The following is a 128,795-nucleotide window of genomic DNA, read 5'->3' on the forward strand; positions in this document are numbered from 1 at the left end:
GTGGATGCCACGTGTCGGTCACCCTTGACGAAAGCACTTCTATGACGCACGATTTATCGTCATGGAAGTGGACACTTCCGTGATGATAATTTTGGTAATGTCATGGAACACTTCTACTACCTGGAAGACGCATTCCTTGATAACTTCTAGGGCACATATGTGTGACCACCAGACGCCGATGACCTGAGCCATATTACTCAACAGCCCGGAGAGTCAGCCCAGAAATTCTGGACTCGGTTCCTCACTAAAAAGAACCAAATACTCGACTGTCCGGACGCTGAAGCCCTGGCGGCTTTTAAGCATAATATCCGTGACGAGTGGCTCGCTCGACACCTCGGCCAGGAAAAACCCAAGTCCATGGCAGCTCTCACGACACTAATGACCCGCTTTTGTGCGGGTGAGGATAGCTGGTTGGCTCGCAGCGGCACCACGCCACATTCCGGCACTTCAGATGGCCGTGATACTAACGGCAAGCCACGACGCAACAGACATAAGTGACGGAACAACGGTGGCAGCACTAAAGACACGACAGTCAATGCCAGATTCAGCGGATCTAAGTTCGGACAGCAGAAAAAGGCGTTCAAAAGAAATAATCAGGGACCGTCTAGTCTGGACCGCATACTGGAGCGCTCGTGCCAAATTCATGGCACACCGGACAAACCAGCCAACCACACCAATAGAGACTGCTGGGTGTTCAAACAGGCCGGCAAGATAAACGCCAAAAACAAGGACAAGGGGCTGCACAGCGACGATGACGAAGAGCCCCGGCGTCCGAACACGAGGGGACAAAAGAGATTTCCCCCCCCCCCAGGTGAAAACGGTCAACATGATCTATGCCACCCACATCCCCAAGCGGGAACGAAAGCGGGCACTACGGGACGTCTATGCGATGGAGCCAGTCACCCCCAAGTTCAATCCATGGTCAGCTTGTCCGATCACCTTTGATCGTAGGGATCACCCTACTAGCATCCATCACGGTGGATCAGCCACATTGGTCTTAGACCAAATCATCGACGGATTCCACCTCACGCATGTCCTTATGGACGGCGGCGGCAGCCTGAACCTGCTTTATCAGGACACAATGCGCAAGATGGGCATTGATCCTTCAAGGATCAAGCCCACCAAAACTACCTTTAAAAGTGTTATTCCTGGAGTAGAGGCCCGCTGTACGGGCTCTATAACACTGGAAGTGGTCTTCGGATCCCCGGACAACTTCAGGAGCGAAGAGCTAATCTTCTACGTCATCCCTTTCCGCGGTGGCTACCACGCACTGCTCGGACGAACCGCATTCGCTAGATTCAATGCGGTACCACATTATGCATACCTTAAGCTCAAGATGCCAGGACCGCGTGGGGTCATCACTGTCAACGGAAATATGGACCGCTCCCTTCAAACAGAAGAACATACGGCAGCCCTCACGGCGGAAGTACAATGCGGCCTACTCCGACAAACCAATCTGGCGACAACTTCAAGCACAGTCAAGCAAGTCCGGAGCACCCCGCAACAGGATCATCAGGAACGCCAAGAGCGTGATTAGCAGTCCGGCCTCCGCCCAAGCCCCTTCAAAGCAGCATCCGTGCCATGCGCACACAATTACGCACTCAAGATACCATGGGCATAGGCGGAGGCGCATCAACGACTCAGTCGATAGTGCAGGTAACCGCCAAACACCTTCATACTCTTTCCCTCTTACATTTCAGGACACCGCAAGCATCCTCAGAAGATCCGAATTGCCGGACTTATATGGGAGAGACATCCAAGAAGGCAACAGACGTTGTGCACAGAAGGAAATACCCAGGTGGAATCTATTTACGATCACTATACCTGCTTTATCTATCTGTACACAGCCTGCCCTTGGATAGGACATGTCAAATAGTCATATTTTATCTCTGCTTAATGCATCCATTGTAAACATACGCTTAAACATATTTTTCGTCAATGGGAGATTATATATAGCGTCAGCTTATTATCCTTATTTGAGCATTTTTTCTCTCTTATAAATGTTTATTTGATATTGCATCCGTACACCTTGGTGCGGTCAGTTTGCCAGGGGCTTCTCACGGTGCCCCGTAATATGGCAAATAAAGTTCGAACACTTTCAACAGTGCGGCACCCCAAACTTATAGCACTATATGCATCAGCTCCGAATCATGTCTTGGGTCTACAGTTGGGATAGCCCGGCTCCCTTGTTTTGGTGCCTTACGTTCCGTTATATTAGCTAAGGTAGCGCAGGGAGAACTACTGTGATTGTGTCCCGGTTCTTCCGGACGAGCACCTCAGTAAAGAAAGCCGAAAACTGACCGGCGTGATGTGGCGAGAGCTGGTCGCTGTTCGAGATGTACTAAAATCCTTAAAGATTTTCCGCTTTAGGCGATAAATCGGCTTTGTTCGATCTAGGCGTATATAACGCCCCAATTCGGCCTTCCGGATTCTAGGGGCTTCGCCGAAATTTAAAATTGTAGACTTCTATGGCTAAGTGAAATTTATAAAGCCGCATAGTCCGATTGCCTCGTTCGCTGCGCCGGACACCTCCTTAAGGGACCAAACATTTGGATAAAGAATGTCCGCGTTTTCCACGAACACCCCAGTGCTAGTCACGCGGGGGCGGAAGTCGACGACTGGCCTACTTTCAGGATTTCATAAACAACCGCACAGAAGGTAATATTTTAAATAACAAAAGCGCTACATGGCGCAAGTAACTTCGTCCTTAAAATACAAACATGACATAAGTGAATTCATTCAAAAATGGTGTCCTTGGTACATTCGTCAGCCACGAGACGAGCACCCTTCATAACGCCATCATAGTACATCTCGGGATGGCGATGCGCCTTGCCCTCCGGCGGCCCGTCCTTGACCAGCTTCTCAACATCCAGCTTGCCCCAATGCACCTTGACGCGGGCAAAGGCCCGGCGGGCACCTTCGATACAAACGGAGCGCTTGATCACCTCCAGCCGCGGGCAGGCATCCACCATCCGCTTGATCAGGCCAAAGTAGCTACTAGGCATGAGCTCACCAGGCCACATCCGGACTATGAAACCTTTCATAGCCAGTTCGGCAGCCCTGTGGAGTTCGACCAACTGCTTCAGTTGGTCACTCAAAGGCATCGGATGTTCGGCCCCAGCATACTGGGACCAGAACAGCTTCTCCATTGAGCTCCCCTCCTAGGCACGGTAGAACTCCGCAGCGTCTGATACGCTGCATGGCAGATCTGTGAATGCCCCTCGAGAGCTCCGAATTCGAATAAGTAAAAGAAACGCCTCCTCCACATGTTTGCTTTGCATAAAGAACTTCTTACCCGCTGCTATCTTCTTGGCCTCCTGGATCTCCTGCTGTGCTTTATCAGCTTCGGCCTTGGCGTCTTTTAAATTCACAAGGGCCTTCGCAAGCTCGGCCTCTTTCGCCTTCAGATCATGCTCCACAGACTCGCATTTCTTGCCGAGGTCCTGGAGCTCTTGCTGTACCTCACCTACCCTAGCACTTTGCTTTTCGCGCTCCTTACACTCCAAGGCCGCCTTGTCCTCGGCCTCGGACAGCGCCTTCTTCAGGGACGCCACTTCGGCGGTGGCCCCCGTTACACGGTCACGACACTTAGGTGTCAGACTCACCAATTCTGCCCATCCTTAAATACATAAGAGCGGGAATCACTTACCCTTGTTCTCTTCGAGCTGCCTCTTCCTGAGGTCGTGCTCTCCCTGCGCCAGCTCCAGGTCCCGCTTCAGTTCGGCAACCTCGGTAGTACAGGCAGCAGTAGCAAGCAGCACAGCCTGCTTATTCACAATAATACTAATTATTAGACTCCTATGGATTACAATTGACCCTCTGTTTGGCTTTTCTTTCCAAACACCAAATAGAGTATCAGGGGCTACTACCTATCGGGTGGTAATTTTGCACATATTTATTACTTACCTCGAAGCCTGTTAGGAGGCTGGTGCAAGCTTCCGTTAGTCCGCTCTTGGCGGACGAAACCTTCCGAATCACCGTACTCATAAGAGTACGGTGCCCTTCATCCAGGGAAGCACCGCGAAGCACTTCTAGCAGACCGTCCGGCGCCTCATGCGCAACGGAAGTCCGCGACACAGACGGCTCGCCCTCCCTAACGGGGGGTTGCCCGCTTGAGGCTGGAACCATCAAAGGTTCCGGAATGGTGTTCGGCCGAGAGCCCGGCTGGCCATGGCTCTCGTCGATACGATCCGCGGGGGTCTTGAACCCCGTGTGTCCGACGTCTGGGACCCTGATGTCTACTACACAACCTTCTTCTTGTAGACGTTGTTGGGCCTGCAAGTGCACAGGTTTGTAGGACAGTAGCAAATTTCCCTCAAGTGAATGACCTAAGGTTTATCAATCCGTAGGAGGCGTAGGATGAAGATGGTCTCTCTCAAACAACCCTGCAACCAAATAACAAAGAGTCTCTTGTGTCCCCAACACACCCAATACAATGGTAAATTGTATAGATGCACTAGTTCGGCGAAGATATAGTGATACAAGTGCAATATGGATGGTAGATATAGGTTTTTGTAATCTGAAATAATAAAAACAGCAAGGTAACTAATGATAAAAGTGAGCACAAACGGTATTGCAATGATAGGAAAAAAGGCCTAGGGTTCATACTTTCACTAGTGCAAGTTCTCTCAACAATAATAACATAGATAGATCATATAACAAGCCCTCAACATGCAACAAAGAGTCACTCCAAAGCCACTAATAGCGGAGAACAAATGTAGAGATTATGGTAGGGTACGAAACCACCTCAAAGCTATTCTTTCGGATCAATCTATAAAAGAGTTCGTACTAGAATAACACCTTAAGATACAAATCAACCAAAACCCTAATGTCACCTAGATACTCCATTGTCACCTCAAGTATCTGTGGGCATGATTATACGATATGCATCACACAATCTCAGATTCATCCAACCAACACAAAGTACTTCAAAGAGTGCCCCAAAGTTTCTACCGGAGAGTCAAGAACGTGTGTCAACCCCTATGCATAGGTTCCCAATGTCACGAAACCCGCAAGTTGATCACCAAAACATACATCAAGTGGCACATGATATCCCATTGTCACCACAGATAATCACGGCAAGACATACATCAAGTGTTCTCATAAAAGACTCAATCCGATAAGATAACTTCAAAGGGGAAACTCAATTCATCACAAGAGAGTAGAGGGGGAGAAACATCATAAGATCCAACTACAATAGCAAATCTCGGGATACATCAAGATCGTGCCATCGAGGGAACACGAGAGAGAGAGCACGAGAGAGAGAGAGAGATCAAACACATAGCTACTGGTACATACCCTCAGCCCCGAGGGTGAACTACTCCCTCCTCATCATGGATAGCACCGGGATGATGAAGATGGCCACCGGTGATGGGATCCCCCTCCGGCAGGGCGTCGGAAAGGGCTCCGAGAGGTTTTTGGTGGCTACAGAGGCTTGCGGCGGCGGAACTCCCGATCTATCTTCTGTTCTGGAAGTTTTAGGGTACGTAGGTATATATGGGTGAAAGGGGTATGTCGGTGGACCGAAGGGGGGGCCATGAGGCAGGGGGCGCGCCCCAGGGGGGTGAGCGCGCCCCCCACCCTCATGAGCACCTCCCTTCTTTCCTGACGTGCACTCCAAGTCCATCGGGTGGCTTTCCTTCCAAAAATAACTTCTCCGGTTTATTTCGTTCCGTTTTGACTCCGTCTGATATTCCTTATCCTCGAAACACTGAAATAGGCATAAAACAGCAAATCTGGGCTGGGCCTCCGGTTAATAGGTTAGTCCCAAAAATAATAGAAAAGTGGATAATAAAGCCCAATATTGCCTAAAACAGTAGATAAAGTAGCATGGAGCAATCAAAAATTATAGATACGTTGGAGACGTATCAAGCATCCCCAAGCTTAATTCCTGCTCGTCCTCGAGTAGGTAAATGATAAAAAAGAATTTTTGATGCGGAGTGATACTTTGGCATAATTTCAATGTAATTCTTCTTACTTGTGATATGAATATTCAGGTCCGAAAGATTCAAGACAAAAGTTCATGTTGACTTAAAAATAATAATACTTCAAGCATACTAATAAAGCAATCTTGTCTTCTCAAAATAACATGGCAAAAGAAAGTTCATCCCTACAAAATCATATAGTTAGGCTATGCTTCATTTTCGTCACACAAAGATGTTCCCAACTTCTATACCCCCGATGACAAGCCAAACAATTGTTTCATACTTAAATAATCTCGAACTTTTTCAACCTTCACGCAATACATGAGCGTGAGCCATGGATATAGCACTATGGGTGGAATAGAATATGATGATGGGGATTGTGTGGAGAAGACAAAAAAGGAGAAAGTCTCACATTGACGAGGATAATCAATGGGCTATGGAGATGCCCATTAATTGATGTCAACATGAGGAGTAGGGATTGCCATGCAACGGATGCACTAGAGCTAGGAATGCTCAACAAAAGAAAACTAGTGGGTGTGCATCCAACTCGCTTGCTCATGAAGACCTAGGGCATTTGAGGAAGCCCATTGTAGGAATATAAAAGCCAAGTTCTATAATGAAAAATTCCCACTAGTATAAAAAGACAACTTATGAGACTCACTACATGAAGAACAAGGTGCTACTTTGAAGCACAATATATGAGACTCACTACATGAAGAACAAGGTGCTACTTTGAAGCACAAGTGTGGAAAAAGAGATAGTAGCATTGCCCTTTTTATTTTTTATTTTTTTGGGCCTTTCTTTTTTTTTCTTTTTTTGGCCTTTTTTGTTTGGGCAATGCTCTAATAATGATGATCATCACACTTCTATTGATTACAACATAAGGATTACAACTCGAAACTTAGAACAAGATATGACTCTATATGAATGCTTCCGGCGGTGTACCGGGATGGTGCAATGAATCAAGAGTGACATGTATGAAAAATAATGCTTGGTGGTTTTGCCACAATTACGATGTCAACTACATGATCATGCAATGGCAATATGACAAAAGTAGTGTATGTCATGATGATGATGATGGAAGTTGCATGGCAATATACCTCGGAATGGCTATGGAAATGCCATGATAGGTAGGTATGGTGGCTGTTTTGAGGAAGATATAAGGAGCTTTATGTGTGATAGAGCGTATCGTATCATGGGGTTTGGATGCACCGGCGAAGTTTGCACCAACTCTCAAGGTGAGAAAAGGCAATGCACAGTACCGAAGAGGCTAGCAAAGGCAGAAAGGTGAGAGTGCGTATAATCCATGGACTCAACATTAGTCAAAAGAACTCATATACTTATTGCAAAAATTTAGAAGTCATCAAAAATCAAGTACTACACGCATGCTCCTAGGGGGATAGATTGGTAGGAAAAGACCATCGCTCGTCCCCGACCGCCACTCATAAGGATGCACAAGCCAGGTACACTTCATGTTTCAAATTTGTCACACAACTTTAACCATACGTGCATGCTACGGGACTTGCAAACTTCAACACAAGCATTTCTCAAATTCACAATTACTCAACTAACACGACTTTGATATTATCACCTCCATATCTCAAAACAATTATCAAGCATCAAACTTATCTTAGTATTCAATTCACTCAACAGAAAGTTTCACATATCTTGAATACCAAGTATATTAACATTAAGCAAATTACCATGCTATTTAAGACTCTCAAAATAATATAAGTGAAGCATGAGAGTTCATCTATTTCTTCAAAATAAAACTACCACCATGCTCTAAAAGATATAAGTGATGCACTAGAGCAAATGACAAACTACTCCGAAAGATATAAGTGAAGGTCAATGAGTAGCTAAATAATTATGCAACTATGCGAAGACTCTCTCTCATTTAATAATTTCAGATCTTGATACTTTATTCAAACAGCAAGCAAAGCTAAAGAAAACTACATTGCAAGGATAGCACAACTCATGTGAAGAAGCAAAAAACTTAGGCTCAACCGATACTAACCGATAGTTGTTGAAGAAGGACGGTGGGATGCCTACTGGGGCATCCCCAAGCTTAGATGCTTGAGACTTATTGAAATATTATCTTGGGGTGCCTTGGGCATCCCCAAGCTTGAACTTTTGTGTCTCCTTAATTCCTCTCATATCATGGTTTCTCTTTTTATCAAAAGCTTCATTCACAACAAACTCAACAAGAACTCATGAGATAGGTTAGTATAAACCAATGCAAAACCTTATCATTTTCTACTGTAACAAATCACTAAAATTATTATTCAACATTGAATACTAAATGCCTCTGCATATTTAATACTCCTATCCTCAAATAGAATCATTAAACAAGCAAACATATGCAAACAAAGCAAACATAACAGCAATCTGTCAAAACAGTACATTCTGTAAAGAATGCAGGAGTATCAATACTTCCCTAACTCCAAAAATTATGAACTAAAATTCCCACTGTAGTAAATTTATCAGAGATCATTATGCAAAAGGTTTCAACATTATATCATTCTCTGTCTTTTCTAGGGAATTTTTTCAACAGCGGTAAACTTTCTGTTTTCAAACAGCAACATGTATACTAGCAAAATAAGCATGGCAAAGGCTATACTTGACTTCTTTATTGAAACTAAAGATGAAAAAAAATATTATAAATAACAGAAAGCAAATACTAACAAAATAAAATGATGCTCCAAGCAAAACACATATCATGTGATGAATAAAAATATAGCTCCAAGTGAAGTTTACCGATGAACGAAGACGAAAGAGGGGATGCCATCCGGGGCATCCCCAAGCTTAGGCTCTTGGTTGTCCTTGAATATTACCTTGGGGTGCCTTGGGCATCCCCAAGATTAGGCTCTTGCCACTCCTTATTCCATAGTCCATCGAATCCTTACCCAAAACTTGAAAACTCCACAACACAAAACTCAACAGAAAACTTGTAAGCTCCGTTAGTATAAGAAAATAAAACCACCACATAGGTACTGTAATGAACTCATTATAAATTCATATTGGTGTAACATCTACTGTACTACAACTTATCTATGGTTCATACACTATGATACTACTCATAGATTCATCAAAATAAGCAAACAACACATAAAAAACAGAATCTGTCAAAAACAGAACAGTCTGTAATAATCTGTATCAAACGTGTACTTCTGGAACTACAAAAATTCTACCAAATTAGGAGGTACTAAGCAATTTGTGTACCAATCCAGAGCAAAAGAATCAGATCAAGAGCACGTTTATGTGAATTAACAAAACTAATTTACTGGGTGCAAAAGTTTCTGATTTTCAGCAGGATCAACACAACTATCACCGTAAGCTATCCTAAAGGTCTTACTTGGCATTTTATTGAAACAAAAGCTATAAAACATGATTACTACAGTAGCATAATCATGTGTACACACAAAAACAGTAAGGATAAATATTGGGTTGTCTCCCAACAAGTGCTTTTCTTTAATGCCTTTCTAGCTAGGCATGATGATGACAATGATGCTCACATCAAAGATAAGAATTGAAACATAATGGGAGCATCATGAAGCATATGACTAGCACATTTAAGTCTAACCCACTTACTATGCATAGGGATTTTGTGAGCAAACAACTTATGGGAACAATAATCAACTAGCATAGGAAGGTAAAACAAGCCTAGCTTCAAAACTTGAAGCACATAGAGAGGAAACTTGGTATTATTGCAATTCCTACAAGCATATGTTCCTCCCTCATAATAATTTTCAGTAGCATCATAAATGAATTTAACAATGTAACCAGCACCTAAAGCATTCTTTTCATGATCTACTTGCATAGAAAATTTACTACTCTCCACATAAGCAAAATTCTTCTCATCAATAGTACTGGGAGCAAACTCAACAAAGTAACTATCATGTGATTGAAAATTAAGATCAAGATGACAAGTTTCATGGTTATCATTATTCTTTAAAGCATACGTGTCATCACAATAATCATCATAGATAGGAGGCATGCTTTCATCATAGTAAATTTGCTCATCAAAGCTTGGGGGACAAAAAATATCATCTTCATCAAACATAGCTTCCCCAAGCTTGTGGCTTTGCATATCATTAGCATCATGGATATTCAAGGAATTCATACTAACAACATTGCAATCATGCTCATCATTCACATATTTCATGCCAAGAATTCTATGTAATTCTTCTTCTAGCACTTGAGCACAATTATCCTTTCCATCATACTCACGAAAGATATTAAAAAGGTGAAGCGTATGAGACAAACTCAATTCCATTTTTTGTAATTTTATTTTATAGACTAACTAGTGCTAAAACAAGAAACAAAAAGATTCGATTGCAAGATCTAAAGATATACCTTCACTTACCTAGCCTCCCCGGCAACGGCGCCAGAAAAGAGCTTGATGTCTACTACACAACCTTCTTCTTGCAGACGTTGTTGGGCCTGCAAGTGCACAGGTTTGTAGGACAGTAGCAAATTTCCCTCAAGTGGATGACCTAAGGTTTATCAATCCGTAGGAGGTGTAGGATGAACATGGTCTCTCTTAAACAACCCTGCAACCAAATAACAAAGAGTCTCTTGTGTCCCCAACACACCCAATACAATGGTAAATTGTATAGGTGCACTAGTTCGGCGAAGAGATAGTGATACAAGTGCAATATGGATGGTAGATATAGGTTTTTGTAATCTGAAATAATAAAAACAGCAAGGTAACTAATGATAAAAGTGAGCACAAGCGGTATTGCAATGATAGGAAACAAGGCCTAGGGTTCATACTTTCACTAGTGCAAGTTCTCTCAACAATAATAATATAGATAGATCATATAACAAGCCCTCAACATGCAACAAAGAGTCACTCCAAAGCCACTAATAGCGGAGAACAAACGTAGAGATTATGGTAGGGTACGAAACCACCTCAAAGCTATTCTTTCGGATCAATCTATAAAAGAGTTCGTACTAGAATAACACCTTAAGATACAAATCAACCAAAACCCTAATGTCACCTAGATACTCCATTGTCACCTCAAGTATCCGTGGGCATGATTATACGATATGCATCACACAATCTCAGATTCATCCAACCAACACAAAGTACTTCATAGAGTGCCCCAAAGTTTCTACCGGGGAGTCAATAACGTGTGTCAACCCCTATGCATAGGTTCCCAATGTCACGAAACCCGCAAGTTGATCACCAAAACATACATCAAGTGGCACATGATATCCCATTGTCACCACAGATAATCACGGCAAGACATACATCAAGTGTTCTCATAAAAGACTCAATCCGATAAGATAACTTCAAAGGGGAAACTCAATTCATCACAAGAGAGTAGAGAGGAGAAACATCATAAGATCCAAATACAATAGCAAAGCTCGGGATACATCAAGATCGTGCCATCGAGGGAACACGAGAGAGAACACGAGAGAGAGAGAGAGATAAAACACATAGCTACTGGTACATACCCTCAGCCCCGAAGGTGAACTACTCCCTCCTCGTCATGGATAGCGCCGGGATGATGAAGATGGCCACCGGTGATGGGATCCCCCTCCGGCAGGGTGCCGAAAAGGGCCCCCGAGAGGTTTTTGGTGGCTACAGAGGCTTGCGGCGACGGAACTCCCGATCTATCTTCTATTCTAGAAGTTTTAGGGTATGTAGGTATATATGGGTGAAAGGGGTACGTCGGTGGACCGAAGAGGGGGCCACGAGGCAGGGGGCGCGCCCTAGGGGGGTGGGCGCGCCCCCCACCCTCGTGAGCACCTCCCTTCTTTCCTGACGTGCACTACAAGTCCATCGGGTGGCTTTCCTTCCAAAAATAACTTCTCCAGTTGATTTCGTTCCGTTTTGACTCCGTCTGATATTCCTTTTCCTCGAAACACTGAAATAGGCATAAAACAGCAAATCTGGGCTGGGTCTCCGGTTAATAGGTTAGTCCCAAAAATAATATAAAAGTGGATAATAAAGCCCAATATTGCCTAAAACGGTAGATAAAGTAGCATGGAGCAATCAAAAATTATAGATACGTTGGAGACGTATCAGACCCCGCCTCGGGGCGTCTCCAGAGTCACCTCCCCCCGCTCTGGGAGCCTTTGGGACAACACCTCCGTGTCGTCCGCGGGTTGAGGGGTAGTGGCTGTCGGAAGTGAATTTATCTTCGAATCGCTCAGGGACCCGGAGGAAGATTTCTTGGGGTGATCCCTGGCCGGACTGCATATATGTTCGGCATTATAAGTATAAAAACTATGAAGTGAAACCATGATAGAATGCATACACTTACGATCGCACTGGGGGCTTCCCCCTGGGCAGCCACCCCTCCTCGCTGTGAGCGGCTGTGGTAGAATAGTCCGGAAGGGATACCTTCCCCTTCTTGGACGCCCCAGCCTCCCCCTCTGGGGCGGCTTTTCTCTTCCTCTCTTCCCCAGTATGGGGAGGTAGAATTTCTTCTTGGTTTCTCCTGCCTCCGCGGGAGGAATCTGTCTCGTCGTCATCAGACAACAGGGGTATGATGTCTTTGCGTGGAGGGCCTTTTCCGGCCCCCCGATCCGCCTCCTCGGGCCCCTCATCCTTTTTGGATGGGGCGTCTTCTTCTTCTTCCTCCTCCCCTTCGTGGGAGGAGTCCGCCTCGTCGTCTTCGGACGAGGCTTCTGGCACAACCTTGTGCCGGAGACCCCTTCGGATCCCCGGGGCCTTCTTCTCGGCCTTCTTCTCCGGCACCTTGTACGGTGCCGGGACCAGCATCTCCGTCAGGAGAGCATCAGCTGGGCCTTCTAGCAGCGGAGCTGGGCAGTAAACCTGCTCCGCTGTCTCCACATAATCCTGAAGCAAATGTGCATAACTACTTAAGGCACTCCCATAAATATATTGGGAAGAACCGGGTCCGGTGGTAGTATGAGAACTCACCGGACTAGGAGCCCACGCGGCGTGAAGCCCGCGGTCGTCGGATGTGGGAGGAGGTACTTCAGAGGCCTTGAATAGCACTTTCCATGCGCCTTTGTGCGTCATGTCGTAGAGCTTCAGGAGCGTTCGGTGTTCGGTCGAGACAAACTCCCACAGATTGACTGCCCGCCTCTGGCAGGGCAGGATCCGGCGAATGAGCATGACCTGGATCACATTGACAAGCTTGATGTTCTTGTCCTTCATGCTTTTGATGCATGTCTGGAGTCCGGTCAGCTCCATAGAATCGCCCCAGGATAGGCCCTTCCTTTCCCAGGAGGTGAGCCGCATGGGGGCTCCGGATCTGAATTCAGGGGCCGCCGTCCAGTTGGCGCCGCGCGGCTCAGTGATGTAGAACCACCCCGATTGCCATCCTTTTACGGTCGCCGCAAAGGAGCCGTCGAGCCATGTGACATTGGGCATTCTGCCCACCATGGCCCCTCCGCACTCTGCTTGTTGGCCGCTTACCACCTTCGGCTTCACGCAGAAAGTTTGTAGCCATAGGCCGAAGTGAGGCTAGATGCGGAGGAAGGCCTCGCACACGACGATGAACACCGAGATGTTGAGGACGAAATTCGGGGCTAGATCGTGGAAATCTAGCCCGTGGTAGAACATGAGCCCGCGGACGAAGGGATGGAGTGGAAATCCCAGTCCACGGACGAAGTGGGCGACGAATACGACCCTCTCGTGGGGTCCTGGGGTTGGAATGACCTGCCCGGCGTCTGGTAGACGGTGCGCTATGTCCGCGGCCAAGTATCCGGCCGCCCGGAGATTTGCGAGGTGCTTCTCCTTGACGGTGGAAGCCACCCACTTGCCTCCTGCTCTGGACATGTTTAGCTGTGCGGAGAAGACTTGGGCATGGGTGCTGGAGCTCGAGGGGGCAAGAGTGGGCAAAGGAGGAAGAAGGCGTGGGTGAAAATGGGGGAATCTTATCCCTTTATAGAGGAGCCAAAAGCGGTGCACCTCCCCACTTGCCCGTTGAGAATCGCTTGTTTCCCAAGTGCCACGATTAATGGCGTGGTGAGATTACCCATACCCGTATTGATGAGAATCTCGTGATAAGGGGACACGATCTCTGCTTTGACAAGACGTGTCAAAGAAACCGCCTCGCAATATGCGTTGTAGCTGGTTGTGGGAAAACGGTTCGAATAATGACCCGACCGTAATAACATGTCATGTCATCAGAAAAAGTTGTCAACGGATTGCATTTTGTGAAATATCATTCTCTCTACAATGGTGTGTAAAGATCATCTTATGAATCCGGACACGATTTAAGTGTTCGATAACCACTTTGGAGTATTCGGAGGAGGAACCTGCCTTGCAATGCCGAAGACAATACTGCGCGCCGGACTCATCGTCATTGAAGCCTGGTTCAGGGGCTACTGAGAGAGTCCTGGATTAGGGGGTATCCGGACAGCCGGACTGTGTACAACGTCCAGACTATGGAAGCGTGAAGATACAAGACTCAAGACTTCGGCCCATGTCCGGATGGGACTCTTCTTTGCGTGGAAGGCAAGCTTGGCGATCCGGATATTATCTTCCTTTCTTGTAACCGACTCCATGTAAACCCTAGCCCTCTCCGGTATCTATATAAACCGGAGAGGTTGGTCCTTAGAAGGCCGATCATAATTACAATCATACCATCATAGGCTAGCTCTTAGGGTTTAGCCTCTACGATCTCGTGGTAGATCTACTCTTGTACTATCCATATCATCAATATTAATCAAGCAGGAAGTAGGGTTTTACCTCCATTGAGAGGGCCCAAACCTGGGTAAACATCTGTGTCCCTTGCTTCTTGTTACCACCAGCCTTGACGCATAGATCGAGACCCCCTACCCGAGATCTGCCGGTTTTGACACCGACAACGACAGCACAGGTATGACTATCTTGATTCTGTCATAAAATCGTCATGGATGTACATGCATGACAGAAAACGTGACCTACTGTGACAAACACGTATCATCACGGAAGTGTATTTTTTTGTAGTGTCTCTTTCTGCCAAATTCCACTGGGTGAGGTGTGTCCTGAGCATAAGGAGTCGAGCTCATTGCCTGTCTCGGCTACCACCTTTGTCAATGATTGTTGTCGGCATAGCCCACCATATGAGCTGCAGCCTCACCAACCGATTCCCCTAGACATGCCTCTTATTTACTCCAAAGGTTCCATCTCTCTCTTCCTCTGAACCAAGAACGAGCACGGCACCCAGGGCGCACTTGCCGCAGTCGACATTGCCATTTGCACGGCCGAAGACCTTCCCGAGGCCCAAGATCATGTCTGGGAGATTCTACTCGGTCAAATTTGTCGCCCCGGAGAATGAATCAAGCCCGAATGGCCTCAATTGTTGTTATCGCATTCATCCTCATCGGCTTCGATGGAGCTCCGCCATGATGCGATCTCCTTCGACGTAGCACCCCGGCCATCCTCCCCGGATACCTAGACTTAGCCGATACCTACTGAAGATGTTGGCATTGTCCTCCTCGACCTCCACAACCCCGAGCGTTCCTGCCTCGAATCAGTGCTTTGTCGGCCGCCTCCGACGACGGAGATGTCATTGTAGTGTATTCACAATGGACTTGACCACGCGAGCATGTTCCAGATGATCATCCCCTACTTCTCCCTCTCTGATCTCTCTCCTACTTGGTATGCTGCTCCTTGAGCACCACTGTAGCTGCCGCCTCCACGTCCACGGCGTCGCCATCTGCATGCGCTTCTGGAAGATCGTGGATGTCACCTAGAGGAGGGTGAATAGGTGCTTTAAAATAATTATGGTTTAGGCTTGAATAAATGCGGAATAAAGCTAACATTTAGTTTGCCAAGCACAAAACCTAAAACGACTAGGCTCACCTATGTGCACCAACAACTTTTGCTAAGAAAGATAAACAACTAGGTGATAGCAAGATATATATCATGAAACACTATGGCTATCACAAAGTAAAGTGCATAAGTAAAGGGCTCGGGTAAGAGATAACCAAGGCATGCGAAGACGATGATGTATCCCGAAGTTCACACCCTTGCGGATGCTAATCTCCGTTTGGAGCGATGTGGAGGCATAATGCTCCCCAAAATGCCACTAGGGCCACCGTAATCTCCTCACGCCCTCGCACAATGCAAGATGTTGTGATTCCACTAAGCACCCTTGAGGGCGGTCACCGAACCCATACAATTGGAAACCCTTGGGGGAGGTCACCGAACTCGTACTCTTTGGCAACCCTTCGGGGCGGTCATCGGAACCCGTACAAATCCCTCGGGGCAATCTCCACAGCCTAATTGGAGACCCCAAAGCTTGTCCCGGAGCTTTCCACCACAATGATTGAGCTTTGCGACACCAATCGTCTAGGGCACCAAAGCACCCAAGAGGAACAAGTTCTAGTGTGCCCAAACACCCAAGAGTAGTAAGTTTCTCACGTTCACTTCCATCACCATTGAGAACTCAAACCTATGCACCAAATGCAATGACAAGGGCACAAGTAGTGCCCAAGTCCTTCTCTCCCAAATCCCACCACAACAACTAATGCTATGGAGTAAAATGAGAGGAAGAACGAAGAAGATAACACAAAAGAACTCCAAGATCTAGATCTAAGGGGCTCCCCTCACATAGAGGAGAAAGTGATTGGTGGAAATGTAGATCTAGATCTCCTATCTCTTTTCCTCAAGATCTAGCAAGAATCATTGGAAGGATTGAGAGATAGCAAGCTCGAAGAAGGTCAACAATGGGTGGGGGGGCAAACATGAGCTCAAACTATAGGGGCCATTTGGGAAGAAGGCCCCCTTAAATAGCCCCCCCCCCCAATCCAACCGTTATGTGCCCAGCCCGCACACAAGCAGTACTACCGCTCCATGGAGCGGTACTACTGCTCGGGCGGTAGATCCAGGAAAATAGAGCAAAGGCGAGGAACCTCGGGGAGGTATAACCGCTGTAGCGGTACTACCGCTCAACCCAGTGGTACCACCACGGGAGATGTAGAACACAGGAGTAGAGGCGGTAGGGCAGAGCAGAGCAGGAGACAGTACCCCCAACAGCAGTACTACCACCCAACTAGGATGGTACTACTGCTTATAGGCGGTATTGCCACACCTCACAGCCGCCCTACTACCCCTGAACCCGACACAAAAAATAGAACCCCCAAAATAACCAAAAGTGCACGCGGTAGTGGAACAACAGAAATATCTCTTACAGGCGGTACTACCATCCGACTAGGATGGTACTGCCGCTTACAAGCGGTACTACCATTGCCCTGAGCGGTACTACCACAGGGGTGCATCAAGCAAGCCCCAAACAAAATAGATGCAGCAAGAGAACCAGAACTGCCATAACTTCTGCATACGGGCTCTGAATTGAGCAAACTCAAGCTTGTTGGATAGATGACGGGAAGTACTATCCAAATAACGACTATGAATGAAGAACTGGCAAAAAATCCAACACCTAAATATCATAGAAGATGCATATAAACTCTGGTTTCGATGAACTCGAGCTTGTCATGAAGATAACAATAAGCTCTAAAACTCACACAGAGAAAAACCAAACAAGAACCAAGAAATATGATGCAAAGATGCAATGGTTTGAGATCTCTACGAACGATACGATCAAGACACTAACTTAAGAGCCCCCCCTGATAGTACAACAATTGATCCTATAACCTGGTCTCCCAACTACCACCATGATACCGGTAAAATAGAAAACCTATCAAGGGCAAACCTTTGCCTTGCACATAGTCCACTTGGGCTAGATGATGACGATCTTGACATCCTCAAGTTGGACCGCCTTTCTTGATTGCGTTCGCTTGATGAAGACTAGTTGATTGCTCCCCCGTACTCTACTATGGGTGAGCCACTCTTCGGCACATCTTCACAAGTTCATTTCCACCACAATGGATGGCAAGCTTCAAGTACTTGATCTCTTCGTGATGCACCACTTGGACTTGCACACCACAAGCTTGATGACGATACCACTTGATGTCATCCTCCATGGGTTGTATGAGATCTTCCTCTTGATGCAAACCCATGGGAACATACCTAACCCCACATAGAACTCTCGAGTAGACCATGGGTTAGTACACAAAGCGTAATGGACAATCCTTACGATACCATGTGATCACTTGATTCCTCTAGGTACATCTTGTACATCGTGTGTGTTGATCAACTTGATTCACACTTTGACTTAGTATTGATCAACCTTGTATCATGTCTTCTCTATGACCAAACTTTGGATAATTCCTTAAAAAGCACCTTGGTCATCTCATAAACTCCTTAAAACGAACACCTGGACTTCAAGAAATGCCTATGGACAAATCCTTCAAATATAACTTGATAACCCACAAGTATAGGGGATCACAACAGCTTTCGAGGGTAGAGTATTCAACCCAAATTTATTGATTCGACACAAGGGGAGCCAAAGAATATTCTTGAGTATTAGCAGTTGAGTTGTCAATTCAACCACACTTGGATAACTTAGTATCTGCAGCAAAGTGTTTAGTAGCAAAAGTGGTATGATAATAATAGTAACGGTAGCAAAAGTAAAGATAAATGTTTTTGGGTTTTTGTAGTAGTTGTAACAGTAGCAACGGAAAAGTAAATAAGCGAAGAACAGTATGTGAAAAGCTCGTAGGCAATGGATCAGTGATGGATAATTATGTCGGATGCGATTCCTCATGCAATAGTTATAACATAGGGTGATATAGAACTAGCTCCAATTCATCAATGTAATGTAGGCATGTATTCCGTAAATAGTCATACGTGCTTATGGAAAAGAACTTGTATGACGTCTTTTGTCCTACCCTCCCATTGCAGCGGGGTCCTTACGGAAACTAAGGGATATTAAGGCCTCCTTTTAATAGAGAACCGGAACAAAGCATTAGCACATAGTGAGTACATGAACTCCTCAAACTACGGTCATCACCGAGAAGTATCCCGATTATTGTCACTTCGGGGTTGTCGGATCATAACACATAATAGGTGACTATAGACTTGCAAGATAGGATCAAGAACACACATATATTCATGAAAACATAATAGGTTCAGATCTGAAATCATGGCACTCAGGCCCTAGTGACAAGCATTAAGCATAGCGAAGTCATAGCAACATCAATCTCAGAACATAATGGATACTAGGGATCAAGCCCTAACCAAACTAACTTGATTACATGGTAAATCTCATCCAACCCATCACCGTCCAGCAAGCCTACGATGGAATTACTCATGCACGGTGGTGAGCATCATGAAATTGGTGATGGAGGATGCTTGATGATGACGACGGCGACGAATCCCCCTCTTCGGAGTCCCGAACGGACTCCAGATCAGCCCTCCGGAGAGAGATTAGGGCTTGGCGACGGCTCCGTGTCGTGAAACGCGATGAAACTTTCTCTCTGATTTTTTTCTCCCTAAGACAGAATATATGGAGTTGCAGTTGAGGTCGGAGGAGGTCCAGGGGGCCCACGAGATAGGGGGGCGCGCCCTAGGGGGGGCGCCCCCCTGTCTCGTGGACAGGCCGTGGGCCCCCTGGCATTAATTCTTTCGCCAAAAATTCTTATTAAATCTGAAAAGTGCCTTCGTGGATTTCCAGGACATTCTGAGAACTTTTCTTTTCTACACATAAAACAACATCATGGCAGTTCTACTGAAAACAGCGTCAGTCCGGGTTAGTTTCATTCAAATCGTGCAAGTTAGAGTCCAAAACAAGAGCAAAAGTGTTTGGAAAAGTAGATACGTTGGAGACGTATCAACTCCCCCAAGCTTAAACCTTTGCTTATCCTCAAGCAATTCATTTGATAAACTGAAAGTGATAAAGAAAAACTTTTACAAACTCTATTTGCTCTTGTTGTTGTAACATGAAAAACCAGCATTCAAGTTTCAGCAAATATTATGAACTAACCATACTAACAATAACACATAGGTCTCACAATTACTCATATCAATAACAAAATCAGCTAGCGAGCCATAATAATAAAACTCGGATGACAACACTTTCTCAAAATAATCATAACATGATATAACAAAATGGTATCTCGCTAGCCCTTTCTGAGACCGCAAAACATAAATGCAGAGCACCTTTAAAGATCAAGGACTAACTAAACATTGTAATTCATGGTAAAAGAGATCCAGTCAAGTCATACCCAATATAAACCAATAATAATGAATGCAAATGACAGTGTGCTCTCCAACGGGTGCTTTTTAATAAGAAGGGTGATGACTCAACATAAAAGTAAATAGATAGGCCCTTCGCAGAGGGAAGCAAGGATTTGTAGAGGTGCCAGAGCTCGATTTTAAAATAGAGATTGAATAACATTTTGAGCGGCATACTTTTGCTGTCAATGCAACAACTATGAGATGGCTGTATCTTCCATACTACATGCATTATAGGCAGTTCCCAAACAGAATAGTAAAGGTTTATACTCCCCCAACCACCAACAAGCATCAATCCATGGCTTGCTCGAAACAACGAGTGCCTCCAACATACAACAGCCCCGGGGGAGTTTTGTTTAATTATTTTGATTTGCTTTGATCTTTTTGGATAATGGGACTGGGCATCTCAGTTACCGACCCTTTCTCGTGAATGAGCGGAGTCCACTCCTCTTGAGAATAACCCACGTAGCATGGAAGATATAGGCAGCTCTAGTTGAAACATGAGCTACTCGAGCATACAAAACAGAATTTCATTTGAAGGTTTGGAGTTTGGCACATACAAATTTACTTGGAATGGCAGGTAAATACCGCATATAGGAAGGTATAGTGGACTCATATGGAACAACTTTGGGGTTTAAGGAGTTTGGATGCACAAGCAGTATTCCCGCTTAGTACAGGTGAGGGCTAGCAAAAGACTGGGAAGCGACCAACTGAGAGAGCGACAACAGTCGTAAACATGCATTAAAATTAATTTACACCGAGTACAAGCATGAGTAGGATATAATCTACCATGAACATAAATATCATGAAGGCTATGTTGATTTGATTCAACTACATGCGTGAACATGTGCCAAGTCGAGTCACTTAATACATTCAAAGGAGGATACCATCCCATCATACCACATCATAATCATTCTAATAGCATGTTGGCACGCAAGGTAAACCATTATAACTCATAGCTAATCAAGCATGGCACAAGCAACTATAATCTCTAAATGTCATTGCAAATATGTTTACTTCATAATAGCTGACTCGGGAACGATGAATCATCATATTTACAAAAACAAAAGAGGTCGAGTTCATACTAGCTTTTCTCATCCCAATAAGTCCATCATATATCATCATTATTGCCTTTCACTTGCACGACCGAACGATGTGTATAATAATAAGAGTGCACGTGCATTGGACTAAGCTGGAATCTGCAAGCATTCAACTCAAGAGAGAAGACAAGTAATATAGGCTCTAAGTTAAATAAACATTCATGCATATAAGAGCCACTAAGCATTTTCAATATGGTCTTCTCGACCCCCAAAAGAAAGAAAAGAAAATAAAACTATTTACACAGGAAAGCTCCCAACAAGTAAAAGAAGAACTAGAAATCTTTTGGGGTTTTCATTTTAATTTCTACTACAAGCAAGGAAATTAAACTAACTAAATTTTTTGGTTTTTCTTAAGGTTTATCAAACACACAAGAAGAAAACTAGAAAAAGAAATTTAAACTAACATGGATAATACAATGAAAGAGTATGAGCACCGACGACTAGTGTGTGAACATGAATGTAAAGTCGGTGAGAAATACGTACTCCCCAAAGCTTAGGCTTTTGGCCTAAGTTGGTCTAATACCAAGGACTGCCGCTACTCTCCCCGGTGTAGTGGGAGGTGTAATCAGGATACCACTAGCTGGTCATCTCTGGATCCCACTAGACAGATGATGCACGATAAGGGTCCAATTCAGGTTCCGGCTCAGGTTCAGGTTCCGGAGTAAAAGCTTGGGCTAGATGGTTGTTCACCGCCTCCGGCGTGACAAGACGACTTTCTGCAAGCAAATCAAATAACAGAGGTGCAGGCAAAATAATGAACTCAAAGTGTTTCTTATTGAATCTAAGTCTATACAGGAGCATCTTCTCTTCGTTGTCAACAATAAACTTGTGTGCTACCATGCTCTTGTAATCCAAAATGTGAGGAGGTAATTTTGTCTCCTCCTCCTCAAGGTGCCTAATGGGTATCTAAAAATGTTCAGCAAGACGTGCAGCATAGATACCTCCAAATATGGGGCCTTTTGTACGATTCAGGGCTAGCCGTTTAGCAACGACGGCACCCATACTAAAAGTATTGTCTCCCAGCAAAGCATGTTGAAAAATAATAATATCTGGAATGCTCAAATTTCCACTATTCCCACGACCAATCAAGCATCTACTAGCAAATGTGGCAAAGTAGCGTAAAACAGGAAAGTGTATGCTAGAGACTTTTGGCTCAGAGCCCTTCTTTGGCTCTTCTACAACAATAGTTTTAACGAAGCCATCCACATCTTCACGATGGGGTTCCTCTAATTCTCCCTCATAAGGTATCCTACATACCGCGCAAAAATGACGTAAAGACATTTCTTTGAATTCATCATATAAATGAAATGATACTACAGGCGGTGACTTCTTAGGATAATAATAAAAGTTTTGCACGAAAGTATTGGTAAGTAAGAGATACTGATCGATTCGGTCGTTCATGAAACCGGTGAGGCCTGCAGTCCCGATTAAAGCATAAAAGTCTTCATGAATTCCGGCTTCTTTCAAGAAATCCTCACAGGGCCATTCACATGACTGTACTTCCGCTAAGCGAGGAATATTATACTTGGGTTTTTCCTTCTCTTTGTCTTGTTTTTCCTTAGAGCTTTGGCTAGAAGAGCCTTTAAAGAGCCTCCTTAACATTTTCTGAAAATTTCTGAAATTTTAGTAACTTCAAAATAAAAGTGGATAAAACTAAACAAGATTGATAGCAACTACTCCCACAAGTGCCTAGAGCCTATATCATGCATTGGAATTGCTTGGGACCTCAAAAATTTAACATGCAAGCTCAAGAACATGGTCACCTATGCAGCAAAAATTTGCAATGAATAAAGCACTAGAACAAAAATTAATTGGACCAATGGAGGAGTCACATACCAAGCAACAATCTCCCAAAGCAGTTTTGCGAATGGAGCTTTGAGCTAAGAGATCAAAAATCGCAGCAAAACGAGCTAGAACTCGGGCTTGAGCTGGATGGGGATTTTTTTTGGGTAGAAGATAAAGTGTGTGGGTGCTGGCATAAGTGGAGGGGGCCCACCAGGGGCCCACGAGACAGGGGGCGTGCCATACAGGGGGGCGCGCGCCCTCCTCTCTCATGGCCTGGTGCTTTCCCCTCCTGCAGTGTTTTCAGTGCCTAAAATCCTCAAATATTCCATAAAAAATCATACTAAATTTGTAGGGCATTTGGAGCACTTTTATTTTCGGGCTATTTTTTTAATGCATGGATAATTCAGAAAACAGACGGATAATACTATTTTTGCTTTATTTAATCTAAATAAAAGAAAGTAAAAAGAGGGTACAGAAGGTTGTGCCTTCTAGTTTCATCCATCTCGTGATCATCAAAATGAATCCACTAACAAGGTTGATCAAGTCTTGTTAACAAACTCATTCCAAATAACACGGAACCGGAGAAATTTCGAATAACACTAAGTTACCTCAACGGGGGTATGAAAATCCCCACAATAAGAATATTTTACTTTTTCTTGACAGTAGGGAGAGGAAATTCAAAACCTCCAAAAATGATAGTTGGAACTTTTTCAATAGAATTGATGCTATGAACTTGAGGTTATTTCCTTGGAAAATGTACCGTATGCTCATTACCATTAACATGAAAAGTGACATTGCCTTTGTTGCAATCAATAACAGCCCTTGCAGTATTAAGAAAAGGTCTACCAAGGATAATAGACATACTATCATCCTCGGGAATATCAAGAATAACAAAGTCCGCTAAGATAGTGACATTTGCAACCACAACAGGCACATCCTCACAAATACCGACAGGTATAGCAGTTGATTTGTCAGCCATTTGCAAAGATATTTCAGTAGGTGTCAACTTATTCAATTCAAGTCTACGATATAAAGAGAGAGGCATAACACTAACACCGGCTCCAAGATCACATAAAGCAGTTCTAACATAATTTCTTTTAATAGAGCATGGTATAGTTGGTACACCCGGATCTCCAAGTTTCTTTGGTATTCCACCCTTAAAAGTGTAATTAGCAAGCATGGTGGAAATTTCAGCTTCTGGTATCTTTCTTTTATTTGTGATGATATCCTTCATATACTTAGCATAAGGATTTACTTTAAGCATATCGGTTAAGCGCATACGTAAGAAAATAGGTCTAATCATTTCAGCAAAGCACTCAAAATCCTCATCATCCTTTGACTTGGATGGTTTAGGAGGGAAGGGCATGGGTTTTTGAACCCATGGTTCTCTTTCTTTATCGTGCTTCCTAGCAACAAAATCTCTCTTATCATAATGTTGATTCTTTGATTGTGGGTTATCAAGATCAACAGTAGGTTCAATCTCTACATCATTGTCTTTGCTAGGCTGAGCATCAACATGAACATTATCATTAACATTATCACTAGGTTCATGTTCATCACCTGATTGTGTTTCAGCATCAGATATAGAAATATCATTGGGATTCTCAGGTGTGTCTACAGTAGGTTCATTAGAAGCATGCAAAGTCCTATCATTTTTCTTTTTCTTCTTTTTAGAAGAACTAGGTGCCTTTAAATTATTTCTCTGAGAATCTTGCTCGATTCTCTTAGGGTGGCCTTCAGAATACAAAGGTTCCTGAGTCATTCTACCAGTTCTAGTAGCCACTCTAACAGCAAAGTCATTTTTATTATTCAATTCATCAAGCAAATCATTTTGAGCTTTAAGTACTTGCTCAGCTTGAGTAGCAACCATAGAAGCATATTTGCTAACGCGGTGAAGTTCATCTTTAACTCTAGCCAGATTATCGCCTACGCATCCTATCTCGAAAGCATTATTCTTTAACTCTCTACCAACATAAGCATTAAAACTTTCTTGTCTAGCCATAAAGTCATCAAATTCATCTAAGCATGGGCTATGAAATTTAGTAGAGGGTATTTCAACTTTATCATATCTATAGAGAGAATTTACCTTTACTACATGTGTCGGGTTATCAAGACAATGTGGTTCTTCAGGCGGTAAATTAAGACCATGTATTTCTTCAATAGGGGGTAAATTCTTAACATCTTCAGCTTTAATGCCTTTTTCTTTCATTGATTTCTTTGCCTCTTGCATATCTTCAGGACTGAGAAATAAAACACCTCTCCTCTTCGGAGTGGGTTTAGGAATAGGCTCAAGAGTTGGCTCAATTGGTTCAGGAGTTACTTTAGGAACTGGCTCGGGAAGAGTCCAATTATTTTCATTAGTCAACATATTATTCAATAGTATTTCAGCTTCGTCGACTGTCCTTTCCCTGAAAACACAACCAGCACAACTATCCAAGTAGTCCTTGGAAGCATCGGTTAGTCCATTATAAAAGATATCAAGTATTTCATTTTTCTTAAGAGGATGATCAGGCAAAGCATTAAGTAACTAGAGAAGCCTCCCCCAAGCTTGTGGGAGACTCTCTTCTTTGATTTGCACAAAACTATATATTTCCCGCAAGGCAGCTTGCTTCTTATGAGCAGGGAAATATTTAACAGAGAAGTAATAAATCATATCCTGGGGACTACGCACACAACCAGGAGCAAGAGAATTATACCAAGTCTTAGCATCACCCTTTAATGAGAACGGAAATATCTTAAGGATATATAAATAGCGAGACTTCTCATCATGAGAAAATAGGGTGGCTATATCATTCAACTTGGTTAGATGTGCCACAATAGTTTCAGATTCAAGGCCATAAAAAGGATCAGATTCAACTAAAGTAATAATATCAGGATCAACAGAGAATCCATAATCCTTATCAGTAACACAGATAGGTGAAGTAGCAAAAGCAGGATCAGGTTTCATTCTAGCATTAAGAGACTGCTACTTCCATTTAGCTAATAATTTCTTAAGATCATTTCCATCATTGCAAGCAAGAATTTCCATAGCAGCTTTTTCATTCATAACATAACCCTTAGGAACAACAGGTAATACATAATCATTGGGGGAACCTTCATCATCACTATCATCAATAATAGGTTCTTCAACATTTTCATTCCCCCTAACTCTAGCAAGTTGTTCATCTAGAAATTCACCTAATGGCAAAGTAGTATCGAGCACAGAAGTAGTTTCATCATGCATAGCAGAAGTGGCATCATCAATAACACGCGACATATCAGAATTCATAGCAGTAGCAGGTTTAGGTGTTGCAAGCCTACTACTAACGGAAGGAGAATCTAGTGCAGAGCTAGATGGCAGTTCCTTACCTCCCCTTGTAGTTGAGGGCAAAATAGTAGTTCGATCGTCTTTCAAGTTCTTCATAGTGATCAACATATATAAATCCCAAGCGACTCAGAGAATAGAGCTATGCTCCCCGGCAACGGTGCCAGAAATTAGTCTTGATAACCCACAAGTATAGGGGATCGCAACAGCTTTCGAGGGTAGAGTATTCAACCCAAATTTATTGATTTGACACAAGGGGAGCCAAAGAATATTCTTGAGTATTACCAGTTGAGTTGTCAATTCAACCACACCTGGATAACTTAGTATCTGCAGCAAAGTATTTAGTAGCAAAAGTGGTATGATAATAATAGTAATGGTAGCAAAAGTAAAGATAAATGTTTTTGAGTTTTTGTAGTAGTTGTAACAGTAGCAACGGAAAAGTAAATAAGCGAAGAACAGTATGTGAAAAGCTCGTAGGCAATGGATCAGTGATGGATAATTATGCCGGATGCGATTCCTCATGCAATAGTTATAACATAGGGTGATATAGAACTAGCTCCAATTCATCAATGTAATGTAGGCATGTATTCCATAAATAGTCATACGTGCTTATGGAAAAGAACTTGTATGACGTCTTTTGTCCTACCCTCCCGTTGCAGCGGGCTCCTTACGGAAACTAAGGGATATTAAGGCCTCCTTTTAATAGAGAACCAAAACAAAGCGTTAGCACATAGTGAATACATGAACTCCTCAAACTACAGTCATCACCGAGAAGTATCCCGATTATTGTCACTTCGGGGTTGTCGGATCATAACACATAATAGGTGACTATAGACTTGCAAGATAGGATCAAGAACACACATATATTCATGAAAACATAATAGGTTCAGATCTGAAATCATGGCACTCGGGCCCTAGTGACAAGCATTAAGCATAGCAAAGTCATAGCAACATCAATCTCAGAACATAATGGATACTAGGGATCAAACCCTAACAAAACTAACTTGATTACATGGTAAATCTCATCCAACCCATCACCGTCCAGCAAGCCTACGATGGAATTACTCACGCACGGCGGTGAGCATCATGAAATTGGTGATGTAGGATGGTTGATGATGACGACAGCGACGAATCCCCCTCTCCGGAGCCCCGAACGGACTCCAGATCAGCCCTCCCAAGAGAGATTAGGGCTTGGCGGCGGCTCTGTGTCGTGAAACGCGATGAAACTTTCTCTCTGATTTTTTTTCTCCCCGAGACGGAATATATGGAGTTGGAGTTGAGGTCGGAGGAGGTCCAGGGGGGCCACAAGATAGGGGGCGCCCCCCTGTCTCGTGGACAGGCTGTGGGCCCCCTGGCATTAATTCTTTTGCCAAAAATTCTTATTAAATCTGAAAAGTGCCTCCGTGGATTTCCAGGACATTCCGAGAACTTTTCTTTTCTACACATAAAACAACATCATGGCAGTTCTGCTGAAAACAGCGTCAGTCCGGGTTAGTTTCATTCAAATCATGCAAGTTAGAGTCCAAAACAAGGGCAAAAGTGTTTGGAAAAGTAGATACGTTGGAGACGTATCATAACTCAAGGAAACTATTAGTCCATATAGAATGTCATCAATTACCAAACCACACATGAGGGCACCATGCTCTTTCAATCCCCCCCCCCCCCATTTTGGTAATTGATGGCAATCACTTTCAAGAGAGTTTATATAAGGAATTATGCATCACCATGCAAAGTAACAACAAATATGCATGAGCATGAGATGCAAATGCTTAGGAGAAAGAACTCTTCAAACTTCTACACTAAACTCTCTAAACTTCTCCCCCACTTGCATCGATTAACAAAATGGGCGAGAAACTTAGAAAGCCAATATAATATGTGTTCCTCCAAAAATTGTGTATTTCTCAAAATATGAGTGGAAGGACATACACATATCCAAAGATAAATATTTGGAGGAAGACAAACTATGTTGAGGATCCAAAGATTGCTAAAGGATGATATGCCACAAAGACATTCCAAAGAAAGAAACAAGCAATCAAAAGATACCAATAGAACCAACCAATCCAATGATCCCACGAGCCACATAAATAAAATATATTACGATATGAGCATAGGAGTGTTCTAAAGAACATAGAAAAGCTCCCCATGATTTGTGCATTATTTAGTTATGTATTTGGATACAATGTGCACAAAATAGGATCATCACTCCCATAAAATAAATAGAAACTCACAATAAGTGCAAGTGAGCATATAGGAAACTAAGCCTAGCACTTGCATTTGAAACAAACATATGTTTGATCAATATGTAAAAGAGGCAACTTAGGAATAGGCTCAACCAAAATGATGTGTGTGAGTCATGGCAAAGCACTTGAGAAGACTAATATAAGGATGGGCATTAAGCATCAACATAGTCTTGAATAAATGAGATACAAGGTGCAAGACATGTCCTTCCCACACACACATATCTAGCAAATGAGTTCACAAGCTCACTAAAATGTGAATTAACAACAAAGCCGTGACAACCCATAGTGAAGATAGACAATGATAGCTTTGTCAAGACAAGGGATACCAATCGAAATGGCAAAAGCCTCGTCAAGACAAGCATGAGGAAAACCACTCTTCATCACAAATGAGTGCATCAAGATGCAATGAGGAAAACCACTCTTCACCACAAACCATGCTATTTCAGCTTCCCCCTCACCAGTGAAGGCCACCTTCATGACTTTGCCATCTTCTTCCATCTGCAGGCGCGCCCCCTCGCGTGCGACGGCCATCGGCCGAGCTGTGCTGGCCATGTCCATTGCAGGGAGAGAGAGGAGTTGAAGAGAGACATAGAGAGTTTTTTATTTTAATTATTTTCGTTGGGATACAACTGCAAGTGAGATAGAGGGATGAGAGAGAGGTTTTCCATTTATTTTTATACTGGATCCCACATGTAAGTGGCTCATCCAGCAAGGGGGAAAAATGTTCAAAAAACATCCCGAAAATGGTCAAAGCCCTTTGACTGAATGGTAACGACACGACGGGCATTTCTATAAGTGCACCTAACGTCAGAGGGGCAAATTTGAGCATGCTTCAAAATTAGGGGCAAATCTGAGTAGTGAGTCAAGTTAGGGGCACAAATGTAAAAGTCCCTATATTATTTATCGGTATTACCTGGTAAACCCCGAAACCCTTCTAGTGACCTTGAAACGCTTCCGGTTCCTCTCAAAACTATTTCAAATATTAATGAAACTGTTTTATAAATATTTCTCATTATTCATGTCCTGCTAACACTCAGTAGATCGTGATTACCTTAAGCTTGTGACCCTGTAGGTTCGATAAAACATAGACATGAACAAAACCCTTTTTGTTCAATGATCGATAGCGAAACCGTGGACATCCATATCGACCCTATGAGTACATGAATGGCATTCGAATGAACCTTTGGTTATCATGTGCTATTCACTTTGCTTCGTGATACTTCACAAAACCCGAGTGAGATGTATTTGTATCCTCTTGAGTCATACACATGCTCATTACACCGGTCTCCTTCGTTACCGCTTTTGTTCTTCTTTCTCGTTGACATGTTCCGGCATCCCCATGACTTAGTCACCTACTCGGGTTAGTTACCTATCTCAGTAAAGTATATGTTTGGTTTGAGGAACGTCTTGAGATTCAGGCAATTGCGGATGATATAACTAGTACATATGTCCCTCCCCATGTCAACATATTTTATTATTTAGGAGGAATTACACTTACTTGTTGTCTAGTACAAGCCACTACCGTTTTTGCTATGACTTTTTTACTACCGACCAACCATTACTAGGCTTTTTCCTTGGTTCAATAGATAATGACCGAGGCCAACTTTGGTTGGTTAATCCGACAAGTTCATCGATGGTCAGCAAGTATGATGGTTTTAATGATGATCCTGCATGTATTTCGTGCGTATCTCACAGGGGGATTTAAAAAAACCCGTGAATTAACTTGAGTCATAGCTGTGGTTTTGGCTATTTTGGCTGCATCATGTGTCTGGCTAGACGATGATGGATGTTGTTACACTAAGAGGACCCTAAGAATATATCTCCATCGCCGGAGGAGCAAATTTGACTCTCGAGCTATCTATCCCTTGTCAAATTTTCTGATGAACCTGTAAGTTGTCGTTATGATCACTGTGTTACAGATGGCGTTGGAGCAACCCAAAAGTTCATCGGAAGATAAGAAGTGACTACGATACTCTCATGGTTTAAATAACTAAAACACATGTTCACTCTCTGTGTTATAACAATTGTCTGGCGATATTATCTCAAAGTATAACAAACAAGTTAGGGTCGATTCAATATGATCATTATTCTAACATCATATTCTCAAAGTTGTTTTAAGACTATTTACACTCAACGATATCCTAAGATCCAGAAAACATGATCACAAACTACACCTGAGCTAGTCTCATATGCGAGACTAGGAATCTTATTTTACCGTTTATCGTTCTACACGTGCATATGAGTTTTCCACTAAATCGCACATTCCAGGATCATATCAGTTATAGCATAGAATATAAACTCTTAATTATGAATATGGAAATATAATAATACACTATTATTTTCTCTATGGCATATTTCCAACACAAAACACATGAACATGACCTGGTTCATTGCAACCTACGCAAACCTCAGCACCCATGGTGGTGAGTGAAGCATTTTTCTGGGCCAAAGGGCAATCCCACTGAAGTGGACCCTATTGGCAGCGCTAGTTGGTCTCAACGGTGCTGCCATGAGGCTAGGTTTTCTCGCCCCACCGCATGTGCCTCCCTAAGCTTCCTTGGATGTTTCTTCCAATCGCTCCTGGCCAGCTTGCCCATCGCTCGAATTTTTGTTTTTGGAGGAATTTTGTCTGCCGCCGTCGTCCAACTCACACTGCCACTCATAGTTGGGGTGGCTGTCACCATGATCTCACCCCGCGTTGTGACCCATGTGGCCCGAGCCAACCCATATGCGCCCATCCCAAAACTATCCATCCGAAGGTCGCTGTTGAAGTGTGCAACCCGGCCCGCCATGGTAGGGAATGTAGTAGGAGGTCGAGGAGGAGAGGCAGCAACTTGAGCGAAGGATATGTCATCCCGGCAACTATGCCCTACCACCAATTGAATGTAACCCTAAGAGGATAAACCCCAGACACCACCTAGAAGTGGTTGAAGAGGATATCAATATCTGGGAAGGGGGGAGGGGTTGGGCTGGTTGGACCTAGGGAGACTTATACCTAGTTCCGTCTGCCCCAAGCTCACTTTGGAGGCAAGGCCCCCGAGTTGCTCGCTTGCAAAGTGTTTTGGTTGGACTCTAGTCTCGCAATGGCGTGTACACCCAGAGTTGGGCCTAGGATGCAAGGGTCATCTGATCTCCGAGGTATGGCCCACTCCCTGCGAAGTGGTATGCGAACACACCCCACCACCACCGAGTTAAGCGGGTCATCTCCATTGTCCAATGACTAGGGTCGGAGAGGATACGCCGAAGGAGCGGAGGGAGACGGAGGGCGGTGGCGGTGGTGATGGTCAACACGAGGCTAAGGGGAGGAGAGAGACATGAGAAAAGCCATCCAAAAGGAAATATACTTGTTTGGTTTTAAGGGCGTGCACGACGTGGCACCTCCGTGCCAGGTCTAGACGAGGCAAACACCGGCTGGAAAAGGAGAGGAGAGCAGCTTGCAGTGGAACACTAGTAGAAAAGGGGGCTTTGGTCCAGGCCGGGTTAGCCCATTAGTCCCGGTTCAATCCAGAACCGGTACTAATGGGGGCATTAGTCCCGGTTCGTGAGCCCAGGGGGCCGGCCGGGCCACGTGGGCCATTTGTTCCGGTTCGTCTGGACCTTTTAGTCCCGGTTCGTGCCATGAACCGGGACTAAAGGGTGCGATGCCCATTAGTACCGGTTGGTGGCACCAACCGGTACTAAAGGTTAGACCTTTAGTCCCGGTTCGAGCCACGAACCGGTACTAATTGGGTATGAGGCATTAGTATCGGTTCATGGCACGAACCGGTACTAAAGGTCCCTCCCATTTTCAAACTCTACCCCCCTGTGGATCGCCTTTTCAGTTTAAAAAAATAAAAGAAAATGATGAAAATATCAAAAAAAAAGAAAATAAGTTTCCCATGTGATATGTGGTCTAGTTGTTGGGAAAATTTACAAATATGAATTTCGACTTATTTGCAAAATCTCTCTAGAATTTAGTAAAATGGGCATAACTTTTGCATACGAACTCGGATGAAAAAGTTTTCTATATGAAAAATCATCTACTCGAAAAGTTACATCCAAATTTAACAAGGGGAACCCCGTTAAACATTTTCAAAATCCTCAAAAACCTAACAGAAAAAAAGTTACAGGGCTTTCAAGATCTAGAGGCAAACAAATTCAAAAAGTCAAGAAGTATTATGGTCAAACTACTTATTCAAGAGGTATTAGTGTTACTAAATATTAGTGTTACTAAATAATTATTTTAGTTTTTGAATTTTGGTCAAATCTGGTCAAACTATGGTTAAACTGTGGTTAAACAATGGTCAAACTAATTATTCAAAAAATATTAGTGTTACTAAATAATTATTGTTTTTTAAAACAATAGTTTCAAACTCAAACAGTGAAATGTGTCACTTCATGCTCAAGCAAAATTCCTGAGGGTTAATAGAATTGACATCTTACTATTGTCAGGAAAACAACAAGTGCAGACTTGGAAACGAGGGAGAATAGAACCCGGAAGTTAAGCGTGCTCAGGCTGGGGGAGTGGTAGGATGGGTGACCGTTCGGGAAGTTAGATGATTTGGAATGATGAGGGGTGACTAGAGATTAGAGGATAAATTGAGCAGTGATGAAGGGGTGGTGATTAGAGATTAGAGGTTAAAATAATTCAGAGATTTGAAAATAAAAAAATTCAAAAAAAATTGAAAAAAAATCATAAAATTTCCTTTAGTCCCGGTTGGTGTTACCAACCGGGACTAAAGGTGGAGCTCCACGCGGCCGCGGCCTTTAGTCCCGATTCGTGTAAGAACCGGGACTAAAGGGGAGAGGCATTAGTAACGACCCTTTAGTCCCGGTTCAAAAACCGGGACTAAAGGGCCTTACCAACCGGGACAGAAGCCCCTCTTTCTACCAGTGGAAACTTATAGTGACGAGCTGGTAACTAGCTGTTGTTGATTCAGATTCATTCTGATCAAAGTAGGAGCACATATAGTAGGTGAAATTATGTATAGGTTAACTAGCAGTGAAGTCGGTCCAATTCATTCATTTTCCTTAGCAAAATAGTCCATTTATTTAATGGTTCAAAACTCTAAAATTTAACATTTATCGTACAAAATAGCAAGATCATGCCCACGCCATCATATCGTAATTTGTTTGCCATCAGCCGCCTTTTTTCAATGGTGATAATGAGAAAAGGCGACTATCATTTTTCCAATATCACGCCCTAGGTGCTAACGAGTTTCTCAAGTGTTTTGATTCACTCTCGTCAGGTACATCTACAAACTAAAGCAGGTGGCTAAACCGATGCAACGGGAGTATTCAGTTCAATTCCACTATCATTGCAACTATTGTTGTCGAACACACGATCTCCTGTTTCCTTGCTCACCCCGAACTCCCCTCCCCACCCCCACCCCCTCCCCGCGCATGGTGTCTTTACCATTCTTCACGCCATCCATGCATCTTTGTCAGGCAAATGTTTTCTTATTTTAATTATCAGTATACTTTCTACTATTTGCAAAATTTATAGTTCAAAATCGTGCAATGAAGATTGAAAAAAGGTCAAAATAAAGCGGATTATGTATGAAGTATTCTGGACCAAGGAAGACACATAAACATGCCCAAGTCTCTCCTAGTTAAAAAAGACATAAGATTCTCATTTCACATCTCTTTAGTCTAATCTTTCTTATATATGTCCCGCTCTTTTCTTCTTTCTGTTTGATTTTTCTCTCATCTCTAATTTTTCTCCCATCAATTCTTTCTAAAATAGAATCATTGTCTCATGTTTTATTAATTTATAAAAAAACACATTTTGTTTTTGGTAAGTACTAATCAAATTCTTACGACATAAATATTTAACAATAAATAACAGGCGATTGCATAAAAAAAACTTGTGAATCAATATCTCTACTCCTAATAGATGACTTGATGAATAATCTGCGCGGTTTAATTTCGCTGGTTTTTTTCGTCATCCTCCCACCTCCAGGTTTTTTTCGTCATCCTCCCACCTCCGTTAACTCGCAACCCTCCCGCGAAAAAAAACCGTGCCAAAAAAAATCTGCCTCCCGATCCCATCTCGATCTCCAAGCTCCAGCGCGCCGCCACCTCCTGCCGACCGCCGCCCTCCTCGGCACCGCGCGCCGCCACGAACGCCGCGGCCGTTGGCGGCTCCCCCCGCCGCCGCCGGCTGCCCCAGTCGTTCCGCGCCCTCTCGTCCTCGGCGCCGCTCGCAGCCTCCCCGCCCAACGCGCCCGCACCTGCGCCCGGGGTGGTCCAGATCAGCGAGGAGCACCTCGTTCGGTGCGCGGCAGCGGGGAGGGCGCCGCTGCGGGTGGCGGTGCTGCTGAGCGGCGGGGTCGACAGCAGCGTCGCGCTCCGCCTCCTCCACGCAGCCGGGCACAGCTGCACTGCCTTCTGCCTCAAGATCTGGTTCCAGGTCCGTACACACTCCCCTGTCGCTATGCTCTGCAATGCTACGCTACGGGATCACTTAATAAGCTCGGCGTGATTAATCTGTAGGAAGATTTCAGGAACTTTTGGTCCGAGTGCCCGTGGGATGACGATTTGAAGTATGCACAGGCTGTGTGTGACAAGGTATATTTCGGAAAATTCATCTGGTGCATGCTGTTTCATTGAATGGCCAGTGTGCAGCATATGTAAACTAGCTTTGGCTGCACGAACTGACTGATCTAATGGCTGTCTTTTGTAGATTGACGTGCCATTGGAGGTGGTACATCTATCTGATGAGTACTGGAACCATGTGGTAAGCTTCACTTCAAACTTTTTGCGCCTGATCCTCGCAGACATCCCATATGTTTTTCTGCATTCTGAGAAACTATAATGGATTTTATATCTAGGTGTCTCATATGATTAATGAGTACCGCAACGGGCGCACACCGAACCCTGGTGTTCTTTGCAACACAAGAATAAAGTTTGGTATGGATGTGCACACTTCTATTACTGAAATTTGATTGTGCATCGAGGTATAGTCTTTGAACTGTGTTCATGTGCTTATTCTTTTTCACTCATTTTCTGCAGGAGCTTTCTTAGAAGCAATTGAAAATTTGGGATTTGATTACATAGCTTCAGGACATTATGCACATGTAGTCCATCCACACGTTGAGAACGCTAAAGAGCCATCGGTGCTCCAACTTTTGAAAGGCGAGGTGCTTTAAAATAGCTTGCTTAGCTTCAGTGTTACTGAAAGTTTGATCCTTGATCTGAAACAACAATCAGAGTCTGAAAGGTGGTTTCGACTAACCAATATTTATTTAAACAGAAGAACCATATATTTGTTTCACTGTATCACAACTTTCCTTCTAGGATGAATAATAGAACTCAATTGACATTTCCTCTCACATCTCTCTCAGCCCCAGCTTAAAAGGCTTCTTTTTCCACTAGGGTGTATAACAAAGGTGATATATTTTCAGGATCTGGCGGTGTATTTATCTATAAATGGAGCTCATCTTTTGCAGGATGAAGTTTGCAGTCTGGCTGTTCAGATGGACCTTCCTAACCAAGCTAGAAAGGATTCTCAGGGGATATGTTTTCTTGGAAAGGTTATTGCTTTAATATAGTTGTTAATATTTCACATGTTTTTTGGCAAAATATGGTTCTGTTCTTTATCCTTGTGTTGTCTCATTTTAAGCTTAAAAAGTCACTCTTTCTAGGTCAAATTCAGTGAGTTTGTTCAAAGACATATAGGAGAAATGGAGGGTATACTTCTTGAGGCTGAAACTGGAGATTACCTAGGGATGCACCGTGGGTTTTGGTTCTATACGATTGGTCAGCGACAAGGTTTGCGACTTTCTGGAGGACCTTGGTATGCAGTGTACATGATACTAGCCTCTTTTATGGTACAATAATATCAGCTAAATTAAATGTATATAGCCTGAAGTATTCTACAATTCAAGGAAGATCTGTCCTCATGTAGCACATATCTATTTATCCATAAATTCATCAAATGAGTGGTCATTTTCTCTTACACAGGTATGTTGTGGAGAAAGATGTGCAAAATAATGTGGTTTTTGTATTAAGGAATTACTATTCGCTGGATAAGAGGAGGCGAACATTTCGTGTTAGATCGCTGAACTGGTTTAGCGATTCTGGGCCAGCGATTACTGCGCGCCGCCACGAACGCCGCGACGAGGAAATCTTTTAGTTACATTACATCGTTGGCCTTCTTCCTGTGACAGAGAAAGTAATGGACACGGTAGAGGCTGCCGAGAGGAGTTCCCTTGCTGCAACCTCCAATGGTATTTCCGGTGCAGTGTCCAAGATGTTAGTGGACATTGTCCCTTTCTTTCGTATTCAGTGTTGGATGAAAAGTCAGAAATGACAATTCTGCTATATTATTCAATTCGAACTAATGTTTAGTACTTTATATTGCCGATAGAAATAATTTTATCCGCTTGATTTAGGAAGTGCACATAGGTAGGTCAACATATTTTGTAGCTCTTTCACATGTAAAAGCATATGTTGCATAAGAAATTATTATCTTCGAAGCATACTCACATTTCACTAACAAATAGGGGGAGGTTCAGACTTCAGAGCAATGATAACAAGGTTTGTTCCTCACTCTTTTGTTGGAATTTTAGTTCCAAGTTAACACGATTTCTTATCCGCTTCATAAGTCATGCATTTGCTTAATTAGGTGATAAGTAGAGCAAAAAAAATTGATCATGTTATTGTGGGGTTTGTTTAAACTCCAGCATAAAGAATTTTGGTTTAAGAAAAAAGACTTTTGGCTTCTTTAATTACAAATTGATTGCAACATCGTGTTAGTATGTGATTTCTCACATGTGGTTATAATATTTGTGAAGACGTGCATTGCACGTGCACTTGGAAGCGGGCCCGTGGCCCGCGCCGGACGGGCCACAAATCATTGGTAGTACATGTCGTGTTTATCCTAACTGTTGAATATTATGTATATAACTATTTATGCAATACTTGGACCATAGAAGCAATTCATTCTGTATATTTTGCTGGGGATTGTGCCTTCCAGTCAATTTATAGATGGGTAAGATGTATCACAATATCTTTGACTTGCATTCTCTATGATGTCAAGTAAGAAAATAGAATATATACTCCTTGAATTATCTTTTCTTTTTTTCGATGTCTCTATCTTACTTATATAATCCAATTGGCATTCGCTAGAGTTTCTGTTGATGAAACATTTGTTTTGTGATGTCAGGAGGTTCTGTTTGTGACTTTGCAATCAATATTCGTTGATACGGTTCGTAGATCATGATATCTGCACAATCTCAATCTACTTCCTGTGACTATATATTGTATTAATGGGTTGTGTCAGGGTTATTTTATCAACTACTCAGTTGTTGATCTACATTACGGTTTATTTCTTACACGAATTAATGTTGACTCGATTTCCTGTAGTAGGTTGAGAGGCTTCTCCTCTCATGATTTGCTCTGATTAGTTTGCTTGGCTCCATGCTACTCATGATTTCTTTGAATTTTTCTGTAGGAGCTCGATCAAAAATCACCTATGAAAAATATGTCGTTCTTCTCTACAGGGGTTGAATGTGGAATTTGAGGAGAATTTGTGCACCAGCATCCGGCTCCTTGATGTTGCTCTGATCATATTGTGTAAATATATTTCTAATAAAGAAATCGCCCGATGGTGTACATGTTAGAAATAACAAGATGCAATCATCAAGTGTGAGAGATGGCAACATCATGATGGGATGGTATGTACTGTTGTGCTCATCAATAGGTTCGTCTTTCATTCTCTTGCAGCCAGCATGTTTTTTGTTATGCAAACAATTAGGAAATATCTAATTTCTATGTACGTCCAAATATATATAAGTAGTTGTTGTTAGCACTGAATTTGGATTTGTTAACGGTCGCTGCATTTGGTCTATCTCGAGCCTCTGGCTGTGGATCATGTTCTTTTGATATCCGCTTGCCATGATATGTTATCTCTGGTATGTGTTACCTCTATTTTTTTGTCTGGACTAATTAGGGCCTGCTTCTGTTTGCTCTAATTGATATAATTGTTGTGGCATGCAGCAGCCAAGCAAACAACAGAGCCAGGCCTAGCCTGATGACGACTTGACAAATATGATCAAGATGCTGAAGATGAGGAATCTGACGAAACTGAAGAAATAGGGGGTACTTTTAGCTTTAGTTCCTTATATCATTTTTTGATATTCATTGCTATGTATCTGTATAAACTTGCTTCGGCCATTATTGACAATTGGTCAGCAAAAGAATTGCATATCTCTAGCCATCCAGAATAAGCGGATGAGATGATGTGCATTCATTTGGTGGCACAAAATCAATTTCCTTTGCCAACTAATAGTACATACATTAAGAAAATTACTACAGTTGGCAGCTCTTCACTGCATGTTTTGAAATGTTCTGTGTGCTTGTCCTACCAAGTCACTTACAGAAGCAGGTACAACATGCTAAGTAAGCATCCAATTATTTACCCTATTTTTTGTATCAATCCGAGAAAGATGAGAACGATAGCTGGAAGGCAGGGCGTTGTTGGATGGAAGGAAGAGCGAGAGAGATAGGAGGGGCATGAGGTGACAAGTTCAATGGGGTTGCCAAGGAGGTTTGAGAGAAACAGGCCGCCATTGAGATTTTTATATCCGCTGGCATGCGCGCTTGCTTGCTGATGTGCGCGTTTGGCTGTTGTTGCTACGCATGTGTGCGTGGTATGCCCCTGCCACTGTGTATCGCTGCGATGTTGTGTGCTTGCTGCTGCTGATCAGCGTGTGTGTGCGGTTGTGCGGTTGCTGACGCATTTTCTGGTAAAACCGCCATGCACTTCACTTTTCACGCTTCTATGGTTGGTTCATATGTGGTTATCGAAGCAGGATAAGTTCTTGAGAAGGACTCTAATTGCTATGGACCACAAGATTTCAGATGTCGCTCCCTATTGCGTATTGCCGTTGACATTAGACTTTCTATCCAGTAAGAGGGACATTGGGATCATTGTTCATCTAGAGAAGTCAGTGCCAAATCTATGTCAGGACATTGGGATGTTAATGATTGGAGGTGATGTTTTTCTCTTCCATACCTAAATTGTCTTTAGTATAAGTCCATATAAAGAGAACTGCAGTGTTCTATCTATTGAAGCACAATTGTTAAATTAATTAATTTTAGCTATGTTATAGTTTGAGCTGAGGGCTTCTTACCATTTTTACTTCTACTAGATTCATTTGTCACACAGTTTTTAGAGCAGGGTACTTGACAAATGAGTTAGATCACTTTTCTGTGTGAGAGTCGATTTTTTTGTGTGTTAGATGGATTGACAAGTACCAAAGATTGATGCCAAGCAAAACTAAAACCTGTGCATGGATTACCTTCAGTCCCGCATTCCAATCAACAGCATTGGGCCGAGCGAGCGCGCGGGAGGCGCAAGAGGCAATGGGCAGCCGGTGGAGATTGAGTGGTGAGCGGCGGTGGCGAGGTCGAGCGGTTGGCACAAATAGCGAGTAGGCAATTACCGTGACGGGCGAGCGAACGGGGCGAGTATGTGTCACGATTGCATCACAATTACTCCCTCCGTTCCGAAATAGATGACCCAACTTTGTACTAACTTTAGTACAAAGTTAGTACAAAGTTGGGTCATCTATTTTGGAACGGAGGGAGTAGAATAAAGTAGACAATGCATACGTGTGGCCATTGACTGATTTTGTGTGTTGTGTACTTGTGTTAACAACCAGCCAAATCAATCAGACAAGGATCATTATGTACTTGTCTGATCATTATGTACGTGAGTGTGTTAGCAATGGGTATATCTGAAGATTATTTCTCAACTCGGCATATGAGTAGAGACTAAAAAGACGATGCCATGGTAGCATGGCAGACCTGGCAAGTGCCACGAACATGATGATATTCTTCCTTTTCTTAATTCCTTGATTTAAAAAATAATTTGCTCTGCATGTGTAGGAACATAGCAGTCGGGCAAACGACACTTTGTCATCTTGATCTATCAAGGAAAATAATTTCTTTACTTTAGAAAATGTGGGTTTAGATTGGTCTGTTGAGTTATGGCTGGCTGATCGGAATAATTTTTTGATTTAAAAAATGTAGCAAATAGCATTTCATTAGAGATTGGTCTGTTGAGTTATGGCTGGTTGATCGGAATAATTTTCCTATTTAAAAATGTAGCAAATAGCATTAGAGATGGCTTTGCAGCAAATTGCAAATGGCTCAAACCAAGCCATCACTGCCTCATCGCTCTCGCTGGGAGCGACAATGACCGCCAGTCTCTTCTTCGCCTTCTTAGTCGGCATCTCCTCCATCCGGATGCCCTGCGGCATGAGCCACTCTGCCACCGCCTGGGACTCGACCTCCGGGAAGTTTAGGTCCGTCTTCGTCCGTCCGGCACGTCACACCGCCATGTCGTAGGCACACACGACCTCATCAGCGGTGGGATACGTGTCGAGCCACCAATGCTGCCCGGCGCCAGAGAACTCCAGTCCGAAGTTCCCTCATGCCGAAGAAACCAGACTTGCCCTTCGGCGTCTTCTTCGGCGCCATCGGGGAGCGGGCGGCGGCCGAGCGGGGAGCGAGGCGGCGACGTGCGGCGCGGGGCGGAGGCAAACGGAGCGGGATGGCGGCATGCGACACGGGGCGGAGGCGGACGTAGCATGGCCGGAAAGGAGGCGGATGGAGCGGCGCCGGGCGAAGGATGGACCGGAGGCAGAGGCGGCCGAAGAGGAGGCGGGCGGGGTCCGAGCGGGCGGAGGCGGCCGAAGCGGAGGCGAACGCGATGGGGCAGCGCGGCGGCAGGCGGCGGCCTAGGCGGGGTGGAATCAGTGGCAGGGGTCTGGATCTACGGTAGGGCGAGGCCTTAGAAAGTTAACATGTAACTCTTGCAAACTATTTTAAGAGCCCGTGGTAACGCACGAGCACTCTACTAGTCTTTACCTAATAATAAAGCAAATTGGGTGTCGTCCGTCGTCGCTAGCTATTTTGCACAAAAGCCCCTCTGTTTCTAAGAAATCAACACGCAGTCCTATTTTAACATGAGGAAACGCTTCGTTTTTGCAGCAAAACCCTCCATTAGTTAGAAATCTACCCCGCGATACTTAATTAAACTGATTCACCACCAGGAACCGCCGCCGCTTATCCATTTGCGTTCTCCACCGCCGGGCACGCGTCGCCGCTTGCCACCGGCGTCCACGCCGCAGGAGCCAAGGAAGGGGTGATGCGTCGCGGCGGGCGTCCGCGCCGCCCGAGCCCAGGAATGGGGCAAGCCGTCTTGGCGCTCATGATGGGCGCGCTGCTCGGGCAGCACAGCGGCAGCAGGGCCCTCCTCGCGGACCACGCACCGGCGGTGACGCTCTTCAGGCACCGCCGCTGCCGGCTGAGCCTGGCCATCCACGAGGGCACGCGGGCGCCGCCGGCGTTCCTCATCGATCTGCCCATGTTAGCGGCCGCGCTGCACAGGTAGATGGGCGCTGGGACCGTGAACTGGCGCTCGAGAGTGACACCCGCAGCGCCGTTGTTGTGCGGTGGAGCTGCTGCTTCCTGTTCGAGAGGTAAGAGAGAGTGTGAGGAGAGGTAGTACATCGGTGGTAGAAGGGGATGAGGGAGGAGGAAGGAGGGAGGAGGTAGCTCACCGGCGGGGGTCCTGCTGCTGCTACTGCAGTCTGCAGATCGTCGACGAGGGCGCGAGGAGGAGGCGCTCGGGTGGTGGGATGAGATCTGAAGATACAGAGGAAAAGGGACCTGCGCGAGGACGGCCGGCGTTGGAGCATGAGTGAGCATGGCCATGGCCGTCGTCGCCGTTGAACTGCACGAGCGTCGGTGCTGGAGCGCACGGCGCGGAGCTAGCTCCTCTGCAGAGGAGCCCATCGTGGATTCCCGGTGGTTGCGCGGGTGTGTAGCGCGCGCCATGGCCGGGGGAGCGGGGATTCTAGGCGGGGGAGCCAGCGCCCATGGCCGGGGTGGTGAAGGGATCCGGGGGAGCGGCGAGATTCGGCGGCGTGCGCCGCGGCGGTGGGTGCAAGCGGCAGCGGCGGCGTGTCCCAGGGGAGGTCGGCATGTGAATAACTGGCGCAACGAAGAAAAACTGAGGAGATAAGATTCTGTGGAGGAGCGCTAGCGATGCGGCTGCTGGTTTCTTCTAGACCAACCAACGTGTGTGGCTATCTTTTTTTAGACAGTTTCTGTTTTTAATAGTTTGGACTTTTTTTTACGAGATTAAGACTTTGAATCCTTCATGCACCGATAAAAATCTTCGAGTCCATCACTTGGACGTGTTAGTGTGTGCGTCTTTGTTCTCCGAACCACGCATACATTGCCTTTCTGTTTTAAGGTTGAATTTGACTCATATCAAAAAAATTGAATTAGACTATGTGTATGTCCCTCACTCTGACTAGCTGCTAGGGCGCAAAAACTGAAAATAAACAAACACCATACATACATGAATAAGGCTCAGACAATATATTGGACTAACATATATACAGAGGTTAAGTCACACACGACGAAAACATATGTGCTTACACATTCAGTAAAGTAAATATAAAATAAATTTTTTCCAGTTGACCTCGGTTCAACAAGTGCATAATAAGCCATTGACGTTGAAACGACATTTACGTGTCATGCCAATATAGGCTTTAGTTGATCTCAATGAAGCTATCGTTCAGGATCAGAAAAAGGAATCCATGCCTGACATCCTTAAAGATGGACATGTTGGTATGGAGGGACTTGGCAACCACCTTATACATGCTCCGGCCCCAAACATTAATGCTATGGAGGAAAACCAACAATTGTATCAAGGTAAAATTACTTTGAAAGTGTTACATGCATAAAAAAATATTGTTTGATGGTAGTACAATAATTAATCTGCCGATGTGGTATGCTTTTTTCACTAGGCAACGACGATTTGATCTACAACATCCTAACATTTTTTTGGTTCCTAAATTGTACTCCCTGCGTAAACTAATATAAGAGCGTTTAGATCACTAAAATAGTGATCTAAATGCTCTTATATTAGTTTATAGAGGGAGTAGGACGCTAGCAATACATACGTCATCATTAATTAACTCACCTATGCTTATCGGAAACCATATATAGGGATACCATAGTACAAAAATATTACATTTAAACAAAAAATATAGTAAACAAAAGTAACCTACTTTGGTGAACTAGCTTACTTTATTAAACAAAGGTAACTACAGAAGTTGTTATACCCTACTATCATGATTTGAAGACATTAATAATTCTATATAGGATAGCAATAACTTTACGTAGTGATAATCGCCTAAAAGGATTTAGATAGAATATCATAGTTGGCTAATATAAACTTAAACTGGTAGCCAAAATAGTTGCACAATTTAAAAAAGGGTTGCCGAAAAGAAGTAAAACATTATTGTACAAACAACACATATTTGATGCTTATCTGCAGGCTCATGAGATTAATTTATGAGTAGCTATTTATGTTCTATGTATGATGCAGAATCTAATCTATTTTTTTGTTTAATCGACAATAGATTTCTACTCCCTCCGTTCCTAAATATAAGTCTTTTTAGAAATTCCACTATAGAGACTACATTCACATGTATATAGACGCCTTTTAGAGTATACATTCACTCATTTTGCTCTGTATGTAGTCTATAGTAGAATCTCTACAAACACTTATATTTTGGAATGGAGGGAGTAAATCATAGAAAACTTTCATGAAGGCAAGCAATTTGGGTTGCAATCTCCAATCATGAATGCCAGGGAACAAAGATGTAAACGAGATAGAGAGCGTTAGGCATGGATGGCCATGAAGAAAAACCGGAAAAACTAAAAGAGCAACGTGAAGCCAATCAACAAAACAAAAGAACTAAAGATTCGACCCAGTTGCAAAAAAGATGTACACAATAGAACAGAAAGTTAGAACATCTACATGACAAGTACTTCACGGTTAGCACACACGACAGAAGTATGCATGCCTGGTCGTCGGACGAAGCATACCACATTTTTATTGTATGGTGTCGGTAACTCAAAATAAGCATCACGTGTATGATATTTTTAGTCAATTGTGAAGCACAGAGCATGGGTGTGTGATTTTATTTTCTTCCGTTACAACGCACGGGCAATTTTCCTAGTTTATAATAATAGATAGAAGCGCAGTCACGAGCTAATCTAGCACGGACAATTGTCTAGTAAAAAAAAACCCAAGAGGGGTAACCCCGCCGGAACACCAAATCCTTCAGTCCCCCCTAGACTCCAATGGCGACAGCGTTGTCGGCGCCCGTCTCCACGGCAACGGTGCGAGTTTCCAATATCCCGCCCTCCGCCGTCGCTAAGGAGCTCCTAGCATTCTTCAATTCTGCCGTCGCCGCCGCCGGCGAAGCGTACGCCTGCGAGATCGCCGCTGCCCGACGCGGCTGGCTAAGCCGAGGCAATGGCAGCGTTCAGTTCGATTCCACCGCCACCGCAACCCTCGCCGCCGAACTCGCCTCCTCCGGGCGCCTACCCCGCTTCCTCGGCTCCCTCCTCTCCGTCTCCCCTGCCCCCTCGGACCTTCTTCCCCGCGCGCCGGACCTTTCTCTCCGCGTGGCCGACGCCCGCCTCCTTGTAGGCAACCGCGTCGCCGAGCGCGAATTCGAGGTGGCCGACTCTTGGGACAGCGTGTGCGTGGAGGTCATCCCGGGGAAGCGGCGCATAGACCTCTACCTGAATCACGATACACAGATGTACAAGCTCGAGGTGTTCTTCGAGGACATCAGGAACTGCTACCAGTGCAGCTTCGATGGGGCCGGCGCCATCTTGCTTCAGGTGAGCTGGTCACCGAGTTGCTGTGATGTTTCTGTTTTTCCTTTGTACATTATATATTAGTCAGACATTGCGGTTACAGGGCGAGGTAGAAATTTGCAAATATTAAACGCATTTGCCTGTTACAGATGAGATTCGTGGAAGTGAAGTGTGATCTGATAGTTTCATTTGAAGAAAAGGACGGTGTGCAGACAAACAGTAGGTTTGATATGCATGGCGTGCAGGCCTTGATTTAACTTTAGTTTTCTTTTTGTATGGTATGCGACTGGAATTTGTGAAAGTGGTGACTGAATTTGCAGTTGTTTGTTCTTAAACTTTAGTTTTCTTTTTGTATGGTATATTTAGGGTGTGTTTGTTTGGGCTGCAACTTCTTCAGCTGCAGCTGCAACGGTTCCGGCTGGAAGGAGCAGCTGTAGCTGCTAGCTGCGGCTGGAACCTGGAAGGTTTGAGCTGAAGTGCAGTCGTTTGGTAGTTGTGCTGTAGCAGCTGCGGCTGTTGCTGAAACGTGTTGAAATGACAAGAACGCCCTTTGTTGTTTTGTCGATAGGGTTTAAGTGTTGACTGTACTATTCTAACAGTAAATGACCCAATTAAGAGCTCTTTTTGTCGCAGATGGTTAGTTTTAATAGATTTTGACCTGAAATCACACAAGTTTGATGGTACAGACAGTGAAGTTAAATGAATGTATGATATATTAGACACGATAATAAATTCCCCACTGACATATTAGACGTATGGAGAGTTGCAAAGGTGACCGCTCGAACACATAAAGGATGACCACACCAACAAATATTAGCACACTCTAGCAGGGAGCCTTGGCAGCCAGTGGGCGCACACGCAAGCACGCACTGGCAACACATGTAGCACACGCAGGACACACGCACAGATCACGCACGCAGACCATGGACGCCAGGCGCACACACACACGCTGGGCACGCATGCCGGCCAACCGCACACGGCACACGCCGGACACGTACACTCGCTAGGCAGGCACACAAGAGCACGCACGCACACCGGAGATGCCTGGAATGAGCTCGGCGGCCAGAGGGGCTCGGCTGGGAAGGCCTGAGGAGCAGCATGACGTTGACCTGGAAGGACAAGGTGGAGCCACACCGGAACGACGTGCGTCGTCGCTCGTTGGCAAGCAAAGGCATGCCCGGGAGCGTGCTAGCAGCTGCGCATGCCCAGTGTTGACCCGGGAAGGACCACCACCGATGCAGCCATCTTGGCTCGATTCGGCACGGAGGCGGGAGAGGAAACTCAGGGCGACGACCGTCGTTGGCGAGGAAACTCGTGGCTGCGGACGTCGTTGCTGTTAGACTTTGTAACGTAGTCCGATTGTGTAATCTTATAAATATAGGGTCCCGATAACTGCCACATGTGTGGGCGTTAAGAAATCTGCCCACACGTTCTGTGTGGTGCCTAAGAGGATCAGCCCACACGTTTATGTATGGGCAAAACAACTAGCGCCCACACGCCTCTTTTTTTCCTCCCGGTCCCTCTTACACGCGTGCATGTGGGCGAAATAGATAACGCCCACACGCCCGGTACGTCAGGCCTCGTACCTCGTGGTCCCGCACGCCCCACGTGACACTTTACCGCGCGCCCCGCAGTTGCCATGGGCCGGACCCTCGTCCATGTTCGTTTAAGTGCAGTTGCCATGTCGCTGAACTACGGTTGACATGTCGGACAACTACAGTTGCCATGTTTGCTCAACTGCAGTTGCCATCTCAGGTCAAAGTTTCAGATTGCCATTTTGGACAACTACAGCTGTTGTCATGTGTGGTCTGGTCTACTGCAGTTGTCATGATTTCAAAACTTTAGGAGTTGCCACCTACTAACACTAGACAGTTGCCATGTAGCGCTACAAAAAAATGCATGGAAAAACATGTTCGGGTAAAAGAGAGAGTTGCCATGTGCTCACAAGCACGCTAGGGCAGTTGCCATTTAAAAAAGAAAGAGCTGCCATCTGCTTACGTGCACGCTAGGGCAGTTTGCCATGTACCATGCCAAACATATGGCAACTGACATGTTCGGGTAAAAAAAAGAGAGTTACCATCTGCTTGCAATCACACTAGGGCAGTTGCCATGTACACTGCAAAACGCATGGCAACTGGCAGCTTGGGTGTGGGAGAGGAAGCGGGCGTGTGGGCGAGATGGCAAACTGCCCACACACCAACCCTTGTGCGTGGCTGAAACTGGTGTGTGGGCGAACTGCTAAACGCCCACACACCGGCCCCTCCATGTGGTAAAACGGATGTGTGGGCGACCTCTCTCACACCCCACACACGCGAGTTGTCCTACGTGGCATACAAAATCAGCTAATTCGTGCCAAAATTCATGCAGAAGTTACTGGACGGTGATGGAGGCGTGTGGGTGAGTTGGCTAACGCCCACACGTGTGGGCGTTAACATTTGCGTAAATATATGTGATAGGCCACCCCTAGAGGGTTGAGCCAGTTCCCACAAATCCTATGTTTAACATGGTATCAGCTTAACCCTAGGTCCTACTCCACCTCAGCCGCTGCCGCCACAGTGCCCCCAACCCTAGGGCCACCGTCGCCGCCGCTGCCATGACCGCTTCCGCCTCCGGTTCGCCAGCTCCAGGGCCATCCCCGCGTCGCTGGCCGCCCTTCTCAATCTCCCCGCCCACGCCGGTGCGTCGCCGAGGCCCCAAGTCTTCGGCACTACTGCCGTTGGCTCGATGTTCTCGGCTTCGATCCCGCCATCTCCTGCGACGTCGATGGTGGCGGTCTCCACCGCCGTGATGATGGCGCCACCCGCGGCCATAGCTGGCTCGTCCCCGACACTCGCCATACTGCCGGTGGCCTCGGGGGCCTCCGATGATCCGCTCGCGGGTGTGGCACCCGCAACCCCTGCGGCGTCCGCTGTTGCTACCACCGACGCTGCCATGATCTCGGGGCCGTTTCACTTCGACAACCTGATCACCACTCGTCTCACGCCGGACAACTATCTGTTTTGGCGCGCCAAGGTTCTATCGCTGCTCCGCAGCCGCTCCCTCCTTGGCTATGTCGATGGTTCCGTACCGTGTCCGCCGCAGGTTATCCACATTGTCCACGGCCCGGCCATCAACCCTGCGCACCGTGTGTGGGTGCAGCAAAGACCAAGCGATCCTCTCCGCCATCCAGGGTTCCCTAGGGACGGGGTCGCTGGCCTTTGCCTCTTTGCTGCCTCCTCCTTGGATGCCTGGACGACTCTGGAGCATGCGTCTGCCCAGACCTCCACCGCCCACTCGATGGCTCTTCGCAGCAAGCTTGATGACATCAAGAAACTGGACTCATCTGCCACAACATACTTCAACAAAATCAAGGTCTTGGCGGACACATTGACCTCTATTGGTCGACCGCTGAGTGATGAGGAGTTCGCCGGCTACGTTATCAAGGGTCTCGATGCCGAGTACGACAACCTTGCCGAGGCCGTCCACTACGCCAAGCCGCCGCTTCCTCCGCACGAGTTCTTCTCCCGTCTGCTCTTCACCGAGCAACGCATCGAAGCTCGTCGCTCCGTCACCACCATCGCCGATCAACCGGCGGCCTTTTGGGCATCACGTGGCCAGCGCCCACCTGCGCCTTCCTCGCCTGCCCGGGTTGCCACCCCCCTGCGCCAACCTTGGGCGGGGGCCCCGTGTGGTGCCAGCTTTGCGGTTGTAAGAGGCACCTCGCCTCCAAGTGCCACAAACGATTTCAGCGGAGCTTCCTAGGCATCGGCAATGATGGAAAAGGTAATGAGCGTCAATTTGCCATGGCGGATTTTGGCCCTCCTGCTGCTCATGTTGCCGCCAAGGGCAAGGATACACGCGTCGACCAAGGTTTTACGCCGTCGTACCCGATTGACCCCGCGTGATATATGGACACCGGCGCCACGAATCATATGACGAACGAGCTCGCCAAGCTGTCCGCTCACCAGCCATACCATGGTCATGACAAGGTTCACACCGCCAACGGTGTAGGTATGCCCATCTCTCACGTTGGTCAAGCATCTCTCTTAACTAGTCATCCATCTAGGAAGCTTCATCTTCGTAATATTTTACGGGTCCCCTCGGTGACTCTTAATCTGTTATCTGTTCCAAAGCTCACTCTTGATAACAATGTCCTATATGAATTTCACCCGTTTGATCTTTTTGTTAAGGACCGAGCCACCCGAGAAATTCTGCTTAGTGGTCGCCTGAGCCATGGCTTATACCGCTTGGAGGATCCATCCTCCCCGCGCGTCTTCAGCGGTGTTCGTGTGTCTCCATCCCAGTGGCACTCTCGCCTTGGTCACCCTGCCACTCCCATAGTTCGCCATATCCTTCACCGCCATGAGCTGCCTATCGAGTCTAGCAATAAGGAGATGTCCGTGTGTGATGCCTGTCAACAAGGCAAGAGTCATCAGTTACCATTTGTTTCCTTTACTCGTGCAGTAACGAGTCCTCTTGAACTTGTGTTTTCTGATGTGTGGGGTCCTGCTCAGACGTCTGTGAGTGGTCACAACTATTATGTTAGCTTCATTGATGGCTATAGTCGCTTTACCTAGCTTTATCTTCTTAAGCACAAATTTGATGTGTTTGATATATTCATTCAGTTTCAAGTGCATGTAGAACGTCTTCTCAAGCATAAAATTATCCATGTTCAGTCCGATTAGGGGGGGGGGGGGCGGGGGCGGGCGGGCGAATATCGCAACCTCAACACTTTCTTTAATAAGCTTGGGATCTCTCATCGTTTATCCTGTCCTCACACACATCAGCAGAATGGCGCTGTTGAGTGCAAGTATCGACATGTAGTTGAGACCAGACTCACACTCCTGGCTCACGCCTCTGTACCTTTTCGCTTTTGGAGTGATGCCTTTGCTACAACGTGTTTTCTTTAACAGACTACCTACGCGTGTTCTTAATATGAAAACTCCTATTGAGCTCCTTCTACATGAAACTCCTGACTATACCTTCTTTAAGGTGTTCGGGTGTGCCTGTTGGCCCCATCTTCGTCCATATAATCATAGAAAGCTTGAATTTCGGTCAAAGAAATGTGTGTTTCTGGGTTATAGTTCTCTTCATAAAGGCTACAAGTGCCTTCATGTGCTAACAAATCGTGTCTACATATCCCGTGATGTTGTCTTTGATGAGAACGTCTTCCCCTTTTCCGCCATGCCGCAGCAACCCACCACACCTCCATCTATGCATTATCTCCTATTATGCTTGGCCAATTTGAAGATGTTGCATATTCGCCTGTGTTGTTACCTAATCATGGTGCACGTATTGGACGTGGTGCTCGCATGGAACTACTTCCTGATGCAACTCCTATGACCCATGTCGATCGGCCGGTGCACGTGCATGCACCGCCTGTTGGGGAACGTAGTAATTTCAAAAAAAATCCTAAGCACACGCAAAATCATGGTGATGCATAGCAACGAGAGGGGAGAGTGTGTCCACGTACCCTCGTAGACCGAAAGCGGAAGCGTTATGACAACGCGGTTGATGTAGTCGTACGTCTTCACGATCCGACCGATCCAAGCACCGAACGTACGGCACCTCCGTGTTCAGCACACGTTCAGCTCGATGACGTTCCCCGGACTCCGATCCAGCAGGGTGTCGGGGATGAGTTCCGTCAGCACGACGGTGTGGTGACGATGATGATGTTCTACCAGCGCAGGGCTTCGCCTAAACTCCGCGACGATATGACCGATGTGTAATATGGTGGAGGGGGGCACCGCACACGGCTAAGGAAAGATCCGTAGATCAACTTGTGTGTCTAGGGTGCCCCCTGCCCCCGTATATAAAGGAGAAAGGGGGGTGCGGCCAGCCCTAGGAGGAGGCGCGCCGGAGGAGTCCTACTCCCACCGGGAGTAGGACTCCCCCCCCTTTCCTAGTTGGATTAGGACTTGGGGGGAGGGAAAGAGGAAAGGGGGGCGCCCCCCTTCCTTGTCCTATTCGGACTAGGGGGAGGGGGCGCGGCCTGCCCTGGCCGGCCCTCCTCTTTTCCCTCATGGCCCACTAAGGCCCATTAACCCCCGGGAGGGTTCCGGTAACCCCCCGGTGTTCCGATAAAATCCCGATTTCACCCGGAACCATTCCGATGTCCAAACATAGCCTTCCAATATATCAATTTTTATGTCTCGGCCATTTCGAGACTCCTCGTCATGTCCGTGATCACATCCGGGACTCCGAACAAACTTCGGTACATCAAAACTTATAAACTCATAATAAAACTATCATCGTAACGTTAAGCATGCGGACCCTACGGGTTCGAGAACTATGTAGACATGACCTAGAACTATTTCCGATCAATAACCAATAGTGGAACCTGGATGTTCATATTGGCTCCTACATATTCTACGAAAATCTTTATTGGTCAAATCGCATAACAACATACATTGTTCCCTTTGTCATCGGTATGTTACTTGCCCGAGATTCGATCGTCGGTATCCAATACCTAGTTCAATCTCGTTACCGGCAAGTCTCTTTACTCGTTCCGTAATACATCATTCTGTAACTAACTTATTAGTTACAATGCTTGCAAGGCTTAAGTGATGTGTATTACCGAGAGGGCCCAGAGATACCTCTCCGACAATCGGAGTGACAAAACCTAATCTCGAATTACGCCAACTCAACATGTACCTTTGGAGACACCTGTAGAGCACCTTTATAATCACCCAGTTACGTTGTGACGTTTGGTAGCACACAAAGTGTTCCTCCGATAAACGGGTGTTGCATAATCTCATAGTTGTAGGAACTTTGTATAAGTCATGAAGAAAGCAATCGCAACATACTAAACGATCAAGTGCTAGGCTAACAGAATGGGTCAAGTCAATCACATTATTCTCCTAATGATGTGATCTCGTTAATCAAATGACAACACATGTCTATGGTTAGGAAACATAACCATCTTTGATTAATGAGCTAGTCAAGTAGAGGCATACTAGTGACATTATGTTTGTATATGTATTCACACATGTATCATATTTCCGGATAATACAATCCTTAGCATGAATAATAAACATTTATCATGATATGAGGAAATAAATAATAGCTTTATTATTGCCTCTAGGGCATATTTCCTCAGTCTCCCACTTGCACTAGAGTCAATAATCTAGATTACATAGTAATGATTCTAACACCCATGGAGTCTTGGTGCTGATCATGTTTTGCTCGTGAGAGAGGCTTAGTCAACGGGTCTGCAACATTCAGATCCGTATGTATCTTGCAAATTTCTATGTCTCCCACTTGGACTTGGTCCCGGATGGAATTGAAGCGTCTCTTGATGTGCTTGGTCCTCTTGTGAAATCTGGATTCCTTTGCCGAGGCAATTGCGCCAGTATTGTCACAGAAGATCTTCATTGGTCCCGGTGCACTAGGTATGACACCTAGATCGGAAATGAACTCCTTCATCCAGACTCCTTCATTTGCTGCTTCCGAAGCAGCTATGTACTCCGCTTCACATGTAGATCCCGCTACGACACTGTGTTTAGAACTACACCAACTTACAGCTCCACCGTTTAATATAAATACGTATCTGGTTTGCGATTTAGAATCGTCCGGATTAGTGTCAAAGCTTGCATCGACGTAACCTTTTACGACAAGCTCTTTATTACCCCCATAAACGAGAAACATATCCTTAGTCCTTTTCAGGTATTTCAGGATATTCTTGACCGCTATCTAGTGATCCACTCCTGGATTACTTTGGTACCTCCCTGCTAAACTAATAGCAAGGCACACATCAGGTCTGGTACACAGCATTGCATACATGATAGAGCCTATGGCTGAAGCATAGGGAACTCCTTTCATTTTCTCTCTATCTTCTGCAGTGGTCGGGTATTGAGTATGACTCAATTTTATACCTTGTAATACAGGCAAGAACCCTTTCTTTGCCTGATCCATATTGAACTTTTTCAACACTTTATCAAGGTACGTGCATTATGAAAGTCCAATCAAGCGTCTTGATCTATCTCTATAGATCTTGATGCCCAATATGTAAGCAGCTTCACCGAGGTCTTTCATTGAAAACCTTTTATTCAAGTATCCTTTTATGCTATCCAGAAATTCTATATCATTTCCAATCAACAATATGTCGTCCACATATAATATTAGAAATGCTACAGAGCTACTACTCACTTTCTTGTAAATACAGGCTTCTCCAAAAGTCTGTATAAAACCATATGCTTTGATCACACTATCAAAGTGTTTATTCCAACTCCGAGAGGCTTGCACCAGACCATAGATTGATCGCTGGAGCTTGCACACTTTGTTAGTTCCCTTAGGATCGACAAAACCTTACGGTTGCATCATATACAACTCTTCTTCCAGAAATCCATTCAGGAATGCAGTTTTGACATCCATCTGCCATATTTCATAATCATAAAATGCGGCAATCGCTAACATGATTCGGACAGACTTAAGCATCGCTACGGGTGAGAAGGTCTCATCGTAGTCAACCCCTTGAACTTGTCGAAAACCTTTTGCAACAAGTCGAGCTTTGTAAATAGTAACATTACCGTCAGCGTCAGTCTTCTTCTTGAAGATCCATTTATTCTCTATTGCTTGCCGACCACCGGACAAGTTAACCAAAGTCCACACTTTGTTCTCATACATGGATCCCATCTCAGATTTCATGGCTTCAAGCCATTTTGCGGAATCTGGGCTCACCATCGCTTCTTCATAGTTCGTAGGTTCTCCATGATCTAGTATCATGACTTCCAGAATAGGATTACCATACCACTCTGGTGTGGATCTTACCCTGGTTGATCTACAAAGTTCAGTAACAACTTGATCTGAAGTTTCATGATCATCATCATTAACTTCCTCACTAATTGGTGTAGGTGTCACAGAAACCGATTTCTGTGATGAACTACTTTCCAATAAGGGAGTTGGTATGGTTACCTCATCAAGTTCTACTTTCCTTCCACTCACTTCTTTCGAGAGAAACTCTTTCTCTAGAAAGGATCCATTCTTAGCAACGAATGTCTTGCCTTCGGATCTGTGATAGAAGGTGTACCCAATAGTCTCTTTTGGATATCCTATGAAGACACATTTCTCCGATTTAGGTTCGAGCTTATCTAGTTGAAGTTTCTTCACATAAGCATCGCAGCCCCAAACTTTAAGAAACGACAACTTTGGTTTCTTGCCAAACCACAATTCATAAGGCGTCGTCTCAACGGATTTTGATGTTGTCCTATTCAATGTGAATGCGGCCGTCTCTAAAGCATAACCCCAGAATGATAGCGGTAAATCAGTAAGAGACATCATAGATCGCACCATATCTAGTAAAGTACGATTACGACGTTCGGACACACCATTTCGTTGTGGTGTTCCGGGTGGCGTGAGTTGCGAAACTATTCCGCATTGTTTCAAATGTAAACCAAACTCGTAACTCAAATATTCTCCTCCACGATCAGATCATAGAAACTTTATTTTCTTGTTACGATGATTTTCCACTTCACTCTAAAATTCTTTGAACTTTTCAAATGTTTCAGACTTGTGTTTCATTAAGTAGATATACCCATATCTGCTCAAATCATCTGTGAAGGTGAGAAAATAACGATACCCGCCGCGAGCCTCAACATTCATTGGACCACAAACATCAGTATGTATGATTTCCAACAAATCAGTTGCTCGCTCCATAGTTCCGGAGAATGGCATTTTAGTCATCTTGCCCATGAGGCATGGTTCGCAAGTACCAAGTGATTCATAATCAAGTGATTTCAAAAGTCCATCAGCATGGAGTTTCTTCATGCGCTTTACACCGATATGACCTAAACGGCAGTGCCACAAATAAGTTGCACTATCGTTATCAACTCTGCATCTTTTGGCTTCGACATTATGAATATGTGTATCACTACCATCGAGATTCAATAAAAATAGACCACTCTTCAAGGGTGCATGACCATAAAAGATATTACTCATATAAATAGAACAACCATTATTCTCTGATTTAAATGAATAACCGTCTCGCATCAAACAAGATCCAGATATAATGTTCATGCTCAACGCTGGCACTAAATAACAATTATTTAGGTCTAAAACTAATCCCAAAGGTAGATGTAGAGGTAGCGTGCCGACCGCGATCACATCGACTTTGGAACCGTTTCCCACGCGCATCGTCACCTCGTCCTTGGCCAGTGCTCGCTTATTCCGTAGTCCCTGTTTCGAGTTACAAATATTAGCAACAGAACCAGTATCAAATACCCAGGTGCTACTGCGAGCTCTAGTAAGGTACACATCAATAACATGTATATCACATATACCTTTGTTCACCTTGCCATTCTTCTTATCCGCCAAATACTTGGGGCAGTTCCGCTTCCAGTGACCAGTTTGCTTGCAGTAGAAGCACTCAGTTTCAGGCTTAGGTCCAGACTTGGGTTTCTTCTCTTGAGTAGTAACTTGCTTGCTGTTCTTCTTGAAGTTCCCCTTCTTCTTCCCTTTGCCCTTTTTCTTGAAACTAGTGGTCTTGTTGACCATCAACACTTGATGCTCCTTCTTGATTTCTACCTCCGTAGCTTTTAGCATTGCGAAGAGCTCGGGAATTGTCTTGTTCATCCCTTGCATATCATAGTTCATCCCGAAGCTCTTGTAGCTTGGTGGCAGTGATTGGAGAATTCTGTCAATGATGCTATCATCCGGAAGATTAACTCCCAGTTGAATCAAGTGATTATTATACCTAGACATTTTGAGTATATGCTCACTGACAGAACTATTCTCCTCCATCTTGCAGCTGTAGAACTTATTGGAGACTTCATATCTCTCAATCCAGGCATTTGCTTGAAATATTAACTTCAACTCCTGGAACATCTCATATGCTCCATGACGTTCAAAACGTCGTTGAAGACCCGGTTCTAAGCCGTAAAGCATGGCACACTGAACTATAGAGTAGTCATTAGCTTTGCTCTGCCAGACGTTCACAACATCTGGTGTTGCTCCTGCAGCAGGCCTGGCACCCAGCGGTGCTTCCAGGACGTAATTCTTCTGTGCAGCAATGAGGATAATCCTCAAGTTACGAACCAGTCCGTGTAATTGCTACCATCATCTTTCAACTTTGCTTTCTCAAGGAACGCATTAAAATTCAACGGAACAACAACGCGAGCCATCTATCTACAAACATAGATAAGCAAAAGTACTATCAGGTACTAGGTTCATGATAAATTTAAGTTCAATTAATCATATTACTTAAGAACTCCCACTTAGACAGACATCTCTCTAGTCATCTAAGTGATCACGTGATCCAAATCAACTAAACCATAACCGATCATCACGTGAGATGGAGTAGTTTTCAATGGTGAACATCACTATGTTGATCATATCTACTATATGATTCATGCTCGACCTTTCGGTCTCCGTGTTCCGAGGCCATATCTGCATATGCTAGGCTCGTCAAGTTTAACCTGAGTATTTTGCGTGTGCAAAACTGGCTTGCACCCGTTGTAGATGGACGTAGAGCTTATCACACCCGATCATCACGTGGTGTCTGGGCACGACGAACTTTGGCAACAGTGCATACTCAGGGGGAACACTTCTTGATAATTTTAGTGAGAGATCATCTTAAAATACTACCGTCAATCAAAGCAAGATAAGATGCATAAAGGATAAACATCACATGCAATCAATATAAGTGATATGATATGGCCATCATCATCTTGTGCTTGTGATCTCCATCTCCGAAGCACCGTCGTGATCACCATTGTCACCGGCGCGACACCTTGATCTCCATCGTAGCATCGTTGTCGTTCCGCCATCTATTGCTTCTACGACTATCGCTATCGCTTAGTGATAAAGTAAAGCAATTACAGGGCGTTTGCATTTCATACAATAAAGTGACAACCATATGGCTCCTGCCAGTTGCCGATAACTTCGGTTACAAAATATGATCATCTCATACAATAAAATATAGCATCACGTCTTGACCATATCACATCACAACATGCCCTGCAAAAACAAGTTAGACGTCCTCTACTTTGTTGTTGCAAATTTTACGTGGCTGCTACGGGCTGAGCAAGAACCGTTCTTACCTACGCATCAAAACCACAACGATAGTTCATCAAGTTAGTGTTGTTTTAACCTTCGCAAGGACCGGGCGTAGCCACACTCGATTCAGCTAAAGTGAGAGAGACAGACACCCGCCAGCCACCTTTAAGCACGAGTGCTCGTAACGGTGAAACCAGTCTCGCGTAAGCGTACGCGTAATGTCGGTCCGGGCCGCTTCATCTCACAATACCGCCGAACCAAAGTATGACATGCTGGTAAGCAGTATGACTTGTATCGCCCACAACTCACTTGTGTTCTACTCGTGCATATAACATCAACGCATAAAACCTGGCTCTGATACCACTGTTGGGGAACATAGTAATTTCAAAAAAATTCCTACGCACACGCAAAATCATGGTGATGCATAGCAACGAGAGGGGAGAGTGTGTCCACGTACCCTCGTAGACCAAAAGTGGAAGCGTTATGACAACGCGGTTGATGTAGTCGTACGTCTTCACGATCCGACCGATCCAAGCACCGAACGTACGGCACCTCCGTGTTCAGCACACGTTCAGCTCGATGACGTTCCCCGGACTCCGATCCAGCAGGGTGTCGGGGATGAGTTCCGTCAGCACGACAGTGTGGTGACGATGATGATGTTCTACCGGCGCAGGGCTTCGCCTAAACTCCGTGACGATATGACCGAGGTGTAATATGGTGGAGGGGGGCACCGCATACGGCTAAGGAACGATCCGTAGATCAACTTGTGTGTCTAGGGTGCCCCCTGTCCCCGTATATAAAGGAGCACGGGGGGGGGGGTGCGGCCGGCCCTAGGAGGAGGCGCGCCGGAGGAGTCCTACTCCCACCGGGAGTAGGACTCCCCCCCCCTTTCCTAGTTGGATTAGGACTTGGGGGAAGGGAAAGAGGAAAGGGGGGCGCCCCCCCTTCCTTGTCCTATTCGGACTAGGGGGAGGGGGCACGCGGCCTACCCTGGCCGGCCCTCCTCTTCTCCCTCATGGCCCACTAAGGCCCATTAACCCCCGGGAGGGTTCCGGTAACCCCCCGGTGTTCCGGTAAAATCCCGATTTCACCCGGAACCATTCCGATGTCCAAACATAGGCTTCCAAATATATCAATTTTTATGTCTAGACCATTTTGATACTCCTCGTCATGTCCATGATCACATCCGGGACTCTGAACAAACTTCGGTACATCAAAACTTATAAACTCATAATAAAACTGTCATCGTAATGTTAAGCGTGCGGACCCTATGGGTTCGAGAACTATGTATACATGACCTAGAACTATTTCCGATCAATAACCAATAGTGGAACCTGGATGTTCATATTGGCTCCTACATATTCTACGAAGATCTTTATCGGTCAAACCGCATAACAACATACATTGTTCCCTTTGTCATCGGTATGTTACTTGCCCGAGATTCAATCATCGGTATCCAGTACCTAGTTCAATCTCGTTACCGGCAAGTCTCTTTACTCATTCCGTAATACATCATTCCGTAACTAACTCATTAGTTACAATGCTTGCAAGGCTTAAGTGATGTGTATTACCGAGAGGGCCCAGAGATACCTCTCCGACAATCGGAGTGACAAAACCTAATCTCGAATTACGCCAACTCAACATGTACCTTTGGAGACACCTGTAGAGCACCTTTATAATCACCCAGTTACGTTGTGACGTTTGGTAGCACACAAAGTGTTCCTCCGGTAAACGGGAGTTGCATAATCTCATAGTTGTAGGACCTTTGTATAAGTCATGAAGAAAGCAATAGCAACATACTAAACGATCAAGTGCTAGGCTAACAGAACGGGTCAAGTCAATCACATTATTCTCCTAATGATGTGATCTCGTTAATCAAATGACAATACATGTCTATGGTTAGGAAACATAACCATCTTTGATTAATGAGCTAGTCAAGTAGAGGCATACTAGTGACATTATGTTTGTCTATGTATTCACACATGTATCATGTTTCCGGATAATACAATTCTTAGCATGAATAATAAACATTTATCATGATATGAGTAAATAAATAATAACTTTATTATTGCCTCTAGGGCATATTTCCTTCACCGCCTCCCGTCTTCGACCCCGCCTCTGGAACCACGCCCGCCCATGCAACTGGACCAGCAATGGCCTCCGTACCTGGGCTGGTGTCAGCCGAGGCGCAGCCCACGTCCCTGACGGCTCACCCGAGCGGCTTGAGCGGTCCTCGTCACCGTCTCCACGCCCGGCCCCGCCTCCGTCATCGCCTACGTCGCCCGCCCGTATGTCTCTGCCGCCCCTCTCACCTGGGTCAGTTGGGCCTACCGTCGCCTCGCTTGGGCTCTCGCCTGGGCCCTTGTCGCCCGACCTGCCGTCGTCGACGCCTCAAGGATTGGTGCCCCCTGCTCCTGTTCCCGTTGCACCGCAACGCCCGCATACTCGCAGCTGCAGCGACATCGTTCAACCCAAGCAGCGTCATGATGGTACTGTCACATACTTGGCTACCTGTCTTGCTAATGCTGTTGCAGATCCCACTGATGAACCACGCAACTATGAGGCCACTATGAGTATCCCTCACTGGCGGGCTGCTATGGAGCAAGAGTACCACGCTCTTATGCATAATGAGACATGGACATTGGTTCCCCCTCCGCCTCGAGTGAACATCATTGATTTGAAGTGGGTTTTCAAAGTCAAGAGACATGCGGACGGATCTATTGAGCGCTACAAGGCGCGTCTTGTGGCTAGAGGGATTAAACAGCGTCAGGGTCTGGACTATGAGGATACATTCAGCCTGGTTGTCAAGCCTACTACTATTCGGCTTCTCCTGTCTCTTGCAATCTCTCGTGGTTGGTCTCTTCGACAACTTGATGTGCAGAATGCTTTTCTCCATGGGCTGCTTGAAGAGGAGGTTTACATGCGGCAGCTACCAGGGTTCGTTGATCATGATCAGCCTCATCATCTCTGTCGTCTGACGAAGGCTCTCTATGGACTGAAACAGGCGCCTCGTGCCTGGCATGCTCGTCTTGCTTCGGCTCTTCGTACTCATGGCTTCGTTCCGTCGACAGCTGACAACTCGTTGTTCTTATTTCAACACCCCAGTGTGACTGTGTATTTGCTTGTGTACGTGGATGACATTATTCTGGTCAGCTCCTCTGCAACGGTTGCTGATGCTCTTGTGACTGCACTTGGCAGAGATTTTGCGGTTCAAGATTTGGGACAGCTACACTTCTTCCCGGGCATTGAAGTTGCGCATCAGTCTCGTGGCAGCTTAGCTCTCACCCAGAAGAAGTACTCTCTTGACCTCTTGTGCCCTGCTGGTATGCTCAAGTGTAAGCCATCCCCCACGCCAATGTCCTCCACTGACAAGCTCTCGGACTGTTGGTACTATTTTGTCTTCTAAGGATGCAACGGAGTATCAGAGTATTGTTGGTGGTTTGCAGTATCTGACGATCACACGCCCTGATCTTTCCTTTGCGGTTAACAGGGTATGTCAGTATCTTCATTCACCTACTGATGTGCACTGGTCTGCTGTGAAGCGCATTCTTCGTTATGTGCGTCTCACTATCTCCTATGGTCTTCATCTGCGACCTAGTTCCTCTGCCGTTCTATCTATGTTTTCAGATGCTGATTGGGCTGGGTGTCCGGATGACAGGCGATCCACGGGGGGATATGCTGTATTTTTGGGTCCTAATTTGATCGCCTGGAGCCCACGCAAGCAAGCCACTGTTTCTCGCAGCAGCACAGAAGCCGAGTACAAAGCAGTTGCCAATGCGACTGCTGAGCTTATCTGGATCGAGTCTTTACTTCGAGAGCTGGGAATCTCCCAGTCACATCCTCCAGTTCTTTGGTGTGACAACATCGGTGCTACGTTTCTTTCGACAAACCTGGTGTTCCATGCACGAACCAAACACATTGAAATTGACTATCATTTTGTAAGGGAACGTGTTGCACATAAGCTACTACAGATCAAGTTTATCTCCTCGAAGGATCAACTTGCCGACATCTTCATCAAGCCTCTACCTTCTCCTATGTTCGAGGTCTGTAGGCGCAATCTCAACCTCCTAGATGCATCAGGAGTGAGTTGAGATTGAGGGAAGGTGTTAGACTTTGTAATGTAGCCCAACTGTGTAATCTGTATATTGTGTAATCTTATAAATATATGTGATAGGCCAACCCTAGAGGGTTGAGCCAGTTCCCACAAATCCTATGTTTAACAGTTGCTGAGGCAACTCATGATGGCGGCGCCGTTGCCGAGGGATCTCGGGGCAGCGGGAGGGAGTAGCGGGATCCGCGGCTGCGGCCAGCGGGGTCGGTGGCGAGAGGGAGTCGCGGGCTTCGCGGCGGTGGCGGGAGGGACACTGCTGTGAGAGAGATGACAGAGACAGATGGGAAAACTGCTCGGATCGATGGGAACTGATCGAACTGGTAAGGGCATTTCTGTTGTAGTATGATTTTGTGGGAGGGAAAATTGGTCATTGGTCACTTTGGAGCCATCTGCGAGGAGCAGAAGCCCGATTTCTCACCTGTGGCTTCTACTCGATTTTTTTCGGAGCCCTCCACAGGAGGGCTGCGTGGAGCTGGTGCAAAAATAGCCCGTTTGCTTGGGCTCCGGCTTTTTTGGGCCAGAAGCTGTAGGAGCCGGTAAAAAGAGCCCAAACAAACACATCCTTACAGTCTAAACATATAGAGTTGTTTCACTACGTGATATCCTAACTATCCAAACGGTTGCTTGTTTTCAGACATAACCATATATAGTTAATGGGCTTTCAGAACCTTGGCTCGTACGAAATTATGTCCTGTTGGATTAATGAATTGGATGTGCCTTCTTTTTCTTTCCAATGCATGTCGTGGACAAATTTCTGGAGCATTTAGTGCCAAAATAGATAATATGTGCTACCAGTCTTTTTTACTACTTATATATCGGCAAATGTTACAGCCAGATATTATATGGATCTACTGGTATCCAGTATGTCAAATATGGGAACTGTTAGAGTTATATTTATTTTTGTCTTTACCTCATTGTATAAAGGGTTTTTCGCATATTACTTGCACCTGTACATGTATATATACTGGCCTATGGCCACATGGGAATACAAGTTGCATATTTACTAACATGGTATTAAAGCCCTAGGGTTTTTTTTCTCGCACGCGCAACTCGCGCTCTTCGATCCAATTTCCGGCGTTGATTGCCGCTGCTCCTCTCTCCGGCCGACTGCTGCTGCTCATCTGTGTACGCACAACCACAACTCTCCTGATCGCCGTTGTGTTCGTCCGCACCCGATTCTCTGTTGGTCGCGCCCTCCAGATCGGGTCGCCTTGATCCACTGCCCGCCTGCTGGATCACCCGCCGCAGCCTAGGTGTTCGTCTACTGCTGCCGTTCCTAGCCTCCAGCACCAGCTCTTTTCTTCGTCAACAACAAAGGAGCGTACTGCTTGTACCTGGTGCTGCTACGTGCTACTTGCTGCCACGTGTTGTCTCATCCGTTCCTCTCGATCTGGTGGTGTACGTGCTCCTACGCGGTGCTACTACTGCTCCTTGGTGCTGCGTGGTGCCTCAGCCGCCGACTGTGAGAGTTAAAAAAAAGAGTTCCTCGAGTATGCATCTCTCTGGTTGCCAGATGGATGTTGACGGTGTTCCCTACATTGATCCCGTCTCGCACATGTGTCGTGTCTCGGTGCTTGGTGCTCCTCCGTTGTTTTCTCGGAGTTCTTCCGCTGATGCTGATGGTTGCCTTATGTCGACTTCTACAGCCGATGGTGATGGTTGCTTTATGTCGACTTCTATAGACGGTCACTATTCAGCGACTCCTCTGGCAACCTCCGCACATGGTGTTTGTCGCTCTACACCGACTTCTTTCGCGACTTTCACCGGTTGTGCTGGTGCATATGACTCCATCGACACACGCCTTCCCTTGGCGCTTGGGGCTTGTCTACATGCACCCTCGTCTTCTTCATGGCCTCTATAGACGATGATGTTTATGCTACACCGCCTCCTCTAGCGGCTTCCACGGGTGCATCTCCGTCCACCTCTCCAGTTGAGCTCCTGACTGAGCAGGAGATTACGCGACTTCGATACCTGCTAGCCGCTTCCTCTGGTTCTTCACCGACGGGTTCTGCTGGTTCTGCTACCGACTCTTCTGGCAATGTGGGATCACCTTCGTCTTTTCATGTTCCTGATGTTGCTCATGTTCCTCGACTTACCATGCAGCTTATTTTCGGTGGTCAGATTGTTGACTCTGGTTGTCGGGTCATTCTTGACTTTGACTCATGTTCTGTTCTAGACCGTTCCACTGGTGCTCTCCTTGGTGCTGGCCCACGGCACCGTGACTCTCAGGGTCTCTGGGAGCTTGACTGGCTTCACCTTCCCTCCGTTGCCACTGCCGCCGGTCTTTCCCCCTTTGTTGCCTTGTCTACCAGCTCTTTTCAGCAGTGACATCATCGCCTTGGTCACTTGTGTGGCTCTCGTCTCTCATCCTTAGTTCGACGTGGTCTTCTTGGATCCGTCTCCGGCGGTGTGTCTTTAGACTGTCAGGGTTGTCGGCTTGGTAAAAAGGTCCAGTTACCTTATCCTCATAGCGACACTGTGTCTCAGCGTCCTTTTCACCTTGTTCACTCCGATGTTTGGGGTCCGGCTCCATTTGGCTCGAAAGGAGGTCATCGCTACTATATTATCTTTATAGATGATTTCTCTCGATACACCTGGATATATTTTATGTCTTCTCGTAGTGAGGTGTTATCTATCTATAAGCATTTTGCTGCCATGGTTCACACTCAGTTCTCTACTCCTATTCGTGTTTTCCGTGTTGACTCTGCTGGAGAGTATATCTCCAAGATGTTGCGTGGAGTTGTAGGACCTTAAAGTATGTCAAGAGAGGGGGTGATTAGACTACTTGACCAATTAAAAGCTTAACCTTTTTCCAATTGTAGAGTTTGGCAGATTTTAGCTATCTTAGGACAAGTCAAGCAATCATCACACAATTCAAGCAAGCATGCAAAGAGTATATAGGCAGCAGAAATTAAAGCATGCAACTTGCAAGAAAGTAAAGGGAAGGGTTTGGAGGATTCAAACGCAATTGGAGACACGGATGTTTTTGGCGTGGTTACGATAGGTGGTGCTATCGTACATCCACGTTGATGGAGACTTCAACCCACGAAGGGTAACGGTTGCGCGAGTCCACGAAGGGCTCCACCCACGAAGGGTCCACGAAGAAGCAACCTTGTCTATCCCACCATGGCCGTCGCCCACGAAGGACTTGCCTCACTAGCGGTAGATCTTCACGAAGTAGGCGATCTCCTTGCCCTTACAAACTCCTTGGTTCAACTCCACAATCTTGTCGGAGGCTCCCAAGTGACACCTAGCCAATCTAGGAGACACCACTCTCCAAGAAGTAACAAATGGTGCGTTGATGATGAACTCCTTGCTCTTGTGCTTCAAATGATAGTCTCCCCAACACTCAACTCTCTCTCAGAGGATATGGATCTGGTGGAAAGAAGATTTGAGTGGAAAGTAACTTGGGGAAGGCTAGAGATCAAGATTCATATGGTAGGAATGGAATATCTTGGCCTCAACACATGAGTAGGTGGTTCTCTCTCAGAAATGGTAAGTTGGAAGTGTAGGTTTAGTCTGATGGCTCTCTCCACGAATGAAGAGGAGGTGGAGGGGTATATATAGCCTCCACACAAAATCTAACCGTTACACACAATTTACCAAACTCGATGGGACCGATTCAACAGACTCGATCGGACCGATTTAGCAAACCTAGTGACCGTTAGGATTTTTGGTGGGACTGACATGCATCTCGGTGAGACCGATTCGGTTAGGGTTAGGGCATAACGTAATCTCGGTAAGACCGATTACACAAACTCGGTGAGACCGATTTTGGTAATAAGCTTTCCAGAGAGTTGGTCAGGTAAACTCGGTGGGACCGATTTGCTCTTTTCGGTGAGACCCAAATGTTACAAAAGGGAAACAGAGAGTTTACATTGCAATCTCGGTGGGACCGATCGCTCAATTCGGTTAGACCGAAACGTTACGAAGGGAAACAGAGAGATTATAATCCCATCTCGGTGAGACTGAGATCCCTATCGGTAGAACCGATTTGTTTAGGGTTTGTGGCAGTGGCTATGACTTTTGGAATCGGTGGCGCCGGATAGGAAGAATCGGTGTGACCGGTTTTGGCTTTGGGTTTAGGTCATTTGTGGATGTGGAAAAGTAGCTGAGGGTTTTTGAGCATATCACTAAGCACATGAAGCAAGAGGCTCATTAAGCAACACCTCATCCCTCCTTGATAGTATTGGCTTTTCCTATAGACTCAATGTGATCTTGGATCACTAAAATATAAAATGAAGAGTCTTGAGCTTTTGAGCTTGAGCCAATCCTTTGTCCTTAGTATTTTGAGGGATCCACTTTCATCATCCATGCCATGCCATTCATTGAGCTTTCCTGAAATAATAGTCTTGGAATAGCATTAGCTCAATGAGCTATATGTTGTTATGAATTACCAAAACCACCTAGGGATAGTTGCACTTTCAGGAGTCCTTGCTGAGCAGGGTACTCTTGCCCAGTTCTCTTGTCCTGGTGCTCATGCTCAGAATGGCGTGTTTGAGCGCAAGCATCGTCACCTTCTTGAGACGCCTCGTACGATGATGATCGCCGCCTCTCTTCCGCCTCATTTTTGGGCCGAGACTATCTCCACTTCCGCCTATCTCATCAACCTTCAGCCTTCCGCTGCTTTGCAGGGTGGCGTTCCTTTCGAGCGTCTCTTTGATCATTCTCCCGATTACTCGGCACTTCGTTTGTTTGGTTGTGTTTGCTATGTTCTTCTTGCCCCTCGTGAATGCACCAAACTGACCGCTCAGTCTGTTGAGTGTGTCTTCTTAGGCTATAGTGACGAGCACAAGGGCTATCGTTGTTGGGATCCTATCGGTCGTCGGATGCGTATTTCTCGAGATGTAACTTTTGATGAGTCTCGTCCTTTCTACCCGCGTCCATCTTCCTCGACCTTTTCAGTGGAGGATATCTCTTTCCTCACTTTTCCTGACACGCCTCCCTCGGTGCCTAGTATTCCTATTCCTCGTCATGCTGTTGCAGATCTGACGCCATCCTCTCCTACGGATTCTTCCCCTCCCTCATCGCATGACTCTCCACCTTCATCACTGACACATTTCCCATCTCCACCTTCATCACCGATACCTTCCCCTTCTCCACCTTCATCATCGCTATATTCCTCGTCTCCACCTCCAGTGATTTCACTTCTTCCCTCCTTCCCTTTTCATTATACTCGTCGTCCACATGTTGTGGATAAATCCACTGACGTGCCATCTACTTCTGGTGTGTCCTCCTCCTCATCCCAGCTGACTTATGGTCTTCGGGCTCGGCCTCGCCCTCCCCCTGACCGCTATTCTGCTAGTCGATATGCTCTTTCGGCTGTACCTGAGCCTACGTCTTATCGCGATGCTGTTGTTCATCCTGAATGGCAGTTTGCGATGGCAGAGGAGCTTGCTGCTCTTGAGCGCACTGGCACATGGGATCTTGTTTCTCTTCCTCCCGGTGTTCGTCCCATCACTTGTAAGTGGCTCTACAAGGTTAAGACTCACTCTGATGGTTCTCTTGAGCGTTACAAAGCTCGTCTTGTTGCTCATGGTTTTCAGCAGGAGCATGGTCGTGATTACGATGAGACATTTGCTCATGTGGCCCATATGACCACTATCCGCACACTTCTTGCTGTGGCCTCTATTCGCCATTGGTCTGTTTCTCAGCTTGATGTTAAGAATGCCTTTCTTAATGGTGAGCTGCGTGAGGAGGTATACATGCAGCCCCCACTTGGGTATTCTGTTCCTGATGGCATGGTATGTCGTCTTCGTCGCTCTCTCTATGGTCTTAAGCAAGCCCCTCACGCCTGGTTTGAGCGTTTTGCCTCTGTGGTGACTGCCGCTGGTTTTTCAGCGAGTGATCATGATCCAGCGTTATTTGTCCACATTTCCGCTCGTGGTCGGACCCTTCTTCTTCTCTATGTTGATGACATGATCATCATTGGCGACGACCCTGAGTATATTGCCTTTGTGAAGGCCCGTCTTAGTGAGCAGTTTCTGATGTCTGATCTGGGCCCTCTTCGCTACTTTCTTGGGATCGAAGTCTCTTCTACCTCTGATGGCTTTTTTATTTCCCAGGAAAAGTATATCCAGGATCTTCTTCCTCGTGCTGCTCTCACTGATGAGCGCACTGTTGAGACTCCCATGGAGCTCAACGTTCACCTCCGTGATACTGATGGTGACCCCTTGTCTGACCACGCGTTATCGTCATCTTGTTGGGAGTCTTGTCTATCTAGCTGTCACTCGACCGGATATATCTTATCCGGTCCATATTCCGAGTCAGTTTGTCTCTGCTCCCACTTCGGTTCACTACAGTCACCTCCTTCGTGTTCTCCGATATCTTCGGGGCACGATCTCTCACCGTCTATTCTTTCCTCGCTCCGGTTCATTACAGCTTTAGGCCTATTCGGATGCTACGTGGGCTAGTTATCCCTCGGATCACCGTTCACTTTCTGCTTACTGTGTTTTTCTTGGTGGTTCACTCATTGCCTGGAAGACAAAGAAACAGATTGCAGTTTCCCGTTCGAGTGCAGAGGCTGAGTTGCGGGCTATGGCTCTTTTGACGGCAGAGGTGACTTGTTTACGGTGGTTGCTTCAGGATTTTGGTGTTTCTGTCACTACACCTACTCTTCTACTGTCTGACAGTACAGGTGCTATTAGCATTGCGCGCAACCCTGTGAAGCATGAGCTCACCAAGCATATTGGTGTTGATGCTTTTTATATGCGCGCTGGTGTGCAGGATCGGGTTATTGCTCTTCAGTATGTGCCTTCCGAGTTACAGTTGGCGGATTTCTTTACGAAGGCCCAAACTAGAGCACAGCATGGCTTCTATCTCTCCAAACTCAGTGTTGTTTATCCACCATGAGTTTGAGGGGGGGGGGGTGTTAGAGTTATATTTATATAGCCATGTAGCCTTTTGTCTTTACCTCATTGTATAAGCGGTTTTCTGCATATTACTTGCACCTGTACATGTATATATACTGGCCTATGGCCCCATGGGAATACAAGTTGCATATTTCCTAACAGGAACATCTTGTGGTTGAACTTTGAAGGAGGAAGCTCTAGTTGTACTTCCTCCCACAATACTTGCGTGCGCTAAAAAATTGACAAATTCTAGAGTCAGTAAACTAGAGTCAACCATCACAGTGGTCTGGTTTGCAATTATGCGTTAGAGCCCATAAAGTAAGATGGATAGCGGTGTTGCTTTTATTTCCACTCTGTTGGTGGTTACTAACTAGAGTGAAATGGATATGAAGCTTATCTGATGAATACACATCACCGTTACTTTTCTAAATTTACTGATTGTCATACTTCTTAGACTATAAGTTGGGCAGGTGCAACACTCTTTTAATTCTTTCTATAATTCTGAAGTTGGTAAAATATATATTATCTTGACTAATGTTAATTTAATATTTGTTTCAGCTCATGTATGCACCAAGAATATGCACAACAATTTCTGGGCCTGCAGTTTATTCAAGGTTCTCAGATGACCGCTTTCATGCATGCAAGGAGGATGCAAAGTTTACCTGGGTCAGAGCACTAGATTTTACACCTTACCACTCTTTTGGGAAGTGTTCAACTCTTGCCCTCGTACTTGATGAAGGTGCACCGGTGTCATTTATTCTCAATAGCTTACCTTTGTCAGGAGAGTTAGGGGAATTGGTCATTTCTTCAATGGAAGTTTTTGGCCCGTTGTCCAAAGTCGTTCCCCTTGTTAACTGCCCAAGTGGTTGTTCAGTGTCGTATGAAGTTCTTTTTCGTCTCAATTCTCTTGTTCACATGGGGAAGATAGTTGACAAACATGTTAATGCTGATCTGTTTAAAGCTCTTGAAGAAATACCAGTTCATATTTCAAGGAGGATTTTTGAGAAAATGAGCAAGTTAGAGCTTACATGCTATGAACCTTTGCAATTCATCCAGTAGGAGGCTCACAGCAGGAAGAGGAGCCATGATGCTTTGCTTTCCAGTAAGACTGAAGGTGAAGGAAAGTTAATGATGTGTTACAGAATTCACATCACTCCATCCAAAATATACTGCTTGGGACCTGAGGAAGAACTTTCAAATTATGTGGTTAAGCATCACAAACAGTATGCTTCTGACTTTGCTAGAGTTACTTTTGTCGATGAAGACTGGAGCAAGCTTTTTCCAGATGTTATCTCAGCTAGAACTGGACGAGAGTTCTTTTCTCGACCCTTGAAAACTAGCCTATATTATCGTATTTTATCCATCCTGAAAGAAGGATTTTCCATTGGTCCAAAGAAGTATGAATTCCTGGCCTTCTCAGCAAGTCAACTTCGTGGAAGTTCTATTTGGATGTTTGCTTCTAATGATTCCCTAAAGGTTGAGGATATAAGAAGGTGGATGGGCAACTTTGAAGAAATTCGTTCAGTATCTAAGTGTGCGGCTAGAATGGGCCAGCTGTTCAGCTCCTCTAGACAAACACTTGAAATCCTACCACGGGATGTAGAAGAGATTCCAGATATTGAAGTCACAACTGATGGCACTAAATATATATTTGCTGATGGTGTCGGGAAGATCTCTGAGAGATTTGCTAAAGAAATGGCTTGCCGAATTGGATTAGACTATACTAACCCTCCTTCGGTTTTTCAAATAAGGTATGGTGGCTACAAAGGAGTTGTTGCTGTCGACCCTGATTCCTTTCGTAATCTTTCTCTGCGACCCAGTATGAAGAAATTTGAATCAAAGAGCAAAATGTTTAACATTACAAGTACCAGCAAATCCCAACCATGCTATATGAATCGTGAAATTATCTCTCTCCTTTCAACTTTGGGGATAAGAGATGAGATATTTGAGTTGATGCAACAAGATGATATGCGTGATTAGATGAAATGTTGACCAATAGAGAAGTTGCTCTCTCTGTTCTGGGGAAAATTGGTAGTGCAGAAACGAAGACAACATCAAAAATTTTACTGGAAGGTTATGAACCAAGTTTAGAGCCTTACCTGTTGATGATTCTTAAGGCCCATCAAGATAATAGGCTGACTGACATAAGAACTAGATGTAAGATTCATGTTCCGAAAGGCTGTGTTCTTATTGGTTGTTTGGATGAAACATGTGAATTAGAATATGGTCAAGTATACATCAGAATTTCAAAGAGCAGCAAAGAGCAGAAGGATAATTGTCAACCCTATTTTTCTGAAGATAATGGGAAAGAGAAAACAGCAGTTGTTGTTGGAAAAGTTGCAGTATCGAAAAATCCTTGTCTCCATCCTGGTGACATCAGAGTACTTGAAGCTGTCTATGACCATGGATTGTACACTAAGAACCTGGTTGATTGTGTTGTCTTCCCTCAAAGAGGAGAAAGGTAATGCCGCATGCTATACTGAAACTGAAAGACAATAATCTAGAGTTTATATTGCTCTGTCAATGCCTGCAGAGGAGCTCAAATCTCTTTTGAAGTGTTTGTCAGCGTGTTCGTTTCCATGTTAGATAGATATCCTGTCATGTTACATACTTACATCTCTACCTATTAATGGATGTTGCCAGTGCTTGCTTTCTCCTTCAATTAATCTTTGATGTTTAATAGGCCTCGTCCATATAGACTTTAATCTTTGATGTTTATCAGGCCTCATCCAAATGAATGCTTCGGGGGCGATTTGGACGGTGACCTCTATTTTATCACTTGGGACGAGAAACTGATTCCAGAGAAGGTTGATTCACCTATGGACTATACTGCAGCAAGGCCACGCATAATGGATCATGTTGTTACACTTGAGGTATATTCCTTACTATTTATTCATTTTAATTTCTCTTCCTAGGTTGTTGCTGCTAATTTTGGTCGAAGATTGTTTTGTTTGACCAATATAAATTTTTATACTTGCAATTGCAAATATAATCAAAATATCAGTTTTTTACAATCTGTAGCATTTCAATAATACTAGAAGAAAATGCACGCTTCGCCACACCGTTTTCCATTGTTATGCCATGTTTCCTGTTATAAATCATCAAAGAAGGAATTCTTTAATCAAAACTTCTGATGCAAACAAATCACATGCTAACATCATTCATTTTGAACAACTTCTTTCTATTGCTTGCCTATTGGTTTATGGGCTCCCAGAGAACCTGACAAGATATATTAGCTAGTTTTGAAGTTGACAAAATGGGAAGGAAAAACTGCAGTGTAGGATCTAGTATACTGGACCACAAAGCTGACCTACTGGAAGCATCAATTAGAATAAAGATGATCTTGAATAAGATAGCCAGTAAAGAAACCAAAACATGCAAACAAGTTTGGGACCTGAACCAGTTGAGCTTCAGTGAGATGAGTGAAACCAATGGCATTGGCAACCTCCCAATAAATTCTAGAGTCAGGCAGATCATTATTCGCAGTATAAGTAGGAAGTTATCCAAAGTTACCTTTAGTATCAATATGAGTGTATAATAATATAAAAATTCATAAGTGTCACAAGACCATCAAATAAACTTACATCTTCAAGCAAGCTTGATTCCTCGAGAGCATTCATCAAAGCATAATCATGCAATTCATGAAATATTATTCTTCCAAAACCAAAAGGGCAGTGGCTATGTCTTGCACAGTGCAGAGTGCACATACTTTCAGACACGCTTTGGAAGTATATAGATAAAAGAAGGGTCGTTCCAAAAAGTAGAGATTTTATTATCTCCAATCATATAAACTTTCTGAGACAAATCTTTCCCATGTCAGAGAAGGCACATCCACAAATGAAGAGTATATTTTTCGTATCAACCTGCAAAAACAGATTAATATGCATCTTACAGTAGACTGCTTGTGTATGCGCAACTCACCATTGTAATGTATGGTGCTGATTACAAATTTAAAGTATAAACACCCAACCAAACTGCTGCCCTGCGGAGCACCGCGATGTAGAAGCCCTCACGCCGATGTGTCAGTTTATAGTCACACAATGGCAGCAGCAAAGTGTATCCTGCACCCCACGGCCACCGCCTTGCAGCGACCGTTTTCCTGCCTGTGTTTTCCCCCTTATCAGCCCAACTGACACATAATTGTAAAAGTTATAGCAAGAAGCAAAGATAAGGAGCTTACCTTTGAAGTTTGATTGAGTAATTGGAGAGCGGTGGGCAAATCAAGAACGGTGGCGGAGGGCCTAATGGGCAACGCATGGGCCGAGACATCCAAAGGAGTGCTTGGGATCCACGAGATTGGGCAATACCTGATGCTATGGCAGGCCGTGCAGCATGTCTCTCACGCACGAGCCTGACCGATTGCGCTGGAGGTGGACGTCCAGCGGTACTTACATGGCACAATCTTGCTATGCCGCGACATTCCATGGGTCCACAAGGTGCCCCTCATGGAAACTGACATGGAAGAGTTGGGCACCGCCGCGTGTCCGGTTCTTCCACTGGCTTGCCAACCAGGACCGATGCTGGACGGCGACACGACTCGCGCGCCACGGCCTGCAACTGAAGGAAATATGCCCTAGAGGCAATAATAAAGTTATTATATATTTCCTTATTTCATGATAAATGTTTATTATTCATGCTAGAATTGTATTAACCGGAAACATGATACATGTGTGAATACATAGACAAACATATAGTCACTAGTATGCCTCTACTTGACTAGCTCATTAATCAAAGATGGTTATGTTTCCTAACCATAGACATGTGTTGTCATTTGATTAATGGGATCACATCATTAGGAGAATGATGTGATTGACATGACCCATTCCGTTAGCCTAGCACTTGATCGTTTAGTGTGTTGATATTGCTTTCTTCATGACTTATACATGTTCCTGTAACTATGAGATTATGCAACACCCGTTTACCGGAGGAACACTTTGGGTGCTACCAAACGTCACAACGTAACTGGGTGATTATAAAGGAGTACTACAGGTGTCTCTAAAGGTACATGTTGGGTTGGCGTATTTTGAGATTAGGTTTTGTCACTCCGATTGTCGGAGAGGTATCTCTGGGCCCTCTCGGTAATGCACATCACTATAAGCCTTGCAAGCAATGTGACTAATGAGTTAGTTGCAGGATGATGCATTACGTAACGAGTAAAGAGACTTGCCGGTAACGAGATTGAACTAGGTATTGGATACCGACGATCGAATCTCGGGCAAGTAACATACCGATGACAAAGGGAACAACGTATGTTGTTATGCGGTTTGACCGATAAAGATCTTTGTAGAATATGTAGGAGCCAATATGAGCATCCAGGTTCCGCTATTGGTTATTGATCGAGAATAGTTCTAGCTCATGTCTACATAGTTCTCGAACCCGTAGGGTCCGCACGCTTAAGGTTTCGATGACAGTTTTATTATGAGTTTATGAGTTTTGATGTACCGAAGGAGTTCAGAGTCCCAGATGAGATCGGGGACATGACGAGGAGTCTCGAAATGGTCGAGACGTAAAGATCAATATATTGGACGACTATATTCGGAGTTTGGAAAGGTTCCGGGTGATTCGGGTATTTTTCGGAGTACCGGAGAGTTAAGGGAATTTGCCGGGGAGTATATGGGCCTTATTGGGCTTTAGGGGAAAGAGAGAGGAGAGTTTGGGTGCCCCCCCAAGGCCTAGTCCGAATTGGACTTAGGGGGAGGGGCTGCGCCCCCTCCTTCCTTCTCTTCTCTTCCCCCTTTCCTTGACTCCTACTCCTACTACTTGGAAGGGGGGAATCCTACTCTCGGTGGGAGTAGGAATCCTCCTTGGCGCGCCCTCCTTGGCCGGCCGCACCTCCCCCCTCCCTCCTTTATATACGGGGGCAGGGGGCACCCCATGACACACAAGTTGATCTTCGTGATCGTTCCTTAGCCGTGTGTGGTGCCCCCCTCCCCCATATTCCACCTCGGTCATATCGTTGCGGTGCTTAGGCGAAGCCCTGCGTCGATAGAACATCATCATCGTCACCACGCCGTCGTGCTGACGGAACTCATCCCCGACACTTTGCTGGATCAGAGTCCGGGGATCGTCATCGAGCTGAACGTGTGCTGAACTCGGAGGTGCCGTACGTTCGGTACTTGGATCGGTCGGATCATGAAGATGTACGACTACATCAACCGCGTTGTCATAACGCTTCCGCTTACGGTCTACGAGGGTACGTGGACAACACTCTCCCCTCTCGTTGCTATGCATCACCATGATCTTGCGTGTGCGTAGGAAAATTTTGAAATTACTACGTTCCCCAATAGTGGCATCCGAGCCTGGTTTTATGCGTAGATGTCATATGCACGAGTAGAACACAAGTGAGTTGTGGGCGATACAAGTCATACTGCTTACCAGCATGTCATACTTTGGCTCAGCGGTATTGTGAGATGAAGCGGCCCTGACTGACATTATGCGTACGCTTACCCGAGACTGGTTTCACCGTTACGAGCACTCGTGCTTAAAGGTGACTGGCGGGTGTCTGTCTCTCTTACTTTAGCTGAATCGAGTGTGGCTACGCCCGGTCCTTGCGAAGATTAAAACAACACTAACTTGGCGAACTATCGTTGTGGTTTTGATGCGTAGGTAAGAACGGTTCTTGCTAAGCCCATAGCAGCCACGTAAAATTTGCAACAACAAAGTAGAGGACGTCTAACTTGTTTTTGTAGGGCATGTTGTGATGTTATATGGTCAAGACGTGATGCTATATTTTATTGTATGAGATGATCATGTTTTGTAACCGAAGTTATCGGCAACTGGCAGGAGCCATATGGTTGTCGCTTTATTGTATGAAATGCAAACTCCCTGTAATTGCTTTACTTTATCACTAAGCAGTAGTGATAGTCGTAGAAGCAATAGATGGCGTAAACGACAACGATGCTACGATGGAGATCAAGGTGTCGCGCCGGTGACGATGGTGATCACGACGGTGCTTCGAAGATGGAGATCACAAGCACAAGATGATGATGGCCATATCATATCACTTATATTGATTGCATGTGATGTTTATCCTTTATGCATCTTATCTTGCTTTGATTGATGGTAGCATTTTAAGATGATCTCTCACTAAAATTATCAAGAAGTGTTCTCCCTGAGTATGCACCATTGCGAAAGTTCTTCGTGCTGAGACACCACGTGATGATCGGGTGTGATAGGCTCTACGTTCAAATACAACGGGTGCAAAACAGTTGCACACGCGGAATACTCAGGTTAAACTTGACGAGCCTAGCATATAACAGATATGGCCTCGGAACACGGAGACCGAAAGGTCGAGCGTGAATCATATAGTAGATATGATCAACATATTGATGTTCACCGTTGAAACTACTCCATCTCACGTGATGATCGGACATGGTGTAGTTAAATGGATCATGTAATCACTTAGAGGATTAGAGGGATGTCTATCTAAGTGGGAGTTCTTAAGTAATATGATTAATTGAACTTAAATTTATCATGAACTTAGTCCTGGTAGTATTTTGCAAATTATGTTGTAGATCAATAGCTTGCGTTGTTGCTTTCATAAGTTTATTTTGATATGTTCCTAGAGAAAATTGTGTTGAAAGATGTTAGTAGCAATGATGCGGATTGGATCCGTGATCTGAGGTTTATCCTCATTGCTGCATAGAAGAATTATGTCCTTAATGCACCGCTAGGTGACAGACCTATTGCAGGAGCAGATGCAGACGTTATGAACGTCTGGCTAGCTCAATATGATAACTACTTGATAGTTTAGTGCACCATGCTTAACGGCTTAGAATCGGGACTTCAAAGACGTTTTGAACGTCATGGACCATATAAGATGTTGCAGGTATTGAAGTTAATATTTCAAGCAAATACCCGAGTTGAGAGATGTGAAGTCTCCAACAAGTTCTATAGCTAAAAGATGGAGGAGAATCGCTCAACTAGTGAGCATGTGCTCAGATTGTCTGGGTACTTCAATCGCTTGAATCAAGTGGGAGTTAATCTTCCAGATAAGATAGTGATTGATAGAATTCTCTAGTCACCATCACTAAGTTACTAGAACTTCGTGATGAACTATAGTATGCAAGGGATGACGAAAACGATTCCCGAGCTCTTCGTGATGTTGAAATCGACGAAGGTAGAAATCAAAAAGGGAGCATCAAGTGTTGATGATTGACAAGACCACTAGTTTCAAGAGAAGGGCAAAGGGAAATAAAGGGAACTTCAAGTAGAATGACAAGCAAGTTGTCACTCCCATGAAGAAGACCAAAGCTAGACCAAAGCCTGAAACTGAGTGCTTACACTACAAAGGAAATGGTCACTGGAAGCGAAAATGCCCTGAATATTTGGTGGATAAGAAGGATGGCAGAGTGAACAAGGGTATATTTAATATACAGATTATTGATGTGTGCCTTACTAGTGTTTATAGTAGCCCCTGAGTATTTGATACTTGTTCGGTTGCTAAGATTAGTAACTCGAAACAGGAGTTACAGAATAAACAGAGACTAGTTGAAGGAGAAGTGACGATGAGTGTTGGAAGTAGTTCCAAGATTGATATGATCATCATCGCACACTCCCTATACTTTTGGGATTAGTGTTAAACCTAAATAAATGTTATTTGGCGTTTGCGTTGAGCATGAATATGATTTGATCATGTTTATTGCAATACGATTATTCATTTAAAATCAGAGAATAATTGTTGTTCTGTTTACATGAATAAAACCTTCAATGGTCATACACCCAATGAAAATAGTTTGTTCGATCTCAATTGTAGTGATACACATATTCATAATATTGATGCCAAAAGATGCAAAGTTAATAATGATAGTGCAACTTATTTGTGGCACTGCCGTTTGGGTCATATCGGTGTAAAGCGCATGAAGAAACTCCATAAAGATGGATTTTTGGAATCACTTGGTTATGAATCATTTGATGCTTGCGAACCGTGCCTTTTGGGCAAGATGACTAAAACTACGTTCTTCGGAACAATGGAACGAGCTACTAACTTGTTGGAAATAATACATACCGATGTATGCGATCCAATGAGTGTTGATGCTCGTGGCAAGTATCGTTATTTTCTGACCTTCACAAGATGATTTGAGCAGATATGGGTATATCTACTTGATGAAACATAAGTCTGAAATAGTTGAAAGGTTCAAAGAATTTCAGAGTGAAGTGGAGAAATGATCGTAACAAGAAAATAAAGTTTCTGCGATCTGATCGCGGAGAGGAATATTTGAGTTACGAGTTTGGTCTTCAATTAAAACAATGTGGAATAGTTTCACAGCTCACGCCACCTGGAACACCACAATGTTATGGTGTGTCCGAACATCGTAACCGCACTTTATTGGATATGGTGCAATCTATGATGTCTCTTACTGATGTACCATTATTGCTTTGGGGTTATGCATTAGAGACAGCTGCATTCACGTTAAAAGGGCACCATCTAAATCCGTTGAGACGACACCATATGAACTGTGGTTTAGCAAGAAACCCAAGTTGTCGTTTCTTAAAGTTTGGGGCTGCGATGCTTATATGAAAAAGTTTCATCCTGATAAGCTCAAACCCAAATCGGAGAAGTCCGTCTTCACAGAATACCCAAAGGAAATTGTTGGGTACACCTTCTATCACAGATCCGAAGGCAAGATATTCATTGCTAAAAATGGATCCTTTCTAGAGAAGGAGTTTCTCTCGAAAGAAGTGAGTGGGAGGAAAGTAGAGCTTGATAAGGTAATTTGTACCTTCTCCCGAATTGGAAAGTAGTTCATCACAGAAATCAGTTCCAGTGATTCCTACACCAATTAGTGAGGAAGCTAATGATGATGATCATGAAACTTCAGATCAAGTTATTGCAAAACCTCGTAGGTCTTCCAAAGTACAGTCCGCACCAGAGTGGTACGGTAATCCTGTTCTGGAAGTCATGTTATTAGACCATGATGAACCTACGAACTATGAGGAAGCGATGATGAGCCCAAATTCCACGAAATGGCTTGAGGCCATGAAATCTGAGATGGGATCCATGTATGAGAACAAAGTGTGGACTTTGGTGGAGTTGCCCGATGATCAGCAAGCCATATTGTATAAATGGATCTTCAAGAGGAAGACGGACACTGATAGTAGTGTTACTATCTACTAAGCTCGACTTGTTGCGAAAGGTTTTCAACAAGTTCAAGGTGTTGAATACGATGAGATTTTCTCACTCGTATCGATACTTAAGTCTGTCTGAATCATGTTAGCAATTGCCACATTTTATGAAATCTGGCAAATGGATGTCAAAACTGTATTCCTTAATGGATTTTTTAAAGAAGAGTTGTATATGATGCAACCAGAAGGTTTTGTTAATCATAAAGGTGCTAAAAAATGTGCAAGCTCCAGTGATCCATCAATGGACTGGTGCAAGCATCTCGGAGTTGGAATATACGCTTTGATGAGTTGATCAAAGCATATGGTTTTATACAGACTTTTGGAAAGGCCTGTATTTACAAGAAAGTGAGTGGGAGCACTACAACCTTTCTGATAAGTATATGTGAATGACATATTATTAATTGGAAATGATGTAGAATTTTCTGGAAAGCATAAAGGAGTGTTTGAAAGGAGTTTTTCAAAGAAAGACCTCGGGGAAGCTGCTTACACATTGAGCATCAAGATCTATATAGATAGATCAAGACGCTTGATAAGTTTTTTCAATGAGTACATACCTTGATAAAATTTTGAAATAGTTCAAAATGGAACAGTCAAAGAAAGAGTTCTTTCCTGTGTTGCAAAGGTATGAAATTGAGTAAGACTCAAATCCCGACCACAGCAGAAAATAGAAAGAGAATGAAAGTCATTCCCTATGCTTCAGTCATAGGTTCTATAAAAGTATGCTATGCTGTGAACCAGACCTATTGTATACCTTGCTCTGAGTTTGACAAAGGGATACAATTTTGATCTAAAAGTAGATCACTGGACATCGGTCAAGAATATCCTTAGTGAGGACTAAGGAGATGTTTCTCGATTATGGAGGTGATAAAAGAGCCCGTTGTAAAAGGTTACAACGATGCAAGCTTTTACACCAATCCAGATGACTCTAAGTCTCAATCTGGATACATATTGAACGTGGGAGCAATTAGCTAGAGTAGCTCCGTGCAGAGCATTGTGGACATAGAATATTTGCAAAATACATACGGCTCTGAATATGACAGACCCGTTGACTAAACTTCTCTCACGAGCAAAACATGATCACACCTTAGTACTCTTTGGGTGTTAATCACATAAGCGATGTGAACTAGAATATTGACTCTAGTAAACCCTTTGGGTGTGGGTCACATGATGATGTGAACTATGGGTGTTAATCATATACAGATATGAATATTGGTGTTAAATCACATGGTGATGTGAACTAGATTATTGACTCTAGTGCAAGTGGGGGACTGAAGGAAATATGCCCTAGAGGCAATAATAAAGTTATTATTTATTTCCTTATTTCATGATAAATGTTTATTATTCATGCTAGAATTGTATTAACCGGAAACATGGTACATGTGTGAATACATAGACAAACATATAGTCACTAGTATGCCTCTACTTGACTAGCTCATTAATCAAAGATGGTTATGTTTCCTAACCATAGACATGTGTTGTCATTTGATTAATGGGATCACATCATTAGGATAATGATGTGATTGACATGACCCATTCCGTTACCCTAGCACTTGATCGTTTAGTGTGTTGCTATTGCTTTCTTCATGACTTATACATGTTCCTATAACTATGAGATTATGCAACTCCCATTTACCGGAGGAACACTTTGGGTGCTACCAAACGTCACAACATAACTGGGTGATTATAAAGGAGTACTACAGGTGTCTCCAAAGGTACATGTTGGGTTGGCGTATTTCGAGATTAGGTTTTGTCACTCTGATTGTCGGAGAGGTATCTCTGGGCCCTCTCGGTAATGCACATCACTATAAGCCTTGCAAGCAATGTGACTAATAAGTTAGTTGCGGGATGATGCATTACGTAACGAGTAAAGAGACTTGCCGGTAACGAGATTGAACTAGGTATTGGATACCGACGATCGAATCTCGGGCAAGTAACATACCGATGACAAAGGGAACAACGTATGTTGTTATGCGGTTTGACCGATAAAGATCTTCGTAGAATATGTAGGAGCCAATATGAGCATCCAGGTTCCGCTATTGATTATTGACCGAGAATATTTCTAGGTCATGTCTACATAGTTCTCGAACCCGTAGGGTCCGCACGCTTAAGGTTTCGATGACAGTTTTATTATGAGTTTATGAGTTTTGATGTACCGAAGGAGTTAGGAGTCCCGGATGAGATCGGGGACATGACGAGGAGTCTCTAAATGGTCGAGACGTAAAGATCGATATATTGGACGACTATATTCGGAGTTCGGAAAGGTTCCGAGTGATTCGGGTATTTTTCGGAGTACCGGAGAGTTAAGGGAATTTGCCGGGGAGTATATGGGCCTTATTGGGCTTTAGGGGAAAGAGAGGGGAGAGGTTGGGTGCCCCCCAAGGCCTAGTCCGAATTGGACTAGGGGGAGGGGCTGCGCCCCCTCCTTCCTTCTCTTCTCTTCCCCCTTTCCTTGACTCCTACTCCTACTACTTGGAAGGGGGGGAATCCTACTCCCGGTGGGAGTAGGACTCCTCCTTGGCGCGCCCTCCTTGGCCGGCCGCACCTCCCCCCTCCCTCCTTTATATACGGGGGCAGGGGGCACCCCATGACACACAAGTTGATCTTCGTGATCGTTCCTTAGCCGTGTGCGGTGCCCCCCTCCCCCATATTCCACCTCGGTCATATCGTTGCGGTGCTTAGGCGAAGCCCTGCGTCGGTAGAACATCATCATCATCACCACGCCGTCGTGCTGACAGAACTCATCCCCGACACTTTGCTGGATCGGAGTCCGGGGATCGTCATCGAGCTAAACGTGTGCTGAACTCGGAGGTGCCGTACGTTCGGTACTTGGATCGGTCGGATCGTGAAGACGTACGACTACATCAACCGCGCTGTCATAACGCTTCCGCTTACGGTCTACGAGGGTACGTGGACAACACTCTCCCCTCTCGTTGCTATGCATCACCATGATCTTGCGTGTGCGTAGGAAAATTTTGAAATTACTACGTTCCCCAACAGCAACACCACCGACAGTGCCTCCTGTGTGATCAGGCACCGGAGACAATCCAGCACCTGCTCCTGGCCTGCCCATTCTCCAGGCAAACCTAGCACGCCATCCTGGACTGGACACACATTCCTTCGCAGCCACCGCACAACGAACCGACGCTCATGGACTGGTGGCAGAGAACGAAAGGGCAGACGCCCCACACGCTGCGCAAAGGCCTGCAGTCCATCACCATGCTCATCCCATGGATGATATGGAAGCAACGGAACGAATGCGTCTTTGAAAATGCGCGACCCTCTGTAGAAGCTTTAGTGAAAATGCCCTGAGGCCAAATGTTGGGCATAAGCCGGGGCACAGGGGCTCAGGATTGTCCTGCCCACATCCTGGGATGTCCACTGAAGGGGAACCTGACCCTTGTATCTGTTGGAAATATGAGCAATTTACCAAATGATTTTATTAATAGAAAAACTAGATAAAGCATGACTAATATAGCAGTGATAAAACAAGCCATGCGATTTGACAAAGAGAAGGTAAATAACATCTGCATATATGATCTAGAACCGATCATCTCTAGAGCAGACAGTAGATCAAGATGCATATATGAGGTAGATCCTAACATGTTTAGGGCAAACACTAGAACAAGGAACTGTGACAGGACCTCTAACAAGAAAAGCAAGAACACGTACGAGACAGCAGTCGGAGCAGAGGCACTGGACTTGGGGTCGGTGTCCTCCATGTCGTCGAGGATGTTGTCGACGTCGGGGAAGTAGTCGTCGGAGTCCGGGGCGTCCGTGACGAAGGAGTCAGTAGTCGCGCAGAGCACTCCCCAAAAACCTTATCACCCTTCCCCCGTACAGGACTCAAAAGGTGCGGTTTCGGAGGCCTACTGTCCCAACCTGCAGTGCACGCTGCAAGCCGGGATGGGGAAGAACGTAGCAGCAGCGCAGTGCTCAGGAACTTGTGGCGAGAGGAGGAAGAGATTCTGGTGCGTCTCTCTGAGAGGAGCGACCTCCCTTTTATAGGCGCAAGAGAAGGAGGCAAGAGGCTGTGCTGGGAGCTGAAGAGAGCGAGGGAGACGAAATGAATAGGCAGCAGGCGAAGAGGTGCGCCGTTCGTATTCAATCCCCACTACAGCAAAACGTTTCAACTTCCGCGTGACCTTTCGTATACCCGTAGTGCGTGGCAAAAATTTACATCGGCTCGGCTCATTCCCGCAACCCGTGGCGCGTCGTGATGAGGCGTGGCGTGGCGAGGCGGGCGGCGGAGGAGGAGCGCGCGTGAATGTCCCTCTTGTTCTCATGCTCATACAAGTGGGGAAAGAGCCTCCCTTATAAATAGGTCCAACTCCCTCTAAACTAGCAATGTGGGACTAAACTTTAGTTCCACCTCTTGCCTTGCACGAATGGGCTGCGTGGGCCTCTAGGATTTATTAGGAATTTCTGAAACTGTTATTGGGCTAGGCCCAAATAGACAAAAATTCCAGCAATCCCCCACCAGATCCCAGAGGCACACAAAATTTTCCTTTGGTTCCAAAACACTGTTTTATATACCGGTACTGCAGTGGAGACTGTTAAGTTGAACTTCTACCTAGAACCTTATGCTACACTAGTAAGCAACTTGAACAGTGGACTGGGCCTTGAACTGCAAGTTTTCTGCGAATCTAGCTTCACATAAAGCCTTGGCCGATACGTGGCTACCGTGGGTCTTCCCCGCGGGTGGAGCTTATGCGTCATACTCCGAGACCTCTCATGAGTTTACTAGAGAGAACCCTACTCTCATAGATTGTGACGTTTAACAATCAGACTCATATAGGTGCGTTCTTCAAAAGATGTTCTGCAGGACAACATCTCTGCTTCAAAGAGCCACTTAGAACACATTAAGATATACATCAACCTGCCATGCAGATTAGGAGAGTATTGCATCTTCATGGAGTGGTATTTTAACAGTAAGGGTACTCTCCTCCCAGTTGACCAACATCTTGTCTTCCACATCTAATTCACGGGATCTTCGATCACAAAGAATAGGTTACCACTGTGAACAACTCATATTGTGGGTCTCATACCCATCTCCCTCGATGCATTATCTATCACATTACGTGATAGACCCTTAGTGAAAGGATCTGCCAGATTTTTAGATGTTTGGATATAATCCAGTGCAATAACTCCGGAGTTTTTCATTTTTCTGACAGACTTTAACCTTCTCTGAACGTGTCTTGATGACTTCATGTTATCCTTTGAGCTGCTCACTTTAGTGATCACAGTTTGACTGTCACAGTTCATAAGGATACCCAGTACAGGTTTCTCAACTACCGGCAAGTCATTCAAGAGCCGGCGAAGCCAATCTACTTCGACCGTAGCTGTATCTAGTGCTGTGAGTTCTGCTTCCATTGTTGACCTTGTTAAGATGGTCTGCTTGCAAGACTTCCAAGAAACAGCGCCACCTCCATGAGGCTCGTGGCCTTTATCTCATCAGCATCTGAGATCCAGTTTGAGTCACTATACCCTTCAAGCACCTTTGGGTGCCCAGTGTAGTGAATTCCATAATTTGCAGTGCCTTTCAAATAACGCAAAACTCTCTCTAGAGCTTTCCAATGCACATCTCCTGGTTTTGAGACAAACCGGCTCAGTTTGCTAGCAGCAAAATAGATGTCAGGTCTTGTAGCACTGGCTAAGTACATAAGCGAGCCAATAATTTGAGAATATTTCAATTGATCTCTAGCAATTCTTCGATTCTTTCGAAGTAGCACGCTAGCATCATATGGTGTTGGAGAGGGCTTGCAGTCACTATAGACAAAGCGACTCAAGATCTTTTCCACATAGTGAGATTGAAGCAATGTAATCCCACCATCATCATCTTTCAACAACTTGATGTTCAGAATAACATCAGCCACTCCTAAATCCTTCATCTCAAAACAGCGAGATAGGAAATCCTTGACCTCCTTAATAACATTCATATTTGTTCCAAAAATCAGTATGTCATCAACATACAAGCAAAGCATAACTCCCTCGCCCCCACCATGGCGATAGTACACACATTTGCCAGCTTCGTTCACAACAAAGCCTGCAGCTGTTAAAGTTCTTTCGAACTTCTCATGCCACTGTTTGGGTGCTTGCTTGAGTCCATACAAAGACTTCAGCAACTTGCACACTTTCCCTTCCTGACCATCTATTACAAACCCATCTGGTTGTTCCATATAAATTTCCTCGTCCAACTCTCCATTTAGGAAAGCAGTCTTAACATCCATTTGATGAACAAGAAGACCATGTGAGGGAGCTAGTGAAAGTAGAACTCGAATAGTGGTCAATCGAGCCACGGGTGAGTAAGTATCAAAGAAGTCTTCACCTTCCTTTTGGGTATAACCCTTAGCCATGAGCCGAGCCTTGTACTTTTCGATAGTACCATCAGGCCTAAGCTTCTTCTTGAATACCCATTTGCATCCTATAGGTTTGCACCCATAAGGACGAACAATTATCTCCCAAGTTTCATTCGCCAAGATGGAATCCATCTCGCTACGAACCGCTTCCTTCCAGTAGTCAGCATCTTCCGATGCATAGGCCTCCGAAATAGAACTGGGAGTATCATCTATGAGATACACAAGAAAATCATCACCAAAGGATTTTGCTGTCCTCTGTCTCTTGCTCCTAGTAGGAACTTCATTGTTCTCCTCCACAGGACTTTCAAAGTGTTCCATCGAACTGGCAGGTTCAGTAATTGTAATTGGTTCCTGATTCAATGAACTAGGCATCTCCTAATTAGATGAGGTAGCCATATCCTTCATGGGAAAGATATCTTCAAAGAAAGTCGCATCATTCGACTCCATGATCGTACCGACATGCATGTCAGGTACCTCAGATTTTACAACCAAGAATCTGTAACCAATGCTATGAAAAGCATATCCCAGGAAAACACAATCCACAGTTTTTGGTCCCAGCTTCCGCTTCTTTGGAATTGGCACATTGACTTTCGCCAAACAACCCCAGGTTCGTAGATAAGAGAGCTTTAACCTTTTCTTCTCCCATTCCTCGAATGGAGTTATCTCTTTGTTCTTCGTGGGAACTCGGTTTAGGACATGACATGCTTTCAATATCGCCTCCCCCCACCATGCCTTGGAGAGACCCGATGTGTCTAACATGGCGTTAACCAAATCAGTTAGAGTACGGTTCTTCCTTTCGGCCACCCCATTTGACTGAGGTGAATAGGGAGGCGTCCTCTCATGGATTATACCATGTTCTGCACAAAAGGAATCAAATTCATTTGAGAAATACTCTCCACCACGATCGGACCTAAGCCTCTTGATCTTTCGATCAAGTTGGTTTTTCGCTTCAGCTTTATAGATCTTGAAATAGTTTAGAGCCTCATCCTTAGATTTCAGAAGATACACATGACAGTATCTAGTGGAGTCATCAATTAACATCATGAAATATTTCTTTCCACCTTTTGTCAAAACACCATTCATTTCACATAGATCTGAATGTATGAGTTCTAGTGGTGCAAGATTTCTCGTTTCTGCAGTCAGACTTACGTGGTTGCTTAGCTTGCACACACACTTGACACTTGGATCCCTTGACAGTGGTGAAACTAGGGATTAAGTTCAACTTCACTAGTCGCGACATGCAACCAAAGTTAACATGACAAAGACGTGAATGCCACACATTTGATTCACTATTGTTGCAAATATGATTAACAACTTTATGGCAAACGTCTGATAAAGATAAACGAAATAGACCTCCTGACTCATAGCCTTTACCAACAAAGGTTCCATACTTGGAAATTACAAATTTATTCGACTCAAAGACAAGCTTGTAGCCATCTCTACACAGAAGAGATCCGCTAACAAGATTTTTATTGACGGAGGGGACATAATGCACGTTCTTCAGCCGCACGATCTTCCTCGAAGTAAACTTCAGATCGACCATGCCAACACCACGAACAGAAGCACTTGAACCGTTGCCCATCAGCGTGGTTGAAGTCCCTGCGGTCTGATAAGACGAAAACATGGAAATATCACCGCATACATGCACATTAGCACCCGTGTCAATCAACCAATCAGGAGAATGACATACTGAAAGAATAGTGGGAAATATACCATACCCAGCATCCTTCATGTCAGTGTCTCCAATGACAACATTAGCAGTCTTGCCGCCTTTCCCAGGATGACGCTTGTCATAGCGATTAGGGCAACTTGGAGCCCAATGATCAGGATCCCCACACACATGACAAACACCTTTCTTCTTGTCATTCTTCTTCTTGAAATTCGTGTGTTGCACAGCCTTGTTCTTCCCATTAAACTTTGCTTTACCATCAAACTTGCCCTTGTTCTTGAACTTGTGGGGCTGGAAGTTCTTCTTCTGTACCAGATTGGCACTAGATCCTCCCTCAATACCTCGAGCACGTGTGTCCTTTGCTCTCGCCTTTTCTTCCACATCAAGAGTGCCGATGAGATCCGGAACTGAAAACTCCTGTCTCTTATGCTTCAGTAAGGTAGCAAAGTTCCTCCATGAAGGAGGAAGCTTAGTGATGATACCCCCGGCAACAAACTTGTCTGGTAGCATGCAATTGAAGTGCTCAAGTTCTCTAGCAAATGACTGTATCTCATGAGCCTGCTCAACCACGGAGCGCTCTTCAGTCATCCTGTAATCATAGAATTGCTCCATGATGTACAGCTCAGTGCCGGCATCCGAGACCCCAAACTTGGCCTCGAGTGCGTCCCACATATCTTTTCCATTGTCAATTGACGCATAAGCATCAACTATGTTCTCACCAAGAACACTCAAGAGAGCATCCTTAAACAAGGTATCCATTTTCTGAAAAGCTTGTGCCTGTTGGGCATCTTGCTCTCCTTCAGGTTTGCCAAGAGTGGCGTCATAGCAACTCATGGTTTGAAACCATAAGACTGCTCTCACGCGCCACCTCTTATAGTGGATACCTCAAACATAGGAGGTCTCATGGAAGCATCAAAACCACTTGGGGTAAATTGCCTATAATAAGGTTTTTGGATTGTTGGAAATATGAGCAATTTACCAAATGATTTTATTAACAGAAAAACTAGATAAAGCATGACTAATATAGCAGTGATAAAACAAGCCAAAGAGAAGGTAAATAACATCTGCATATATGATCTAGAACCGATCATCTCTAGAGCAGACAGTAGATCAAGATGCATATATGAGGTAGATCCTAACATGTTTAGGGCAAACACTAGAACAAGGAACTGTGACAGGACCTCTAACAGGAAAAGCAAGAACACATACGAGACAACAGTCGGAGCAGAGGCACTGGACTTGGGGTCGGTGTCCTCCATGTCGTTGAGGATGTTGTCGACGTCGGGGAAGTAGTCGTCGTTGGGGAAGTACTCGTCGGAGTCCGGGGCGTCCGTGACGAAGGAGTCAGTAGTCGCGCAGAGCGCTCCCCAAAAACCTTATCACCCTTCTCTCGTACAGGACTCAAAAGGTGCGGTTTCGGAGGCCTACTGTCCCGACCTGCGGTGCACGCCGCAAGCCGGGATGGAGAAGAACGTAGCAGCAGCGCAGTGCTCAGGAACTTGTGGCGAGAGGAGGAAGAGATTCTGGTGCGTCTCTCTGAGAGGAGCGACGAGGCTGCGCTGGGAGCTGAAGAGAGCGAGGGAGACGAAACGGACAGGCAGCAGGCGAAGAGGTGCGTCGTTCGTATTCAATCCCCACTACAGCAAAACGTTTTAGCTTTCGCGTGACCTTTCGTACCGCGGCGCGGCGCGGCGCGGCGGGCGGCGGAGGAGGAGCGCGCGTGGATGTCCCTCTTGTTCTCATGCTCATACAAGTGGGGAAAGAGCCTCCCTTATAAAGAGGTCCAACTCCCTCTAAACTAGCAATATGGGACTAAACTTTAGTTCCACCTCTTGCCTTGCACGAATGGGTTGCGTGGGCCTCTAGGATTTATTAGGAATTTCTGAAACTGTTATTGGGCTAGGCCCAAATAGACAAAAATTCCAGCAGTAACACTAGCCTCCTAGGAGGACTATAACCCCCCCACCCCATTTTTCAGTGCATGAAGCGCAAATCCTTTGCCTTTTCTCGAAAAAAGTAATTGGAGAGCAGAGAGCACTGCATTACAGGTTGTTGAAGCACACAAAAGGAATAAGGTGCCTGTCACCTAGTCAGAAAACATAATATGCATAACAGGTGAAGTAAGTAGAGTTCTGATGGAGGAAGAGAGGCCGACCCCTATAATACTTATGTGATTAGTAGATAATCATACCAAACCAATATCACATCTTTCAAGTTTTCTAGCGCTTTACATCCGAATGTATGTTATATATGCTACTATAACCATCAAAGATTCATCAGAGTAGAAAGAACCTCCAGGGCAAGGAATGTCAGAGACAAACACACAACCAAAGAGAACTAACTAGAGAGAAAGTACCATGTGCGGCATTTTAACCGAGGTTTGGAGATCTCTCACATAGTCACATCTTTGAAAATAGCTGCCTGCATTTGTTTTGTTCAAAATAGAAAGGAACAACTTGGTTGATTTGTTTCAATCAAATTAGTTAAGGGTCTCTCTGGTTATTTCTAATCACTAGTAAATGCGTACGTGCAATGCACATTAATATTAAGAAGTATATTAATTGCATAAAGTTAATAGGTAAGATATCATTTTCGTGTTAATTATGTGATTAGTGCTGACGGCATGTTGAGCGCTCACCATTGGAGCAATCTGGCTCGTTGGATTGGCCTTATTTGATGTCCGAGATTAATTGGATCTGCCCCTTAGTGTCTTTTTATATTGGTAGAGATAAAGCTCCTCACATCCCCTTGTTAAAAAGATTAAAATATAATATGAAAACATCAGTATGTAATCATCACAAGGACTGTAAACCGACAGAAGAGAATACAAATATGATCGTACATTTATTCAGAGCTACAAAAGAGAACTGATATGCAGTATCCACCAGAAATATGTCTCATCTACCCATTTTACAGCAATTTCATCAAGTAAATCTTAGCAATTGACATTTATGTTTCCGAAACAATAAAACAGGGAATGAATTATGAATACGACATCAACACTATATATAAGGCTTTGATTTGTAGGGTGTACTCGTTGAGAGCAATAAATAGAGGAGATGATGTTTACCAATCAGTGGCAAGTTGTAATGCACGTCGGCCAATTTTTTTGATGTGAAACCTATATTCCTAAGTCCGGTGCTTTTCTTTCCAAACAGGCAAACCTGAAACAATTAGCATGTAGCTCCAATACTAAGCAAGTACTTATTATTCATCTATTTGCATACTGATAAGAGATAAGAAGGCTTCACATCTTTTATTTTCTCTCTTTCTTTCCATGTTTCTCTCTCGGTGGTCTAATTTTTGACTGCTCTATAACTCTGTTAGGTCTGGTGAAAAGTTACTTTGTTAAACCACAACATGACCACTTGACAAATCCAGGAGTTATCAATAAGCAATAACACCACACTGAGCCATGAACTTTCCAAATTTGGTGAAAAGTGCATCCTATCTTCCAATTCTTTGTAACCTGACAAACATTCTAAGTGGTACTGCTGAAAATTTTGTGATAATATTAGCCTATTTTGAAATTGTGTAACTGAACACATCAAGTACCTGACGGTGTGAATGTACTCAAAATAGAACACAAGCATTCTATATTGTGTGTGGCTAGCATAATATTAGCATCAGATAAAGGATAGGAACTCCACCTTCAGGGATGAACAGCTGATGTCAACGCGAATGAGGTAACCACACTACCAAGTGGTTCCTGTGATTGTTGATGCGGTGGCCGGTTGGAACAGCATCGCCCCCTCGAAGCCCCCACACACAATCAATCCAGCGAAGCCACAAAGCTGCCCACTGCCTTTTCTCCTCCCCACTCTGTCCATGAAGAGGCGTGTTCTGTTAGGAGTAGCGAGTTTAGTTTGTGTCAACACTAGCTGACCAGAAACGATAAAAAAAACCAGATCGCTGAGGGCGTCATATTTCCTGGGAGATTAGTAACTTTAGATATTTATTATTACCTTGAGGCACCTCACATCTTTCTAAAACATTTCTTTGCCAAAAACTGATTACATGCCTACATGGTAAGTGCACAACAGCCAGAGATAACTGGCTACGAGCGTCGAACTCAGCCAGGATGGCATAACAGCCAACAAAAAAAGTTGAATGCTTTGAACCAAATATATGCTAGCCACACACAATTAATAACGTTCTGTAGAAATGTGGGTACTTATTTCAGAAAGAAAGACATTTTTGCCATCCTCTAATGAAAAGAGTTGTGCATGATTGAGTTTTAAAGTAGTCTTGGCTTTAAAATGTTCTTCAATGTATATCTCTAACCTTGGTAGGTTCACAACTATTTACCAGTTGGCTCCAATAAGCAGTTCAGAGTTCTCTTGTCGACAAGCAAATGTATTTTCCTCGCCTGACATGTTTATACCTGAAAGCTTACAGAAACATCTAATGAACTGCAGGAAATTCAGAAGTACTTTGTAGATTACATGATAAATGACTCGCTCGGTGCAATCTCAACTGCTCACTTGGTCCACGTGGATCGTCATCCAATGAAAGCCCGGAGCCCTGAGTGCCTCCAGCTAGCTGCTTTGCATTTCGATGGCGGTCGACTTCGCCAAGTCAGGAGCTCCAAATGCCCCGATCACTGATGTTAGATGTGTATAGTCCCTTTTTCGGTATATTCCCATTGTATAAGGGGTTTTCTGCACTTTGACACACATGTATATGTAATGGCCTTTGGCCCTCAGGAAATATTAGTTGCTCATTTATCCAACATGGTATCAGATGCTAGGTTAGCCTCGCTCTCTCGCACGACGCAACTCCGTGCGCCCCTCCTCTAGCTTACCTCGATTCCCAGCCTCATCTCCGGCTGCTCTAGTCTGTCGCTGGCCGGACCCGGCGCCCTGCGCCCGGAGCTCTCCTTCTCCGGCCGGTTGACCCCGTTTCTGGATTCGGTTGTCCTGGCCGCCGGCGTTCTTGTCCCGTCCGGCCGCCGGCGCCCCGCGCCTCTGCTTCTTCGTCCGCCCGTGCGCCTCTGCTTCACATCGAGCAAGACCGGGCTGCTCGACCGCGCGCCCCTGTTTCCGCTCGAGTGAGGCCGCCCGCGCGCCCCTTCAGATCGGGTGAAGCCGGCCGCCTGCTCGCCCTTGCTTCAGATCGAGCGGGGCCAGGCTGCCCGCCCCAGCGCCCCTGCTCCAGATCCAGCGGGGCCCGATCGAGCGAGCCTGCCTTGCTCGTTCTCCAGCCCGATCTGGATCGGCTGTCTTCCGTGCGTTGACCAAAAAAAACAGAGAAAGCACCAGAAGCCCTCGTTATGTCTTCTTCGCGCTATGTTGTTGTTCCTCGGTGTTCGGTGATCTTTGATGGCACCAACTACGCTGAGTTTGTGGGATTCATGCACATCCATATGTGTGGTCTTCTTTTGTGGGGTGTTCTTTCTGGCGAGGTCCCCTGTCCGCCATGCCCTGTTGCGCCCGTGGCCCCAATCCCGCCGGTGCTTGCTGCTGATGCTCCTCAGGCTGATCGGGATGCAGCCAAGGCTCTTGATGATGCTGTTGTTGATGCTTATGATCAACAGGTATCCGCATATTCTGATGCTCTTTCTGTCTACCGGGATGATCTGTCTGCTTATACTCAGTGGTGCAATGATGATGCTCGAGCTGCTGCTGTTCTTACTGCAAGTGTCCTACCTCAGTTTGCTTCGGAGTTCATGGGTCTCGGCACTGTTGCAGCGATGTGGTCCTATCTTTGTCAGTGCTATCAGCCCTCTGGTGATGCTCTATACCTCTCTGTGGTGCGTCAGGAGCATGCTCTTCAGCAGGGTGACTCATCTGTGGATGAGTTCTATTCCCAGTGCTCTGCCATCTGGCATCAGCTTGACTCACTGCGGACAGTTGTTTGTGGCACTTGCCATTGTTGCCAGACTATGAGGTCTGACTTGGAGTTTCAGAGGGTCCATGAGTTCTTATCTCGTCTCCGCTCTGAGTTTGAGCCTCGCCGTGCTCACTTGCTTGCTCGTGGTCGTGTTCCTATCTCAGAGATACTTGCTGAGCTTCGTGCCCAGGAGACCTGCCTTCGCTCTGCTGGGTTGCTTCTGGTTCCGTCAGTTTTGGCTGCCCGGGCTCCTGTGTCGTCTGCTCGCCTCACTGCTCCGCCGCTCCTACCCACTCCTCCAAGGGGGTGAGCCGTCCTCCTTATGCTGAGAAGGGCACGTCGCGCCGTGACACCATCTGTGGTTACTGCTCCCGGCCAGGTCACCCAGATCCTGATTGTCGCCAGAAGAAGCGAGACCAGAGGCGCTCCTCCTTCAGCGGGCCTCCTGTGTCTTCCTCGGCTCCGTCACTCACTGACCAGGACATTGTTCGCCTCAAGCGTCTTCTTGCTTCCTCAGGCTCCTCGTCAACTGGCTCTGCTGCTGCCGTGACTGCATCCTCCTCCTCGTCATCACAGGCATCTACACAACCAGGTACATCTTCGTGGGTTCTGGATTCTCGAGCCTCCTTTCATATGTCTTCTGATTCTTCCGCGTTGTCTTCTCTCCGACCTCTTGATTTTCCTGTTAATGTTCTTACCGCCGATGGCACATCACTTCCTGTTGCTAGTCATGGTATTCTTTCCACTCCATCTTTTTCTGTTCCGAGCGTTTCACATGTTCCTCGCCTTACCATGAATCTTTTTTCCGCTGCCCAACTTACTGATTCTGGTTGTCGTGTCATTCTTGATACCGACTCTTGCTCCATTCAGGATCGTCGCACCAAGGCTTTGGTTGGTGCTGGCCCCCGGCGCCGTGAGTCAAAGGGCCTTTGGGAGGTTGACTGGCTTTGTGTTCCTTTCGCTGCCACCACTTCCGCCAGCTCTCATGCTCTTGCTGCCTCTTCGTCTGCGTCCTTCCAGCAGTGGCATCATCGACTTGGTCACATCTGTGGCTCTCGCTTGTCTTCCTTAGTTCGTCAGGGCCTCTTAGGGTTTGTATCTGAAGATGTCTCCTTACATTGTAATGGTTGCAGACTTGGCAAACAGACTCAGTTACCTTATCCTACTAGTGTGTCTGTATCTCAGCGTCCTTTTGACTTAGTTCATTCTGATGTCTGGGGTCCCGCTCCCTTTGATTCGAAAGGTGGTCATCGCTACTATGTTTTGTTTATTGATGTTTTCTCTCGCTACACTTGGCTCTACTTCATGAAATCTCGTAGCGAGGTTCTCCCTATATACAAACGTTTTGTTGCCATGGTTCACACCCAGTTTGCCACGCCCATTCGTACTTTTCGTGCTGACTCTGCTGGAGAGTATATCTCTCAGCTGTTGCGTGGTTTTCTTGCGGAACAGGGTACTCTTGCCCAGTTCTCCTGTCCTGGTGCTCACGCTCAGAATGGTGTTGCCGAGCGAAAGCATCATCATTTGCTTGAGACGGCTCGTGCATTGATGATTGCTGCTTCCTTTCCACCCTATTTTTTGGGTTGAGGCTGTTTCCGCATCCACCTATCTCATCAATATTCAGCCATCGACTGCTCTGCAGGGTGGCATTCCTATGGAGTGTCTCACTGGTCGCTCTCCTGACTACTCAGCTCTTCGTATGTTTGGATGTGTCTGCTATGTTCTTCTTGCCCCCCGAGAACGAACCAAACTGACTGCTCAGTCGGTTGAGTGTGTTTTCCTTGGCTACAGTGAGGAGCACAAGGGCTATCGATGTTGGGATCCTGTGGGTCGTTGCTTGCGCATCTCGCATGATGTGACTTTTGACGAGTCTCGTTCTTACTACCCACATTCTTCTTCCTCGAGGTTCTCTGTGGACGACCTTTCTTTCCTTCTCCTTCCCGATACACCCTGCTATGTGCCTCATGTATCACCTCTTCCTCCGGCACCTCTCATTCCTTCTCATCCACCACCGACCCCATCTTCTCCATCCTCCTCCTCCACCTCTCCCCCATCCTCTCCAGTCCGTCGCCCTCTCTCACCGTTTCCTCTCCACTATACTCGACGATCTCGTACTGAGGATGTCTCCTCTGACGAGCCTTCCACATCTGGTCACCTCCTCTCACACCTTCTCCGGTTCATAACCTCCGTGCTCGGCCTCGCCCTCCGCCTGATCGCTATTCCCCTGGTCGGTACGGTCTCTCTGTCTTGACTGAGCCCACTTCCTATCGCACTGCCATGACTCAGCCTGAATGGCAGCTTGCGATGGCCGAGGAACTTGCTGCCCTTGAGTGCTCTGGCACATGGGATCTAGTTCCCCTTCCTTCCGGTGTCCGTCCCATCACCTACAAGTGGGTCTACAAGCTTAAGACTCACTCCGATGGTTCTCTTGAGCGCTACAAAGCTCGTCTTGTGGCCCGTGGCTTTCAGCAGGAGCAAGGGCGCGATTATGATGAGACATTCGCTCCTATGGCTCACATGACTACTGTCTGCACTCTTCTTGCTGTGGCTTCTGTTCGTCAGTGGTCTATCTCTCAACTTGATGTTCAGAACGCTTTTCTCAATGGCGAGCTGCGTGAGGAGGTTTATATGCAGCCCCCACAGGGGTACTATGCTCCTGATGGTATGGTCTGTAGACTTCGTCGCTCCCTATATGGTCTCAAACAGGCCCCTCGCGCCTGGTTTGAGCGCTTCGCATCTGTGGTGACCGCCGCTGGTTTCTTGCCCAGTGATCATGATCCCGCGTTGTTTGTTCGCACGTCTCCTCATGGTCGGACTCTTCTCCTTCTCTATGTTGATGACATGATCATCACTGGTGACGACACTAATTACATTGCCTTTGTTAAGGCTCGCCTTCGTGACCAGTTTCTTATGACTGATCTTGGTCCACTTCGCTACTTTCTTGGGATTGAGATCTCCTCGACCTCTGATGGCTTCTACATCTCCCAAGAAAAATATATTCAGGATCTTCTTGCTCGTGCTGCTCTCGGTGATGAGCGCACGGTTGTGACTCCTATGGAGCTCAATGTTCAGCTTCGTGCCACCGATGGTGACCCTCTTCCTAATCCCACTCGCTATCGTCATCTTGTTGGCAGTCTTGTCTATCTTGTTGTTACGCGTCCTGACATCTCCTATCCTGTTCACATCCTGAGTCAGTTTGTTTCAGCCCCCACCTCTGTTCACTATAGTCATCTCCTCCGTGTTCTACGATATCTTCGTGGCACGATCTCTCAGCGCCTTTTCTTTCCCTGCTCCAGCTCTCTTGAGCTCCAGGCCTATTCTGATGCTACCTGGGCTAGTGATCCCTCTGATCGACGCTCGCTGTCTGCTTATTGTGTCTTTCTTGGTGGCTTTCTTATTGCCTGGAAAACAAAGAAACAGACTGCAGTCTCTCGCTCGAGTACAGAGGCTGAGTTGCGAGCCATGGCGATGTTGACGGCTGAGGTGATCTGGTTACGGTGGTTACTTGAGGATTTTGATGTGTCTGCTACCACCTCGACTCCCTTACTGTCAGACAGTACTGGCGCTATCAGTATTGCGCGTGACCCGGTGAAGCATGAGCTCACCAAGCACATCGGTGTGGATGCCCACTTTGTGCGAGCTGCTGTGCAGGATCAGACTCTCGCTCTTCACTATGTGCCCTCTGAGTTACAGTTGGCGGACTTCTTCACCAAGGCACAGACTCGAGCGCAGCACGGCTTTTTCCTCTCCAAACTCAGTGTTGTTGATCCACCATGAGTTTGAGGGGGGTGTTAGATGTGTATAGTTTCTTTTTCGGTATATCCCCATTGTGTAAGGGGTTTTCTGCACTTTGACACACATATATATGTAATGGCCTTTGGCCCTCAGGAAATACTAGTTACTCATTTATCCAACAACTGAGACCAAAGGAGTACCCCGACTTCATGGAATGGTGGGACAAACCAACGTACATCTCCGACGGAGCTCTCGGCAAGCTCTACCGAGCGGCTGCGAGCCGTATGCAGAGCGCACCTGCCACCCCGTCCTCGGCTCAAGCGAGCCCCGCGTTCGATCCCAACCTGGAGGTCCCTGGCTTCGAGGATTTCCTGGCATCCGCGGAGGAGTGCTACGATCTGTACGCGGAGAAGCTGAGCACCCTGATGGTCTACTACGGCGCGGAGCACGAGGACGAGATCCTGACCGGCAACATCCGGAACTGGCTCCTGTACCTGAAGAAGGACAACAAGAGGTACTTCGAGATGAAGGACCGCATCATCGACTCTGTCGAGGGCCTGCACAAGGAGGTGCTGGGTTGGTTCACGAGCCGCCCGAAGGCGGAGGCGGCGAGGAGGACCTCGGCGTGGTACCGCGTGACCTATCACCCGGGCCACCGCCGGCCGGGAAAGAAGCAGTTCTGGAGCTTCCCGTGGATTGTCTGCGACGAGCTGCTGAAGATCAAGGAGTCCAATGAGCGGCGCAGGCAGCAGGTGGACGATGTTGGCGCCGCCTCTCGTTGCAGCGCCTCTCTCCTTCTTCCTCGAGCTGCCTCACACAACTTTCTCATCTCTCTTGTGGTTTCTCTCCTCTCTCAAGAACACACACACACACACGCATATACCAGGGAAGAACACATAGCTTTGCCAAGTGACTCTCCCTTGGCTACCACGAAGGCTACATTTTGCCTCAGTCCTCACGGCCTCATTTCTCATTCCTTTTCTTGACTTATATAGCAGTACAAGAGACTCATGTGCGCACGATGCTAGCCACCAACATCATGACCTGCCCACTAACTAATTCCTAGCTACATGCATGCCCACAACCAGCACTTGCGCAACCTTCAATGGCCACAAAATCTGGCCATGCACTCAGGACTCAACTACCACTAAGACCTTTTCTCTAGACCACTAACTAACTCCACGACTTGGCTAATCCTGCATGCACTAACCAACACTACTAGCTTTCCATGCAAACGTGATCACGTCTCTTACACAGCCGCAGCTTTTAGTGTCACATCTCAACTACATGCATGCATGATCTAATCAGGACTAATAACAAGATTAGTTCCAACAGACGACGCTGCGGCCTGACTCGTCCGCCCAAGTGATTAATTAAGTGGGAGTTGGCAAGAAGATGTGTATGTATGTAGTGTAAAACTCTGGGCATGGCTGCGGTGCAGAGTGACAGAGCTGTGCACCGTGAGCTGAGCTGAGCGGCAGAGCTGTGCCTGCCTCGCTCGTATGGACGGACAGCTTTGCTTGATGTGTGTGACTGGAAATGAACCGTGCCTGGTCGTGTTGGTTGAACTCACAAGGCATGCTAGGTAGAGTAGCATAGTAAATCATGCTCCATCACTATCTCAACAAAGCTTCAGCTTTTTGTGCAATTCTCTTCTGGCGGGTGCCTATGGTATCTGGTCGCCATAATATGGTGACGTTTAAAATAAATAAATAGAAGCAGTCTCCTGTTTGGACATAAACACAGATACTCCCTCTGTAAACTAATGGGCATCCTTTTTGGATTGGTGATGGAGATCAAACATACACAGCCTTTTCAGTACAATTGCAAGTGCCTTATAAATAAAAACGTTGAACGGATCACTCCAACTCTCAAATGAAGCAACAGCAGACTGTCTCTCGTCCAGAAACCACGTTCATAACACTACAATCCACCTCCCAAAATAAATAACAGCCAGACTAGACTTAGGGGATTTATTCTTCTGTTGATGCTGCGCCTTATGGGTTGATCCCAAGCTGAACGCGCCAATCTTCAAGCTGTTTTTTTACTTGCTCTGAGCCTGTAGAACCATAGGATATGAACTTGTTGACCGCGTTTTCGACACCCAAGTAGGCGTAGACATCGGCCTCGAAGACAGGGTGGACTGCTTTCAAGTCGTCCATTTCAAGCTCTGTGAGCTGGCAGTTCTTCGACACGCATAAAGCCACGCACCTTCCAACTATCTCATGAGAAGTTCTGAATGGAACGCCCTGCGGAACAGAAATATAGAAACCACTTAACCAGAGTAACCATCCTAGTCAAATAAATAACACAGCAGAATAAAATAAAATAAGTGATAATGTTTGACTCGTGCAAAATTTTTTTATATCGTGCATTAATTTATTTCCTAGTGTAAACCTATGGCTAATCCAGACTAAGTAGAGTAGTGTTTACCTTCTTCACAAGATAATCTGCCAGTGTTGTTGCATCCAGATAACCAGCAGGCAGCGAACTTTGTATTCTTTTCGAGTTAAAAGAGATATTTTGAGCAAACTCACTGCATACTTCAAGCATTCCTAGTATGGCCTTCACACTGTCAAATAAGGGTTCCTTGTCTTCCTGCTCGAAAAAGAAATTTTCAGAACATGCACAGGAAACCAAGCCTGGGTAATAAAACTACCAAGAATGAGACGCACCTGTAGGTCACGGTTGTAGGCCTGTGGAAGGCCTTTGCAGAGGACTAGAACAGTCATGAGATCACCAACAACCCTAGCAGATTTCCCACGAACAAGCTCCATCGGATCCGGATTTTTCTTCTGTGGCATAATGCTGCTTCCAGTTGAAACCAAGTCACTTGGTGTCAAGAACCCGAACTCCTCTGACGCCCACAAGACCCACTCTTCGCCAATGCGGGAAAGATGAATAGCAGCAATAGAGTTGGCAGCAAGAAACTCCAAAACAAAGTCACGATCTGACACTGCATCAATGCTGTAGAAAAAGAATAATCAAATACCGAAACAAATGTCAAAAGGTGTGGTTAACCCAAAAGGAGGAAATTCAGAGAGAGAAAGCATAGAGTTAGTTCAATTATTAGCATCACTTATATCAGAGAGAGAAAGCATAGAGTTAGTTCAATTATTAGCATCGCTTATAATTTCAATTGCGCAGGAATATTCCAGCAGTAAAACTTGAAAAATGGTAGTCGTTGTCTGAATAACTAATCCTGTAAATCAAGTATGAACAAGCAAATTAAAAAAAAGGGTATTTGTACCTCTGTATTATATTTCACCTCTTTACTAGGTAGCCACAAAATGATAATGCAGTCAGGCCTAACATCTTTAGGGCTCATTCATTTTCAAGGATTTTCAAATCAGAGGAATAGGATGCCCTGCCCACTCCAATCCTTAGGGATTTTCCATGAGGTCTCACCTAATGCTAAGAATCCTAAGGAATGAGGTCAATTTGAGGAATTTTCTACGAGGTCTCACCTAATGCTAAGAATCCTAAGGAATGAGGTTAATATGGACACAATCCTAAGGAATCTAGTACCTCTATTCCTATGAAACGAATGCTAAACACAGGGGATAATCCGGTAGGAATCTTCCAAAACAAATTAGCCCTCAATCAGCTTTACTTTGGTAAGATCAATGTGCTCCCAAAAAAACTATATAATAGGGTACATGTGCGCTTGCATGTAAGGTAGAGACTCATTTTGCAAGACGTACAATATTTAAGGGTGCTAAGGTATGCAATTTAATAAACTAACTTTATCTTGGTTGCAATTCAACAAGATATAGCAGAGAAAGCATACTATCTGCTTTACATGTTTGCAGTTTCACACTACTAAGGAAATCAAGGATGTTGGTTACCTGTTCTTCATCGGAGCTGTAAACTTCAAATCTTTAGCAGTTTTGAACCTATCAATGGGGAGTCCAGTTCCAGCCAAAGCACAAGCACCAAGAGGGCAGAAATTCACTCTTTCCCTGCAGTCGATCAGCCGGCCAGCATCACGCTCCAACTGTGCACAGCACAAGTGAAAATAACATCAGATTTATTTCCAGTTATATGGTTCACTCTAGGGCGGAACCTAGTTCAGTCCAAGGTGGGCCATGATGTCATGTGGGGCACGTCCTACAGGCGTGGGCCACGCGGCCAGGAGCAGCAGCCGTCGGCCGCATCAGGCAAGGCGTAGGCTGGGCAGGAGTCCTGGTCCTGATACATTAGTTCCTAGAATAAAAGACTAGTTTGTTACGTATAGGTTTCTAGTTTGTTAGCAGCCCATGGGGCCTTTATATATCGTATAATCAGCACCCTTTGAGGGCAAGCAATAAAGTTATTATCTCCTACCTCTTCCTCCGTCTCCTATCCTCTCCTCCCACACCATTGAGCAGCCAGGCAAAAAACCCTAGCGCTCCTATCCACCGAGACTACGAACTACGTAGTCGAGGCCCCGCTGTCTTGGGCACTGAGGCCCTTGACAACTTGGTATCAGGTTCCAGCCGCTCCTCGGCCTCCTCCACGCTGCACCCGCCGCCCCGCCCACCTCCATCGCCGCCATCCGCCGCCACCTCGGTTTCTTCCGCCATGTCGGAACCCACCACCGCTGATTTGGCCAAGATGATCGAAGCCCTGACTGCAACCGTGACATCCCTGCAGTTGTCCGTGGCAGCCCTCCAGAAGGAGAAGTCGGCCTCCTCGTCAGCCGCCGATATCAGCCACGACGGACAGCACCACAACGATCGGCCCCCGCGGTTTCAGAAGATGGACTTCCCCAAGTTCGACGGCAAGTCCGACCCGCTCGCTTTCCTCAACAGATGCGAGTCCTTCTTCCATCAACAACGGATCGCCGAGGAGGAGAAAGTCTGGATGGCGTCATACAACCTCGAGGGTTCTGCCCAGCTGTGGTACATGCAGGTCCAGCGTGACGAGGGCACTCCGCCATGGCGCCGCTTTTCCGAGCTGCTCAACCTCCGCTTCGGGCCTCCTCTGCGCGCGAACCCGCTGGGCGAACTGATGGCGTGCAAGCGCACGACGTCCGTCGTCGACTTCCAGGAGCGGTTTGAGGCGCTCCTTCCCCGGGCAGGCTCCTTGTCGGAAACGCAGAAAGTTCAGATCTTCACCGCAGGCCTCCAGCCACCCCTCAGCCTCGACGTGGAAATCCATAACCCGCAGTCCCTCGCCGTCGCCATGAGCCTCGCCCGCAAATTGGAGCTGCGCGACCAGTGCGCGCTTTCCGCCGCGCCACCGGTGCGTTTTCCGCAGAAGGGCATTCTGCCGACGCCAGGACCACGCCTCGCGCCCCCCGCACCGGCCCCACCAGCCGCACCCCAGCATGGCCACAGTCTGCCGGACGGGCGCCCAATCAAACGTCTCTCCCAGACAGAGATGGAGGAACGCCGTCGCCTGGGCCTATGCTTCAACTGTAACGAGAAGTTTGGCAGGGGCCACAACCGCGTGTGTCAGCGCATCGTTCTCCTCGACTTAGCGCCGGACGACGACGACGACGCAGCCTCCGCTACTGATGATGCATCGCGGGCCGACCCTCAGATCTCGCTCCACGCAATCTCCAGGGTGCGCACGACCGAAACCATGCAGATGCATATTACTCTCGGGGGTGTCTTCCTCCTCGCCCTGATCGACTCAGGCTCCACCCACAACTTCATCGCCGAGGAGGCGGCCGCTCGTGCTACGCTGCCATCCCCCACCACCGAGAAGATGCGCGTCACGGTGGCCAACGGCGAGCGCGTTCCGTGCCAGGGCGCGTACCGCGTCGTGCCCTTCCGCATCGGCCAAGAGGAGTTCTCGGAGGATTTCCTCGCCTTGCCGCTCGCGGGCTACGACATCGTCCTGGGCACGCAGTGGCTGGCGACGCTCGGACCGATCCTGTGGGATTTCCGCGCCCTCTCCATGACATTCTGGCGGAGGGGCCATCGGGTGTGCTGGCGCGGCATTGCAGGACCGGACGGGCCAGCCCTGAAATCATGCAGCGGCTGCGACTTCCTCGACGCCATCATCACCGAGTTCGACGGCACCTTCGCCGAACCCTCCGGCGTGCCACCGCCCCGCAGCCGCGACCACGGCATCACCCTGCTGCCCGGTTCCACCCCGGTGGCCGTCCGTCCGTATCGCTACCCGGCCGCGCACAAGGACGAGCTGGAGCGTCAGTGCGCCGCCATGCTCGCCCAGGGCATCATCCGAGCGAGTTGTTCCGCATTCTCGTCTGGTCCGCAAGGCCGACGGGTCCTGGCGCTTCTGCATCGACTACCGCGCCCTAAACGCCATTACTGTCAAGAATGCGTTTCCGATCCCGGTGGTGGACGAACTCCTCGACGAGCTCCGGCACGCTCGTTTCTTCACCAAGCTCAACTTGCGCTCCGGCTACCACCAGGTGCGGATGCGTGCGGAGGACATCCCGAAGACCGCCTTCCGTACTCATGACGGCCTCTACGAGTTCCTGGTGATGTCGTTCGGCCTCTGCAACGCGCCGGCAACATTCCAGGCCCTCATGAACGATCTGCTGCGGCCGTACCTGCGCCGTTTTGTTCTCGTCTTCTTTGACGACATCCTCATTTTCAGCGAGACATGGGCTGACCATCTCCGACATGTGCGCACCGTCTTCACCGTCCTGCACCAGCACCGGCTCTTCGTCAAGCGATCCAAATGCGCATTCGCCGTCGAGTCGATCTCATACCTGGGTCACACCATCTCCGCTGCAGGAGTGGCCATGGATCCGGAAAAGGTGCAGGCAGTGGCCGAATGGCCGCAACCACGCTCGGCACGCGCGGTTCGGGGGTTTCTCGGCCTTGCGGGGTACTACCGCAAGTTTGTCAAGGAGTTTGGCGTGGTTGCCGCGCCACTAACGGCCCTCCTTCGCAAGGATGGTTTCTCCTGGTCGCCGGAGGCGGCAGCAGCTTTTCACGCCCTCAAGACGACAGTCACCACGGCTCCCGTCCTCGCGTTACCGGATTTCACGCGGCCGTTCATCGTCGAGTGTGACGCCTCGACATACGGCTTCGGGGCCGTCCTTCTTCAGGACCAACACCCGGTGGCTTTCTTTAGCCGGCCAGCCGCGCCACGTCACCGTTCCCTGGCAGCATATGAACGGGAACTCATCGGCCTGGTGCTCGCGATTCGTCACTGGAGACCGTACCTCTGGGGGCGCCAATTTGTGGTAAAAACGGATCACTACAGTCTCAAATTTCTACTTGACCAGCGTTTGGCAACCATCCCACAGCATCATTGGGTCGGCAAACTACTGGGGTTCGACTTTACCGTGGAGTACAAGGCCGGTAGTACAAACACGGTGGCGGATGCCCTTTCCCACCGCGACACGGAGGAGACGTCGATCATGGCGATCTCGGGTCCTCGCTTCGACTTCATCGATCGCCTCCGGCAAGCGACGTCCACAGATCCGGCGCTCGTCACGCTGCGTGAGGATATCACGGCGGGTACGCGGCAGCAGTCGTGGGCTCTCTCCGACGGCCTCGTCACTTTCAACAGCCGCCTCTACATTCCGCCTCGTCCCCACTACTCCAGGAGATTCTCAGTGCCGTGCACGATGATGGGCATGAAGGCGTCCTGCGCACCTTGCATCGTCTCCGCCGCGACTTCCACGCACCTAACCTTCGCAAGACGGTGCAAGAGTACATCCGCACTTGCAGTACTTGCCAGAGGTACAAGTCCGAGCACTTGCACCCCGCTGGGCTGTTGCTGCCGCTGCCGGTGCCCACGGGCGTGTGGACTGACGTCGGCATCGACTTCGTGGAAGCGCTCCCTCGCGTGGGCGGGAAGTCTGTCATCCTCACCGTGGTGGATCGCTTCAGCAAGTATTGCCACTTTGTGGCGCTGGCCCACCCGTACACGGCAGAATCAGTGGCGCAGGTGTTCTTCGCTGAGATTGTTCGTCTCCATGGCGTGCCGCAGTCCATGGTCTCTGACCGCGACCCCGTCTTCACCTCGGCTTTTTGGCGGGAGCTCATGCGCCTCACCGAGACAAAGCTGCACATGACGTCAGCGTTTCATCCACAGTCGGATGGCCAAACGGAGGCTGCTAACAAGATCATTGTGATGTACCTATGTTGTCTCACTGGGGATCATCCCAGGCAGTGGCTCCGGTGGCTTCCCTGGGCCGAGTACATCTACAACACCGCCTACCAGACAGCGACCCAAGAAACTCCGTTCAAGCTTGTGTATGGCCGTGACCCTCCCACTATTCGCTCTTACGAGCCGGGCGACACGAGGGTAGCCGCAGTGGCCAGGAGCATGGTGGAGCGCGACGAGCTTCTCGAGGACGTCCGCTATCGTCTACAACAGGCACAGGCGGTCTACAAGTCCTACTACGACAGACGCCATCGGGACATTCGGCATGACGTGGGCGATTGGGTCTGGCTTCGCCTTCGCCAGCGCGCCGCGTCCTCTCTCAACTTGCCAACCAGGGGCAAGCTCAAGCCACGCTTCTATGGGCCGTACCGCATTTCAGAGGTCGTCAACGACGTGGCTTACCGCCTTGAGCTTCCGGCACGCTCGCGCCTCCATGACGTGTTCCACGTGGGCCTCCTCAAGAAGTTCTTCGGCACGCCTCCAACTGCACCGCCGGGTTTGCCTCCGATCCACAACGGAGCGGTTGTTCCAGAGCCGGAGCGCGTGACTCGTGCGCGCCTAGCACGCGGCGTTCGCCAGCTACTCGTCCACTGGAAGGGTGAAGCAGCATCATCAGCTACATGGGAGGATCTTGACAGTTTCGTCGAGCGCTACCCCGCTTTTCAGCTCGAGGACGAGCTGCTCGTCGAGGGGGGGAGAGATGTCATGTGGGGCACGTCCTACAGGCGTGGGCCACGCGGCCAGGAGCAGCAGCCGTCGGCCGCATCAGGCGGGGCGAAGGCTGGGCAGGAGTCCTGGTCCTGATACATTAGTTCCTAGAATAAAAGACTAGTTTGTTACGTATAGGTTTCTAGTTTGTTAGCAGCCCATGGGGCCTTTATATATCGTATAATCAGCACCCTTTGAGGGCAAGCAATAAAGTTATTATCTCCTACCTCTTCCTCCGTCTCCTATCCTCTCCTCCCGCACCATTGAGCAGCCAGGCAAAAACCCTAGCGCTCCTATCCACCGAGACTATGAACTACGTAGTCGAGGCCCCGCTGTCTTGGGCACTGAGGCCCTTGACACATGACCCCACCCAAACTGAAATTTCACAAAAAAATGACTTGTTCTGCTTATACACACTAATTACTCAAAGGCTAAGTTGGCTAATGCTTATTACGAATTTGGGCACATTTTGCTGGATTAGCTCCCTCTGTTTCAATTCAAGGCTCCAAGCTATGCTACAATTCAATCCAAAAGAAATGAGGTGATATTTATCAGGTGATTAGTAAAGTATCTGAAACACTATTACACCCTTGCACAAGAAACATAGTTAGTGATTGGTTATAAGCTGTAAGATTGTGACCTCAATATTTGATTGCATGTCATGCTGATTTGACCTGCCAGCTAATGGTGCAGCAATTCAATAAAAGAAGGAGACTACGGAAAGTATGAAGCAGTGAAACATCCAGATATGGTGCTATTTCTATGCATTCCCGGATTACATAACTTTTCGTACAAAGAGAAACAGGACTTTGAATCATATGAAATACCTCATCCGATAATCCATCTATTTCCATTGGGTACTGGGATATGTCTATGTAACATCCAAATGGGCTAAGTTCAATGTTAACTACAGCAACAATGAAAAAACTTCCCTTCTGCAGTGTATTCTCACTTTTTAGTGGGAAAAAATAGAGCTAATAATGTGGCAAACAGTCTAAAACAATTTTCACATCAGAAATGGTTCGTTTACAGGACAGTTAGAAAATTAGTCATCCACGCACTAAAAAGCAATGGTGCACTAATAAGAGGATGGGGGCACCTGTTCAACATAGGATAAGAGAAGATGTGGAAGCAAGACAGGTTGTGCCCTTTGAAGATGGGTATAACCGGGGACAATTAAGTCAACATATTTTGAAGCTAACAAAACCAGAGACACCTGAAACAATAAGAATTATGCTTGTGTTATAAAAATAATATCTTAGAAAAACACCATGGAAGAGTTATCAGAAATGGGGAATTCAAGTGTTATATCAGCAAAGCGGGATAACCTACAATGTTACCAATTACTAAAATATGTGAACATATGATATAAATTAGATCAAATACAAGAACCCATTGATATTCTTAGTTATACATAATTCATTTCTGCACAACAACAAACTGCCTTCTATTGCTTGCAAAGCTTAAACAGCATGGACAAGGTACATATACCAAATGCATGAACCAAGTAGATCTCTGTTTCTCACCCCTCGAGAGAGTGGAGAAGTTCTCTTTGGAAGTTGTTGCCCATAGTTGAGCATTACTAGAAAAAACAGTAGGAATAACTTTACAGTTCAGTTAGCGTCCCTACTTGTCAAGGCGGTGTACTGGGCGCAAATAATAAAAATAGCAATGGATCTAACATAGACCATGACACTGAATAATGAATACGTAATGTCTCGTGATGTCTACAAAGAGCATAAATCGGATGACGAAGCAGAAAACAAGTTGTATACAAGGAGTTCAGACAAGTTATAAGCAGCACACCATGAGCATCACAAAGAGAACTCAAGAACAAACCTGAAACTGTTTGATGCGAATCAAAATCTTGTCAATAGCATCGCGGCACCACAACCTAAGATCTGTCACAATTTGGTCGTTGCGGCTCCTAGCAGTGTGTAACTTCTTGGCCGGCTCACCAACTTTCTCAATCAGAGCTGCCTCAATGTTCATGTGCACGTCCTCCCTATCCTTTCTCCACTCAAACTTGCCATCTTGAATCTGCTTCTCAATTTGATCAAGGCCCTCCAAGATAATATCCCTATCACCGGTGGTTATCAAACCCTGCATTGCAAATGATTCAGAACATCCACGCTAAGGTGACCATTATTTCAGTTAACATCCACAACAAGATAGAGGGAGGTGCTTCCATTAAATACATTTGAACGTGCTAAGCAAAACCAAACCCCTAATGACTGCAATATTAAACCCTCAATCCTTCAATGTGACGCTTCAAATCAAGCAAGAAAATTCGAACAGCTTCGGATCACACCAAATGCAGCACACCGAAGGTAGCAATTTCGTCAAGCACACTGCGAGCATAACATCAAGCTGTCGCTGCAGCGTCGTCGAAAGCAGGGAACTAACTAGACCAACACCTAGGCGGCCACGATACTAACCAGAACAGGTGATTTGATGGAGCGAGCGCACAAGGTACCTGCGCGGCGAGCATGGACGCGTGGGCCTTGCTGCCCATGATATCGTACTTGTACAGCTGCCAGTCGTAGGAGATTGACTCCGTGAAGCGCTCCACGGCGTCGGTGACGCCCTCCTCGAAGCGTCCGCCCCACAGCTTGGTCTCCTTCTTCTCCTCGGCATCCGAGGACGCCATCGAGGAGGCCGCCGCCGCGACGGCCGGGAAAGAGGAGCGACGGCGGGGGGCGACGGCGCGGACGGCGGGGAAGGGGAGGCGGGCGCGGGGGGGCGAGGTGGGCGCCGGAGAGAGGAGGGAATGGGAGGTGGCGGCCATAAGCGTGGCACTGGCGCCGATGTTCGCTGCACTCGCGGCTGCGCGGCGGCGCGGCGAGGGAGTAGGTGGGGAGGGTTTAGAGCGTTCACGCAGTGTACTTTTCCTGCCTCTAGCCTTTTTAAGGGAGACCCTGTTTGAAATGAAGGAAAGTCAAAGAAATTTGGAGGATAAGATTTCAGTTTTGACGAAAATAAGCCTTGTATTCTTTTCTCCCCTTTCCCTCCCGGGCCCCTCGCGCGGGCGGCTCCAGAGGTGAAACCCTAGCTGCCCCGAGCACCCCTCCCCCCTCCGATCCCTGGCCGCCGCCGTCGCCGACGACGGTGGTGGCGGCGCCCGGCTGTCAAAGGCGGCAGGCGTGGGCGGCGTGCCCCGACGGGATCTCTTCGTGCGGGGAAGTCTCGCCAAGCGGGCGGCGCGGTGGTCGTCTTCGGCGTGGCGGCGTACGGCGGAGAGCGCGTGGAGAGGTAGAGCATAGTCGTGAGGCAAGGGGAGGTGGTCCTCTCGGCGCACCGGCGCGGGAGTCGGAGGTTGTGCCGCGGTGGGACCCTGGTGGTGGCGGATCTCGACCTGGAGGTGCGGTGGTCGGGAGCGGCAGCCGCCGGCCGGGAGTCGCTATGGAGGCCAGAGAGCGCAGTGCGCCTCCTGTTGTCGCCGGTGTGGTCGTGGAAGGTGATGTCTTTGCGGAGTTGGTGGCTGCTCGGCCTGGATCTTGGCTTTCGGACCAGGGGCTCATGGCTGGGAGCGTCGTGGTGGGTGCTCACGTGCGGGAGTGGGTGCGCTGGCCTCCTGCGTGCGAGTTCCTGTGACGAGCCTTGGCACGACTGGCTGCTAGGAGTGGCGAGTCCAGCCCTTGCCTGCGGTGTCTACGGATCTAGGTGGTGGTGCTGGATTGGAGCTTGTCTTCCTCGACCGTGCAGGAGCGGGATGGTGGTCTACGTGCTCTCGGCAGTGCGAGGGGTCGGTGTTCCACGACGGGTTGATCATGACGGTGAGGTGCTGCGGCAGCGGCTGTGTGCCCTGCATCGACTGTTTGGCCAAATCCGATGGTAGGGGTGGGAGGTGTGCAACGTTTTGGATGAAAATCCTGCTCGTCTTCGGCCAGAGCTGGCGATGGCAGCGCCTGTGGGTGTCGTTCCCTTCTTGAAGGCGTTGTCAAGGTGTGTCGGCATCTCCCCTTCTCGATAGGGTTGGAATCTCCGGGCGAAAGTCTTGGTCCGTTGCAGGATCGGCGATGGCGGCGTTTGGCGCCGTTACTCTGTTGAGAGCATCGTGGGTGGAGACTTGTCTTAATGGTCCTGTGATTTGGGTCTCCGGTGCTTGCTGCTGGTCCGAGTTGATCTTCATAGGTGCTATGTACGCAGCTGCCGACGCTCTAAGACGATGGCTTTTGGGGATCCGACGGAGTCCCTCTATCCACTCGCCGACTCCTCTTAGGCATTCAAGGGTTGGCAGTGCGTTGGCAAAGTTTGGCCCACTGAAGTTGTTGCTCCTTGTGGCATTTGGCATTTGTTGTGACGCGGCTAGATGATTGGTTTAGGACAGGTCCTTTGTGTTGTGTTTGTATTTGCTACACTTGTTGTCCGCAGCAAGTTGTAGTGTCTTGTAATTCATCTTCTGTCTTCTATAAAAATATGATACGCGTAGGCGTACTCTTCAAAAAAAAATTCTAAGCACATCCAGATGTGCCCTAAGTATTGCGCATCTAAGTCTTTTACGCTTTTAGATATTTTTTATTTTTTCTTTTATTTTAATTTAATAAAGTCATTTAGATATGCAATAATTAGGATGTGCCTAGACAAATCCGAAAAACGTTCACGGTTCCAACGTCGAGATAGAATGGTCTGTGTTGATTGAGATTTAACTTAATTCGTAGTCCGCGGGGAATTAGAAAATCCGTGTAGTGACTATACGCCCCATGGATTTCAAGCAATCCACATGCCGCTAAGAGCAGGTGAAATCCCTCGAATCGAAGGAAAAAGAGCAGGTGAAAAAACTTACCGTGTCAGCGAGCATGGCAGCGTGGGCGCGGCTGCAAGCGATGTCGTGCGCCCACAGCTCATTGGCCTCCGCCACCACAAGAGGCTCGGAGAACCGCGCGCCTGCCCCGGCCTTGGCGGCATTGCCGTTAAGCCATAGCCTTGGTGCCTCCCTGGCCGCGGCCTTCACCACCGCCGTCTCCCTATCCGCCACCACCCGTTTCACCGGTGTCTGAGGCGACGGTTCGTTGATGAACTCCAGCGACGACTTCATCGACGACTCCGCGGAGTCGTCGGTCGAGCTCTCAACCATCTCGATGAGCGCAGCTTCGTGCGCGGACAGCCGCTCGCCCGTCGCCACCTCGACGATCTGCAGCCCGTCGACCTGCTGCTTCGGCTGCTGCCTCTGCGGCGGGAACGGTGCCCACGCCGAGTCCGTCGACGGCTGCTTGCCCGGGCCCGTCGGCGCAGTTCTCCGGTCGGACGTCGCCGGCGAATTAACGTTGCCGGTCTCGGTAAACGCAGGCGAAGGCGGTTGTGTCGACGTCACGCCGGATGCCACGGCGGGCGTGTTCTCCGGCGCAGGCGGGGAGCGCGGCGGGTGCGTCACCATCGACGGCGCCGGCGTGAGGGGTTGGCGGCGGGCGCTGGCCTTCCGCTCCTTCTTCTTGCTGCGGAAGCAGGAGCGGATGGATGGGAGCCGCGCCTTCCTGTGCTTCTTCTTCTTGTTCTCCGCGGCGCTGCCCATGGAATAGACGAAGAATGACGGCTCCTGGCCTTGCTGCTCGGTGCCGATGTCCGCCGATACCCTGGACGGCGCCGTCCGGTTCCGGCTGTGACTGTGGCTGCGGCTGCGGCTGCGTCCACGGCCCCGGCCGGGGCACCGGAATAGGGACCTCAGCGGGTTGAAGCAGCACGGCGTGGAGGGCTTGCCCCCGCCGCCGCCGCCAGCGCACTTGCAACACCCCGTGCGGCGGCGGGACGACGACCGGCCTCGAGGCGTCGTCGACATGTCTGGTAATTAGGATGTTATTAGGAACCGGCCGGAGATCGCACCTCTCTCCTCTCGGAGTTGTGCTTGTTCGTTGCGTTGTATAGGTTGGAGCCGGACTTTGTTACCTGCGCACGGCCATGCATGGAGGCATGGATTACGTGCAGTGCACTACGTACCTGCCTAGCTGTGCAGCCATGATCGAGTCTGTTACATTATGCGTGGTGAGCTCGTTTGAGAGCGTGTCGCTTAATCGGCTGCACGATTTGTGATTAGTTCCGCTGATTATTCCGGGGAAGTCAAATTCAGACAATTTAGACCAGAGAAAACCTTGTTTGTTTTCTGTAAGCTTAGCTAGCTAGCTGTAAAACGTGCCTTACAATTTGGGCCGACGCTATAGTATTCACCCGGATTTTCTTGAGGTATAAGAGATCCTATTAATAAGAACGATTTACTCAATTAGCCTAGAAATTTGCTATTTTACTTGCTAAATCTTCAAAGAAATCTGCTTGTGTGATTGAAGAGTTGGGATCCAAATATGATAATACTTGAATCTTTGCATTATGCTTAGCTAGGGGCGTAAAACGATAGCGCTTGTTGGGAGGCAACCCAATCTATTCCTTTGGTTTTCATGCTGTTTTGCAATAAATATATAAGGGAGTACCTAGAACTCATTTAGGTGAGATATAATTTGGTCTCATTCACTTTAAATACAAGAACAGATACAACCCACGTTAGCACACACGCATCTTATAGCATCACATCCAATGGCTATAAAAGGTGAATGAGACCAAATTATATCTCATCTAGATGAGTTCTAACAAAACTGAATATATAAAGATGCCTCTGATTAGATGTGTTTTTATGTTTAATTAGTGTTTGTGCCAAACGAAGTCTTTGAGATCATGTTGGGTGATAGTTGATTTGATCTTGTTGAAAAACATAAACTTTTGTGCTCAGTAAAATAATTTTCATAAATGACAGAAACGTGCCTTTGCTCTGAATTTTTTACACAAGATTGATATACAAATTTCCCACGTTTTACTAATTTTTCAGCATTTTTAGAGTTACATATGTATACAAAGTTTCCTGATTACTACAGACTATTCCTTTTTTTGACAGGTTCTGTTTTCTTTGTGTTGTGTGCTTGTTTTGATGATTCTATGGTTTCCTTTGAAGAGTTTTTGCCATAGAAAAATTGAAATACAGTATATATAATGCAAAAATAAAATATGAATGGGTTTGCAACAGTACTTAGATTAGTGATTCGCTTTGTTATACTAACGGATCTCACGAAGGTTTTGTTGAGTTTTCAAGTTTTGGGTGAGATCTCGATGGATGAAGGAATAAGGAGTAAGAAGAGCCTAAGCTTGGCGATTCCCGTGGCATCCCAAACTATTATCTAAAAGAAAATCAAGCAACTAAGCTTGGGATGGAGTGGCATCCCCTCTTTCTTCTAAGGACCATTGATATTTTACTTGAGCTATATTTTTATTTGTCACATATCATGAGTTTTGCTTGGAGTGTCTGGTATGATATAAGTCTTTGCTTGTTTTATTTTTTATTTTGAGTCATCTATCCTTACTGGTAACACCCTTTTTAGAGGGCCAAAATTATGTTATGACTTGTTAGAATTGCTCTCTATGCTTCACTTAAATCTTTCCGAGCTTTGGAATTGCTCAAGTACTTCACTTATATCTTTTTGAGCACCGTGTGCTTTAGTATTTTTGAAGAAATGCTCTCATGCTTCACTTAGATTCATTTGAGAGTTAGTAAATGTTTTTTAGAAATTCTCTCTTGCTTCACTTAAATTATTTTGAGAGAAGAAAATTTTATGCTCATGTTCTTCACTTAGATTTGTTTGAGCTACCAAAAGCAACATAGATAGATATTCAAGAGGGATATAATAAAAACTTTCATGAAGATCATTGGACAAAATAAACTTGATTCCTTGTAATAGTTTTGCGATATGTTGATATAATATGTGAGTCATGTTGATGTGTAATTATGCTTTAGTAAGAATATTGGTGTTAAGGTTTGTGATTCCCTATGTAAGTACGAAAGTCAATAATTATGCTATGAAATTACATCCTACTTGTGGTGCATTATTCAGTGTTAGTTATGCTTAATGCTCAATTATGAGATTTTTCGTTTCTTGGTTGGATGTTTCTCAATCTTTTGCTAGCCTTCACTTGCACTAAGTATGATCACTACTTGTTCATCCAAAATCCTTAAACCAGTTTTGCCACATGAGTCCACTATACCTAGCTATATGTGGTATTCTTTTGCCGTTCTAAGCAAATTTGTATGTGCCATCTCTAATTTTTCAAAATAAATGTCTCTTTTGTGTGCTCATACCGCTCATGAAACCGTAGGCGATGGCTGATATTTTCCATGCTAGATGAATTATTCTCAAGATGAGTGTTTATTCACTTGTCATTGCACGAGAGTACGGCGATGCCTAGTCCCAAAATGAAAAATAAATTTACTTTATGTTGTCAAATAATAAATTCCTTGGAAAGTGTTGGTATGGACGGCACCCGTGAATTCGGTTAGCCGTGGAATGTGAAAGTATGGTGAAAAAAAGAATAAACTATATTTTCTGTTTGGGAACCGCCTATGATATATCTAGTATGGAAAGTATTGGGCACTACTCAATCGTTTTTGTTGACAGGAAAGGCATGCCACCCAAAATGTTTTATCTATATTTTTTTTGCTTTGAGCTCTAGCACCTCTACAACTTCCCTCTGCGAAGGGCCTTTATTTTATTTTATGCAATTTTTATTTTTATTTGAGTCTTCATCTTCTCTTATAAAGCACCAACTAATGGGCACTATGATCATACTTGAGCATTGAGTGTAGCTAATATGCGAGTGTGTTTCATGGATGGATCAATGATTGAGCATAAATGGGCTAGAGATAACTTGCTTTAGTGTTGATATTTTGAAAGACATGGTTGCTTGTTGATGTGCTTGAGTATTGAAATCTTCATGTCAAAACTAGACTATTTCTTTGAATCATATAAAATTTCAAATGTCCATGCTACAAAGAAAAGAATATGTGATGAACATGTTAGGCAGCATTTCACATCAAAAATCTGTTTTTATCATTTACCTACTCGAGGACGAGCAGGAACTAAGCTTGGGGACGCTGATACGTCTCCAACGTATCTATAATTTTTATCGTTTCATGTTGTTATATTACCATTCTTGGATGTTTTACAATCATTTTATAGCAACTTTATATCATTTTTGGGACTAACCTATTGACATAGTGTCCAGTGTCAGTTGCTGTTTTTTGCTTGATTTTTACTTCGCAGAAAAATCAATATCAACCGGAATCCAAATGCAACAAAACTTTTTGGTGATTTTTTCTGGACCAGAGGACACACGATGGGCCAAGAAAGTACCTGAGGAGTGCTCCGAGGGGAGCACAACCCACCAAGGGGCGCCTGGGGGCCCAAGCGCGCCCAGGTGGGTTGTGCCCACCTCGGTGGCCTCCCGCACCGCCTCTTTGCTCTATAAATACCCCAATATTCCAGAAACCCTAGGGGAGTCGACGAAAATCAATTCCAGCCGCCGCAAGTTCTAGAAACCATAGATCCAATCTAGACACCATCACGGAGGGGTTCATCATCCTCATTGGTGCCTCTTCGATGATGCGTGAGTATTTCATTATAGACCTACGGGTCCGTAGTTAGTAGCTAGATGTATTCCTCTCTCTTTTGATTCTCAATACAATGGTCTCTTGGAGATCTACTTGATGTAACTCTTTTTGCGGTGTGTTTGTTGGGATCCGATGAACTTTGAGTTTATGATCAGATCTATGTTTTTATCCATTAAAGTTATTTGAGTCTTTTGATCTCTTATATGCATGATTACTTATAGCCTCATATTTCTTCTTCGAATATTTGGTTTAGTTAGGCCGACTAGATCAATTTTTCTTGCCATGAGAAGAGGTGCTTTGTGATGGGTTCGATCTTACGGTGCTTGATCCCAGTGACAGAAGGGGAACCGACACGTATGTATGGTTGCCATTAAGGATAACAAGATGGGATCTATTTCTACATAAATAGATCTTGTCTACATCTTGTCATCGTTCTTATTGCATTACTCCGTTTTTCATGAACTTAATACACTAGATGCATGCTGGATAGCGGCCGATGTGTGTAGTAATAGTAGTAGATGCAGGCAGGAGTCGGTCTACTAATCTTGGACGTGATGCCTATATAATGATCATTGCCTGGATATCGTCATAATTATTTCAAGTTCTATCAATTGCCCATCAGTAATTTGTTTACAGATGTATGTTATTCTTCTCGCGAGAAGCCACTAGTGAAATCTACGGCCCTGGGTCTCTTCTTTATTATATTTGCCTTCGAGAACTATTTTTATTTGCTTTTTATTTTCCGATCTATTAATCCAAAAACACAAAAATACCTTCCTGCAATTTTATTTTATTTATTTTATCTCGCGTTTCCGCGAGATCTATTTATCCAATTGAAAGATCATGGATGTCGCCTAGAGGGGGGGGGTGAATAGGCGTTTTAAAATATTTACGGTTTAGGCTTGAACAAATGCGGAATAAAACTAACGGTTAATTTGTCAAGCACAAAACTTACAACAACTAGGCTCACCTATGTGCACCAATAACTTATGCTAAGCAAGATAAGCAACTATGTGATAGCAAGATATATGACAAGAACAATATGACTATCACAAAGTAAAGTGCATAAGTAAAGGGCTCGGGTAAGAGATAACCGAGGCACGCGGAGACGACGATGTATCCCGAAGTTCACACCCTTGCGGATGCTAATCTCCGTTTGGAGCGGTGTGGAGGCACAATGCTCCCTAAGAAGCCACTAGGGCCACCGTAATCTCCTCACGCCCTCGCACAATGCAAGAAGCCGTGATTCCACTAAGGGACCCTTGAGAGCGGTCACCGAACCCGTACAAATGGTGACCCTTGGGGGCGGTCACCGAACCCGTACACTTTGGCAACCCTTGGGGCGGTCACCGGTACCCGTCAAATTGCTCGAGGCGATCTCCACAACCTAATTGGAGACCCCGACGCTTGCTCGGAGCTTTACACCACAATGATTGAGCTCCGAACACCACCAACCGTCTAGGGCGCCCAAGCACCCAAGAGGAACAAGCTCAAGGGCACCAAGCACCCAAGAGTAATAAGCTTCTCAACTTGTAACTTCCACGTATCACGTGGAGAACTCAAACCGATGCACCAAATGCAATGGCAAGGGCACACGGAGTGCCCAAGTCCTTCTCTCCCAAATCCCACCAAAGCAACTAATGCTAGGGAGGAAAATGAGAGGAAGAACGAAAGAAGAACACGAAGAACTCCAAGATCTAGATCCAAGGGGTTCCCCTCACTTAGAGGAGAAAGTGATTGGTGGAAACGTGGATCTAGATCTCCTCTCTCTTTTCCCTCAAGAACTAGCAAGAATCATTGGAGGGATTGAGAGTTAGCAAGCTCGAAGAAGGTCAACAATGGGGGAAGAACACGAGCTCAAAGGATTAGGTTCATTGGGGAAGAAGACCCCCTTTTATAGGACCTCCCGAATCCAACCGTTATGTGCTCAGGTCGTGCACAAGCGGTACTACCGCTTGGAGGAGCGGTACTACCGCTTAGCACGTCCAAAACAACCCAAACGAGAGAGAAAACACGAGATTTTGGTCTGGGGCGGTACTACCGCTTAGGATCCACGGTAGTACTGCTCTAGAGCGGTACTACCGCTCAGGAGCAGCGGTACTACCGCTCTGAAGCGGTAGTAAAAAATTACATCCGCTCTAGTCGCGGTAGTACCGCTGCAGCCTTTACCAAAACAGCCACAACTTTTACAAACGGACTCCGAATTCAACGAAACCAAGTTTGTTGGAATGCTAACGACATGGGCTAACACAATATTGATAGAAATATCAAGAATAAGCAAATGAGAAAAGTCCCATAAGAAAATGGTGAGAACCCTTCATCGGATAAGACCGGTAAAACCTCCAACACCGAAAACATCATAGAAGACGCATGCGAACTCCGTTTTTGATGAACTCAAGCTTGTCATCAAGATGACCATAAGCTCTAAGACTCAAAAAGATAACCAAACAAGAACCAAGAAACATGATGCAAGGATGCAATGGTTTGAGCTCTCTACTAACGATACGATCAAGCTACCAACTTGAGAGCCCCCTTGATAGTACGGCAAACGATCCTATAACTCGGTCTCCCAACTACCACCACAAAACGGGTAAAATAGAAAACCTATCAAGGGAAAACCTTTGCCTTGCACATGGTCCACTCGAGCTAGATGAAGACGATCTTGACTCCCTCAAGTTGGACCACCTTTCTTGATTGCGTTGGCTCGATGAAGACTAGATGATTGCTCCCCCATAGTTCACTATGGGTGAGCCACTCTTCGGCACATCTTCACAAGTCCATTGACACCACAATGGATGGCAAGATTAAAGCACTTGATCTCTTCGTGATGCTCCACTTAAACTTGCACACGGCAATCTTGATGACGATCACCACTTGATGTCATCCTTTCCATGGGTTGTATGATATCTTCCTCTTGACGCAAGCCCATGGATACGTACCTAACCCCACATACAACTCTCACATAGACCATGGGTTAGTACAAGAAGTGTAATGGACAATGCTTACCATACCATGGGATCACTTGATCCCTCTCGGTACATCTTCTACGCTTTGTGAGTTGATCAACTTGATTCACTCTTGACTTAGTCTTGATCACACTTGAATCTTTGCAACTCTCTTCATTTGGATGATGTCTTGAAGGTAAACATGAATGATCACACAACCTTCTTCTTCAAGACATGCTTGCAATAAGCTCAACACTCGCATGACCAATCTTTGGATAATTCCTTAATAGCACCTTGGTCAACTCAAAAACTCCTTTAAAACCAACACATGGACTTCAAGAAAAACCTATGGACAAATCCTTCAAATACAACTCAAGACAACCATTAGTCCATAGAGATTGTCATCAATTACCAAAACCAAACATGGGGGCACCGCATGTTCTTTCAATCTCCCCCATTTTGGTAATTGATGACAATCACTTTCATGAGAGTTTATATAAGGAATTATGCATCACCATGCAATGCAACAACTAATAGTGCATGCGAATGAGATGCAAATGCTAAGGAACAAAAACAAAGCAAGAAGAGATAACTCTCTAGACTTCTCCACAAAACTCTCTGAAACTTCTCCCCCATTGGCATCGATTGCCAAAATGGGCGAAAATCTAAGAAGGCCAATATAAAGAGTGTTCCTCCATAAATTGTGTATCTCTCAAAAATAGAGTGGAATGCAATACACATATCCAATGGTAAATACTTGGAGGAAGACAAACTATATTGAGGCCCAAGATTGCAAAAGAATGATATGCCACAAAGACATAACAAAGAGAGAAACAAGCAATCGAGCAATCAAAAGATACCAATTGAAGCAAGCAATCAAATGATATCAATTGAACCAACTAGACCAAAGATCCTATGAGCCACAAGAATGAAGGATATTATGATATGAGCAATGGAGTGTTCTAAATAAGCTAGAGAAGCTCCCCATGATTTGTGCACACATAAGAATATTTGTATTTGGATACAAAGTGCACAAAATAGGATCATAGCTCCCCCAAAATCAATAAAAACTTACATCCAGTGCAAGTGAGAATATAGGAAACAAAGCCTAGCGCTTGCAACAAGCACATGGTTGAGGAACAAGTAAAAGAGGCAACTTAAGAATAGGCTCAACCAAAATGATGTGTGTGAGTCAAGGCAATGCACTAGAGAAGACTAATGTACGGATGAGCATTACGCATCAAAATAGTCTTGAAAGAATGAGATACACGGTGCAAGGCATGTCATTCCCACACACAACTAGCAAACGGGTTCACAAGGTCACTAATAAGCATATAAAGAACCTATGCTTGTGACAACCCATGGTGAAGATAGAAGATGAAAGCCTCATCAAGACGAGGGATACCAAATAAGATGGCAAAAGCCTCGTAGAGATAAGCATGAAGAAAAAAAATCTTCACCACACACGAGTGCAACAAGATGCAACGATAGAGAACATGCACTCAAGGCAAAAGCTTTCACGGAGCCACCAAAGAAATAACATAAGAAAGACAGGGTGGACGTGAAAGAGAGGATATCAACTAGAGATGTAATTTCTCTCAAGTGTATAAGGTTCTAAGTAGACGAATTCATGACGATATATATCTACAAAGAAGGATGTACACTCGAAATAGTTACAACACGAAGGAACAAGATATCCACAAGGAAGTCATTAATATACTAATAAGATATTTGCTTGAAAGCATAGCACTTGGCTAGATATGGTCTTATTGTATATAAACGAATTCCTACCACACAACCATCAAAGACATCACAACTAGCAACATGAGATCATTGTTGGGATGCTTTGAGAAAGGAAACAAGTATCACAAGATATGAAATGAATATCATGCCAAGATACAACCTACACAAGGTTGAATACAAGAAGGGAAAGCATGAATAGATACTTGTTACCGAGATATCGTTGGAAGGATGTAGTAGATACCAATTGAAGGTAGATAGTAGTTCATTGATCATCCTAGCTTGACTCCAATATGCACATGGTGACAACACCTTCCTTGTGAGTGAGCCAAGCATCCAATGCATCTCCAAATGTTCCTAGAAGAACAACATAAACTAAACGGTACCCAAACTCATCGGGACCAAATAGTTAGAAACACCAATACATAGGACAAACTCCACATAAATATGTGCATATAGATATGAAAATGAATTTCATGCACATCTCATCCAAATTGAGAGTAGGTGGAGTTTCCCCTATATGTTGAGTCAAAGAAATAAAGCATGCCAAATGAAATACATGAAGTAAACATGCATGCTCAAGACTTTCAAAACCCGAAACCAAAAGACAAAGAAATACCAAGTGAAAAGGATACCAAATGGAGAAATCATAACTTGGAAGATATCATTAAAGATACATCAAGGAATGAGATATCCATTGATACACACTAAATTAAAAATGTCAAACTCCCAAAGAGAGGATGGTTCCAAACATACCAAGCTCTCAACAAAGTTTCATGATGGCACAAAGTACCAAAAAGAAATGGCTTGCCTTCCACCAAAACACACTTGATAAGGATCACAAGAAGAGTGAAGAAAAAGAATAGCTCCCCCACGAGTTGTGCATTATATAGGATTTGTATTTGAATACAAAATGCACAAGGTGGGATCACTGCTTTCACTATATCTAGAAAACACTAGACAAGAACAAGAAATAAACAAGATCCACAAGTGGTATGGAAGACAAGGGAGTTGACACAAACCTTGGCAAGAGAAAAGGCAAGTAAAACAAAAGCTAATGTAAAGATGATCAATAAATTCTACCACACATAAATTACTACCAATTGTCGAAAGACAAGAAGTAGATGGAAATAATTCCCGGTGGTAGATAGCAAGGATATCCAACATCATCTTCACACCACACACAAGCAAATTACAACTTGTAGAGCTAACATGCCACCTAGGAACAAGATAATCTACAATATCAACACTAGGTGACAACATCTCAAATGTACACATTTTCTAGGCTAGTAATATCCATAGCATATTACTCCCCCATAATGTGATACCAATGAAGAAAACTTAACAAGAGGCAATAAGAGGATCCAACACGAGATAATCAATGGAATTTTTAGAATTTGAATTTCCCATGAGAGATATACCACCTAGCGACTAGATAATCTTGAAATGTCATTACTAGATGGTATTACTCATGTGCACACATTTATAGGATTGTGAGGTGCACAAAGCACACCACTCCCCCATAATGTATATTCAATTAATCTCTCACAAGAGCCAACTAAGAAATAAACAAGATGCACTAAGGCTCAACGAACAACACACAAGTACATGATGTGCAAACCAACATACACAACGGTAATTTGGAGACACATCATATACAAACACATGCAAGGAACAAAACCAAAACATGCAAAGGGGCAAGTAACTTTCAATGTAAACAATTTAAGTACAAGTTACCGCAAGGAGACACATTGGATATAAGATATAAACTTGATGATTCAATTGACTTGGCTTGAGACAATAAGAGTGATGAAGTCCCCTTAATTCTTCATAATGTAGCCAAGTCTCCAATGCCCTCCAACAACACCTATTGATCAAGTTTGAGCTTGTTGGTCCCCAACCAAGTTGGGTCCTAAGAGGTTAGTCACAATAGGTTTGGCTACCCAAATGGTTCTTTGCTTGACACCACTTTGAGTATCAACAAACTTGGCAAACACATTGCCAACCTTATCCTTACCAAGAGAATAGATATCATCAATAATAATTGGGTTGGATAAGTTACCACTAGTGCATGAAGAAGCGACGTGACCTTTCTCATGACATAAGTAGCAACGTCTACTCTTCACTTTCTTCTCACTTGATTTCTCAATTTGAGAAGCATTAACTTGAGTCTTCTTGGGAAGAGGCCTTTCTTCAACTTGATGTTGAGCATGAGATTGAACTTGTGCCCTCTTCCCTTGTTGCTTGACACTAATGGCCTTCTTCTTCAATGGGCAAGATCTAACATGATGCCCTTCTACTTTGCACTTGAAGCAAACAATCTTGGCTGAATTCTTGACTTGTTCTTGGCCCTTCTTTTTGTTCATGTTGGACTTCTTCTTCTTATTGGAGTTGAATCCAAGTCCACCTTTGTCATTGGGGGATTTTTGCACACTCAAGATATTGTTGAGTGTGGATTTCCCTTCATGACACTTTTCCAAGTCTTTCTTCAAAGAAGTGACTTGGGCCTTGAGCTCTTTGATTTCCTCTACATGGTTAGTCTCAACAAAAGTACTAGAGGAAGTATAAGCTTCATCGTTAGAGCAACAAGGCAAGGAAAGCAATTCATCACAAGATGTACCAACATTGTGAGTAGATGAATTACAAGGACTAGCACATGGCAATATACTATTTTGACTAGAAGTAGTGCTAGTATCCACATGAGGCTTACTAGATGTTACCTTAGCAATCATGGCCTCATGAGCTATCTTTAGCACACTATGGGATACTAGAAGATCATCATGAGAGCTTGAGAGCTTTTCATGACTTTCTTCCAATTTCCCATAATTGCAATATAGCACCTCAAGTTGAGCCCGTAGCTCAACATTCTCCTTCAAAATGGATGCTTCACAAGTAATAGAATTAGTATCACAAGCATCATCATTAACAACAAGAGGAGAAGGCAACTTGGCAAGCTCTTTTAAATAAGAAGCTTCAAGTTGAGCATGAGACTCGGTGAGTTTGATGAGCTCACCCTTGATGACCCTTGAGCCATTTTCGAGGTGCTCAAAATCCTCAAGGAGTCTAGCATGAGCAACTTCAAGCTTAGAATTTTTAGTTTCAAAAACATTGGCCACCTTAAGAGCTCTATCAGTAGATTCCTTCACTCTAGACAATTCTAGAGCAAAAGTCTCCTCAAGAGATTCCTTGGTGGTTTGTTCAAGTTCAAGAGCTTGAGAGAGGTCCACAATCTCATTAGCGTAATCACGCCCATGACCTTCCATTTTATCAATGGTGGCCTCATGCTCCTCTAGATGAGATTCCAACTCCTCAATGTATTTTTTGCCATCAATGGCAATGGACATTATTTCCATGAAGTTCGAACGAGCAATTTTATTTTTATGAAGAGCTTTAAAAATCATTTCCCCCTTAGTTTTTAAGGAGGTAACATTATCATTCTCTTCATTATTATCCTCATCATCATTAGCATCAACATCATCATCAAGAGACATATTGGGGTACAAAGTAGGAGATACCTTTGACGCCTTAGCCATAAGGCAAAAAGTAATAGATGATGATGTAGGATCCCTTGAGGCACCATTAAACACCACATCTTGTTCCATGGAGTGTTCGGTTTCCACTACATGTTAGCATAACAATTCGAGGAAATAGATGCATTTTTATCATGGCAACAAGACATAGCAAGCATATCATCATGAGATTTAGTCAAGCAATTTCTACATGATATGCAAGGACTATCAACACAAGCATGTGAAACATTTGGAGTGCTTGAAGTGTTAAAGCCCAAAGAAGGAGCATTGCAATAATATAGTGATGAAGGATCATTCACAATAAGCATACTATCATCATTGCAATGACCAACACTACTCACCATGTCATTACCTTGTGGCAAACCACATGTAGGTGAAGTAGAAGAAGTTGAGAAGACTATACGACCGGAGGTGGAGGGAGAACAATCATCCCCACAAATCTTGGACACACCACATTTATCTTGAAGCTTCGTCCACAACTCATGAGCATCTCGGAACGGCATGAGTTGAAATATAACTACATTGCTCAAAGCATCGAAAAGCACATTAGAAGCTTGAGCATTGAGATAAAAGTTTTTCTCATCCTCTAAAGATAATCGTTGGGGATCCTTTGGAGGAGAAAAACCCATATCTACAATTCGCTCTAAATTTGGCTCCATGACCCTAAAGAGATTAAGCATGCGAATTACCCAAACATCAAAATTTGTGCCATCGAAACTAAGAGTGTCAGAGAATCCTAATCCCCTAGTCGACATATTTACTCTCTAGGTGGTAAAGCCTAATAAAGAGAGACGAGGCTCTGATACCAATTGAAAGATCGTGGATGTCGCCTAGAGGGGGGGGGGTGAATAGGCGTTTTAAAATATTTACGGTTTAGGCTTGAACAAATGCGGAATAAACCTAACGGTTAATTTGTCAAGCACAAAACCTACAACAACTAGGCTCACCTATGTGCACCAACAACTTATGCTAAGCAAGATAAGCAACTATGTGATAGCAAGATATATGACAAGAACAATATGACTATCACAAAGTAAAGTGCATAAGTAAAGGGCTCGGGTAAGAGATAACCGAGGCATGCGGAGACGACGATGTATCCCGAAGTTCACACCCTTGCGGATGCTAATCTCCGTTTGGAGCGGTGTGGAGGCACAATGCTCCCTAAGAAGCCACTAGGGCCACCGAAATCTCCTCACGCCCTCGCACAATGCAAGATGCCGTGATTCCACTAAGGGACCCTTGAGGGCGGTCACCGAACCCATACAAATGGTGACCCTTGGGGGCGGTCACCGAACCCGTACACTTTGGCAACCCTTGGGGCGGTCACCGGTACCCGTCAAATTGCTCGGGGCGATCTCCACAACCTAATTGGAGACCCCGACGCTTGCTCGGAGCTTTACACCACAATGATTGAGCTCCGAACACCACCAACCGTCTAGGGCGCCCAAGCACCCAAGAGGAACAAGCTCAAGGGCACCAAGCACCCAAGAGTAATAAGCTTCTCAACTTGTAACTTCCACGTATCATGTGGAGAACTCAAACCGATGCACCAAATGCAATGGCAAGGGCACACGGAGTGCCCAAGTCCTTCTCTCCCAAATCCCACCAAAGCAACTAATGCTAGGGAGGAAAATGAGAGGAAGAACGAAAGAAGAACACGAAGAACTCCAAGATCTAGATCCAAGGGGTTCCCCTCACTTAGAGGAGAAAGTGATTGGTGGAAACGTGGATCTAGATCTCCTCTCTCTTTTCCCTCAAGAACTAGCAAGAATCATTGGAGGGATTGAGAGTTAGCAAGCTCGAAGAAGGTCAACAATGGGGGAAGAACACGAGCTCAAAGGATTAGGTTCATTGGGGAAGAAGACCCCCTTTTATAGGACCTCCCGAATCCAACCGTTATGTGCTCAGGTCGTGCACAAGCGGTACTACCGCTTGGAGGAGCGGTACTACCGCTTAGCACGGCCAAAACAGCCCAAACGAGAGAGAAAACACGAGATTTTGGTCCGGGGCGGTACTACCGCTTAGGAGCCACGGTAGTACTGCTCTAGAGCGGTACTACCGCTCAGGAGCAGCGGTACTACCGCTCTGGAGCGGTAGTAAAAAATTACATCCGCTCTAGTCGCGGTAGTACCGCTGCAGCCTTTACCAAAACAGCCACAACTTTTGCAAACGGACTCCGAATTCAACGAAACCAAGTTTGTTGGAATGCTAACGACATGGGCTAACACAATATTGATAGAAATATCAAGAATAAGCAAATGAGAAAAGTCCCATAAGAAAATGGTGAGAACCCTTCATCGGATAAGACCGGTAAAACCTCCAACACCGAAAACATCATAGAAGACGCATGCGAACTCCGTTTTCGATGAACTCAAGCTTGTCATCAAGATGACTGTCGTGGTTCTAAGCCTGACAGTAGAGTGGGGGTAGGTATGGAGAGGCAAGGTCCTAGCTATGGAGAGGTTGTAAGCACAAAGGATGTACGAGTTCAGGCCCTTCTCGGAGGAAGTAACAGCCCTACGTCTCGGAGCCCGGAGGCGGTCGAGTGGATTATGTGTATATGAGCTACAAGGTGCCGAACCCCTCTGCCTGTGGAGGGGGGTGGCTTATATAGAGTGCGCCAGGACCCCAGCCAGCCCACGCAGGAGAGGGTTTAAGGTGAGTTAAGTCTGGGGCGTTACTGGTAACGCCCCACATAAAGTGCCTTTACTATCATAAAGTCTACTTGATTACAGGCCGTTGCAGTGTAGAGTGCCTCTTGACCTCCTGGTGGTCGAGTGAGTCTTCGTGGTCGAGTCCTTCAGGCCAGTCGAGTGAATCCTCGTTGGTCGACTGGAAGGCGACCTCTTCTAAGGATGTCCTGGGGTAAGTTACTTGGATCAGGTCCATGACCCTACCCTAGGTACATAACCCCATCATTAGCCCCCGAATGGATTGAGGCTTCGAGTGAAGAAAGAGTTGATGTCGTTTCCGATTAACTTTTGCGCTCTGGTTGTGCATTGTTCTGGACCAAAGAATCTCTTCGTCGACAGGAAGCAACTTGCCTTCAGTCGACTCGATCCATTCTGTTTTTTGCGTCGAGTGATCTTTCAGGCTTCGACGATCTCCGAGCGACGGATCGCCGGAAACGCCGCGCCTGACAGACTGATTTGCTGTTCACGGATTCTGCGGGATGCGAAATTTGGGGACGCGCGCGAAGCGGGGCGGACCGCGGCGTTCGGATGGGACGGGGCATGGACGCCTCGATCTCCGCGCCGCCCTTTTCGCCATGTATCCCGTCTGCATAACTGCTCCAGATATGATTAGATCGACCGGGCCCACCTGTCATCCACTCGGAAGGGACCTTATAAATGCGCCCGGCGAGGATTCCTGTGCTGCGCCTCAACATTCTCTCTCTTTCTCTGTTTCCTTCTTCTCCGCCCAGCGTGCTCGCTCTCGCCTCCGCACCACTTCCCTTCGCGCATCCCGCCGGCGACCATGGCCAAGGAGAAGACGGCGGCGCTGGAGCGTGCAAAGAAGGCGTCGGCGTCGGAGAAGGCGAAGGGGAGATCCACCAGCCGCGGAGGGTCCTCGTCCAGATCCCGCCTGCCAAAAGGCTGGGTCCAAGGAGACTGGGTCCAGTCGACCATCACTGAGAATGACATTCTCGACATGGCCAACGAGGGCTTGATCCCCCACGGAGCTGCGAGGCTTCCGGGGAAGGAGTGGCAGCCTCAGCCAGAAGAGGGTGAGTGTGTGCTTTTGGCCACCCATGTGGATCGTGGGTTTTCCTTGCCGCCGAGTGTTTTCTTTCGTGGCTTCTTGAATTTCTTCGGAGCGCAGCTCCACCATTTTACCCCAAACTCCATTGCCTATCTTGCTGCGTTCGTGTCCATGTGTGAGGGTTTCTTGGGCTGTCGACCGCACTGGGGTTTGTTCAAGCATATATTCACGTGTCGCTCTCAGACCATGAAGAAGGCGAGTCCAGGCGACGAAAAGACCCGAGTCGTCCAAATGTGTGGGGGTTTGGGCATCCAGGTGAGGAACAAGAGCACCTTTCCGCCCATGACCTTTCCCGAGTCAGTCAGAGGCTGGCAGTCGACCTGGTTCTACTGCCGGGACCAGTCGACGCCGGGACAGTCGAGTGGACTCCCACAGTTTACCATGGACCGAGTGAACAAGCCCTCCTCTCTGAAGTTGATCCCGGAGGAGAAAGCTGATGTGAAGATGTTGATGGAGCGCGTGGTGCAGTTGGTTCGGGAGGGAGTGACGGGCATGGATCTCCTGGAGGTCTTCCTCAGGCGTCGCATCCAGCCCCTCCAGTTCCGGAGCCACTGCATGTGGTTGTACTGTGGGACCGAAGACGAGACTAGAGTCCATCCGGAAGCAGTCGACGATGTCACTCTGGAAAGATGGATGGCAGCCGTCACCGGAAACAAGGACAACCCACGCGGAGCCAGAAGGATTCCTCCACTCGACCACAACAGCGATCCAAATAAGGTACACTTGCCCTGCTCTCCACTGCATTCTTGTCGCATTCATCTCTGTCTACTCTGCCGACTGGTCGACTGATCATTGTCTTGATATCTGCTAGGCCCTCACCGAGCTGTACTCGATGCCCAATGGGGCACAAACTCCGACTGAGGAGGGTGAGGCGAGTGGGGGCGAGAGCCAGGACGAGGAGGAATGGGACTCGGATGTTGCAGGGGACGACGACGACGATGATGACGACGACGGCGATGATGATGACGCCGAAGACGAGGAGGAAGAGGAGGAGGTCGTGCCACCGCGCTCGGAAAGGCGGTCGAAGCTCGTCCACGACCCTTCGACTGAACGTGGCAAGGGGGTTGCGACGCAGTCGACCAAGCGCCCTAGGACCACCTCTCCAGCGCCGACTGAAAAGGCGCCGAAGCAGCCTAGGGGGGCTCCGCTAAAGCCGACCAAGCTCCTGCCGAAGATGAAGGTGTCCATCCCCACCATATCAGGGTAATTGTGTCGTTTGAATCTTCTCATTTTGTGTGAACTTTGTCTCTGGTCGACGCTAAAGCTAGTCGACTGATCCTTTGGAGTTGCAGTGCTGCTACTTCTGAAACCTCAGCTCGGGCTGATGACCACGAGATGGAGGACGCAGCGACTTCGAACCCAGGTACTGTATTCTTGACGCCGTTCTTAGTCGACTGACTCGCGATCTCTGATTCTGATTCTTCTCCGCAGCTCCACCCAATACTGTTATCAATCTTCCTGATGATGACGAGGATGAAGAACCACTGGCACGCAGGAGGAGTCGGAAAGCGTCCGCCAGTAAGGTGCTTCAGGATGTGACGGCGCCTGAGATTCCGACTGTGGAGGAAGAGAACACCACTCGACACACGGTGTCCTTCGCAAATCCGCCGACGAGTGCTCAGCAGCCCTCCCTCTTCACGACGCACCACGTCCCAGAGGACCAAGCTGGCGCAGCGAAGGAGGCAATACGCCAGGCGGGACTCATGATGGAGCAGCTGAAGACCATCCGGGATGCGAGCCAGGCAGCTTATGACGCCAGTTCTGCCCTCCAAAGCAATGTCCAGGTCAGTCGACCGCTGTTTGTTCTGTTGGATATGCTACCAAAAACTTTTCTTTTCCGGAATTTATAGTAGTCACCCACTGGGTGTGTCGAATAAACTCCGTGTTAGCGGGGGCACGCTGAGTGCACCCGCTGGGTGTAGTCCCCAAGGCTAAGGTCGACTGCTGGCAGTCGGCCTTAGGCTTTATGATGTCGATCTTTCTGTCAGTCGACTGGTCGACTGGATTTCACAAACCGGGGGGGGGGCACGCTGAGTGCACCCACTGGGTGTAGTCCCCGAGACTGTGGTCGACTGCTTGCAGTTGATCACAGTCTTAGAGAATGCATCTCGCTTTTTTTTAAGGTCGACTGGTCGACTTTTGTCTTCAACAGGATTAGTGGGGGCACGCTGAGTGCACCCACTGGGTGTAGTCCCCGAGACTACGGTCGAATGCTTGTATTTGGCTGTAGTCTTAGAAACGTGTGTTTTTCCCTTTTTCACTCGGAAGTGAATTATATTTGACATTTAGTCGATTGGTTCTTCGCAGAACTCCTGTGATCTTGTGGCTCGCTACTCAGAGCTGGAAAAAAACATACTCAAGTCGAGCTGAGCTTGAAGCTGGTTCAGGAGAAGCTGACAAAGGCAAAGGAGGAGACCGAAGGTATGTTTGGTGAGACCCTGACGATTGCTTTTTCCCTTGCTTGTTTCAAAATCTGATCTTGCTGCAACTTGCAGGTAAGGTAAGAGAGGCCCAACAGAAGAAAGACCTTGAGCTAGCTGAGAAGACCAAGCTTGCTGACGAGAAGTTAGCTTCAGTCACCAAGCTTGAGCAAGACAATGCCAATCTGAAAGCTGCTCTTGGGATTGCCAACAAGGAGATCAGTCGACTGAAAACTGATAAAGCTGCCCTGACCGACCAAGTCAGCAAATTGACTGGGAAGAAAACTGATCTGGAGGCTTTCCTGAGTGGACTTGCCAAGAAGCTGTTTCTTATGCTTGAAGGTAAATCTCTATGCTTGGCAGACGTTTCCAATCGTGATTTTTCCATTCGACCATCCTCTTGACTTAGTGATCACCCTTGCAGAATTTTGTCAAAACTTTGAAGAAGAAACTAGCCG

General features: G+C 46.0%; 3 protein-coding genes and 1 pseudogene across 3 annotated transcripts; 2 read left to right on the top strand and 2 right to left on the bottom strand.

Moving 5' to 3' along the window:
• Window positions 1-34,398: 34,398 nt before the first annotated feature.
• On the top strand, window positions 34,399-38,721 carry LOC123090137 (tRNA-specific 2-thiouridylase MnmA; the record flags this gene model as incomplete). Its single annotated transcript, XM_044511572.1, has 8 exons — window positions 34,399-34,794; window positions 34,878-34,952; window positions 35,068-35,121; window positions 35,216-35,294; window positions 35,397-35,524; window positions 35,789-35,917; window positions 36,029-36,180; window positions 36,348-38,721. Coding segments are annotated over 8 exons (1,185 nt in total), but the record flags the coding sequence as incomplete, so codon positions are not given.
• Window positions 38,722-41,214: 2,493 nt separating this feature from the next.
• On the bottom strand, window positions 41,215-42,442 carry LOC123092370 (uncharacterized). Its single transcript, XM_044514139.1, has 2 exons — window positions 41,957-42,442; window positions 41,215-41,864 (listed from the first exon to the last, which is right to left on the bottom strand). The coding sequence occupies exons 1-2, from the start codon at window positions 42,092-42,094 to the stop codon at window positions 41,460-41,462; spliced, it is 543 nt and encodes a 180-aa protein (XP_044370074.1). The 5' UTR covers window positions 42,095-42,442; the 3' UTR covers window positions 41,215-41,459.
• Window positions 42,443-44,492: 2,050 nt separating this feature from the next.
• Window positions 44,493-96,718, top strand: LOC123090138 (probable RNA-dependent RNA polymerase 2; annotated as a pseudogene).
• A 772-nt stretch (window positions 96,719-97,490) lies between these two features.
• On the bottom strand, window positions 97,491-107,405 carry LOC123092371 (argininosuccinate lyase, chloroplastic). Its single transcript, XM_044514140.1, has 7 exons — window positions 106,996-107,405; window positions 106,359-106,622; window positions 105,619-105,735; window positions 99,581-99,729; window positions 98,408-98,699; window positions 98,166-98,330; window positions 97,491-97,981 (listed from the first exon to the last, which is right to left on the bottom strand). The coding sequence occupies exons 1-7, from the start codon at window positions 107,305-107,307 to the stop codon at window positions 97,730-97,732; spliced, it is 1,551 nt and encodes a 516-aa protein (XP_044370075.1). The 5' UTR covers window positions 107,308-107,405; the 3' UTR covers window positions 97,491-97,729.
• Window positions 107,406-128,795: the final 21,390 nt, after the last annotated feature.

This window comes from Triticum aestivum, chromosome 4B, assembly GCF_018294505.1.
Source record: "Triticum aestivum cultivar Chinese Spring chromosome 4B, IWGSC CS RefSeq v2.1, whole genome shotgun sequence".
Taxonomy (NCBI): Eukaryota; Viridiplantae; Streptophyta; class Magnoliopsida; order Poales; family Poaceae; genus Triticum; species Triticum aestivum.

What these genes read in the sequence shown, in the direction of transcription:
- LOC123092370 (XM_044514139.1), bottom strand. Translation starts at nt 42,094, where the DNA reads ATGCTCCAACGCCGGCCGTCCTCGCGCAGGTCCCTTTTCCTCTGTATC. An exon ending in CAGCAGCAGGACCCCCGCCG is followed by an intron (nt 41,865 to 41,956) that starts GTGAGCTACCTC and finishes CCTCTCGAACAG; the next exon opens with GAAGCAGCAGCTCCACCGCA.
- LOC123092371 (XM_044514140.1), bottom strand. Translation starts at nt 107,307, where the DNA reads ATGGCCGCCACCTCCCATTCCCTCCTCTCTCCGGCGCCCACCTCGCCC. An exon ending in CGTCCATGCTCGCCGCGCAG is followed by an intron (nt 106,623 to 106,995) that starts GTACCTTGTGCG and finishes TTTGCAATGCAG; the next exon opens with GGTTTGATAACCACCGGTGA. An exon ending in CCTACAACCGTGACCTACAG is followed by an intron (nt 98,331 to 98,407) that starts GTGCGTCTCATT and finishes TTTTTCGAGCAG; the next exon opens with GAAGACAAGGAACCCTTATT.